We start from the raw sequence: 141244 nt of genomic DNA, 5'->3' as shown, positions 1-141244 counted from the left end.
AAAGAGCTCGGGACTGGAAGGGGCGGTTCTTGTTCTCAATTTTTGTCAGGATCTTGAAAGGTTTGCATGTGAGCCATCTTGGGCATGAGCCCCAAGTGTGAACATTACATTAATCCTAATTTAATCATATTTCATACATAACTTGCACAGTCAAAAGGTCATTTTATGGAGGATGTGTGTGTGTGTGCACAGGCAGACATGCATGTGTGCCTGTGCATGCATGCACGTGTGTGTGTGTATGTGTGTGTGTGTGTGTGTGTGAGAGAGAGAGAGAGAGAGAGAGAGAGGGAGAGGGAGGGAGGGAGAGAGAGAGAGAGAGAGAGAGAGAGAGAGGGAGAGGGAGGGAGATTCGTGTGGCAGTTAGAGACACCTTTCTGGAGCTGATCCTTGCCTCCCCAGCACCTTGTTGCCCCAGGGTCTCCCTTGCTCACGCCCCTGTGCTATGTACCCCAGGTTAGCAGGCTCTCAAGCCTCTGGACGCTGCTCCCGTCTCTGCCTTCCATCTTGCCACAGGAATGCTGTACTGCAGGTGTGTATCGACACATCTAGTTTTTATGCGGGTTCCAGGGATCTGAACTCTGATTTCCAGGCTTAAATGATGAACACTTTACCTACTGAGTCATCTCCCTGACCCTTTGTGGGAGGTTTTTTTTTTAAAGTGACTATGTATGCTGGACATGTCCCCTGATCTCCAGAGAAAAGGGGTGTATATTTACAAAACTGAATGTAAGGACGGTTTGAAATGAAGGAAAAGTGGACATTGAGAATTCTTGAACAAGGAACAACATGGCTCCATGGGTTAAGATGCTGGCTATGCAAGTCTGCCTACCTGAGTTCTATCCATGGAGCCCATGGAGAGGAAGGGCAGGACCAACTCCACACATACATACATACCACACTCGAACATGCTCTCACACACATGCACACACATGCACACACATGCACACATATACACATACATGCACACACCGCACATGCACACATCCATGCACAGGCATGCACCCACACATACACAGCACACACACCCATACATACATATACACTTATACAAACATATACACACCACATATGCACACATACATGTGAGCACACATGCACGTGCACACGTGTGGGTGCGTGTGCGCACACACACACACATACATGCACAAGAGTAAGAGAACACTTGACTGTGTCCTGTGATTTAATTTATAAAAAATGTATGTGTTTGAATGTTTGCTTACATGTATATGTGTACCAGTCCTCTGGAACTGGAGTTGCAGGTCGTTATGAAACACACGACATGCGGGGTACAGAACCCAGGTCCTCTGTGTGGGCAGTGATTCCTCTTAACTGCTGAGCCATCTCTACAGCCCTGCAATCTAAGCTTTTAAGAAAGACCTTGAATAAAATAATTCTCGTCTTCCTGTGTATTTCCTCATACCATCCTGCATCAAAAGAAAAGGATTACTGAGTTAGTACATCTCTCTGTTCATGTCTTTCCACAGGCAGGCTGCAAGCAGAAAAGGATTGCTACACCCAGAGATCTCTGCACTTCTCAGGGAATGGTAAACATGTGCTGCTTATAGCAGTGATGAGGCTGGTGCTGGTGGTGCTGGTGGTGATGGTGGTGGTGATGATGGTGGTGCTGCTGGTGGTGGTGGTGGTTGTGGTGGTGATGGTGGTGGTGATGGTGGTGGTGATGCTAGTGCTGGTGGTGCTGGTGGTGATGGTAGTGATGATGGTGGTGCTGGTGGTGCTGGTGCTGGTGTTGGTGCTGGTGGTGCTGGTGGTGGTTGTGGTGGTGGTGATGGTGGTGATGATGGTGATGATGTTGGTGTTGGTGGTGCTGGTGGTGATTGTGGTGGTGGTGATGGTGGTGGCTGTGGTGGTGATGTTGGTGGTGATGGTGGTGATGGTGGTAATGATGGTGGTGATGGTGGTGATGGTGGTGGTGATGGTGGTGATGATGGTGATGGTGGTGATGGTGGTGATGGTGGTGGTGATGGTGGTGATGATGGTGGTACTGGTGGTAGTGCTGGTGGTGGTGGTGGTGCTGGTGTTGGTATTGGTGCTGGTGGTGGTGGTAGTGGTAGTGCTGGTGGTGCTGGTGGTGCTGGTGGTAGTTGTGGTGGTAGTGGTGCTGGTGGTGGTGGTGGTGGTGATGGTGGTGGTAATGATGCTGGTGGTGGTTGTGGTGGTAGTGGTGCTGGTGGTGGTGGCGATGGTGGTGGTAATGATAATGGTGGTGATGATGATGGTTGTGGTGGTAAGGATGGTGTTAGTGATGATGGTGGTGATGATGGTGGTGGTAATGGTGCTGCTGGGGATCATGGTGGTGGTGCTAGCAATAATGGTAGTGCTGGTGTCCCATTGGCGATATAACCATCTATAGACATTGGGGGTGAGGCTCCGTGGTAGAACACTAGCCTACCATGGGCAAGTTCCTGGGTCCCATTTCCTGCACTATAAAACATACTCACACATAACTAAATATGAAAAGATGTATAGCAAGGTGCCTTAGAAATGCTAAGCAACTCATGGACCATCTGGGTGACACACAGGAGACGGTTTCTCTCTTCAGCGCTTTGTGGAGGTCGCCTACGTCATCGTCATCATCATCATCATCAGAGAGTGCAAAGACAGAAAAGGACAGTTACCTCACAGATCCTCCGAGCATGTAAATGATATGCAAATGTAAGTTGGATTTAAGAGATGGGCATGGGAGAGCATCCAGAAACAGTGATTGTGGGTTACCTTCTCCTTCCCTCCTCCTCCCTAAGTCCAGCCTTGACATCTGCCGGTCACAATCTGCCCGGTCACCCGAGGGAGCTTTTTAAAAAAAAAACCTCACCCATCAGGACTTAAGGCTCAGCATTAAAGAGCACTGGCTGCTCTTTCAGAGGGCCTGGGTCCAGTTCCCAGCACCCAGATAGGGCTGAGACCTGATGGTAGGGATTCCTGTCCCTTCAAATGGCATCTGAGTGCCAGTGGCCCTGGGCAAAACAGATAGGCGCTCATAGGCCCGACTGGGGAGTGAGGTGGATACATGTACCATGGGGGTACGCCTCACTGTCTTTTGCCAATGCCCTCTTGGGGCCTTGGTGGGCAGTAAAGACACACATGCAGTTAAAACATCTGTACGCATGAAATAAAAATACACCTCAAAAAAATAATTAAAAACAAAAATTCAGCCATCTGGTCCCACTGCCAGCTGACTCTGTCCTCTGGGGGCAGGGCACAGGCACCAGGAAGCCATCACCAGTCAGAGTAGGCGGCCCACGGCCTCGCGGCTGTGATCTCATCTCAGTGAATGCCTCGGAGAAAACTAGCAGAGACAAGAAACAGAACCCCAGGATTAGGTTTGTTTCTTGCATCTGACTTCCTTGCTGGCTAAGCGGCCCTGACGGAGACTCAGTGCTGCCCTGCCCCAGAGAGAGTCTCATCCAGCCTCTGTCTCAACACCTGGATCCTTACAAAGTGTCCGTGTCCTCGGGCACCCGTGGGGGCCCTGGGCAGTGTCCCCATGGCTTAATATCACCGCCTTCATCTTGTGCTGAAGGCAGAGGACACAGTGCCAACGCCAAGTCCAAAAATGTGGGAAAGTTTATTTCTCCCACCAAACATTCCTGATTTGTAATGTGCTTTCTAAAAGCGGTCTCGCTGATCAAGCCCTTGCTATATTTAGCGGCAGCATTGAAAAGCCACGCTCTGTATAAGGCGGACCACGAGACGGAAGGGTTTTAGGAAAAGCCGTCTGCGGGGCCCCCTTCCCCACAGAAGAGGGGTCTGGGATCTCCCTTGTCCCACGGAGGGCCTCTGTACCGGGCAGAACCAGTGGGCTTTTGTAAATCTGTAAACTCACCAGGCTAGACTTCGGGTCTCAGGAAGTGTCCTTGAAGCCCTGGCTGCCTGGACACAGCAGAAATATGTGCAGGGTTTTCATTCTGCCGTCCTCGAAATCACCCCCTCTGCACCCCCCTTCCCACCCCGTGCTCTTCCTGATGTCTCCTGCTGCCCCCCCCCCCCCCCGCTGAGCCAGTCAGTTCTTTTGCTCTGTGTGTGTTCACACACTCAGCCCATCCCACGAGATAAACTAAATGCAACAAAGAGATTCCATGGGGCTAGCCTGGGCCTGCTCAAGTTGCAGGAGTGGACGGGCAGTGTTGCAGCTCCTTGGCTGAGCTGCTGCTCCAGAAACTGCCCCATGTCCGAGAAGTCTCCATTAGAGGTCGGATTGGAGTCTCTCACCCACACCGCCCAACTTAACGCTAGGCTGAAGCTACTAACAACCCAGGACACTGGTTGTGACAGCTCTGTGGGACAGAGCCAGTGGTGAATGCTCCCTCCATTGGACGGATATGTGACAGAAGTCAAGACTTGGAGAGGTTGGTGGCTTTGCCAAAGTTGGTAGCGAGTCGAGGTCGAGCTGGTCACCGACTTCACTAGACACAGTTGATGATGGATGCCTCCTTCCCACCCAACCTAAACCTCGAATCCACGTGGGTGGACTTCCCAGAGTACTGGGAAGCTAGTGGCAGACAGGGGTGTGCAGAGGTGGGGGCATGCCCAAAGAACAACGGGGTGGCGAATGGTAGCCAGCTACACAGCCAGATGACGAGGGTGCCTAAGGCTTACAGCGTCTCTCACTACACATCATGAGGTTGTGACTCACTACTGAAAGTCAGCCCAGTCGATGTCCACCTGACCCATGAGCCACGGGTCCCCTGGGAGCCATGACCAGTCCCAGACCTTGCCCATCTAAATGGCTCAGGATTAGTGTCTAGAGCTGGCTACTCTGTCCTTTTGGAAGCTTGCCCAGGAGAGACCGGATCTCCAGGAAGTCAAGGCTCAGCCCAGCATTATCCGAGGCACCCCAGTCTTGCTCTTAGTGGCCATCATGGTGGTCAGGACTACAGCCACCAACTGGACCAAGAAGAAGCTGTCATTTGGTGTCATTTGGATTCCCATACCCTGTCCTTGCTCAGGCCCACTCTGTCCCAACACAGCAAGTGTGTGGTGTGTGTGTGTGTGTGTGTGTGTGTGTGTGTGTGTGTGTGTGTGTTATCTTCTATACGCCTTGTTACCCAGTCTTCCTTGAGGCTTACAATTATGACAGGTAGCAGCCAATCAGAGGTATTCGTGGCATAAGGTAGGCAGGCCAAGGGGGGTGGGGGAAGGGCGGAGATGTTGGGGGGGAGGGGAAGGAAAAGTGGGGCCTGTCCTCGCCCTACCAATCCATCTGGCCTCCCCACCTGACCCTCAGCCCCCACAATACGATCCTCATCATTGATCTGTGGAACCCCAATTTCCCTTCAATTTCCTATGGGACCCTGATTCTCAAACCTGATAGAAAAGGAGGCTCAAGGCCAACATTTACCCCACAACCTGCCCTTCTTCCTCCACACCTGGTAACAATATAAGCAAGGGTACCCAAAGGTAAAGTCCTCCAACCCCCATGGTACATGTATCCACCTCACTCCCCAGTCGGGCCTATGAGCGCCTATCTGTTTTGCCAAGGGCCACTGGCACTCAGATGCCATTTGAAGGGACAGGAATCCCTACCATCAGGTCTCAGCCCTTGCTGTGGCCCCTCCCAAGCAACTGCAAGCACTCAGGCATCTGCCTGGTCCTGCAGAACCTGGCCCTGGAACCTTGAGGCCAGAGCAGCACAGAGGACCACGTGTGATTTTAAACCACTCTGATGCATAGCAAATGAATCTGCCTTCCCCACAAACCCCCGCCCTTTCCTTTTAACAGAAGATGATTTTGTCATGGAGCCTCTCTACTCTGAAGCAACCTCATTTCCAGACACCACAGGGCAGAACCGTGCACTAACCTGAGGCTAAGCATCCATTTTCTCAGTGCGGTGGAAACCTTGGGCCGTTGACATGAGACCAGGCCAGTCCTGGCTCCCATAATAGACACCATCTGTGGCCCCGTCTTCAACAGTCACTGGTCACTCCTTGAAATAGTAAGGAGGACACAGGGCTCCAGGGTCCATCTGAGAATGGCTGGAATTAAGTGGCCACACCCTAAATGCCCCAGACAGGTCTTGTTTATGTCCTCAGAAACATGCATCAGGCCCTTAGCATCCAAACCATCTGGTCTACAGAAGTCTCTACTGATAAGTGTGGCAAGGGCTCAGAGTCAGGGTGTCTTCTGAGACGCCACGCCTGGGTCAGTCTCATCACAGTAAGGCAGAAACATGGATAATCTGTCCCTAGACATATTACATATGACAGAAAATGAAACTGTGGAGAGTCATTTACAGGACTGGGGAGGTGGCTCAGTGGGTAGATGCCTGCTGTGCAAACCTGAGGACCTTTTCAGGGCTTCTGCAGAGACGGGAGGTGAGGACAGGAAAGCTTCTGGAAGCTGGTGGGTCAGCGAGCCTGTGTGTGTATACAGAAGTAAACAACAAGAGACACCCTGCGTCAAACAAGATGGAGGATGAAAATTGACGCAGAGCTTGTCCTTTGACCTCTACATGCATGCCATAGCACACACATAACCACACCCGCACATAAACATGGACACATACACACAGAGTTTTACAAAGGAAGTCATGCTTAAAGCCACAGAATTCACCTCCCACCTTCACGCACAAGTCTCAGAGTGCTCGTGTTCACTACATAGGCATATGTAGATATTTGCATGTACACATATACATAGGCATTGTGTGTTCACATCCATGCACTCACTCAACAATAATCTACCTGTCGTCACACTCAGTGGGCTCATCTGCAGGTGTGAAAGAGAGACGGGCAAGCAGGTAGAGTCAGAGAAACAAAGGAACAGTCAGACTTGTGCTTGCACACATACAGAGAGAGACAGAGAGACAGAGAGACACACATGAGAGACAAAGAGACAAAAAACAGGCATACATACAGGCATGTGTGCACACACACACACACAGAGGGGGAGGGAGAGAGAGAGAGAGGAGGAGGGGTGGGAGACAGAAAGAGACAGAGACAGCTAAACACACATGCACACAGAGATAGAGACACAGAGTCACATACACACACACACACACACACACACACACACACAGAGAGAGAGAGAGAGAGAGAGAGAGAGAGAGAGAGAGAGAGAGCGCTATCAGAGGTCTACTCCTTTGTTCTATGCAGAGAACCTTCTGGTTGCGTGAGAGTAGAATCATAGTCTCCCTTCTGCTTCCTGTTAAACACAACTGGAGTTCTGTCTTAATCACTAGCAGATCTCTCTCTCTCTCTCTCTCTCTCTCTCTCTCTCTCTCTCTCTCTCTCTCTCTCTCTCTCCCCCTCCCTCTCTTTCTGAGACAGGATGTCACTGTATGACCCTATGTGCCCTGGAACTCCTTTGTAGACCAGTAAGATCAGGGTGCCCTTGAACTCAGAGATCAACCTGCCTGCTTCTGCCTCCTGGCCTGAAATTATGTCTTGGTCTAGCTGATCCATCATCATCATCACCATCACCACCACCACCATCATCATCATCATCATCATCATCATCACCATTTATACTACTAAGCCAATTAAATACATGGGACATTAGAGCAACTGCTTGGATATTGAGAACCCAGCCCCCCCCCCTTTCCTCAGGAGGAGAGGAACACACAGACTGAACAGAAAACATCCTCACAGTCCAATTCTCCAGCGATTTCGTGCCTGATGAGAGCGGAAGCTGGATAGACTTTTCCTGCGTAAACACACCAAGTAGATGCCTGCTCTTGTATCTGTCTGCCCCTTAAAGATGATGGCCTTACAAAGGCTTCTTGGGTTATAAGCCTAAAATGCTGCCTTCTGAGAACAGCGGGCGTTAAACCGGCGGTTTCTTCAAAAGTCAGTTGTCACGAATCAACAAACACACACAAGACAGCATGTCAAACACAAGAATGGAAAGAAAAACTAAGAGTGCCCAGTACAGCCAAAGATGCTGACTGGGTTCCCGGGTATAATCTCGAGCTCTCTCTCTCCTGTTATATTGCATGTTTATCTCCTCATGATCCTCTGAACCAGTCAGTGAGAGGTTAATGAAAAAAAAAAAACCTTTATTCAGAGTCTGAACACATGGGAGGCATCCAATGGCGGCCTTCCGGCTGCACTCCGCTCAGTCATAGCCACCTGGATCCACCAGGGAGTCTGAGCAATGACCTTCAGAGAGGGCCCTGTCCAGTCCTCTCTCCCCACTGACCTGGTGGGACCTGGGTTGGGCTATGAGACCGAATTATCACAGCGGCCCAAAATGCTTTCCCAACGCTGACCAGCAGGGGACTTGAGAGTTCTTAAGCACTTTTGCCCAAGCCCTGGGAGGTGGTTGTTTTGGATTTTGTTCCTCCGGTCGGTCAGAGACAGGTCTAACTCTGTGGTACAAGCTAGCCTTAAACTCACAGCAATCCTCCTGCCTCCGTCTTGTGAGTACTGAGATTACAGGTGTGAGGGGGCACACCTCAGTTGTTGGGAGACTTCACTGTAGGCCTATGCTCTAGAATTCATGTTTGGCCCTTTCTTGCCTCAAGGACCAGCATTTTCCTTCCTCCGGAAGCTGAGTTGCAGAGCCCACCAAAAGGTCAAACAGGGGCACCACAAAGGCCTGAGCGGTTTCCCCAAAGTTGGAAGCAGGACTGAACTGTAACCAACTAACTCGCTTGCCTTAGTCAGCTCTTTGTTGATACCCCCCCCCCCCCCCGCGCTCTGGTCACCTCTTATGTGTTTATATAATGTCGAGATCCAGATTCCCCTGGAGGGGTGTGGAGGGAACACAGACTTGGGGTTCCACAGGCTATGTCTGAAGAGAGTCCTATCGAGCCTGGAGGCTGTGTCCCACACTCAGGAGTGGGCTTGCTCCCTGGCCTCTCTGATTACATGGAGTCCTTCACTCTGTGATTCTGGAAAGTATGTCTCATGGGGAGAGAAAGGTAGATCTTGAAAAGCTACGGAAATAAAAACATTTTGTCCTTGAGGCATAGTCCCTCCACACAGAAAAAAGAAAAAGAAAAGCAGAAGCCAATAGAGGGCTATGCCGTGGAATGCATCACTGTGCCACCTTAAAGTTGGGGTGGTGGTGGGGGAGCCACACACGGGGTGCCTGAAAAGAAGCTACTAACTATAGCAAGGGGAGCCTGGTTTATAAGCCCAGAATAAATGAGTCTTTCCCTGTCTGGAAGAAGGTTTATCTATTCATATTGGGCATTTCCGCTCTGCCTGCTTTTGCTCAACCTTGGTTGTAAACGTTAACCAGGCCTGCATCTCTCCCAGACACTTCGGAGGACCACGGATCATCTCCAGCGCCCTAGCTGCAAGCTCCCCCCCCATCCCAAGATGTCAAAGCCGAGGCCTGTGCAACGCGGAGACGCTGAGCGGTCTGTGGTCCAGTTGACCCTCCACATAGAGTCGTCGCTCTATCTGTAAGTCCTGCCCTCGGGGTCAGCAGGAGACTCAGCTCCTAGCGGGAACTTGTGGTGGGTCACTGTACAACGCCGCCGCCGCCGAGGCCAATGAGGGGCTGTAGGCGCTGAGAGTGCGGCAAACACGTCCTCTAGGACCGGTCTTTTAAATCTGCAAAGCTACCGGTGTATGGTTCAGTCAGAATCGGAGAAAGCAGATGGACGTGGCCTCTCAGTGCACCGAGTTTGGCCCGCAGCTCCAAACCCACAATCTCTGCCAGGGCAGAGACCAGGGCGACTTCGCCCACAGGCATTGGCTCGCTGGAGGTGGGGGATCGCAGGGCGGGAAAGCAGCTGCTAATCCGCCTTAGTGGAAGCGAAGCACCGTGGCCTCGGGAACCTGCAGAGGAAAATAAGAAAGGAAAGGAATCCCCAGCTGGGAAAAGCCTCCCTGGACGTGCGGGTCGAACACCAGCGAAGCGTTGAAGGGAGGCGGTAGGCCGGAGGAGGCGGTCAGCAGAGAGGAGCCCAGCGCGCCAGGCAGGGGCTTAGAGATCCCCGGTGCTTCAGCCCCTGAAGCCGGCTTTGGCCTCACGGCCAAGATGCTGTCGATGCTGAAACTCTTTGACTTGGAACCTTTGGGGGAGCCGCTGGGGGCGGGGCGCAGAGAGGACCCCAGGTGGTGTACCGGGTAGTGTACCGGGCGCTCCAGCTGGCCGCTCGCCACTGCTCCTGCGTCCTGGATTGTGCGGTCCGCGTCGGGGTCCCGGAGCTCAGGGCCAGGCCAGGGAAGGAGCGCCGACCGCGCGGTGCCTCCCGCCGCCGGGGACTGGGAGCGATCCGGCTCGTGCATCGGGCGTGCAGTGGCCAGGTTCGGTGACCCTACGTCGCAGCCCACCTCAGATTCCCGCGGCTCGACCCGGGTGCGCTTGGCCTCTGGGGAACCCGCGGCGGGTTTGGGCTTCCTCTTCCTGCGCCTGTAATTGCCGTTCTCAAACATGTCCAAGCAGCGGGGGTCCAGGGTCCAGTAGCTGCCCTTGCCCGGCCGCCCCTTCTCACGTGGCACTTTCACGAAGCACTCGTTGAGCGACAGGTTGTGGCGGATGCTGTTCTGCCAGCCTTGGCGGTTGTCGTGGTAGAACGGGAAGCGATCCATGATGAACTGGTAGATGCCGTTCAGTGTGACCCTCTGCTCGGGAGCGTCCTGGATCGCCATGGCTATAAGCGCGATGTAGCTGTAGGGCGGCTTCTGCGGGGGCTCGACGCGGCCCGGGCCGGCCAATGCAGTCGCAGGGGCGAAGGCCAGGGGCAGCCCGGGCCTCTCGGGGCTGTACACGTACAGCAGCGGCGAGGCTGCCAGAGCGGCCAGCGGGGGACTGAAGAGGTGGCTCATGGCGACCGCAGCCTGTCTCTGTTCCACCGGGAAGTCCTAGGGACTTTGCCCTGCGCCAGGGCCCTCCTGGGGAGCCCTCCGTGCGTCTGCCCTGCGATCTGCCGCTCTCCCCAGCCGCTGCGCGCTCTGTCCCTTCTTCATGGCTTTAAAAATGTTAAATAATTGTTGTAAGTTTGCTATTATGTGTTGACTTAGCGCTGGAAAATAAATTGTCTATGATAAACAGTCCTTGTGTTCTCAGCCCACCCACATTAATTAAAATTTCATTGCTGAAAATCTCCCAGCTCTTCCCTCCACGTGTCTTTTTGATACCAGCCAATCGGTTTCGGGACTAGTCTTCATTTGTTTATAGAATTAGTCTGTTGATAAGTCCGCCCACCCAAGTTGAATCAAGCTGTGTTTATTTGGAAAAATTTCCGGGCACCCAATATATAAACGCACTGATCTGATGTTTGAAATACCACGTCCACCCCTTGACGCTGTAAGCACACAGTCAGCGAGGCAGGATGTGGAGGGACGGGTGGCTCTCCCCAAGCTGGGTCTGCTAGGCCAAGAAGGAAGGATGGAGATGGGGGGGGGGGCAAAGGGGTTCACTGTAATCTGGTCTTGGGGATCCTCCCACAAAAGATCTTTTATTTCCTCAAGCTTAATTGGCAGTGTAGAGACAGCACCCTCTTCTGCATTTCGGGAACTGGGAAGACACTAGACACACCCCCCACGGAGTAGCGCACTCCCTAGGGGACTACTGTCCCAGAGGCCCCACCTAACGGGGCTCTTGGAGACTCAAATGAGTGGATCTCAGTGGTCAGCCTTTTTTGAGGGGGAGCAGACAGCTCTGGAAAGCTGTGGATGGGCGGAGTACCTGGTCCCTACCTTGGCCGCAGGGCTGTAGAATGCGGAAACAACTCCCCTTAGAAAGAGCGGAGGAGGGGCGGAAACAAGGTCCCTTGGTCTGGCTAAGGTTGCTAGCAAGGCATACCGTATGGGGGGGGGGATAGCGGGGGAGGGTGGCAGCTGGCTGGGAGCTGATGTTCGTGAATGTGGGTCTTTAGCTCCATACTCTGTACTTTCCTGTTTATAACAAGGAGGGGGGTTACAACAGCTTTACAAGTGTGCACAGCTGCTTGGTGATTACATGAAGCATTTGTAAAGCCTGCATGCTGGTCCCACCCACCCACCCACCCAGGGGTGTAAGCATCCCCGACCCGTCTCCTTTTACATTTACGTCCAGCTTTGAATCCAAACTCCCAGAATGATGCCGGTTCCAAAAGGGGTATCTCTCCAAGGAGCCTCCCTCCTGAGGGGTAGGGATGCAGGTTAACCTCGAGTGACCAGTCTCTATTCATGATGTCTGCACGAGAGTGTTCTTTGAAAGTGGAAACTGTGTCAAGATCTGGGTTAGAAGCTAGCCCCCACCCCCTTCTCCAGTAACTTGCTAAAGAAGAGGGAAGTGTTTGGTGGTGTGATGGGTAAAGAAATAGTCGCTGCCACCCACTGGAAGGGGGAGATACACTGAGGCTTGGACCAGTGGCTGGTACTCATATGGCCTCTGAATATGGAGAAGTGGAGTATCGATCTTCCTACTCCAAGGAGAGGAATTTAGAATATAGTCTTCGTGTTTAAGATGTCCTAGCATCCCACCACCACAAAGAAGCCAGCAAGGGACCAGAAAAATTTTGCTTCTGCTTAGAAAAACAAAAACAAACAAACAAACAAACAAACAAACACACACCGATTTTGGTGAAAGGTGGGCCTGTGTTAGGGTCCAGCCCTCCTCGATTCTATCTCCGTCTATGGTTTCAACATTTCTAACCTGAGTTCAGCAAGCAGCTCTGGCTACTGACCTAGGTCCTGGGGAGCGATTGATGCCCAGAGGGTCGGAGTGTGTTTCTGGCGGAAACCCAGCCTTTATCCCAGAATGCCCCTCTAATTCTGGGATGAACGGTGTGAGCAACCTCACCTTTGCAACCGGTTCCCTCGCTTCTGCACTCCCTTTAGCAGACCCAGACCCAGAGGTAAGCAACTGTGACTGTAAAACTCCCTCCCCCACCTCCGCAGTCCCCGCAAGTCCCAGAGCTCTCCAAGACCCCAAGTCTAGCGGGCACCCTCGGCCGGTCCGAAAGGCGGGCCCTGCTGCGCTGTCCGGGCGCCTCTTCCAAACCCTAAGGCATTTCTGAACTCGAGTCTCAAGAATAAACACCGCCCACTTTAGGCGTGGGCTGGTTGCCGGCGAAGACACGCCCTGCAGGTGGGCGGGGCACAAACCCTAAAGGGGGAAACCTTTAGAAACCTCCAGTGGACTTGCACCAGCAGTTTGGAGGCGCAGGGCCTGCAGTTGGCAGCGTCCGCAGGGGCCTGGAGCTGGTGCACTCGGTCCGGCTCCGGGCGCTGTGTGAAGCCTGGGCTCTCGGATGACACTGAGCTTTTCTTAGCCCTAGAGGGCCTGCTCTGGGGCGACCCTCGCGCAGAGGCACGGTCCAGCCTTTCCGGGGACTGCGATGCAGAGGACCGGAGTCCGGAGTCCGGGAGTCTAGGAGCGGATGCGCCCTCGTGCGGAAGCTTAGTCTTCTGAACGCCGACCTGGTTGGGTGGGGGAGCCAGGGAGGAGTGGGTGTTGCCGAGAAGAGAAGGGGTTCTAAGCAGGTTCCTTAAGTATCCAACCCCCATAACCGCGCGCGCGTGCACACAAACACAGAGGAGGGGGTTTCTACGTATTGGGAAGTCAGTTGGAGGCAGCCACCTCCCTTCCAGGAGAAGAACCCCATGCTTCTCAGACCAGACACTAGGGAGCAGAAATGGGCAGTGGTTTCTGCGTGGGATGACAGCCACACAGTCCCATTGCCGGAACAAAGCGGATGTCCTCTCCCTCCCAGAGATTATGAGGAGGAGACAGGCCCTTCAAGACTCAGCGTGAGCGCTAGGGTCTTCTCCCACTGCCCCCCAAGGCACACCCAGAACAAAGCAGGCCCATCTGTATTCTCCCAGTGACCTCAATTCTTTTTCCATTCAGGAGCACTGGGCCTCTGATCTTACCTACTGTACTGTGTTTGGATTCGGGACTCTGGACGAGTCACCTTAATGACAACGTAAAACCCATTAGACGCTGGGGTGGTGGTGGCAGCAGCAGCTGATTTCAGATCTAGAGCAGAATGTGGGGGTGGGGCCTGCCTCTCTGGCCTTTAGGGAGTTCACAGGCTCAAGACACCTGCTAAATGAAGCCACCTTCTTTCTCCCACAGGATTAATAATAAATGACACAACATGGAGTTCTTTATGCTTTCCTGTCACTCTCCAAGAGAGCACAGACAAACTCAGACAGTTCGTATTGTATCTGTTGCATTAATAACTTTTTAAGACTTATTTTAAAGCCGGGTGGTGCACATCTTCAATCCGAGCACTCGGGAGGCAGAGGCAGGCTTATCTCGGGTAGTTCGAGGCTAGCCCAGTCTACACAGAGAAACCCTGTGTTGGGGGGTTGGGGAGGAGGGGACTGTGGACAGATCATCATGACTAATGTGTACTGAGCCCCAGTGTGCGCTGTGTGATTGTGTGAGGTGTTTGTATTAAATCATTTCACCCCTACAATGAAGAAGCCTTGAGCATCTTGCCATGGCTACTCGGGAAGCTGAGGCAGGGCAATCCCACATTCAAGGCCTGTCTTGGCTAACTCAGTGAAACCCACTCTCAAATTTAATTTTAAAAAAGGAAATTAGGAATGGGGGGGTGGGTATCGCTCAGCCGCTACAATGCTCGAATAGCATTCAGGAAGCTTACATAAATTAGACACACTGGGCCTATGCCAGCAATCTCAGCATCTAAGTGATAGAAGCAGGAGAGTCAGAAGTTCAAAGTCCATCCTCAGGTACATGGTGAGTTTGGGGTTAACCTAGGCTACATGAAGTCCTGTCTCAAAAAGGAAGGGCTGGGGCTGGAAAGAGGACTCCTTGGCTAAGAGCGCTTAATCTCAAGGAGTCTGGCTCTCAGCACCCACACAGGGTGCCTCACAAGCTAGTAACTCTGGCTCCAAGGACAGAACGGAAGAGTAATAAATGACATTTTAAATAAAGGGGCTGTCGGGAGAGTAATGTGACACGTGTCCAGCCTGTGAGAAACCCTGGATTCAAATCTCAGTGATACACAGATGGACAGACAGACACACACACACACACATGCATACGCACAAAAAATTTAAAGGAGAAACATTTGTTATTCCCATTTTCAGACCAAGAAACTGAGGCTCAGTGTGTTAACTTAGCTCTCCCACAGAGACCTATCCCACAGACAGGGTCAAAATCACATTACAACTGACACCCTGTATGTGGCACTCAGGACTCCTGTGAAAGATCCCTCCCTAACCCTCTCAGTCTATGTGAAAGACAAACCTGAAGTACCCACCCATTTCACAGAGCATGAAACTGAGACTAAGCCACAGAGAACTCCCCAACTACTGCTGGCTGGTTTGTCCTCAGAGTTGGAAACAGGGAGGCCTAGGTGCTTAGGTGTCCTCAGGAGGGTGAGGAAGAGCAGAGGGGGAAAGGAATGGGAGAAGTATGCAGCCCAGTGTTGGGGGCCTCAGATCACCCCTAAATCCTCACTTACAAACATGGAAGGCTTTCTGCTCTTCCCCCTTCCCCTTTGGAAAGGGCCAAGCAGAGAGGAGTGTCTGCCCCTTCCGGGGGTGTGTAGGTGGGAGTGGGGTCTGAAGAAAAGAGAGGCTGGGTCAGCTGATGCTATGTGGGGCCCAGGGAGCAGAGCAGGGGTTTCCAAATGACATTTATTTATAGAGCACCTTGTTCCCAGTGAGGATGGGAAGGTCCCCAAGGCGGGCCTCCTGGGCGCGTCCAAGTTCACTACCCCACCCAAAGCCATCCAGATAGGCAAGATACATGGTGGGCATTCCTCTGAGAGGCCGACAGAGTTAGAGTTGGAACTGACCCATCATAACTCTATTTCACAGTCCTAAGAAATATCACCTAAGAAACTGGCCCCAGAGCTTGAGGGAATGGGATGAAGTTATGGAGCCTGGAATGTTGCTGGGCTTCAACTGCAGACAGATTCCCGGGGAGGCAGAGTGCCTGGGGAATAGCCAGGCACTCTGGGCTGGAAGGCCAAGGCTGTCTGACGGCCATCCAGGCTTCTCGGACGAAGTGGCCAGAGGCTGAAGTCCGGAAAACACAAGGCAGAACAGGGCAGGTCAAAACCTCCTGCTACCGAGCCCTACCTCTTTGTAACTCCGGAGTCTGTGCCTCCGCTACTGCCCCTCCCGGCTCTGTGTGCCCTCACGGCCCGAGGATGGATTTGAACACTTAGAAAGATAGACACCCCCCAAAAGACTAGGCTCCACACAAGAACAATACCCGCGTGTCTTTCTGCTGCCATCCGTGCACAGGGGTGTTGAAAGGAAGGCTGGTGTACATTAAAGGTGCATAGCATCTTCCCAGGCACTGTACCCAGCCGGTGGCCGCCAACCTCCTAAACTCTGGAAGCCCGCTAGCCCACTTCTTTGCAAGCCTGTCTCAGAAAAGCAAACATTTCAAAGGCCTTGGCTATGGAGGGCAGGAGAGAAAGGGGGGCAGGGAGTGCTTCTCGAGAGTTTGGGAAAGCATTTCAAATATTCAGAGCAGGATGGCTCTGGGGGGATGGGGGTGGGAGATGGTTCTGACCCAGTCCGGTACTCCACCTTAATCAGAAATCGGACTTCAGATGTCTCCATACCTTGCTGAGCCACCAGCTGACCCATCTTCGGGCCACCACGGACCTGACCTTGGGAGTGAACAGACAGTGGCAGGTGGCACAGCAGTATGGGACAGTTTTGGGGATCCTTCTCAAGACCTAGTCCTGTGCTGGCTGTGACACATGGTCTACACATCTTTATCTATACTTGTCTGTTTTGGTTTACAGCAAAGTTGGGAGATTTCCGCTGCCCCCTCCCACCTGTGGATTTGGGAGCAAGAACAAGGGATGAAGGAGAAGGCGTCAGCCAACAGACCTCTATGGCAGGGAGGGTGCTGGAATCACCTTTCCACACTGTTCACCAGCCTTTCCCAGATCCAGGCAGGAGAGCCACAGGGGAAAGGACCCTGAAGGGTCCACGAGGCAAGCACAGGTACCCCCCCCCCACCTCAGATGAACCCTTCCTTTTCAACTGCTTCTAACCTTTGACCTTCATTTACCTCAGTAAAAGGGGGTTAAGAATGACGAACTGGTCAGTCTCAGGATCCCTGGTGATGCCAGGCGACTAGGGTTCATGTTTTAAGATGTCAGTTGAACTCCCAGTTGGACACATCCTAGACCAAAGTCTTCCTCAATTTTTCATTCGACCACCTGAGTCAGAGAGTGAGGGCTGTGGATCCAAGCTGGTTTGGGGAGAGGTACGGGCAGGGACTTCACGATCAAGCACTTCCTGAAAATTTCGGCCTAAGAAGGCAATGGTGGAGCAACATTCCCTCCAGCCAAAGTGCCTGAGTCCGGAGCGATCGCCTTTCGTGGATCCGTCTTCGAAACTGGACTGTGTTTGATTAGTGCACCTGGTTAAGGCCAGCCAGCACTTGGGACAAAACCACATGAAGGTTTCCGCCAGTTTCTCTGGGTTTGCTTTCGTTTTTTACCTGCCGTATCTTTGTGATTGGCCCAGCCCCATCATCTTCTTGAGCAGAGGTTATCAGACAAGGCTGTGTTCAGTGAAGAGCAGAATCACCCTGGCAGAGACTGCCCTAGGTGGGCACTCCAGGACTTCCATCTCAGAACTCCTTGCCCCTTTTTCCTGGAATGCTCTGGACTGGACTTGCCAGCACAGAGCCAAGAACAACCAGTGTCCCCGTACAACTTTTAGTCCAAAAAGTATCCAGCTTTCAATAGTGGCTGTAGTGACCCCCAATATTGTGGCCCCACCATGCCTCCTTGCAGCTGGCTGGGTGTGTGTTGGGGGGCAGCACATTCTGGTTTATCTGGAGTGGACCTGAAGCCCCTAATCTTCAGGTGCCAAAGGCTGGGCCAAGCTGGGTTGCTAGCATGTGAGCTCAGAGTAAACCTTAGGAATCTGACCTTCTGGTAACTATCCTTCTCCTCCTTGATTGCCCTGAGGAAGCAACGCCCTAAGAAACAACTTTTCCCAGGGCCGTGTTTGAAAGCCCTTGAGTAGGGCCTGTTCCGGGGGCTTTTCTCTAAGCTACCTACTCCAGAATGGCCCTCTGTAAAAAGCTCCTGCACACATAACCTGGGACAGTCACAAGGCACCAGGAGTTCTGAATCTTAAGATGGGGGCAGGCTTTCAGGGAGGCACCGAAAACATCTGGGAAAGCAGAGAAGACAGCTGGCTTGGAAGCAGCTCACTTCTCCTGGGGCAAGAGGTTTGAAGAGAGCCATGCAAAATGAAACCAGCGTTGGGAGGGGACCAGAGATCTTCCGATCCCTTCCTAAGCTAACTGCTCTGCTCAGGAACCAAGATATACCTGGCCTGTCCCCCTCCACCGCACCCAAGTTCAGCCCTCAGTTTCCCCACTTTATGGAAGGTCAGTGACCGCATTCTGGCACTGCAGGTGGAAAGATTATCTTATATACACAGGGAACATTATCAGAATTTGAACCTCCCGTAACTCTATTTCAAAACAGAACAGATATAAAACTTGCAGTTTTAACAGTAACACGATATACGTGTTACAGTGGCCACCACTGAGCTAAGCAGATGACCTGCAAAAGCACCCCCCTTCCCTCTGGCCAACATGCTCTGTATAGAAATAACTTCCATGAGCACGGTACAGGTTACCGACTGGGGTGAAAATCCGTGACACACGCCTAAAGTCCAACACACAGGCCTGCGATAGGTAAGAAAGAGACAACCCCCAGGTACATTTAGCAAGGTCTGTCCCCATCTATCGTCCTTTCTTTACTTCTTTTTAAAAAAGAAATGAGATATCAGAATCAAAAAGAAAAATAGTCTCCCTGTTATTTAGCATACTGAAAACCAGAGCCAGTTCAACACTAAAATACCGTGCTCTTGAGAGGGCACGGTGGCCTTTCTACCACAACTGGGCTGAATATTTAAAGCCCAAATTGAGATATAAATCGGACTGAAATTCACTTCTAATCTGATCCCATAGTCAGCCCTTAAATACCAGAGACCAACCCTCTTTGCCTCTTGCTGGCACGCTTAAAGCCCCAATGGGGGAAAGAAGTCCGCATCTAAGGAACTGGAGGGAGCATAGGACTCACCCAGGCTCCGGCTATGTTGCGGTTAGCAAGCTGCAGACCGTTTGTCCTTTCTCTGTTTCTCCCCTAAACAGAGGACAGCTGGACACCGAGAGAGACAGAGTGACACCATTTTGTTTTGACAATTGGTAACAGTTTTCTGCATCCCCCCCCACACACACACCAAAACACTTTGTTAACAGGCCAGCTTGTTACCCTCAGGCAACCCTGTCCATGTGTGGAGGGAGAACAGTTTCTCAGATTGCCTTGAGCAAAAAGGAAAAAAAAATTCCAGGATGGGATATTTCAACAAACCAAGAACCCTTTCTATTACTAAATGAGAGCTCGTTCCATTGTCCTGTGATCTGTATACGAATTCAAGTACCAGGCCACCTGCGCCGTAAAAATAATCACAACTGGGTTTACTACAACTTCCTTTTGAAAATTCAAGGACACAAAGACACCATCGGAACTTTGGGCAGAAGAACAACGTGGGTTTATTTTAAGGTAAATACAACACTGAGATCACAGAAGACAAACACAGATGAAGTTGAAATTTTAAAGTCTCTTTGTGTGTTTTAGGAATACTCCAGATGGCGTCTACTGTACAAAGCCATGCGCTTCCTAAATAAAAAGTATCCAATACTTAATTTCGTTATCCAACAACAACAAAAAAATAAATAAATTATTTTCTTGTTTTGTAAAAGACCTTCATTTGTGGGGGAAAAACCTATTTTATTATGGTACTGTGGGGAGAAAAGACCCACACAGGTTTCTTGAATTCAATTTGGCAGTAACAGTTGGGCAAGATGAAACCTTATCCAGTGGACACAACTTTAAATATTATATTAAAGGCTCTGGGTAACAACGAACTCGCCTGGTTACAAATCCGCACTCGTTTACAGAAGGCACCTTATCCGGAGAGACCTCTTGAGCCCGGGGAGAGTCTCCACAGAAGTCATTAGGGGGTCCCTGTGGGGTTTGGTCCATAAACCAATCTATTAAAACCCCAAGGGGAGCAGGCGCAGCATCCGGGCAGGGAACGGGAATTAAAAAAAAAAATAAATCGGTATTTCGTTTTGCTGTGCTGCATCCCGGTTAGAGGGACTCTCTGGGATCTCAAACTGAGCTGCGGAGAAGTTACCTGCGAGATGCACGGAGCTCTCTGCTCCCGGGTCTGAGAGAGGGGCGCGTTCGGTCGCTTTTTGCGGCTCTGTCGAAGAAGGTCCCATGGGGAGGTGAAGCCGGTGCGGGCCTGGGGCTGGAGCGGACTGGACGCCTTAATATTTGGTGCAGTCGTAGGAGTAGGGGGCTGCATGGCGGTAGAGGGACGGCGTAGCTCGGTAGGGCAGCTGACAGCTCGCATTGCTCACCTGGGACTCCCCGAGGGTCGAGTTGTCCAGTCCTAGCCGGTGCGAGTTGAACATCTCCCGGACATTGGGGAAAGTTTGCTGTTGGGTCGCGAACGTGTGGCCGGGGAGGTGGCTCAGGTCCCCGCCGTGGTTCAGATACCAGGAGGTGGCCTGGGTGGCGGGCTGCGGCGCGGGAGGGGGCTGCGGGGCGGGCGGCGGCGCCTGCGGGTGGAGGTGACTGTGATGCTGGTGGTGGTGGCCCGAGGCCCCCAACGCACCCTCCTGACCCGCTGCGAGGTTGAGGGCGCCGAGCGGGGAGCCGGGGCCGCTCGGGTGGTCCGACAGAGCCTCGTCCAGCGCGGGCGGAACGCACACGTGCGCAGGCCGCTCGGCCCCGGTGTACAGACTCATAGCCCGCATGCTGCACTGGTAGCCCGCGGAGCCCGCAGCCTCCAGGCCCTGCGCGCACGGCTGTGCGTAAGCGGCTGGTGGAGCTGCGGCGTATGGCAGCGCCAGCGGTGGCACCACCAGGCCGGCGCGCGCGGCCGCTGGGCTCAGATCGCCGCCCGGAGGCGACGTGCGCAGCGTCATGATGGTCTCCACGCTGAAGCCGGGCAGCCCGTTGGGCGCGGCGGCGTGGTGCTCCGGCAGCGAGCCGTCTGGGGAGCCGGCAGGCGTGGAGGCTGAGCTGCGGGGACTGGCTTGCAGCGCGCCCTCGGGACTCAGCGTCTCCACCTTGGTGATGACCGGCAGCGCGGGTGACGCCGCCTCGCTCTTGACCACCACTTTCTTCTCGGCCTCCTTGGGCCCGTCAGCTACCGGGGTCCCTGTCGGGGCGCCTTTGGCCGAGGCAGGGGGCGGCTCCTTGAGGTGGGCCCGCTCCTCCTTATCCTTGGGCACGTCCTTCTTCTTGAAGCGCCGCCGCCGCCGCAGGAAGCTGCCGTTCTCGAACATATTGTAGGAGTCCGGGTCGAGCGTCCAGTAGCTACCTTTGCCTGGCTTCTTGTCATCGCGCGGCACCTTCACGAAGCACTCGTTGAGCGACAGGTTGTGGCGGATGCTGTTCTGCCAGCCCTGCTTGTTCTCGCGGTAGAAGGGAAAACGGTCCATGATGAACTGGTAGATGCCGTTCAGGGTGATCTTCTTCTCCGGCGCGTTCTGGATCGCCATGGTGATGAGCGCTATGTAGCTGTAGGGCGGCTTCACCAGGTCCTTGGGCGCCGCGGGCTGGTGGTGGTAGGGCGCGTAAGAGCGGCCCATGCCGGCGCCGTACTGCTCCGGGTGGCCGGAGTAGACGCCCATGGGGCTGGCCATGCCGCCGTAGCTGCCCGCCGCCCGGTAGTAGTTTTGCTCGCTCAAGTAGGGTACCACTCCCAGGGCGTTGGGGTCCGACACCGAGTAGCGCGCCTGCATGCTGCGTCCCAGACGCCCGGCCGCCGCCTGCGCGCACCGACTGCGGCCCGCGGGGAGCGAGGCCCGGAGCAAGAGAGCAGGAAGGGACGGAGCGATGCGGGCAGCCCTGGCTCGGGGCAGCCTCGCGGGCCACGCGCGCTGGCGCTCGGGTTCAGCCGACCGGGCGGATCAGCATCCTGGAGGGCGCACCCCGGGCGGCCCGGCTGGCCGCGCGCTCTCGGACCGGCGGATGGAAGCCCTGAGCTGGCGGCACAGACGCCACGCGCGACCGTGGAGCTAGACCAGCCCTTCGGAGTGCTAGAAAAGGAGACAGCGGCTCTCGGGGCTCCGCCAGGAGAACGGCAGCCCACAGTGTCCGCGAGCTGGGATCCGGAGAGGCTGCGCGGCCGAGCCCGGAAAAAGAAGCGAAGTCCCTTTTAGGGATTGGGAAAAGTTTCAAAAGTCTTCTGGCTCAAAGCGAGTTTTTACTTTCTTCAGGCCGCGCCCCCTCCAGGAAGTTTGCACCAATCATCTGGCAGCTCTAGGAAGGATGGCACCAATCAGAACGAGGAGCGCCTGAATCCGTCGGCTCTAAGACCCAGCTGCTCTTAGCCAGCTTGCCCCCCCCAACCCCAGCTCAAGTTAACCTGAGGACTTTTAAAAATGAGTTACATCTTATTAAATTTTATTTTATTATCACATTTTGTTTAACGAGACCACGTGCCCAGAGCAAAAAATAAAAACCCGTTCCTTTGCAAAACAAAAAGATGATTAGTTTGAAATACAAAATTGAATTGATGGAAGTTGGGCGAAGATCTGCCCCCAAGACCTTGTAAGTAAGAAAGAGCCTGGAGATTTTTTCTTTAATTATTGGGTGAAAAGGCGAATAATTAGACTTATTAATTATCGAGGCCTAGTTGTAATGGGTTCAGAGCAAATGGACTGAGTGTGTGGGGCCTGTTGATCGCAGTGGTGAATAATCCTAAGGACGTTTCCAGGTCGGAGTGTTGAGGATGAGCCCACAAAGGAGGCCGGGTTGTAGAATTCGGTTGCACTCGCCTTCACGAGGGGGTCGGGCTGGGAAGGAAGGTTTGGTGGGAAAGCCAAGCCAGCAAGATAACAGCTAAGGAGCAATTGGTCCTCGCTCTTCACTGAGGCTTAGGTGATCGATCTGCGTCTCCAGTCCATTACCTGGGGCTCGGGGAAGCGAGTGAACCTAACAATTGCTTTCCTGGTCTCCTCTCCCCACCCATGCCACCCGTTCCGGCTGCTCTCTCTTCTCCGTACCTATGAAAGCGCTGCCTAAAGGCAGCCAGCCCCCAGGAGCTGGTGTTCCCGTTCGGTGTTGGGAGCCCCAGGCCTGCCTTCCACCCCGGCTTCGCCGCTGGAGACGCAAAGGAGTGCGGCACTGCGTGGCTTCCGACCCGCTTCCTTAGCCAGTGCTGGGCCCAACGAGGATCCCACTCTGCGGCCAGCATCTTTGGGATCCCGTAAATTGACCATAGTTCAGGCTGTTTGTTTGACTGAGTTTTGATTAGGTGAGTTGAGGATCAAGAGCTCCTTAGAGGGCCTGGTAGCTGAAGGATTTTTTCGTTGGCAGCCTTGCCGCACAGCGACACCGAGTTCCCCCGACCTTCAAGCTTGCTCCTTCCCTCTAGGAATCCCCGGGACAGTTTGTTTATTTGTGGACTGGTTATTTATTCCTTCAACACCTCCAGTCTTCATCGGATCCCTGCTCGTCCGCTTCCTCAGAAGCACTGAGAGGTCCCTACGGAAAGGCTCTATGCCTTGTAGAACCTTCTGGAAGTCGTTGGTCCGGTTGGGCAGGGAAGAAGGCGACAGATAAAACATGTGTTTCAGCCTCTCTTCTTCTCCGACCCCCACCCCCCATCCCCACCGCCGTTAGATTTTCCACTAAAGGCTGTGAGAGAGTAGAACTCCTTTTCAGCTTTGACACGGTGGGTGAGGAGACTTTAGTGACATTACACGGCTTAACATCGGAACAGCAAAATAAGTATTTATGCGTATTATCTTTGACTCGATGACCAGAATTTAAAGGAAAGGGCAGAACTGGGGCCCCTGACCTGGATGGAGTATCTTGGGAAACACATTTTTGTGGCTGCTGTTCTGGATTCTTTTTTTGGCTAATTCCTCCTCTCCCCTTTAAATTCAAAATTAGGGTTCCCGGGCGCAGGTTGGGAGTGGGAGCAGATCTGGGTAGGGGGTTAAACCTTCTCTACTCTCATGGTTCCACTAAGAGTTATTGTACCGATGCCCCTAGTGTATTTGTGTTCACTTTCAAAAAAAGTGACTGTGACAGAAAATGTCTTGCCCCTCATGAAACGCGTGACAGGTAGTGTTGAGTTTTTCTTGCGATGTTGCTGAAAATTCCACTCATTGATCGAGAAACACTCCCCTCCCCGGCCTCCATGGCCTTCCTGCAGGGGCACAATTTACTCTGCTTTTATGAGGTGTGTGTGTGTGTGTGTGTGTGTGTGTGTGTGTGTGTCCGTCCATGTTAAACAGCCTTATCAAAGCAAGAGGCAGAAACTGAACGCCTCAGACTATGAAATCTAAATTACCGAAGGCCACTTTATGCCTGCGTATACCCAAATTGAAACCCAGTGTCTTCTTAAAAGAACATTGGTTTAATTCTCAGATGTATCAACCCACACCCCCTCTCCGAAAGAAAGGGTGGGGGCTCCCGGAGAGGCACAGAGAAGTTGTAGGGCTATCCCTTTGCTCTGGACCTGGGCTTCTCGCTTCTGTGGAGCACTGAGAGAGATGTTTGTTCCGCTTTCTAAAACAACACTTTGCACACACACACACCTGGACTTGGCAGGAACCAGGTCCTGGCTCCTGCAGCCTGCAGAGGCCTCAGCTCTCTAAGACTTGCTACATTCTTGCTTATTGCCTGTTCCTTCTCTTTCTTGTCTTGTTGTCAACGAGTCGAAGGCAAATCAGACCCCAGAGGGCCCTGTGTGTTTGCCAAATAATAAGCGATGAAAAGGGCAGGGAGGTACCTCCCCCGCTTCCCGCCGGCCCTTCTTCCTCCGCAGGCGTCTCGGCTTCATCACCTGGAGGCGCTTGGCGAATACTCCGTGGGTGGTGGTGCCATCTTGAGGCAGGTTGTGGAACTACAACAGAAAGGGGTAGAGGAGGAGCGAGGGAAGACAGACAGGTTTGGTTCTAATGAAGTTGCTGACACCTTGTGGACACGACGACGCTTTGCACTGCAAGAATAAAGCCTGAGAAACCCAGGAAGAAGGTGCCTGGAACTTGGCTTACAAAAAGTCATTTTCCGAATGATGGGACTCTGGCCAGCTCGAGCGTGGCAAACATGGCTCTGGTAAGCCTTACCCTTCTCTCTCATTCCCTCTGCCTGGCTAAAAACCGTTAAACTACATTCCTAAAGCTAGCCCTGAAGGCCTATTTCTTTCTATGGCCACTTCCTCCTCCCGAGTCTGATTACCAAGGTCCAGACAGCAAAGTACTGAAGTCGTGCCATCAGAAGTCCCTGTTCGTTCACCTAATTAACATGCCCAGTCAAAACATCCTAGCCAGTTCTAACACAGGACTCCATTTTTTCCTCTTCTTTAAAGTTATACCCGCAAGGTCATTGACTGCTGTTTCTTTGCCTGAGTCAGAAAGCAGCCACTTTAGCCTTTCTTCTCCACCCAGTAAAGGATTTCTTTGCGAAAACAGGTGTTTGGGGGGCGTGGTTTATACCTAATCTGGGGTCCAGGAGTGCGCCTCCACTGGCAGGAGTCTCTTTCACTGAAGCTTTGCCATGTGTCCAGGCTGAGAGACAGAAACATCTTCAAGACTTCTGGAAGTTTGCAGAGAAGCAAGGAGGTTCTTCCCATGGATGGTTAGAAAGCCTGATTCACCTCACAGGGTTGTCGAACAAATTGGCTACTCCCTGCTGAGGTGTGTGGTGGGGGAGAGCTGGGAAGTTGAACAGAGAGCTGACTGTTCAGATGCGTGCTGAAAGGCTGGGTCTGGAGACTTCTGCTTTTCAGCCCCAGCCTGGACCAAGGCAGACAAGCTAGAAGCAGATTTTGTTCTCAACTCTCTGTTCAGCATCCCCTGGGCCCGGGAGATGCCTTCAGTTTTTGGAACCAGATGGCAGAAGAGTCCCAAGTTCCCAAAGCTACTTAGATCTGACCTGTGAGTTAGACCCCTTCCCATGGAGACAGGGTCTTGCTACGTAGGTACACCTGGTTTTGTTTTCTGGGTGCGGGGATTAAACGTGCACACCACGCCCCGGCATCAGAGTTGCTATTAGTTGTTTGATTGGTTGGTTGATTGAGACAGCATTTCTCTTGTGTCTGTGTAGCCCTGGCTGCTCTGGAACTCTCTGTAGACCATGCTGGTCTCATACTTAGAGATCTGCCTGCCTCTACCTTCTGAGTGCTGGGACTAAAATGTGTGCTACCACCACCTGGCTTCAGTGCTATTTTCTTTTGGATTGTTTGTTTGTTTGTTTGTTTGTTTGTTTAATGTATGTGAGTACACTGTTGTCCAGAAGAGGGCATCAAATCCCATTACAGATGGTTGTGAGCCATCATGTGGTTGCTGGAAATTGAACTCAGGACCTCTAAAAAAAAACCTTTCTCAGGACAAAAGTCTCGGTCCTTGATGGATCCTAACTCATTCTAGTGAGAATTTTCCAGAAGTTGCCAGGGTGAAGAAAAGGATGATGGTGGAAGTTCCAAAGGACATCAGAGAACCCAGAGACTCCATGTCATGCTCCATGCTGGATGGCAGAAAGCTTAACAAAGGACAGGTCTGAGGGACTCGGAATCCAGAGTGTGCCCTGGACAGCCATCTTCCCCGGGTTAAGATTCCTGAGTGAGATAGGACTTGTGCTCAGGTAAGAACACGTCCTGCCTGTAGCAAGAACATGTCAAAATATTTAGGGTTGATGTTACAGACTCTGCAACTTTTAAAATATCCGAAAGGGGCTGTGCCATGGAGAAGAGCAATTGCCAGGCATTCAGATCCTGATTCCACCCCAGCACTGCTGAAGAAGACAGGGATAGAGGAAGGAAGGGAGGAAGAAGCAAAAGGAGGAGGGAGAGGGATGAGAGGGAGGGGGAGAAGGAGAGGGAAAAATAAGTACTCCACCAATGATGGGTGGGGTTTTAGCCTGTTTTCCAGCCTGTGATAAATACTCTGACCAAGGAAATTTCAGCTCACAGTTCCTCAATTTGCAGCAGAGGTAGCAATGGCAGCGTGGGGGAAGGGTACAGGGACAGGACAGGAGCTGCACACTGTAGCCACAATGAAGGGAGCCAGGGCGACTGCAGGGGTGCTGGTGCTCAGCTCTGCTCGGTTTCACACAGTCCAGGGCCCCAGACAGGGAATGTGATGCCCAGTATTGGATCCGCCTTCCCCCATTAATGCCTCCAAGATAATCCCCACAGACAAGCCTGAAGTCCCCTCTCCTAAGTAAGCCTAGAGTCTGTCCAACTGACAGTGGACACTAAGTATCACAGCTGCTGACAGGATAGGAAGAGGAGCCTCAGAAATGTAACAACATGTAACAAAATGGAGGCTTTTAAACTTAGGGACTCCGTTGTAGCAACTTTCCTATAAGTTAGGAAATTTTCAAAATCAAACTATCATTATAACTCGGAAAATAGAACACAAATACTACAGAAAGTAAAGGTCTTTCCACAGCAGTCAGTGAGTGGAGAGAATGTTCAAGAACCTCCCAGCATCCCCTCTCCCACTGTTCTGGGAGTTTTGAAGAATCCTGCCATGAATAGCTGTGACATTGTGAAGCCCTGTGACTCACCCTCCAGGCTAAATGGGCTACTGTGGGAGCCTGCAGCTCTGACTGGAAAGTCAGAAAAGACAAAGCTGCTGAGGTAGACATTGGATCTGGGATTCGGAACCTCCTGAAATCTTGAGATTGAGGATTCCTCGCTCTGACGATGAGCCACATTCAAAGTCCCCAACTTGGACTGGTGACTCAAGTGACCACAAGATGGACTCTGGGACAATAAGATGCTCATGGACTGGTTAGAGCAGGGGCAAAGAGGACCCCTGGGGATCAAGCCACTGCTTGGACCATGGCATCTGCTTTACCTTTAAGGGCAACATTAAAGCCAAAGTCACCCTCCCCTCACCCTGCTTCAGTCAGGACCCTCTGCAGCCCCACACACCTGCTGAGTCTTTGGCCTTCCAAAGCCTCCCTAGCCACCCTCTCTGAAGCCTCCATTGAGGACCCCCTGCCTCCCTCCCCCTCCACATATACACATCCCTTACCCCCTGTTCCGTAATTGTCAGCTACACCAGCAAGTGTGTATCTGCTTGTATCTGCTGCCAGGCCACACACAGTGGGAGAGGACATCAGGGCAAGGTAGACCCCATGCTGTCGGGATCCTTTCCTTTTTTAATTAAAAATGTTTTGCATTTATTTGTTTCGGGGAAGGGGACGTGCACCAGACTGACTTGCTGTGGTCGTAGGGCAGCTCCCCGGAGTCAGAAGTCAGCTCTGTTCTTCCACCATGTAAGTCCTGAACTCTGAGGCCTTGCTTCATAATCCAAAAGAAATAAACAGATGGCTGTTAAAACCTGCTGGAGGGGTGTTCTCTCTGTTTCCGGGGAAACATGTTAAATCTAAGATAGGGCTTCAGGAGAGTGGGCTAGGTAGCCCGGTGTCCACGCGGAAGGGTGCTGGTCAAAAGCCCAGGTCCCAGTCCTTTCTCTGAGGACAACCTGACATCGTATTGACAATTCTAGAAACCAGAGGACACCAAACGGACAGGACACTGCTGTCCCTCCATACTACACACTTCAGTCAGAGGCATTTGGGTTAAGAAAGGGCTCGATCGGTCAAATGCTTGCCTAGTAAGGAGCACCCATGTTAAAGAATAAAAATAAAAATCTGGGTATGTCAGTTGCACTTAGGGAGGAAGAGGAAGAGAAAAAGGAAGATGAGGTTTCGGGCAGGGCAGAAAAGCAAACATTTGCCAGGCATGGTAGTTCACAACTTTACTCCCAGCTATTGGAAGAAGAGGCAAGTGGGTGTGTGATTTCAAGGCCAGCCTGGTCTACATGACGAGTTGTAGGCCAGCCAGGGCTGCATGGTCAGACCCTGTCTCAGAAGAAGTGCACCATTCATTTTGGTGATTAGTGAACAGAAAGAGTGGAATGCTAACACACTTCATCCAACCAATGGGAGAATCCATGAGATGGCAGCCATGAGGCCACCTTTCCCAGCGAGGGAGCGGTTTGGGGAAGTCTTGTCAAGGTGCAAAGGTAAGCTGCAAAACAGACAGCAGGTCATTGACCCCCAGCCCCCATCCCCGACCAATCTGAGGCTGGGGTGTGTGGGGCTGGGTGGCCAAGGCAGACTTGTACACCCTCAGCCGAATCGGATGCTCCAAATGCACAGTATGGTGGGTGACTACAAGTTCACGTGGGCGTGCGGGCACACACACACACACACACACACACACACTTTATGAGACTGGAGCCGGATGCCAGAACGGGCATGACCAACAAGGCTGGAGATGGACAAGGCCAGTGGGTGTGTGTAAATGACCAATGAGGAATCAGAAGCTTCCTGGCCCAGCATATCTGCATTTCTGCTGTGCCTGGCTTACAACCCCCTTCATTTCAGGAGTGCTTTTTCTTTCCTTAATAAACAGTTTTTATTCTATAACTAACCACGTGTTCCTGGTACAATTCTTGGCAAAGGAAGCTGGAAATCCTAGATCCACCCCTATATACAGGTTTCCTTGTTAACCTTTAATTTCAAGAGATGTTTCTACAAGTACTATACATACCTGCATGTATGTTGGTATGTTCCATATAGTTTTGTGTGTGCATGATGTGTGTATATGAGCGCATAACACAGCCCAGGTTGTGAAGGTCAAAAGACAAGGGAGTCATTTTTCTCCTTCCACCCTGTGTGTGGGTCCGGAGGAATGAACTCAAGTTGTCGGGCTTGGCAGCAAGTGTCTTCACTCTCTGAGCCATCTCGTCGGCACTATAGTGTAATATGTTCCATACAGTACAAATGCATGCGTTTTGTGTGTGTGTGTGTCCCGGGAAGTCCCGCGCATCCATGTTCTAAGGAGGCTCCAGCAGTGGCCTCGAACTTCTAAGGCGTCCGGTGCTACTTCAGGTAATCCTAAACCTGGAACGGGAGCCCCGCCCACTGCACCATGCGCGCATGCGCGTGCATCGCGGGTACTTAGCTTCAGTGCGCAGGTGCAACGCGAAGCGCATGCGTCTGACGTCATCGGTGCGCCGACAAGCTCTACGGGAGGCGTCGCTCGGTGACGTGTTGGTCATGGAGGCCCGGGCGGGTGAGCAATGCAGAGGGCTATGGGGAAACCGAGGCTGGGACAGAGTGGTTGTCCCCGTTGCCCCCACGCGTAGGGAGGACAAGGCTTGGCCTGGGACGCCAAGGCTGACAGCGGGGAGGGAGGGTCAGTCTCGCCCTCACCCTGCCGGGCTAGACAGGTTTAAATCAGCCAAGGCTGGGGATGGCCGCTGGGTCGAGCACTCTCCTAGTAGATTCTCTCTGCCTGCGCTGCAAAGCGTTTTCAACAAGTAGGAAGTGACAGATTGGAAAGCATACATTGCTGGACAGTGGGGTCTGCTGATGCAAACGCTGTGTTAGGGCTGCGAGTGAGAGACAGAGACACGGTGGGGAAGGGTAAGAGCGTCGGTTGCTCAACAAGCCTATGCAGTGGCTCACAAGTCCAGTACCACGGGAAGGGATCTAATGCCCTCTGGCACCTGTATACACCACCCCGCAGGTTGCTCGCGGTGCACATATATAATAAATACATCTTTGTTTTCTTTTTCTTCGAGTCAGGGTTCTTCTGTGTAGTCCTGGCTGCCCTAGAACTCACTCTACTTCAGTCTGGCCTCTAAATTAAATGGCCTTCCGAGAACTGCGATTAAAGGCTTGCACCACCAAGGCACCGGCCATAAATAACAAAAAAGACAAATGTGCTTTCTATACACCAGCCTTGTGAGGTGTGTGAGGTCATTTGTTAGATTTAACAGTTTAAAAGGACAGGTTGGGGGTGTGACTCAGTGATAGGGTTCTCGATTAGCACACTTAACGCCTCAGGTTTGACCCACTGGATCACTAAATAATTCAAAAGACTACTGTCATAGTCAGGGTTTCTATTTCTGCACAAAATCATGATCAAGAAGCAGGTTGGGGAGGAAAGGGTTGGTTCAGCTTACACTTCCACATTGCTGTTCATCACCAAAGGGAGTCAGGACAGGAACTCAAGCAGGTCAGGAAGCAGGAGCTGATGCAGAGGCCATGGAGGGATGTTACTTACTGGCTTGCTTCCCCTGGCTTGCTCGGCTTGCTCTCTTATAGAACCCAAGACCACCAGCCCAGGGATGACACTACCCACAATGGGCTGGGTCCTCCCCACTTTGATCACTAGTTGAGAAAATGTCTTACAGCTGGGTCTCATGGAGGTATTTCCACAACTGAGGCTCCTTTCTCTGTGATAACTCCAGCTTGTGTCAAGTTGATACATAAAATCAGCCAGTACAACTACCTTCTAGCCAGACCTAGTGGCTTGCTTACACGTAACCCTTGCTACTTGGGGACTGAAGGAAAAGCCCTTCAGGTTCAAGCCTCATCTTGAACAGAGCAACGCCCTGCCTCAAAAAGGTGTGTAGCTCACTCATAGAGTGCAGGATCCCCTGGTACTGCAAAGAAAAGACTACAAATTAACTTCCAGCTAGGTTTTTACAGTATACTCCCGCTTCCTAGCAGAAAAGAAGGAACTTCTCTTAACTGATGAGGGAGCTTGAGGGAAATCTAATATTTTCAGTTATCTTTTTTTTTTTTTCTTTTCTTTTTTTCGGAGCCGGGGACCGAACCCAGGGCCTTGCACTTGCTAGGCAAGCGCTCTACCACTGAGCTAAATCCCCAACCCCTATTTTCAGTTATCTTAAGCTGGTCTGATGTGGTCACAAATTCCCAAGCATGTGGTGTCACAGTGGCCGGTGTGCATGTGCCCACGTGCATTGTGGGATTGCTTCTTACCAGCACGTCACAGTCCTCCGTCGTTATAGGAGATGTCTCCAAGCAAAGCATACGTGAACGGATTTGGGACTACATGGAATCCCATAATATAGCTGATTTTCCCCGACCTGTTCATCACAGGATCCCCAACTTCAAGGTATAGAAGTGTTCCCAGGGTTGTTAGAAGGGGATCAAGCTATTCGAGTCACTGACACAGATCCATTGCTCTCTGGTAGGATGGATTTGGAGGTCAGAGGCAGAGTCTTGGAGGGCATGTGGTGTTCTGATGAGTCCTACTCCATCACCCCTTGGGCCTTGGGCCACAATCTCTGCACTGCAGAGGCTACCAGTGCTTGTCACAGAGCTGGCCTCCATTAGCCACTTAGGGAGGGGCTTGTGGATCCCACAGAGGGAAGCCCAGCCTTTCTACCATCCCCGGGCCTCAGTTTCCTAACTGTTCAAAAATATAAGTCAACCCAGGACAGTTTACATGGAAAATAGCTCACCTTAAAGAGGCCGTGTAAGCCAAGTGCTGGCCTAGGCTGGCCATCCTGGCAGGGGGAGGCAGGGGGATCAGGAGTTTAAGGTCATCTACAGCTACATTGTGACTTGAAGGCCTGACTAGGCTGCAGAAGACCCTGTCTCAGAGAGAGAGGGCGATATAGTTTGTGGTCATTGTTTTGGGTTTTTGAAAAAAAAATCCGAAGTGCTTTGTGAAGACATGTCAAGGCCCTAGTGGGCTTAAAACCAGGCATCCATCCACCAGTACCCTGTGTTGCCTGGACTTTCTCCCTACACTGGCCTAGCTCTGGCCCTGACTGAGCGTGCTGCAGACTGTAGGGCCCCTGGAGACTGTCCCTCCTTGTAGTTTTGTTTCTGTGCTCTGTGGGAGACAGATGGATATGGAGTGCAGGGAAGAAGGCTCGGGAAGCCCAGGACAGGCTCGTGGTCTCAAAAGTGAATCAAACGAGTGAGAGTGAAGGAGGCCCTTGGGCATCAGGCTCCTTGACTGGGTGGTGCTTACACCACAGACTGCACTTGAGATTTGCGCTCTCTTCAGTTTTCTTTTAGTAAAAACTGAGTTCTGGGCTAGCCCCTTTCCACCCTGTGCTCTTGCTGTCTCCTTGGGGGGAATCTGGGCTCTTATATCTGGGTGGATGCTGGGCTGTGATGCCTAGGCCAGACCTGGCCCATGTCTTCTTCACGATGACACGCAGTCACATCTACACAGGGTGCTTCTCGTGCTGCGGAGCATTTCCCACACCTGCATGCTTTCAGTGCGGCCAGAACCATTAAAGTCAATCCTGACGCTCCTCAGAGAAACGCCCGCTTCCTGGTGCTGGAGGTAAGGGTGTCACTGTCTCTGCCTAACTAGGGGTCCTACCTGGCTGGCCAAAGCATCAGAGACCTGGAAGTCTTTGCTGGGACACAGGAAGTGAAAGTGGACCCTGATAAGCCCCTGGAAGGTGTCCGCTTACTGGCACTGCAGGTAACTCCACTTGCCCAAGCTGCCCTCAGTCACAAAGGCTCAACTTCCAGCTGCCTGCCCCCTGAGCACAGTGTATGGAGGTAGACATTCACAACAGTGTATGTCTTCCCTACGCTGTTAATGTTCTAATTCCTTGAAACAAAGAACTCCTCTGTTAGAAATCTGATACTTTGTCTCCCAAACAGAGCAGAGTCTGGGCATAAACTGTGGGCCACTTCTCAGAGCAAAGGGAGCAGCCCAGCATTGACTTAAACTGCCTTATACCATCTCAGTCCGTATAAGACAAGAACTTGGTGTGCGTTTTAATGCTCCCAGCTCTTAAGCAGCTATAACTCCCAAAGCAGGCAGAGTGGTTAAAGATAGCCGCAAAGGTGTCCTGGAGGGACTCGGTGAATGCGATGTTGACTATAGCTCGGGCTGAGCCAAGTCTGCTGCTGTTGGTGCTGCAGTTCCAGCATGGGGCTCTGGGGCTGCCAGAGGCTGTGGGGGCGACTCGCTTGTCTCTCACTGCTATCACAGTCATCCAGAAGCCTCAGCTGTGCAGGTCGCCCTCCACATGGTCCAGGAAGGATAGCAGTGATGTGGGATTCCTACTCTGTTCTCGAAGCTAAGGATTGAGCAGGATTTGGCTCATGAGACTCCAGGGAGCGGCAGGAACTGTGGCTGATGGGGGCGACACGGGATGGACACTCTCCTGTACTGTCACCTGCAGTCCCCTCCTGGCTCTGAGGAGAACCAGGCAGGAGAGAGGAAGCAGCCTGGGTATGCCCAGGCGTTGTTAGCCCATATCCCTCTCCTCTTCTTGCAGTGAGGAAAACATGTACCCGCCCTGTAGTTGACTGACTGTCTTCTCCCTCAAAGAGCAGAAAAACACTGCTGGTCCCAACACCTCGACTGAGGACAGGGCTGTTTAACAAGATCATACCACCCCCTGGAGCCACCAAAGACATACTGAGGAAATGTGCCACCTCCCAGGTGAGTGCTAGAAACCCACACCTTCAGGAATTGTGCTCCTGAGTCAGCGCACTGTAAAGTAGACCACCACTGAGTTTACACAGAGCCATGAGAGCAGTGTGAACAAGTTCTGCAGCTCCATCCCAGCAGTAGACGCTTGAATGGCCATATTTGTTAGCTGGGGAGACCCAGTATTGGGCACCGTGGCGCCCTCTTGTGGTAGATTTGGCGCTGTGCATCTGTGTTTGCTGAAACAGTGATGGGCCCTCTGCAGAGCAGGCTGGGAAGCGCCTGTCCTTTGGAACTGCTGACTGGAGCCTAATTGCATGTCACCAGACACTTCACAGTCTCTCTAAACTGGTCTGGAGACACACTCGAGGGTTGGAGAGCCAGGGTTTGCATCTTACGTAAAGTAACACTTGGTAGCTTTTTAAAGAACCACAAACCCTGTCATTTACATAAAGGGATTGTCCCTTGAGTCTAACATGTAGCGGTTGAATGATTCACTATTTCCTCATAACTTATTGAAAAAATAGAATTGCAACGGGGCACTGACCAGAAGGTAAATAAAAAACAATGAAAAAAATAAAATAGACTTTAAAAAAAGAAAAAATAGAATTGTCTTCAGCTTACAAAAATGTGTACAATATGCTGTAAAGATAGAATTTGTGCACAGAGGAGCCAGTATGGAGGGCTGGATGTGGTGGTGCACATCTGAAATCAGCTGCCAGGCGAGCTGGTGTGCGAGGATTGCTGGTCCAAACCTGCCTTTGCCTCACAGCAAGACTGTCTCAGAATAAAGATGAAAAGGAAGAGAGAGAGAGAGAGAGAGAGAGAGAGTGTGTGTGTGTGTGTGTGTGTGTGTGTGTGTGTGTGTGTGTGTGTGGCGTATACCTCACTGGAGCTCTTCCACAGCATGTGTGAGGCCCCGTATTCCATCCCATCACTGAAGAAACTAGGAAAAGATTTTTAAAAAGAGGCAGGAGGGTAAGATGAATGCGGGGTTCTGGTCTGTCCCAGGCCCCAACTCAGGCAGGGTGGAGCCTTTTCCCACAACCACAGAGAGGGACCGCACAAAGGGTGGGCGCTTTGGGCATGCCCGGCAGACCCACACTGGCAGACCCACACAGATCTTGCCAGGTCTCCGACCTGCCACAGAGGCACATTCCTTCTTACTTTCTATACAGGCTTCTGATCAGGATGGGTGGCTGCGCTTGGGGTACATTTCCAGAAGCAAGAGTGCCTCCTGAATGAAGGCACAGCCACTCGGGGGCACCTACCATGTCTTAGGTGCATAACCCGTGGCCTCATTTCAAACAAGCATCCTGGTGTCCCTGTGCTGTGAGGAACCTGAAGCCTCTGTGATTCCCCAGGCCACGTCCTGCTTGTGTGCCTCCCACCTGGTGCTCCCTGTGGTGCTTACCAGCCCGGGTGCTGAGTGACCCTGTGTGGTCAGTGCCCCCTGGCCATCTTCCTGGGATAGGGACTGTAGTATCCTACGTACCCTCTGACTACTCCTGGAACTGGCTGTCCCAGGAGGCCTTCTGGAGGGTGTTGTGGGACTCACACCCTCCCTGCCCGCTCGGAGACCGTGAGCTCCACCTCACATTTCCCTTCACAGGGTGTGCGGAACTTCAGCGTCCCGGTGGGCTTGGATTCCAATGTCCTCGTGGATTTAGTTGTGGTGGGATCTGTTGCTGTGTCTGAGAAAGGTGAGTTAGAGACAGGCTGTGGATATTCCGGAAGGCTTGCCCTGTGCACTCCCCACTTGGAGTGTCTACACTGAGAGCTTAACATCAGCCTGTGTGCTGCTTACCTAGACTGGCTTTGTCCTGTTTAGTCAGCCCACATCCCATGCTGAGATTTGAGGGATGGAGTCTCACACCTCACAGGCCTGCTCATGGCTGGAATCACCAGCATTAACTTTAGCAGACTGATGGTGAGTCGTAGTCTCTCTCCTGCCTTTAGTTTTGGTCTTTAAAGATAGAGTGTTGCTATTTGGCCCAAACTAACCTACAGCCTGCATACCGAGTCCTTACAGTCTTCTGTACTGTATAGTCTTCCTCCTCTCCACCTCCTTCCAGACCCCCATACATGTATGCCACGATGGAGGATGGCGGCTCTCAGCCTGCGGGTCGTGACCCCTTTGGGCTCACATATCAGATGTCCTGCACATCAGATGTCTCTACATTACCACTCATAACAGTAATGTGATGTACCATTGAAATAATCGTATGGTGGGGGGTCAGTGCGACGTGAGGAACTGTATTAAAGGGCTGCAGGGTTAAGGCAGTTGGGAACCTCCTGCCTGTCTGCCTGTCTCCTGCCTCTCAGCTCACCTAGCCATGTAGCCTGTCCCTCTGTCCCTGTCTCACTCCTTCGCCCGGAGCCCAGGCAGGTCTGAGTCTTAGGCGTCTGGGTGGGGTGCTTGCTCCTGAGGTGATGCTAAGGTGGCACTCAGACTCCAGGCGAGGAGAGCCCAGGGCCACACTGGAAGCTGAGAGCCATTACAGCTCACTGCCGTCCTTTGCTCTTCTGTGAAGCCTCACCCTCCCCGTCTGCCTTTTCTTCCCTCCCAGGCAGGCAGATTAAACACCTGTCCCTCGGTAGAGCTCGGCTCTGTCTCCACATTGACTTTCAGTTCTTGATGGCAGAACCTTCCGCCCTCCTCAGAGCCAGCCTCTGAGTGCTGACACCTGGCCCTGCCCACTGCTTTTCACAGTGTCTTGCAGTCAGGACAGACCCCCCCAGTGCCAGTGTGGTCACTCCCCACGGCATCTGAGGTTCCCGCCCTCCCTCCCTCACCATGCACTTTCAGTGTTCGGTGCCTGTGGGTTGCAGTGGACAAGAGGAACTCCGGGGTCCCGTCCTTCCCACAGAGGCCTGACAGGAGCCCACGCCACTGCACCCCATCTCATCCCTTAGGCTGGCGAATTGGGAAGGGAGAAGGCTACGCTGATCTTGAATATGCCATGATGGTGTCGATGGGAGCTGTCCACGAGGGGACATTGGTCGTCACGATTGTCCACGACTGCCAGGTACGTCCTGCAGATGTGTCCCTGTCAGCTGCTCTAGGAGTGGGAGTGGGGAGACACCTGCTCCTCTTCATGGGTGCCACTAGAGGTGTCAGCTGGCAATGCTCTGCCCGGTTCCTCTACCCTGTCCAGGTCGTTGACATCCCTGAGGCTCTCCTGGAGGACCACGACCTCACTGTAGACTACATCCTCACTCCCACCAGGGTCATCGCCACAGGCTGTGCACGCCCAAAGCCAACAGGGATCCTGTGGTCCAAGGTGGGTCATCACAGTGACTGACAGTGCGTACTGTAGTGACTCTCATGGTGTTCCTTGTGTGTCCTGGCCGCTGTCCACTAGCCTGTGTGACTGGACATGAGAATTACCTACAACTTAGAATGGTGTAGCCCGAGTCACCTCTTCCGACTGAGTCCTAGAGTCTTACTCGGAAAGCAGTGGTGGGGAGGGAGGGTCACTGCGCTGTGGCTCCCTTGCCTATGGCTTCCATTCTCTGTCTGTCTCTCTCCTTGTGTGTGTGTGTGTGTGTGTGTGTGTGTGTGTGTGTGTGTGTGTGTGTGTGTGTGTTTGTATGTTCATGTATGTGCGTGTTCAGAGGCCAGAGGTCAGCCTTGGGTGTCATTCCTCAGGGTATGCACCACCATGCCCTGCAGGGTTTCCGTTTTTTGTTGGTTTTGCAGCTCTGTGGGGTTGGACTCACAACCTTGTGATGGGGGCACGCACTTTGCCACTGAGCTGCCTCACGGCCCTTTGCTTATTTTTGTTTTGGAGGAAGGGTTCACTGCCTAGGCCTCTCAGGTAGCCAGGATAACAAGCCTACACTGCTGGCCCCAACAAGGGATTGCAGACTTCTAGGTGATTGACGTGTGAAAGTCAAATCTGCATTTAGTTTTCAGAGGATGGAATGAATACCTTCTGTGTGATTAACAAGTGGCGCTTTCATTTCACGTGTCGTGCGACAGCATAATGACCATTCCTAATTGCCAACCAGGAAAAACAGGTCTCTTGTCACCCTGGGCTGCACTAGCAGCCTCATTTTGTGAGCCCAAATGTGAGCGAGCAGCTGGGAAGTGGCAGAGCCAAAGGGTTGGGACTTGTGGAGATGGGAGCCACACTGGGCATCACCACTCCTTACTCAAAACAGACTGCTCTGGAGAGGAGTAACGCCTGGCTTCATGGTAGTCTGAGCATTAGGACATGCGGTCATCCTGACCTGAGCTGCTCAGCTTGGTAAGAAAGAAACCTCAGAGCCTGAGAGCTGACCTCATGTGCACACCGTAGAGAGATGACCTCATGTGCACACTGTAGAGAGATGACCTCATGTGCACACTGTAGAGAGATGACCTCATGTGCACACTGTAGAGACCCTGCCTTGAAGTCGTGGCTGTCCTCTCAGTGGTTGTTCAGTAGCTCTGTGGCTCCCAAAGAAAGGAGAAATTGTCTGTGGTGGCTGTGAAGTGTCAGAAATTACTAAACAGGTCTGACTCCTGGTCCACTGTAGGTACGATTATCCATGCTCAGCTGCCAGCTCAGTCCAGGCAGTCCGCCAGGGAGCAGGCTACTGATGGAGTCACGGCCCTTAGGGTCCTCACACTAACAGCCATGTTCATGCACATGCATCAGACACCTGACTCATCCTCCAAGGCACTGTGCCCATGTGTTGATCTTCCTGCCATCCACTGTCCCTGCAGGTTGTTGGGATATCATGACCAACTGTATCAGTGGCCTGTGGGAAAGACCCAAAGGCTGGCACTGAGCTCGACAAGCTGTTCATTTAGCTACTTCGTGGCCCTTTGCTAGGAAGAGCTGCCTGGGTCATGCTCCATGTGCTGTGTGCGTAGGGCCAGCCTCGCTTTGACCCAAGAATGCTCCTGACCATGTAAGGACCCCATCCCAACCACAGCCACAGGCACAGGAAACCCTCAGCCTCCCGGAGGTAGGCAGGGAATTAATTGCCTTCTGTGGACTGTGAACACAGTGACTGCAGGAGCCTCTTGGAGGTGGGTGGCCCACAAGGAGCCCCAGCTGTTTCTACTTCCCGGGCCTCCAGGAAGATAGAGGCCTGTTCCTCCCTCACTACGTACGGCACACGAAGGGCCAGTCTGGACAACTTCAGAGTGCCGGGATCTCATTCAGGCTGACATGGGGAAAGAGCTGCGGGTTGGTGACTTTCGTTAAGCAATGGAATCCCAGGCAGTTCTGGCAGTGTAAGCTTCTCATGGTGAGGCAGGGGATTGGCAGGTTTGATGTCCAGACAAGCCTGGGCAATGCAACGAGGCCTTGTCTCAAAATAAAAAGTGGCTGTGCCACAGCCCAGTGGCAGAGCACTTGTCTGGACTGAGGGCCTGTGCCTCACTCCCAGAGACAGGAGTTTTATCTCCCCAGAGACTGAGCTGGGCCCTTCAGCATCCTTCTATGCCCATGGGGTGTGGTATCCCTAGAATTCCTCCTGAGTGTGGGCGTGGCCTTGGTGTGACTACCCTCTGGGCACCCCAAGACCAGCTGTGGCTGCTTTCTCTTTCAGGTCAGCTGTGAGATGCTTACGAAAATCCCAGTGCTCAGGAGCCTCCGTGAGCGAGAGAAGCGGGCGGGGACCGATGTCACTCTTCAGGCTGAGCCTGGCAACACACAGCAGCCAGCTCCCAGCACTGTCAGGAGGCCCCAGGATAGACCACAGTCACAACCAGCTCCCAGCACTGTCAGGAGACCCCAGGATAGACCACAGTCACAAGCAGGTTTCCGAGGAAGGTCCCATAGCTCCCTGGAGGGGACGGACACCCACCTAGCTGCCACTGTGTGCTTGGGAAACCTTCCCTACAGTGCTCGTGTGCGTGAGCTGAAGCGAGCCCTCCAGGAGCTGGGGGCGGTGCCCCTGAGGCTAACCTGGCAGGGGCCACAGCACAGAGCAATTCTACACTATACAGACTCAGCTGCTGCCCAGCAGGCTGCCTCTCTCCTACAGGGCCTGCGACTGGGTGACAATGCTTTGAGGGTGTCACTGGGGCAGCAGAGGGATACGTGACCTGGTGTGCAGCCCCCAGCTGTGCCCTTTCTGCTGCTGGGATGTTTCTGGCATGTGACAGTGCCATTGGTGATGACCTGCTGCTGTGCGGCCTGCTCTGCTCCTGGGAAGAGGCTGCACTTCCCTGATGGGTGGGGTGATAGCAGGCAGCACAGCATGCTACCACACTCGCTACCACATTCGGGATGCTGTGAGTGCAGACCCATCCAGTTCTGGTTCTTGTGAAATCCACGTGATGTTCTCTGGGTACAGATGGTTCAGGGACAGAGCAGCCTGGACAAGAGGTAGACAGTGGAAACCTGTTTGAGGATGTCTGAGAGAGAGAGCAGAGACTGTGGCAAGAATCGAGTGCCCTGTGACCATTGGAAGCCACCACTCCAACCCGAGCCCAGCAGAACAGGAGTGGGGAGAGCGGGGCTTCTGCATGCAGAGAGCACAAGCCTCGAGTTTGAGTTCTGTTCCTGGAAACTCTGTGTTGTGTGCACATGTGATGGCGTCTACCCAGGCTGCTTAGGGCCTCCCCATCCCTCAGGTGAGGAGGTGAGGCACTTGGCAGGTGCCTGTGCTCTCCCAGAAGCACTTGCGCCATTGATCCTAAGGAAACACATAAGCATTTATGTGGAGAGTTGATTCTGTTCAAATACGCATGCCTGGGAAGTTTTTTTGTGTTTACCAGTGGGTCTTCCACAGTGACGGATGGCATTGTCCTTTGCCCCAGAAGGGCAGGCCTCGCTCATATTAAAGGAAGGGAACTTGTGTACATCTGCTTGCCTTAGAAAACGATAGTTCAGTAGCCACCGCTTCCAGGTAGTCACAGGGGTCACGAGGGGTGGCTGAGGGAAGCAGACTCAGGCTGTGCCGGCCTCTAGCCTGGCAACCTGTTGGCCTGGCCCCAACCCCCACTCCTGCCTCACACAGCCACTGACCACCCCATCCTCACCTGCTCTGCTCTCCTCGGGGTCCTTGCCTGCCCCTCATGTCCCTTCTTCACATTGTGTCCCACTGAGACAGTGCCTACAGGTTAGCAGCATGGAGTCGTCTGTTCCCTCCTGCTGCAGGCCAGCAGGGTGTGAACAACTCAGGAAATCCGTGTTACATGAGCTGGGAGATGGGAGACAACCTTTACCCAGAAGCCAACCAAGCCTGACCCATCAGTAAGTGTCACTCTGGCCTTCCAGATGGTGCGGGCCTCCTGCTACTGTGGCCAGAGTAATCCAGATGTGTTGGCTCCGTCTAAGCCACTTGCGTTTGTGTAAAGTGTGTAAGCGATGAAGCCCAGGTGCCCTCAGTCTAAGCTCTGGTAGATGCTACAGGGCGTTCCCTGTCTCAGGTGCCTTTGAGGTCTGGCTCTCCAGGTGACAGGAGCCACAGGTGACAGAGTCACTGCGTTCTTTGTCACTACAGCTGCCTAGCACACACAATCAAAGTGGACAGGAAGAGTTGCTGTCCAGCACTGAGGTGGCAAAAACACTCTAAGTGTCGCTGAGGCTTCTGGGTCCCTCCATTCTTCCACTCGTGTTTTTCTGCTTTGCCAATAGTGGAGACCTGGGCAGGAGGATGGCTGTTTGCAAGAGTTCATCCTCAGGACTCATCTCACTCTGGATTAATTTGGGTAACTGTTGCAGTGATGAACCACCATGACCAAAGCAACTTGGGGAGGAAAGGGTTTATTTCACTCACAGTTCCATAGAAACTGGTCATCATCAAAATCAGTGAGGCCAGGAACTCGAATAGGGCAGGAACCTGGAGTAGCAGCTGACGCAGAGGCCATGGCGGGATGTTGCTTACTGGCTTGCTCTCCATGGCCTGCTCAGCTTGCTTTCTTATAGAACCCAGGACCACAGCCAAGGGGTGGCACTGCCTACAATGTGGTCTGGGCCCTCCCCATCAATCATTTTCTTAGAAGAAAATGTTCTACAGGCCTCTCTGCAGCCTGATCTTACAGAGGGCTTTTCCCCAGTTGAGGTTCCCTCAGATGATTCTACCTTGTGTCAATCTGATGTCAAACTATCCAGCACAGTACTGGCCTCTTCCTGTGTGTGCTCGACCTGCATCCTCGTCGTCCTGTTGAGAGCAGAGCTCTGCACCCTGCCATGACAGACTGAAGCTGAGTAAACCCTTTTGAGCATCTTGACAAGCTAAAGCAGGAAGATGCAAACCAACGGGTTTCCCTGCAACCATTATAATGTAGCTTCTAGAAACGGAATAGCAAGGGCTAGAGAAGTAGAGCCTTCAAGAGCCATTACTGCCCTTCCAGAAGACCCGAGTTCAGTTCCCTCCACCCATGATGTCACAAAGCTCACATGCACCCACAGCTTCAGCCACAGGAATCTGACACCCTTGTCTGACCTCCACTGCGTGCGCACGCATACCAGCAGTAAAACTCGTAAAGTGGTCGAGACTGATGAGTTTGACAGAAAATGGTTGCAGATCCACAGAAAGATGTCAGTAGAAGTTCCTCAGGGAACTAAGAAAACAGAGCATCAGGAATTGTTACCCGCAAGACCAGAGGATTGCAGAAGTTGACCTCTGGTCTCCCACATGCGAACACACACACACACACACACACACACACACACACACACACACATGAAGGACGTGTAAACAGAATGAAGCTGGCAGAGGAGACTCAGAGCGGTGACCTACCCAATGCTGGCTTCTAACCCTAGTTGGAGATGTGGTTTGGTTCCAAGGTTCAAACTTCCAGGTGGTGTTGCTGGCACTCCCTCCTTTCCTGTGGCCTTTCACAGTGAAGCCACACTTAGTACAGAAGCCATGGTACCTCAGAAGGAGAGACCAGAGCAGCAGCAGTCACTGTCCTGAGGAGCAAGATGGAGGCTTGAAGGCTAGAACGCCGGGGAATAGGCAGCTAAGCAGAGGGGCCACTTTACAAGTCCTGGGGTTTCTGTTCTGTAAAGAAGCAATGTGGGATGAAAGGGCTTATCTGTCCATATTACAGTCTGTCATTAAGGGAAGTCAGGCCAGGGGTGCAGGTCAACTGACACAGAGACCATGGTGGAGGGCTGCTCCTCACGACTCACTAAGCCTGCTTTCTTGTAGAACCCAAGACTACCAACCTAGGGGTGACACAGCTCTCCCTGTCAGCCGTCAATCAAGAAAGGGCACCAAAAGCTTGCCCACATGCCTGTGTAGTGGGGACATGTCCTCAACTAAGGTTTCCTCTTCCAAAAATGACTCCAGTTTGTGTCAAGTTGGTCTAAGACTAGCCGTCACATTAGGGGAAGCATGTCTGTCTGTGGCCAGGCACCCATAACCACTGCCCACAGACCAGACCAGCACTGTGGATGGCCAGACCCAGGAAAGCACTCGTGTAAAGGCACAGGCCTGATGATCTTCTGTGGCCTGAGATGCAGTCTTCTGTCTTTATAAAAGGAGCCAACACAGGCTCACCTCCTAGTCCTGGCCTGATGGCGAGTCCTGGACAGCTGGGCTGCCATTACCCCCAACCCCACATCCCAGGCACCTGGGCCTGATGCCACCTTCCCCGGGTCCTGGACACCTGGCCTGTGTGTGATGCTTCTGATGTTGCTGTTCTCATGGCCCCAGCAGAAGTAACGAAAGGCAGCCATGCTCCTGCACCTTTTTCTGGGCTCTCTGACTAGAACCTCAAATAGAAGATATGTCCTAAAATAAAGAGAACATCGATTTTATTAGTTACTTTTGGATTTTCTTTTGTGTTTTGTTTTTTGAAACAAGGGTTTCCCTGTGTAGCTGTCCAGAAACTCACCCTACCGACCAGGCTGGCTTCAAACTCACAGAGATCCGACTGTTTCTGGCTCCCTCCACATCAGCTTCAAATTTCCAAACTATCAAAGGCTTTCTACAAAACAGATCTGCAATTAGACCTACATTTAAGGGCTGTGGTGTAGAGAACACCCAGTCTTTAGTAGGAGCTGCCCTTGGACTTCACACTCTGAAGTCCCTTTTCCTGCAACTGGGAAAAAGGTACACTCTCCTATTCTCCCAAGAACTCAAAGTGCCCTTTGGAGCTTAGTGCAACTTCCTAAGAAATGCTCCAGCCCTCCTCACCAGGAGCCATCCTCCCAAATCTGGCTAAAATCACCCCTGTTTGACTTGTCATCTGGAGACCAGTCCCATGCAGTGATGATGCTGACCTGCCCTGTGGAGAGGACCAGGTGGCCAGCACTGCTTGGAACAGGTGCCATTTTGGAAGAGATCCCAGGTCAGGCAGAGGAGTCCTGAGGAGCTGATCCCACTGAGGCAGCCATCTAGCCTCATGAGTGAGATGACTTAGAGTTGTAAGCCACTAAACTTGGGGGCAAATGATTGCTTCCTTGGTAATCAGTCCTCGTAAACAGTGATAGGCACAGGTAAATCATCACATACAGACCTGCATCTCCTCCGAAGAATGGCGAGTCACCAGGTATAGGTAACCTCGATTGTCATTGCAGCCGAAGATTCCTCTGGCAGCTGAGTGCCAGAAGCTGAGCTGAGTTGCTTTTTATCCCCAATGAGCAGGAGCAAGTCAGGGCCACTTGGCAGGAGAGAACCAGCCTCCTCTGGGCAGTGACTTCGGTCTTCCTACAACAGAGAAAACATGGATGTCAAGGTCACCCACTGTGCTGGGCCCGTTCTGCATCCTTCAGCTCAAGCCTCTCATCTCTAGGCTTTGGCTGCTTCCCTTTGGTGCTCCCGTGGCCACACTGCAGGTCCTGAAGACCCTGGAGCCCTTCCCAATCCTTCCCATGCTACCAAAGCCCAGAGAGTCTGGGTCACCCAAGGACCGCCAGAGAGACCTTCAGACAAGCAGATTTAAGCAAGTAGCTGCCGTTCTGCTCCCTCGCAGGGACAGGGCTGTCTTCCGTGAATGGAGTCCTTTCTTTTCCAGGACCATAAATCCAGAAGGTTGAAATGGGAGCTGACATGTGTCTGTGTGGTGTGGATGCTTCATACTTTGGTGGTTGGAAGCCATAAGCACCGCCCTAGAGGTGCTGAGCTGTGGGTAAGTCTAGCACGGCTCCCACCTGCGGGTCCGACAAACCCACCAGAAGGAGCAGCTTTCCAGAGAAGGGTCTCAGGTCAGAACTGGCCGAAGTGCTGGAGCCTGGCCCTGTTGAATGGAAAAGGCTGTCCCCAGGGGGAACACTGACCTGCCACAAGCAGCCTCCAGGCCAACTGGAAGCCGCAGCAGCTTGTCAGAACACAGAGAGCATTTAGTGGTTGAAGAATTCCAAGTCAGAGCCCCACACGGCCTGAAGGGTGGGGGTGGGGTTTGCAGTGTGTTCTAGCTGTTTGACCCTAGGTTGGGCTCACCCTCTCTGTTCTCGAGCTCTTCCAGTTAACGCTTTTGAGATTCAGTGTTTCTCAGGTCTCCCACCAGGCGCACCACAGGAGGGAAGCCAAAGGAAGAGGCGCAGCAAGGAACTCCGCCCAGTGGCGGGGAGCCCTGAACCAGCACGTCAGCTCTCTGTTTCTCCAGGGGCCACAGGGTCTCCCTGCGCAAGGTATGTGTCCAGGGGCCTCAAAGCTGCCTGGGATTGGGCGGAAAGTGATGAAATCTTCCACTTTTCTGAAGCCCTATTGTTTGTGTGACCAGGAAAAACAATTAGTTCAACTTCCAACCAAAATTATCCATCTCCCCCAAACTCCCCTAAACCAAGGTCATGGGGCCTTGAATAGGGTCCGCTCATCTGGGCACCTGGTGAAGACGCATTTCCCGTAGTTCTAACATGAACTGTGAGAAACGGACAGCAGGGGGCGCTGTCTCATCGAGAGAGATAGCGAGGGACAAAATCCCAGGGAGCTTCTCACGCAGTATCTGAGTTTCCCTCTTCTTTTCAAAGGGTCCCTAACCTTGAGCTCTCTCCCTGTTTTGACACTACAACAAAGTGTGACCTGTTGCTCCCTCCCCCGCCCCCTGCCTACCTGATGCCCTGCCCTCCTGTGTAGCAGAAGGTCCCGCATAGGTCCTTCCTTCACACACAGGTCCACTTCTTTGACCCAGCTCCACTACTGGAGTGGTGCTAGGGGTCCAGTAAGAGCCCAGGCCTGTCAGGCCCCTGCCATAGGAACCCAGAGACATCGTGTGCCTATCTAGAACACATTCCCAAAGACAGACAAGTTGTCCTTTTTCAGGGACATCTAAGAACCTGGCATTCTTCCACATGGCTGTGACTGGGAACATGGAGCCCCTGCCTCCCTGATGTGATGTCACTAGTTTTAATAAGATGCTCAGAGAGGTTTAGCACACGGTCCCTCCCCAGGCCAGTGCTGTTCACCACAAGGGCATTGAACACCAGAACTGTGTAATGCGGGCTGGGTGCCAGCCATGCTTTCTGCCCTGGCCAGGCAAAGGGCCCATTGAAAGGGCCCTGCCAGCATTATGGCTGAGTTTAGAAGGGCTAACTTTTTAAACTATATTCAGGCGGTTCTACCCCATTGTCTCTTGGGTGACCCAAGCCCAGTGACATCCCTTCACAGCGGCAGGATCCCGCACCTGCTCTCAGCAGAGCACCGCCCTGTCCCATCTTGATAATCCCTCCTTCCCAGGTTCTCCTCAAAAGTTTCTATATGAGCACCCAGGGGACTACGGACAGAGTCCATCAGCTGGCAACAGCAGGGCTGTGCCCGCCTGTCCTCTGTGAAGGAGTCTGATGGCAGGTGCCCACGGGTGCTCAGTGTGGTCCTTGTGGGCACTCAGTGTGGGTGAATTGAACAGTCACGGCCACTCCTTATCTGTTGGATCATATTCCTCCTCGCCAGACAGTATCTCACAGGTGGGAGTAGAAAGCTGGGTAGATGGCATCCTAAGAGTGAGACCCCGGCTACAAAACCCATCGTAGAGTGTGGGGGTGGGGTGGGAGGAGCGGAGAGAGAAGTGGGCAGGGAGTGAGGAAATACAAGCTCATCACTGAAGCTCCACAGTCTGATTCATCCGGTGAGCCGCAGTATTTCTTCAAGGTAGCTCAGAGTCCAGCGACTGGTACTGCCCCCACCCCCCACACTTGCAGCAAAGAAGGAGAGATCCTTCAGGAGAGCCCACATCTGAGAAACACAATCAGACAGCTGCACCCTACTGCCGCCCAGCTTCCCCAGTCCTGTGTCAACTTTAGCCTGCTGTTTATTTCCACTGTACTGAGGAGTGGAAGGAAGAAAGGGAGCTGTGGGGAGAATAGGAATGGCGGTCTTTGGAACTCTGAGAGGGAAGCAGGAGTCCTCCGGGAGCTTTGGCCCTTCTGGGCTCAGTGGGAATGGTGGGCTGGATCCAGTCTCCTCAGCACTCCCCCTCTCTGCCTACCATGGGTCACTGAGTAAAACAAGGCTTTGGGGTCTGAAAGCCCAGGGACTGAGTCCCAGGCCTTCGTGTTCTTATTTTGCCCCTGTCCTCTCTGAGTTTGGCTTTCAGGCCTGGGGTTGGGGGAGGAAGAGTAAGAGCCACCTAAGGGGGCATTTTGAGGACGGGCCAAGGTGTCTCCTGTGGAGAGGGCGGGACTGTGCAGATCAGAGTGTCTCCAGACACTGTGCCTGTTACGCGGGTCATTCCCAAACTGCCACTGAAGCCAGAGCAGGCAGGAGAGGGCAGCAGAGGCCAGACCAAGCTACCTCAGCAGGGTCTCCAGAAGTTGATCCAAGAAGAGCTGACACTTCAGCCCTTACCGAGGCTCCTGTCAATCTGTGGGGAGGGCCTGTCAAGGGGTGGGGACTCCCCTCCCCGTCTCTCCCCCAGATAGTAACAGACTGGAACAGACCCCCTCTACCCCCATGTGGTGGGTCTCACAGAGCCACGGGCAGAAATAAAGTGACTTTTCTTCTCCCATCCTGAGACCAAGTGTCAGAACATTCTGGTAGTCTGTGTGGGAGTGTCAGGCCCAAACCTGCTGTTAGGTTATCCCCCAACTGGATGCTCACAGGAAGCTCGGAAGAGGAGGCTCCTGGAAAGTGTGGCTTGGTTCCTACTTGCAGTGTTCCCCATCCTTATAGTGAGAAACCCCAGGAGTCTAAAGGCCACCGTTCTGGGTGCCAGGAAAATATGTCCCCTTTCTCCTGAGCACGTCACTGCTCCACCTCACTGGAACAAGATGGTCAGAGAAGAGGAATTCAAAGATGAAGGGTGGCTTGGTTTACACAATGCCAGGTGGCCCCAGGGCAAGGACTCCAGGTCAATATTTCCACTCCCTCCTGGGAACAAAGTCACTGGTGGGGGCCTGGCAGACGGGGAGCCAGGTTTTGGTGTAGTACCAACCCTTCCCTGCCTCGGACCCTTCAAACCCAAAGAGAAAAGATAACAGTGTATAGACTGCGCCTCTGTAGGCCAGGGCCTGCACATCACTGCTCACAAACCCCGTTCTCCTTCTGCCTAGGGCTGTGGGACCCAGAGGTGGAGGGCCTCAGAGGCTGTGCACCCAGGTACGAAGGAGGAGGTTGAGGAGGGGACTGTGTTATTTACCCACAGGGAGAAGCTTTGTACCTCCCTGCGGCAGGTCCATCTCCGGGCCTTCTCCCTCACACACAGCTAGTGCGAATGCATTGTTCTGCAAGGGTCACTTGGCCATAACTAACGCACTCTCACTGTGCGCTGAGCGGACAGTAAGCACTCACAATTTCGCGAGCGACACTCGTGCTGCAGGTGCCGGAATGCTTTCTTGGGCACCGAGGTAAGAGCTTTCTACCACGAGCTAAGCCAAAATGTGCCCTGCAGAAACCCGGGTGCCACCAAAGCGGCGGCCAGAGACCTCGGCCCGCTGCTAGGCGATTTTCCCGGCCGAATCAGGACGTTCTAAGCTTGCCTGGATCCCGGCCCTCCTCCGGGGAAGGCCGGACTTTCCCTCTCACCCTCCGGCGACAGATCAGGCGAGAGGCAGAGCCAGGCCCCCATCCCCTGGGTCCTGGCCAGTTCTGCTCCAGGCGACTCTGGGTGACTTCCACCCAGCTGACCCTGATGTGGGGGAGCTGGGAAATCCCACTGAACCCCCGCACAAGAGCCTGGTGATAAGCCGGAATCCGGGGTCCGCCGCAGGCCGCCGGGACACGGATCGGATCCGGGCCGCCTCCGCACTCTGCTTGTCCTTATTGGGGCTCAGTCTGCCCTGGGAAGGGAGGCGCCGGGTCTCTAGGCAGCGAATCTACCTGCTTTCCTGCCCGAGGGGAGGCCTCGGCTTGCGGAGGAGAGCCGGCCGGTGGCTTCGAACCTGCTTCAGGGCGCGGGACTGGGAGAGCAGCGAGGCCGCAGCCCCCGCCCGATGCTCCAGACGCCCCAGCTCCGGCTTTTCCCTGTCCTCTTTATCTGGGTTTTATAGACAGCTGTTAGTTGGGGACATTAATTGCCCGGACTAGTTTATTGATAATTTTGATGTAACAGAGCACCGCAGAAATTACCCTCCCGTCCAGAATGTCAAGTCTGAGAAGAAGCAGGTTCTGAGGCCCGACCCCACGGTGCGCAGACACTGAGGTGGGTCAGGACCGCGGCACCAAACATACGGTTTATTATGTTTGTTTTCCTAGGTGGGCGGTTGGCGATGGAGATGGTGATCAGGGGAGACCCGGGCTTAGCTGTTCCTTGTCTCCAGAAGAGGCAGGAAAAAATACGTTTTAAAAGGGAAATAGGTTCGGGGCGGGTGCGTGGGCGGATCCCTGAGCACCCACCGATGGTCCCTTCCTGACTGGGTTTTTACAGGACTCCACAGGAGAAGGACATCGGGCAATTAAAAAATAAAAGTAGACAAAATAAGTAAAGCAAACAAACAAAGCTTTGAAGTTGTTTCGTTAGCCACAACCGAACGCAAGAGCGGCCAGGCTCACGCCAGGAATGAAGGGCACACTGGGCTCAGGGGAGCAAAAATAATTATACACAAACGTACGTAAAACCGCGTGTGCTTGTGCGTGCGCGCACTTGCTTTCCCCTGAGATGAAGGACTATAGTTTTTCTTTAAATGTTTGATTATTTCTTCAAGCTAAGGAATGACGACGTTTAGAGGGACGACGGGTGGTTCATCTTCAAAAGACAGAAACGAAGAAAAAGTTATCCCTGTTCAGCTTTTACTCCAGCGTGAAATAAAGGACGAGGAGGGCTAATTAGGCAAAACAAAGTTTAGAATCACCTAGATTTAATCCCCCCACCCCCAGAGAGCTGAAGTTCCTGGGGTGACAATGAGTTGGTGTATTATCCCCCAATAAACCAGCCATTCGCATCTACGTCTAGCAGCAAGGGTTTCAGAGGCCTTGTACAAATGTTACACATTTTTATTTTTGTTCTTTTTGTAGGAAAAAAAAGTACACAAAAAGCATACCCTCAGACTGTCCCTTTGATACAGTGCAGAAAGGAGGTTTAAAATATGTGTCACAGATGCCGCACCTTTTGCGGCCAAAATACTAAAATGGGGGGTGGGGTTGGGCAGTCCTTCATATTATATATATTTATATAAAACATATGGGAATTTGTTTTTACATGGATTGGTCTTCGTTTCAAATGTACAATGGATATCTAAAACAAACCACAACAACAACAACAACATCAACAATTCTACACGGCAAATATTGCCAACCAAGTCACACCATTAATACGGAGAGGGCAGGGCTACGTGGTGTTTTGAGTAGGAAGGAAAGCAGAATAAATAACAGGCTAAGCCTGTCTACGGTGTCAGAGCGCCTCGACTACACCGGCCGGATCGAGCCTCGGGCCCCCCACATCCCAATGTGCTCCTTTCTTTTCCGAAAGCCACGGCAGAGACAGAAAAACACCCAGGGAAGACGTCAGAATGTGACTCTGAGTAAGGTGAAAGACGCTGGAGGAAGGAGGAAATGGAGGGGCCAGAGGCTGGGGCAGCATCTCGGCGGCCGGACACTGTTTTCTTTTTAAAAAGGACAAACAGTGGCTCCAGATATCTGTGTCATTCCCACAAAGATTCACCTGTGATCGCTGGAGGAGACCCCGGGTTTGGGGGAGGGGAATGCCACCCCGTGGCTCCATCCTCCTCCCCGGGAGGGAGGGGGGGAATGGTCCAAGGGAGGTCTGTGCATTTCAAGACATTCTTTCAAAAAGTTAAAAACTAAAAGATAAATACTCAACCAAAAATAGAAGTATTTGATAACGACTGGTCTCCCGTGTCCCTGCTTCTAAAAACTGTCCCTTGGTGTGTGTGGGGGTGGAGAGACCTCGGCAGAATCCTTTCCATGTAGCTGGCTTTCCCCGGACACAGCACCTCCACGGCCACTTTCAATGGGGTTGGAAATAAGTATTTTTTTAACTAACAGCTGCAGTCCGACCTGGCCGTGGATCCCCACGGCCGCTGTTTTTTGTTTTTTTTGTTTTTGTTTTTTTGTTTTTTTTTTAGAAATTAGTGAGGGTTTTGGGGGGTGGAGTTGCCAGCCGCTGCCCACAGTCTGTGTTGGGGTTTTCTTTACAAATAATCCGTTAGGGGTGGGGCTGGCCCTTTTCTCTTGCTGACGGGTTATACCTCCAGAATAAAGCAGTTTGTGGCGGTGGTGAGCAGCTCCTGGTCCCTGGGCCGGCCAGGCTGGGCTGGAAGGCCCGTGGCCTCACCTCACATCACACATGGCTTGATGTCTTGATAGGTGACCTGCTGGTGATAGTAAGATCCTCCTCCAGTAGTGTGCATAGAAGAGGAGGCCATGGCATTGAAAGAGAAGACAAACTCCTTTCTGTCACACATGCTGGGCGACTGTGAGTGATACCGAGGGATGCCTGAAGGGTAGGGCGACAGCAGGAGGAAGAGGAAAACATTAGCTTATAGGGCAAGATCTTGTTCAGGACCAGGCCCAGAAGCCCCTACCTACACTTGGGTGTAGCTGGAAGCTCAGCCCGCTCCACAAACTCTTCCTAGCCCCACTTCCTAGCAAAACTGGTCTTCCTGGGGTTCCCAGCCCTTGGTGAGGACTGAACTGGGAAAGGGGAATGGCCCCTCGCTGTGCCTCCCTGGACCTGGACTAAATCACTGGCTACAAGTCCTGCTTGTGGTGCTTCCTACCGCTCAGGCCTCTCCAGCCTGGACTGTGTGCCTGGCAGAGGGCTTCCTTGACGCGGAAGGGGAAGGCTGGGGAGGCCGTTACAGCTTCTGATGCCCGAGAGTCTGGGAGGCTGAGATCCCTACCTACAGTTGCCCCTTCCACCCTGGGCAGAAGCCCAACAGTGGGGTCGGAGGGATTCAAAGCCTGCATCAAGGATCGGTCAGCTGAAGAGTCCCCTGAAGGACTGGCACCGGCAAAGGGGTGACCCTGTGGAGAGGTGGACCACCAGCTAACCACCTCTATCCTCCGTTCTGCCTCCTGGCCAGCTGACAGTTTATTTATGACTACCCCTCTACCCGCTTTTCCTTCCAGAACTAGGCTGGGAAGCTGAAAGCTATCTTCCTTTCTGGGGTGGGCTCTGAGGGGCCTTGAAATCTGGATCCCGAGAACACAAAGAGCATTGGGGCTTGTAACTCGGACCCCCAGCTCCAGGCCTGGTCACCACATAGGGCCCGGCTTATGTCAGCACAAAATGCTCCTGAACTCACCAAACCAGGTTTCCTGAAGGGCCTTGGGCTGGGCCTCTCGGTGTTTGGCCCAGGCCGCTTTGGGCCTAACTCTTGCTTTGGGCCTAACTCTTGCCTGACACGGATTCTTCGCAGGAGAAGTACCAGAAAGGTGGGCCTGCCGTCCAGGGCTAGGCCCCTGGCTAGACATACAGGGCCTTTGCTAGAGATGAAGGAACCCACGTCCAATGGGCTTAAGAGCGCTGGAGTCTGAGTCCTTTTGGTGTGAATGGGGCCTACCTGGTCAGGCTTGGGGCAGCCAGAAAAGGGAAGCGAGAACCGAAACCAGTCTAAACCCGGGTTATCAAAACTGCGCTCACTTCTTGACGAGAGAACAGTTGGTACCCAAAGGTCCAGTGGACTGTTGCCTCACCTCCCACTTGGGGCTAACGCTCTAGAAACAAGATTGGTTCACAGTGGCTGTCAAGGTTTGGATCTGGGGTTGGAGTCCCTCAACCCCCAGCACTCACCTTGCAATTCTGCTGGCCCGTTGTGACTGTTTTGGTGCAGGTATGGCTGGTCCAGGGAGTGCGTGGAGATGCTGCCAGACAGGGGGTTGGCTGCTGGGTTGCAAGGGGACAGAGGCTGTTGTTTGATGTAAGAAGCCCCGCTGTTGAGAGCGGCGGAGGCCGCGGGAGGCCAGGCTGCTGCGGAGCTGGAGTAAACGGCATGCGGCTCCATAACCCCGCCAGCGCCGGCCGGCAGCAGCGGAGAAGCGGGCACCGAGCTGTCGTGGTGCGGGTACTCCCCGGCCGCAGAGCCACCGCAGCCACCCATGTACGAGTGGCCGCCGTTGGAAGGCAGGTGTGGCACCGAGTGGCTGGGCAAAGCCATGCCGTCCACGTTGCCCGTCAAGTGGCCATTCATCATGCCCAAGCCGCCCTCCAGCGCCAGGCTGTTAGGCGCGCACGAGAGGCCTCCGGAGCCCTGGAAGCCGTAGGTGTCGGGAAGGTGGTTGAAGCCCAGCCCGTTCACCATGCTGTACACAGGCTTGAGCGCCTGGCATTTCCTTCGGAAGCCGCGCGGCCGCCGGCGGAACGAGCCCTCCTCGAACATAAACTCGCTAGCCGGGTCGATGGTCCAGTAGTGGCCCTTGCCGGGTCGCCCGAGGCCCTTGGGCAGTTTGATGAAGCACTCGTTGAGCGACAGGTTGTGGCGCACGGAGTTCTTCCAGCCCTGGTAGGCGCCGCGGAAGAAGGGGAAGCGCGCCTGAAGGAACTGGTAGATCTCGCTGAGCGTCAGGCGTTTGCTGGGCGAGCTCTGGATGGCCATGACGATGAGCGCGATGTACGAGTAGGGCGGCTTCTCCGGCCGCCGCACGCCGGCGTTAGTCTTCTTGGCCTTGGTGGGGCCCGCCGCCGCGGGGTCCATGGCCTGGCCGCCCGCTCCGCCTCCTCCTCCTGTGCCCCCGCCGTGCGGCGGCTGCTGCTTGTCGGGCGCGGACATCGGGTGGCTGCTGCCGCCGCCGCTGCCGCCGCTGCTCTGCGCCGCAGAGCCGGGAGGAGGAGGAGCAGGAGGGGAGGGAGGGGAGGGGGCTGCGCGGGGCGGCTGCACCTCTGCCGTCACTGCGGCTCCCGAGCGCGCCTCCCCCGCGCGCCAGCCCTCCCCAGGCGCGCTATTCTCCTCCTCCTCCCTGCGGGAGGCCACGCGCATCAGGGGGCCCAGCACCGCCCCCTGCCTTTCCCCCTCCCCACCCTGTGCGCGTCTTTGCGCCCCCGCAGCCTGCAGTGTCCGATCCCCTGTAGCTACTCAGTCCGCTCAAGTCCCCCCTCCCAGGTCCCTCCCCACGCGTCCCCAGCCCCCCCCCCAACTCCCGCTCCCCGGACTGCAGCCCGCCCCGCCTCTGCCGACCTGGACCCGGTGCGCCGGTCCCCGCCTCCTCGGCCCGGAAGACCGGGCTGGACACGCGCCCGGGACCCCGGTCTTCCCGGCGCACTGAGCTGCGGCGGTGGCGGAGGCCTTGGGTCGCGACCAGAGCGAGCGATTGGGTTCCAGGCCCGGGGCAGGACGGCGTAAGTTCCCGAGAGGGACCGCCTCCCCTCACTCCCCGCCCTGGGAAGCGTTGCGCCGGCGCCCGGCGCTCCTCGGACTCGCCCAACCGCGCTGCAGCCACTGCCCCGGCCGAGCGCGGGCGGGCGGAAAACGAAACCGCAGGCGACTTAGCGGGCGCTTTGTCTCCAAGCGCAGCAAGCGGGATCCGGAGAGTGGCTTAAGGTCGTGCAGTGCCACGAATCGCACAGGTTCCCTAGCAGGCGGCTCCGTGCACTCATTCATGAAGGAGCGCACACGCGTGCATTAACACGCGCCCAGAGCGCACACACAACGATGCCCCCAAGCGAATCCGCAAATCACCAACTCAGACGCTCGGGCTTGCACCCAGTGCGCGCCCCACTCACTCTCCCTAGGGTCCCCCGGGAGCTGCCACTCCCAGATCTGAACATAGCAAAGTCTCCTCAGAGCCCCCTCCCCCAACGCTTGACTCTGAAATCCGCTTAGTTGGCCCCGCGGCCCCGTGTCCCCTTTTACAAGCGCAGGTTCTGATTTCCTGAGAGATGGCAAAGTCCCGGGCAGGAAGTTTACAAGGCTCAACGTAAACACGTTCCGGGGGATCCTTTAATAATAAGAGTAGAGAAGCCCGCGGGCGCGGGGGGAGTTGGCCTGATGCCCCTATGGGCTCGGCCTGCCGCCGCCGCGGGGCCTCCGATGCTGCGCGCCAGGCCGGGTTCCGGAAAGCGGGTGGCGCAGGCGGGGAGCGCGGTAGGGAGCGGCCCTGGCTGCGGGGTCGCGGCCGTGGAGAGGTGGTGCGGGGCGCAGGACCGCTGAAGATCCCAGCTGGACTCTGCGCGCCCGAAACCAGGTGAGTGCGGGTTCCGCAGCCCAGACGCGCGCGAGCCGGGAGCCCTAGTAGCAGGGAGGGCGACGAGGGGGTGCGGGGGACGGTGGAGCTAGACGGCTGAGCCCTGGCGTGAGCTGAGAGAAAAACGTACGCTGGTCTTCAAAGCCTGTTGGCCTCATGTTTCTTTGGATTCCTGGTTCCCCATTTTGAACCCAGCCCCCACGCCTTCAGCTTTGGTGGTAGGCGCCTTGTCGCCTTCGAGGCGCCTGGCACGTCTGTGCGAGGGTCTAGGGGCTTACTGACTTAGGTTGCTGCTCTGTAGCCGGCTCCTTTGGCAGGGCCGGGTTCGCAGGAGGCGAGAGTCGCCATCCTGGAACTTTCTCCAGGACAGATTTCAGAATTCTGTGGTTCAACTAAAGAGAAAGAACGGAAGGGGACATAAACGCTTCTGTGTGGCGGTGTGCTCGTGCACAGAGACGCTCTGTCAAGCCGGTTTCTGCGTTACAGTCGGCCTAGCCAGCATACCTCAGCACCATTCACAGGTCTTCTCAGGGGCCCCACCCTGGGAGGAAGCACCACACGTAGCCAGCAAGCTGCCAACTGTGCCTTCACCCACACATGGCCACAGGATCACAAGAATGGGCCTTGTAGACCATGGCACACCCTCCCACTCCAAGCCACACATTCCCACACCCCTAATTTTTTTCCTCTTTTTTTCTTTTTTTCCCTTTCATTTCCTCTCCATTATTTTCTTTTTATTTCCATTTTTCTCCCCACCTTCAACTCCAGACCTGGGGACTCTGGGCTGTACCTCAGGGAGGGGCGTTCCCAGAAAAGCGCTACACAGCTGGCCTTTAGTGGCAAGAAGTGAGCTGAGGAAGGCAAGGCGGACAATTTCTCAGCCAGCACAGGCTGCATTTTGCATGCTCCCCCAATCCAAGAAAGTGGTAGAGGCTGTGCTTCTGACCTCAGACCAAGGGTCCCTCAAATCGAGGGGCATGAAGCCCTTTTCCAGTTAGAGGATTTTTGCAGATAGGTGACTTCCAGATCTGTCCCCCTCCCCCGTTCCCGATCTCCCACAGACCACTGTCCTTCATAAAGTCCCTCCCTTGGAGGCTCCTTAAGTTGTTTTGTAGAGAAGTTTCCTTTGCAGAGGAGGAAACTGAAGTCCGAGTTCCACTAGCTCTTCAGGCCTAGACCCTAAAGCAGCCTGTGAGGGTAGTGTCAGGATAGCAGTCACCCCGGCAGGGAAGAAGGGGGAGGGGAGCAGCCCGAGGCTCAATCCAAATTTCCACTTTCCACTGAGGAGGGGAGATGGCTGTGGCTTAGAAGAGGACCCTTTACACAGTTAAACTCCAGGTATAGTAACGAGGGGGCTTGCCTGTGTGTCTTGAAACAGCTCTCAGACACTGTGAGATCTCCCGAAATCTAGCATTTTTGAAGAGGAGAGACAGAGGTTCAGTCGTAGGGATCTATCAGTGGCTCCCCTTGCTTGAGGAGTACATCTCCTGGCCCCATAAACTATCTACAAAAGCGCTTTTATAAAGTGTCAACCGGGACTGGGGGCCAGGGGGAGGGAGCATGTCAAGTCCTTGGTCATTTTGTGTTAGTACGAATCTGACTTCAGGAGAAATCTGACTCCTGAGAGGCTGCGGGAGCTGCTTTTCCCAATAATTCCAGTGTAGAACCAGTCACAAATTTGGATGTTCCCTGCGTAGGCCATTTTTGTACTGAACCAAGTTTTTCCCTTTCAACGAGGCTCCAACTAAAGCACCCACTTCTTAAGGTTGCGGCAGCAATTAGACGGGGCTACAGAAAAGACGAATGTCACACAAAGTGTCCCGGAGAGCAAGCAGCCCCAGGGAGGCAGGCTCCGGATCTGTAGCAAGATACTTGCTCTCAGTTGAAAATTCACAAGACTCCCTCTCATCCCAAATCAAATCCCTGCGCTTAGCACTGGTCCCAGGAATGCCCACATTTCGGGGAGGACGCCCCCACTCCGGGGGCCCCAGGTATCTGCGCTGGCTAATTGCTTAAGTGAAGCCGCCGGCCGAGAGCGCGCCCGGCGAAATCCGAGCGCGGAACCAGATCCTGCTTCGGCCGTCGGGCCGCGGGCGCCGCCGACCACCCACAGCGAGGCCGGCCGCCCTGCTGCACACGAGCACGGGCCGACCCCACGCCGGACTGCGCATCCCCAGCATCCAGAGGGAGCGCGAGGGACGCAGGCCGAAGTGCAGGGATGGAGAGGGGAGGGAACGTGATGTGGACAACTCAGCCTTTGGGTACCAGAATCCGGAGTGCCGCTTGTCCAATGAGGTGACTCGTGGGCAAAGAGCTCGCGTGGGGGCAGGTACCAGGAACTTTCCTGGTAACTCGAGAGAAGGGGAGGTAGATGTAGAGGGTGAACGGCGAGCAAACAAATACCATGCATTCAGCCCTGTTCACGACTGGAAGACCTGGTGTGGTGGCTTCATGTGCAATCAATATTTGAAGATTCTGAATGGGCAGGACTCTCAGTCTATCCACCGGCTTAGCTGGTAGATTTGTCCATCTAAAGTGTGTACAGAAACACTCAGTTCCGTTGTGGCGCTGGCAAAAACCAGAGAGCAGCGGCAGTCTGTAATTCCAGGACTCAAGTTGTGGAGTCAGGAGAATCAGAAGTTCAAGGTCGGTCATCCTTGAATTTAGCAAGTTCAGGGCCAGCCTGGGATATCTGAGATCTCAGCCCCACAAATTAAAAAAAAAAAAATAGAGGACACACCCTGTATGCACGGACAATGCTGGGTTGTGAGGTGTAATTACACCTGCAGGGTGTAACTGCTTTATGCAGAGTGGAGAAATCTGGACAGGACTGTGTGTTACAGGTGGAATGTTCTAGAGTGTTCTAAATATGTGCCCAGAAGCTAGAATATTGTAACTCTGCAGGCCTCAGGAAAACGGCAATGGGATGCAGAGAATGCTGTGAGCAGTTTCTGTCAGGGGTGTGGGATGTGGTGCCCTTGAAACAAGGCAAGAGGCAGCCACTTGTATTGGGGTGCAGTAAGGGGGACTGGGTGTTCTGCCTAACCAAAGCCAGGCGAGTTGCTCTCTGGGGAAGGAGGTGAGGGGAGCGGAGGGCTCATCCCATCTGACGCTTTCCAAGTGCTCTCACCAGCTTCTGAAACTTGTATCTCCACTAGGCGCTCAACTCTGAAAACAGGTTAATAATTTAAAATTTTAAAAAATAAGGCTGTGAATGTGGCACAATTGGCAAAAACAAACAACAACAAAAACTCAAAACAAAACCTCCAAACCAAACCAAAAGTTCGCTTGCCAAGCATGCACAAAGCCCAGAGATCCATACTCAGAACCGGATAAATCAGGCTTGGTGTGAGCCTGTAATGCGGACGCTTGGGAGGTAGAGGGACAGGAGGATCAAAAATTCAAGGTCATCCTGAGCTACACAGTGAGTTTAAGGGTAACCTGGGCTACAGGACACTGTCTAAACAAGTAAATAAGAAAGCCAGCACTCGATGCCAAAGCCTGAGCTTGCTTTCTCCCCATTGGCCTTACATCCCAAAGCCTCATTTTCCATGACGTCCTTTAGTGAAATATTCGATGGCACTGCAGTCCCGGAATTTACAGCTCTTCCCTAAGAGAGACGGTTGGTCCGGGGAGCGTTCCCGGATGGACAGTCAGATCCTGTTACTCTAAGGCTGGGTTCTGACGCCTGGGTTCCTAGGCAGCTCTTTCCTCCCGCAGAGGCGCCCCAACAATCTCCAAACATTTTCATTCCATCTGCCTGAGCCAGTGTACTTAGAAAGATGGAGAGAAGGGCGCGCGCGTGTCTGTGTGTGTGTGTGTGTGTGTGTGTGTATGTGTGTGTGTGTGAGAGAGAGAGAGAGAGAGACAGACAGACAGACAGACAGACAGACAGAGACTGAGCCGCCAGAGCAGATTTCTGGGAAGAGATCAGAGCAAAGGAGCACTCATCATCACAGAGAACTGAGGATGCAGAGGGGTTTGGGGGTGTCCCAGAGACATTAGGACTGAGTTAGAGGTCGAGAGGATGCTGAATGGGCTTCCAAACTAAGCCAACAGGGAAACACACATTAAAGGTCAAGGGCCAAATATTTTTATTTTTATGTTCGTGATGAGGAGAGATCCAGTACGACAGAGCCCACGACACAGCACGCACACAGTCCGCAGGAACACCCAGAGGGGAACCGATGAAGTGAGAAAGGCTGCAACCAGGAGCTAAAACAGTCTGGCTGGGAGACGGGCTCAGATCTGTGTCTTAAAACCCAGCAATTGCAGCCCCTGGTGTTCAGGGCTCACTACTCAGGTGCCTGCAGCCGGCAGCCTCAGCACAGCGCAGTGGGATCAGCAGTTTGCCCCATCAATGGTGTTAGAGGGCGTTGAAAAGGGGGCTGGGGAGACTGCAGAGGGAAACAAAGTCCCCCCAGTCTGGCCATCAAGAGAGGAGAGAGCTCACCTGCCAGCTCCCAGCAAGGGGCCAGGCTTGGCCGAAAAAGTAGAGGTGACCTTCCCTGCCAGCACAGTGTGGATATTATATATTCTCTGTCTCTCTGTCTGTCTGTCACTCCCTCTTCTTTTGTGCCCCAGCCAGTTAGAAGGATTTATATTTGGGCTTGTGGTGGTCAGACCTGCTTTGTGTGTTCAGGTTGTAAGAATGAACTAATTATGGCTGTGTGTGTGAGGGGTGGCAGTTTCTAGGGAATCAGAGAGGAAATGAGGTTGGAACACATGGGGTGGGGTGAGGGTGATAGCTGGCTGGCACCTGCGATCCAGAAGGCTGAGGCAGGAGGATTTCCATGAGTTTGAGGGAAAAAGACGTTAGAATGGGAAGTCAGTAGTACACACCTGGGGAGACTAGAGGTGTGCACAAGGCATCTTCGATGAGAGGCTTGAAGCCCAGGCTGAGAACCCTCAGGGAAAGTGTATGTGTCTGCTGCAGAATGGGGTCCTGAGTGTGTGTGTGTGTGTGTGTGTGTGTTTGTTTGTTTGTTTGTTTTGGTGAGGAACTCCACTCTGATTACCCATTGTTGGCACATAAAGTCCCAGAAGCAAAAATTGCAGGACTGTCAAGGTACTTGCCTTAGTTTCTTCATTTTGCCAACAGGGAAATGTCTGCCTATCCCTGGACTGACCCAGGATAGCAGAGACATCAGAACTCAGTGTTTTAGGAGCCTGGTGGTCTGGGAGGAAAAGACGCTGTAAACCCAAACCATGTTAAATTGTTAACCGAACAACACATATAACCACTCAGGCCCTGTAGTAAAGATTTATGGTTACGTTTGGGTTCCATTGCTCTGTGGCCCGGAGCCAGTGGCCTTGCCTCTCTGTGCAAACAAGAATAATACAGTCTCTCTTCTGTGTGGTTGAGAGGATCAGGCCTGCCAGTAATTGTTGGCTGGGGTTGCTTTTCCCAAGGTGCAGAGGTCCCAGGAGCCTTGCTCTTTACAGGGCTGAAGGGTGAGAGTTAACATTCCCACTTTGAGGCAGCCCCTCAAAGTGGTGGATCCCAACCCCAGGCGGGAGAGCTAATGGGATGGAGGGTCAGAGGTGGAGGGACAGGTGAGGGACAAGTGCTCCTGCCTGCTTTCAGAGAGAAGGGTGTGGGGCTTTGGGTAACACAGAGCTCTTCCCACACAGAGAAGCTGGTGCCAGCTAGGTACCCGCTTCTACGGAGCTAGTCCTGGCCTCAGCCCCGGAAGATCTTCCCACTCTGGTAGGATATTGTCTTGGAGCAGTCTCCTTCCCCATTCAGGGGCTGTGATTTCTTCAAAATCACCGGCTTCCCTTCAGGGCTACTCTGAAGATTGCAGGACAGCCTGGGAGAGCTCTGAGTACCTGCCCGCTCAGCCACTCCGTGGTGGGACAGCGAGGCTCATCCTGGGGTGAACCGGAAGGTCTCAGTACCCTGAGAGCTGGTTGAAGGGGCTTCCCTTCCGGATGGATGTGGAGATCCCTTCAGTGCTACCAATGGGGAGGAGCTGGGAGATTCAGTGTCCTGGGCATAAGGCAAACTTGATGCTGGTGCACTAGCTTCTCATGTCTATCTGTCTTTCGCTTACCTTTTATCTTATCCCCCGCCCCACCCCGTCTCTGTTTGTGTTGTTGTTGTGTTTTTTTTTTTGTGTGTGTGTGTGTGTGTGTTTCGTTTTGTTTTTTGTTTTCCTCCGGCTGTCTTGGAACTCACTCTGCACACCAGGCTGCCCTCCAGCTCAGAGATCTGCCTGCCTCTTCCTCTTGAATGCTGGGATTAAAGGAGTCTGACACCACTGCAGCCGTTCCACCACAGTGAACAAAACCACATCTCCAGCTCCCCACACCAGTTCCACTGGTTCGTCTCTCCGTTCTGGGCAGGAGGGCAGGAGAAGCGAGTGGGGCGGGGGAGCAAGTTTCCCAGCAGCACTTTCTCCTGCCCGTTTCTGAGAAGTGGCCCGGAGGGGGTGGAGTGGGGCTGGCTGACCACCTCTGGAGCAGCAGGGTTCTCAGAACGGCCCCAGTGAAGTAGGTGACTCATCCTCCGACCTCCCCTGTCTGGGGAGTTAAGGGAGAGTCCTACCCGAGGCTTCGGTCAAGGTGTGAACTTGTAAGAGAAGGGCTTTTGAGCCAAAGGGGCTGCAATTTTGGGGAGGGGCCAGAGCTCTCAGTTCCCTTCACAAACAGACCCAAGAGTGAGTGTTTATGGACTAGGGTTGGAGGAACCCACTCGTACCCAGAGAGACCCTTAGTCCCTTGTGGTTTAAGATTCTCTATTCTCTCTCCCACGTCTCCTGTGTCTCTTCCCCCCCCCCCTCTTTAGGGCTTTTATTTCTTGCTACCTACTCAACTTTCAAGGTGTTACCAGCCAGCAGTATTTACTCCCACACAGCCCCAGCCTAGTCAGGCAAATTAACATACAAAACAAAAGGGGTTAAAAACACCACCAAAGCGACTGGGTGAGCTTTTTTTTTTTTTTTTTATTTGACTCGGTTTATTTTCACAAAGCTCAGCTGTACCCCCAATTCTTTACAGTTTGATCACTTGCAGTCTCTAGTCCCTGTTCGTTTTGAAAGGAATTTCCCCGCCTCACTCGTACTTGGGGGTTCCCTACCCCAGCACCAGGTCCTCCCACACCCCGTGTTCTTAGTAGTTCTCAATTAATTGCCGGCAAAAATTCTGTCCCTGGCATGTGAACATGTTCATAATTAGCTGCGTTTTTTTTTGAAAATATAAACGCAAACATATTTCAAATACTTCGTACTATCCTTAGGTCAGGTCTATTTGGAATCTTCCCTCGAGCCTCTCTTCTCTCTGTGAAGACTCTGTGAAGCCTTCTCTACTGCTGCCCTCTGATGGGGTCATTATTTTTCCTGCAAATTGGGCTAAGACCTATTTAATTCGCCATGAAAACCAACCTAATTAGGAATCGAATTCACTCTTTCGTGGGCTTAAACGAGAGGGTTTTCTTCTCCCTCCCTTCCTCCATCAGTCCGTCCGTCCCTCCCAGCTCCGAGCTGGTTTTCTTCGGGCTTTCTGAACTCCCTTCCTACAGAGGCGAGCACCACGCTGCCCTTAGTTAGCAGCCTCCTACCTGCTCCTAAGTTTTCCTCTCTCTCCTTTTTTAAGCAGCCGAGCCCCGCTCGATTCTGTGAGTCTGTCGGTGACATTTTTCCCTCATCGTAGTCTCCCAGGAATAAAACATCTCTCTCTCTCTCTGGCTGGCCTTCGGCCGAGGCGGTCTGCTGTTGCTCTGGATGTAGGAAGAGACTGAGAAGTACCGTTAGTAGCTGACTGAGTCGGGCCGGTTCTGGCCGGGTGACCCCAGTTGCAGTGGAGATCCGAGTCCTCTAGGGCAAGGCAGCGGGAGGGTGCCTGGCTGGTTCCCGTCGCTCTACGCAAAGAGCAGTTCTTTTACTGCGGTTGGGCTAATGACGGGTCCTGATTTTGTGAACTCGGTGTTTATTTTCCCTCCACCAGCCGGGGGAGGAGTGCAAGCTGGGGAAAGACCCTCGGGCCCAAATCTTCTGGGAAACCTGCTGAGGCTCTGTCCTAGTGCACCCCATCTCTGCAAAAACCAGTCGGGCAATGGCCATCCCGGTTAGGGTAGGTTTCAGCCTTTCTTCCCTCTTGTTCTCACAATAGGGGAGCCAGGGCCGTCAGACACAGGGATATACATCAGCCACTTTCTGTGGGGGACCCACTTCAGCACCTTCAGCCCTGGACACCTCCTTTGGCCGAGCGAGTTCTGAGTACCCAACCCTGGGTACAGGCCCTCCACTCTGGGGCCAGGAGGGGAGAAGTGAGCAAGGGTGCCGGGTGGATTCTGCAGCCCAAACTGCCTCTGAGGTGAGGTGTATTTCATCTGATACTGGACATAAAAAAACCCAAGAGGTGTTCTCAAGTTGGGAGACGGCGGATCCAGTCATGAAAAATCCTTAGGGTCACATCAAGAAGGGGTGTTGTTACATCAAGGCTGGCTTCCAACTCCACCTGCCCTGGAAGCCGGTGGCATCTGGTTGATTTTCCAGTACTTTTCAATTTTCAGTTCCAGCGATCACGATCACAGGGCCCACATGGAAACCAGAGAGCCCCTAACAGACCGCACCAGCGGTCACTTACCCAGGACAGCACAGACACCCTTTACCCCTGCATGCATTTGATCTCACTCCACCAAAATGGTCCAGTTGCCAATGCCTAGCTGAGGTCCCAGGCTTGGCCTTACCGTCAACCCCTTACCCCTTGACCTTGCTGGCTCCAACCCAATTAGCGCCAAGGCGGCGGCCGGCACCAGGGCCTGTGTGGCAGGGCAGAGAGCCTCCTGGTAGGCAGGTAGAGAAGGGCTAGCCCCTGGTGTTATCAGCAAGTAGCTTAATCAGGAATTTGAGCTGACAACTCCATCCGCCACCCGGACTCCGCCAGCCGGTTGACGGTGGGGGTGAGACCCGAGAGGCTGGAACCCCAGGCTTCAAAGCCGCCTGGGGTGCGGCGGCCTTGGGGAGGGGGGTGCCTGGCGACCCCGAGTGCCGCCTGGACAGAAGCCGGCGGGCCAGTGGGCGCTGGACCATCTTCCCGGCGAAGTAGGTGGCCCTGTATATTTTTGTTCAAGTGGTGTTTACGTTAATGGAAAAGGGATGGGGTTACAAACAGCCCGCAATCGATCGGAGTCAGGGGCCTCTGGGGATTCTACACTGAAAGGGCTCTCGCTTCGCCTGGGGAGACTTTAGCGGGAGCACCACCCAGCATGGGGAGCTGCTGTTAGGAACCCCAACTCCAACGAGTGCACCCATCCAGCTCTCCTGCCTAGAAAATCCTGCTGTCCCAGGAGTGGCGCATTTGGGTTTACAGAGGAGAAAGGCCTCCTTTCTTAAGGACCCAAGGACATAAAAGGGCCCTGGGAGGGGGATAGCCCTTCCCTGCCTCACTTTCCCTTTCTTTTTGGAACAAAATTTGCCAGGAGTTTGACTGATTTCTTCCCTCCTCTGGAGCAGTGGTCTTTCCGAACACAGACACATGACCCCCATCCTAAGACAATTTTTGCCCCCCCCCCTTTTATTCACCAATTGCACCGCTGCTCTCTTTTCTCCGCCTATGGGAAAGGGGGACAGGCTTCTGTCAACGGAGAACTCAGAATACAAAAATCAAACCGGGAACCACATGGTTCCTCTGTGAGGTGGGTGGTGGTCCAGCCAGGTAGGAAACAAGCCGCTGCTCAAACCAGGACAACAGGACTGACTGACTTTTGGAGAGGTGTCTCCAGTCCCTTTCCAGGACAGCAGTTTGACCATGAAGTCAGACCCTCTCAGATACTGTCCACCCAGCCGCTCAGCTCAGAGCCTTGTCTGATCTTTTCCTGGAAGACAGTGGACTGGGCAGTTAGGGTTATCGGACACACTTCCGCTGTTGTGCAGACTAGATGGGACCTGGCCTCAGTGGGGCCTGCAGGGAGGAGGGGCCCCATCAGCTTCTTACCTAGAGATCTGAGCTGGAGGTATTCTACCTCCTCCTCATTTAGGGCCTTCTTCCCAACTATAAAACTTGGGCAACTTCACATGAGGGAGCTGAGTGCAACCCAGCTCAGGAGACGCCCTCCCAAAGGAGGGGAGAGGGACCCCATAAGATGTTTTTGTGCCATAAGCTTGTCCACGGATGGGGTGTTCAAGAGGAGAGTTTGGGGTTTGAAAATATATTTATGTATTTACTTTTGAGGCAGGGCCTTGCTTTATACAGCCTAACTGGACCCCAAGCACTGGTCCTAAACTCACTGGGATTCTCCTGCCTCCGTTTCTGAAGGCTGGGGTCACAGGCCACTCCAGGGTTAGGTGTCCAGACGGCTCACACACTTGAGAACTTGGCTCTTCTGCTCAGCCACCTCAGGGCTGAGTGCTGAGCTCCCAGGCACTGGCTGGCCCCTTGGTGTCCCTACCTTCTGTAATGGAGCCAGTGACCCAGCTGGGATTGGCTTGGCTTGGCTTGGCTTGGCTTCCCTTCCCTTCCCTTCCCTTCCCTTCCCTGTCCGTCCGTCCGTCCTTCCTTCCTTCCTTCCTTCCTGTTTGTTTTGCTTTGCTTTTTAGGATAGTTTTTCTCAGTAGCTCCGTTGTCCTGGAACTTGCTCTGTAGATCAGGTTCACCTCAAACTCAGAAGGCATATACCTCCGTGCCCCTCTTGCTTGGCTTTTCTTAATTAGTCACCACAAGGTCTTGGGTGGCGAGGGAGGTGTGCGGTTGTACTGGGGAGGGGGGGAGATAGCAGCACCTTGACTTTCCTCAGACACTTAAGGTCCTGACCCACCAAAACAGAACAAAGCAGGCATCAGTTACAGTTACTGGCAGCCAGCTGTCTTTCAAAGACGTTCTTCAAACCCGTGGACTTGTTGACACCCCCTTGACAGGCTCTGGAGCATTGACACTGAGCAGCCTAGAGAGGAATCCAAGCGTGCAGAGAGAGAGATGCGGAGCGAGGGGTCGGGAAGCGGAAGCCTCTCCGTGGCTGTGGCTGCAGGCCAGCTTTCCTGCCAGGCCTTGATCCTCAGTGGGCAGGCCCTGCATCAATCTCCTGGCCTGATTGGTTGGGTGCAGGTGCAATCTACAGCCTGTGCGCCTTCAAACCATATGGGTGGAGACTCTGTAGGCGCGGGAGGTGGCCACCCTTCCCCTTTGCCCCTGGGGTGCAGGAGCAGGAGGGTCTTAAAAGAGGGAGCTCCTCAGAACTAGGGTGGTCCTCATGCAGACTCCAGGGTGGGCCCTGGCTGAGCATCCCTGGCCCCGGGTTTAGCTTTCCCTGTCACTCCACTTTCTCTTGGGCCAGGGACACCAGATGCGGAGTCCTGAATGCGCTGGCAGGGTCCCTTGTGTGTGCCCCAGCCATTTCTTCCATCCTGCAATTAAACCCGAGGTCAAATATCTCCTTAACGACACTATCAGGCCGGAGCCTCATTATGTCGTATATTTAGGCATAAAATAAGGGTTGGACGGAGCAGGGCATGGAAATGACTGCATTCTGGGAATGAATCCTTTTAGCAGAAACCAGGGCTGTTATTTACCACGAGAGCTAAGTACAGGCTGGCCTTTCCAGGAGACCCAGGCAGGAGCAGCAGGCCTCCAGGCTCTTTTGGCATTGCCTGTGCCCACCGCAGGCCTGGCATCTGCCTCTGAGTTGCTGCACCGCTGTGGACCAGGAGCTGGTGTTCTGACAAATGCCCACTGGGTTTGCAGCTGGGAGGCTTGTACACAGGGGTGCCAGCAACAATGTGGGAATGGACAACTTCTGCAGGCTGCTGTGCTGCCTTGGGTAGGTGACCAGCATCTCTGTGCTGTATAGGGGAGAAGCCAAGCTTCTTCCCAGAACCCTTGAGAGGAGCTCAGTGAAGGCTGCAGGTCAGGGAGACTTCGAGAAACAGGAAGGTCAGACTGGGGATGCAGCTCAGTGGGGGAGACTGCTTGAAGTCCTGTACCCCATCACAAAAGAGGGGAGAGGTGAGGAGTAGGGGAGGAAGGGAGGGGGAGGAGAGGAAGAAGGGAGGAGGGAGTGAAGGAGGGGGAGGAGAAAGGGTGAGTGAGGAGTAGAAGGTAACTCTGGGTTCCTGGGAGGAATGAACAAACAACGGAGTGGAACTGGGGACCAGGGGAGAGGGCTGGACTTTAGCTCCTAGGCCAGGCCTCAGGATGGCCTCCCTCAGCTCCAGCCTGGGCTAAGTGCAAGAGTTCCAAGAGTTCCCTTCCTGGGCTAAGTACAAGAGTTCCCTTCCTGCCTCCTCTCTCACCCCACCACCCCCTCCAGCACCATTCTGGGGACAGGTGGCCTAAGAGGACCCAGAGTCTTTCAAACACACTGAATTCTCTCGGCCTCACTCGAAGGGACCAGGATTGTGTGGGCAGCAGCATCGCAGATCCTGTCTCTCAGGAAGTGGCTTGGGTGACCCACAAGCTACAAATATTTGGACATATCAGAGGAGAGGAGGGAGTCCCCAGTCTAAATGTTTGCCCAAGGTCTCTGGAGGGCAGATTAGTCACAAGACTGAACGCCCCCTACACACACACACACACACACACACACACACACACACACCCACACACCCACACACACACACACCAGTTATGATCTAGAGTAACGTGGGCTATGTCCCCAGGCCAGCTGGCCAGGGTTGAACTTTTGACTTCCAGGTCAGGCAAGATCAAGCAAGACCTGTACTCCATGATCCTGCCTGGAGATCCTGAGTGGCTCACACAATGGTGTGAGTTATATTGGCTAGAGGAGAGGTCTTCTAGGCCCTGCCTGCTGGAACACACACATATACCACACACATTTACATACATGGACACATATGTACATGGGCGCACATGTTCACAGGCATACAACCTCTCAGCCTCCAGAACAGTCCTGCTTTCCCTTCCTTCACACCCTAGATGAGGCTGGGTCTGACCTCTAGCCTTGGTGAGGGGAGGCAGTTCTTACCTTCCTTCTCTCTCTCTCTCTCTCTCTCTCTCTCTCTCTCTCTCTCTCTCACACACACACACACACACACACTCACCACACACTCACACACAAGCACTTACTTACATACAAGCATACACACACTCACATACATACACAAGCACACACTCACTCTCATACACAAACATACACACTCACACAAGCACACACTCACACACATACACAAGCACACATTCACACATACACTCTTACACACAAGCACACACTCACACATACAGTCACACACAAGCACACACTCACACACACACTCACCACACACTCACTCACACACAAGCACTTACTCACATATAAGCATGCACATACTCACACAATACAAGCATACACACACTAACACACATACACAAGCACACACTCACTCTCATACACAAGCATACACACTCACACAAGCACACACTCACACACATACACAAGCACACACTCACTCTCATACACAAGCATATACACTCACACAAGCACACACTCACACACATACACAAGCACACACTCACATACACTCTTACACACCAGCACACACACACACAAGCACACACTCACACATACACTCTCACACACAAGCACACACACATACACTCTCACAAGCACACACTCACACACCGGCACTCAGACACGAGCCTTTTCAGGGCCAGCCACTGGAGCTCTGAGGCGGCAATACCATGTGACCCTAGGATCATCACATGGGTTTAGTCCCCACAGCCCTTTGAGGCAGGTTTCCTTATTCTCTGTTTCTCAGGATCAAAGTGAGGGGCTGAAGGGCCTGCCATTTTCAGCTTCGACTTCTGAGGTTTGCGTTGTTTTCTGTGTGTTTGAAAAGCCCCGGGTCCACCAGGCCACCTGTCCCCAGGATGGTGCAGCAGAGTATGCTGGGGTTCAAGGGGTGGCTGGAAGGAGGTGACTTGGAATTCTTGTGCTTAGCCCAGGCTGGAGCTGAGGGAGGTCAACCTGGGGCCTGGTCTAGGAGCCAAAGTCCAGGCCTCTCCCCTGGTCCCCAGTTCCACTCCGCCCCATTCTGCTGGCTCTGCTCACTGTGTTGGTTGGTGGTTAGGAAGCCAACAGAGGGTTTATTCCCAGGAGAGCTGGGTGCAGATCCTCTGATGGTTCCAGATTCTCTGATGGTTCCAGATGCTCATTCTCATCTGTGTCAGAGGCTGTGCTATGCCACATTATCAGATGCGCTCTCCAGCACTTGTGCAGAGATCTGAATTACTGCAGAAAGTGGTCCAGGTTATGCTCCTGAACTGCTCCAGACCTCCAAGGGGTGAGCTAGGAACAGAAGACATGGGCCACGGAGAGGACAGCTCTGCTGAGGAATTCCATACCTTGTCTGTCACCGGGCTCTGTGCCCAGCCACTGAACTCTGGCCACCTGCTCCTTGGATCAGAGAATCTCCACATCTTCACTAGCACTTGGGATGTTTCATTGCTGGGGGAGGTCTCTCAGTCTCTCTCCATGTGAGATGACGGATTTGTTTCCAGTCACTCGGCCACCATTTCCAGAGCCATTTTACCTCCAGCAGGAAGGCAGGTAGACAGGTAGTGTCCACTGTGGTACCAATGCCTCAGGACGGAACCCAGGCTTTATATTCTAAAGGATTGCATGTGAGTGCATGTGTGTGTGTGTGTGTGTGTGTGTGTGTGTGTGTGTGTGTGCGTGCGCGCGCGGGAGGGCGCGGGTGTGCTTTTGTCCCTCTGAGAGTGGGATTTCTGGGAGACTAGCACAGAGACACTCAGCAGACTTAGGATCAGGCTCCGCTGTGCCTTTCTGAAGCTGGATTTGGCCCATTCTCTTGCCTTTCCAGGATCATCACGGCTGACTCATAGGGAGGCTGAAGGAGGAGGGCATTTGGCCAGTTTGGCCAAGGCAGCTGTGTGTCTAGGGCTCATCCCTGAGCAGGAGGGATGCTCACAGAGGCTAAATGAGGAAGGAGACATCAGATGAGAACATGCTGGAGGCAGAGGGACTCCCCCAGGGTCTCACAGTGGGGAGTAAAGGGAGGTTGAGGTGGAGGGGCCCCAGGGTCTCACAGTGGGCAATGGGAGGAGGTGGAGGGACCCCAGGGCTCACACTGGGGAGTAATGGAGCCAGGATCCAAACCAGAGGCTGAACTGGAGGCTGAGTCCTCAGGGGTGCTGGTGACCTTATCATGTGACCTTATCATGTGACCTTATCATGTGACCTTATCATGTGACCTTATCATGTGACCTTATCATGTGACCTTCAGGGGTTGAGCTTGAGCTTCAGAATTCACTTCCCCCTGGAAAGTGCTGAAGGAGTTGGGCTCAAGGTGTATGGGTGCTGTGCATGTGGTAACTGAGCCTGGGGTTTCGCAGTGTACGTGTGCGTGCATGCGTGCATGCATGTGTATGACGTGTGTTTGCATGCCCATGCATGAGTTTGCATGCCCATGCATGAGTTTGCATGTCTTTCCTGCATGCCTGTGTACACGTGTATGCACATGTGAATGTGTGTGTCCTTACCCGTGCTTTCTCTTCCTTCTGAGAGATTAGGGTGTCTGTCCCTCATCCAGACACTTTGCAAACAGGACATGTCAGGACCAGCAGTGCCATCTCTGTGGACGCCAGCCCCAGACACAGATGCAGGGTGAACCCCAGCCTCGTGAGAGGGGTGGGAATGTGGGTGCCACAGAAAGGAGCAAGACAGGCCTGAGCTGGTGTGGTTGATGCTGGTCTCGGTGCATGGAGGTTGATTGAATACCACACTCACCTTGTTATGGTTTGTTATTCTGTGATTAAAAAGGTGTAAGACAGTCTTTTGTTTGTTTTTTAAGATGATGACTCACTATATAGCCCTGGCTGTTTGGGACTTGATATGTAGTCCAGGTTAGCCTTGAATTTACAAAGCTCTGTCTGCTTCTGCCTCCCAAGTGCTGGGATTATAGCTGTGCACTACCATATAGGGTAAATTGGGGATCTCTCTCTCTCTCTCTCTCTCTCTCTCTCTCTCTCTCTCTCCCTCCTTCCCTCCCTCTCTCCCTCCCCCTCCCTCCATCTCTTCCTCCTGCTTTTGTTTTGAGACAGAGTTTCTCTGTGTAGCTCTGACTGTCCTAGAACTAGATCTGTTGACCAGACAAGCTTCAAACGCAGACATTTGCCTGCCTCTGCCTCCTGAGTGCTGGGATGAGAGGCTGGTGCCACTATGCTCAGTTGGCCATCTGCTCTCTTCCTACCTTGTGGGTTCCAGGGATCAAACACAGGTCATCAGGCTTGGTACCAAGCACATTTACCTGCTGAGCCCTCTCTCCCGAACCATCTCTCCAGCCTCCACAACTTTTAAGAGCCAGGCTTATGGTGACAGAGGTAGACATTGGAGGGGTCATTTCAGTGATGAAGATCTGAGATGGCTGGGGACACAGGATGCTGTAGCGAGGCAGAACAGTTCCAGAGTCCCCTAAAGGACCAGCTGTGCCCTCACCTTCCAGTTTCTGGTCTCTAGAGCACAGAGAAAATATAGGCTGTGCCCTCTCAGCCTCTGAGTCAGAGATAAATGGAGAAACTGGTCCCAGGAAGCCGGCTACAACAAAGAGTCTAACTTCCATGTATTGTTAAATAAAAGATCAAGTATTGTAAGTCATAGGTGACAGATAAAGTTCACTGGCTTCTGTTATCGGTCATTATTACATCAAATGCAATGGCAAAACCAAAACAAAACAAAAACAAAAACAAAAACAACCCCCCCCCCAAAAAAAACAAAACCGCATGGGGCTGCTTGGTTTAATTACAAATTAAATAACAGGGGTTGGGGATTTAGCTCAGTGGTAGAGCGCTTGCCTAGGAAGCGCAAGGCCCTGGGTTCGGTCCCCAGCCCCCCCCCCCCCCCAAATAAAAGAAAAGAAAAGAAAAGAAAAAAAAACAAATTAAATAACAAACATGGCCATCACAAACAGGAGAAGTCACTTTTCTTCAAACCCACTTCAGTGATGAATTCCCCAGCACCCTGGAGACACCATGAAGCAGAGCTTCTCGGGGGCAGGGGTGTGGGGTTTGGGGTTTTGTACTGTGGAGCCTTTCCCAGAAACCAGCCCTGTGTAGTGTGCCAGTGCCCTGGCTGGGGTGGCTAGCTGAGTCAGTTGTGTCTTTAGAGGCTCTCTGTAAGTTTGGGGACAGATTATCCTCCTGTCATGGGCTTTAGTGCATTTTCTGCTGTGATAAAACACCAGAGGCTTGGTACCTTGTAAAGATAGAGGGTTGATGCCTGTGTGTGTGGGGAGGGGTATGTGCGTGTCCGTGTGCTTCCTATTCCTGGGATAAACACTGACCAAAAGCAGTTTGGGAAGAAAAAGTGATTATTTGACTGATTTCAAAGCCCGTTTCAAATCTTATCATTGAGGGAAATCAGGGCAGGAGCTCAGGGCAGGAACCTGGAAGCAGGAACTGAAGCAGAGACCACGGAGGACCAAGTTACGTACCAGCTTGCTCCGTCTGCTTTCTTAGCTAGCCCCCATGGATGGCATCGCCCATAGTGAGCTGAGCTGTCGTCCCACCTTAATCAAGAAAATTCCACACAGGCTCATCTACAAACCAGCGGGACAGAAGCAGATTCCTCAGCAGATCCCTTTCCTCCCATCCCCAGATGATACCAGCCTATATTAAGTTAACAAAGTCAAAAAACTGGGGTAAACACTCAACCCTAACCAGCACGGAGTTGGGGTGGGGTTAAAGCTCTGTCTGGGCCATGTGTGACTAACGGCATCATAGTGGCAGTGAGTGGGAGGCAGGGGTGACAAGGTTAGATCCCAGTTGAAGGACTGAGAGGGGCTATCTCACTTGAGTGTGGTGTACTCTCCCAGCGACCTAACCACCTTTCCCCAGGACACGCCAACTAACTGTCCTTCCACATCCCAGCTCTGCCACCCTGAGGACGAAGCCTCCCACTGAAGCCTCCTGCACGTGAACTGGAGGAAGAGAAGTATCAATTCCAGGACCTCAGCCTTCCTGTCTACCTAAGGGCAGAGGTCAAGGATAGAAACAGAATCAAGAAACATTTAGAACATAGTCCCGGGCTTCTGGGCATCTCGAGATCTGCTCACAGGGCGCATCCCTAACACTCATCCCTGTACCCAGCAGCTTCTCTACCCTGCGTGCTAGACATTGCATACAGAAGAAAAGGACAAAGCAGACCTCCAGACGAACAGGATCCAGAGTGACCAGAACCAGACCAGAAATCCTATGACGACATCACAGGAGGGGCCAACGTTGGGCTTGAAGATGATGGAGACATTTTCAGGGAAGACCTTCCTGATCTGCAGAGGTACAGGACAGTGGTTACACGCATGGGGTGCTGGTCCCTAAAGGAAGAGGCCTGGGACCCCATCACCTCACACAGAAAGACCCACTTCTCTCCTGTCCAGGTACCCACAGTTTCAAGAGCAAAATGCAGCCTTGCTTGTGTCCTGATGAAGGTCTTTTGCCTGCTTCTGTACATGGTGCGGTGGGGTTAGGGAGGCACTGGAGGGAGACAAAGGCAGCCATTCAACCAGAAGTGATTCTTGTCGGATAGCCACAGCTGGGCTCTGATGCACTCTGTCTTGGGTGCTACCCTCCTCCCCCCACCACCCTGGAAATCTTAGTTTTTCTTTATTTTCCTTATTTTTTAATGATTTGTTTATTTATTTTATACATAAGTACACTGTAGCTGTCTTCAGACACACCAGAAGAGGGCATCAGCTCCCGTTACAGATGGTTGTGAGCCACCATGTGGTTCCTGGGATTTGAACTCAGGACCTCTGGAAGAGCAGTTCAGTGCTCTTAACCACTTAACCACTGAGTTTTTCTTTATGTCTGCTCACCTCCTTTGCTTAAACCCAGAGGGCTGGAGGGTCACCATGTCCCCCAAAGGCTTTGGGAGCAATGAGGGGTTTGATTGCAGTCAGGTCATAGAGATACATGGATCTGCCAAGGTTGCAGTCCATCTGCCCTGCAGGTCCATATTGGGCGCAGTGTTGGCCAGCAAGACTGGCCCAGGGATCTTCAACCGGTGAACTTAGATGTGTTGTTCGTTAGAGTTTGTGCTGACATTCTCCAGGTCCAAGTTAGGCACAGGGAGTTCCCGACCTCCATCAGTGGTCTTTGTGATCTCCTGTGGGGTGATAGTGGGGCCATCACTGTGAGTTTTAACTCCCTTATGTATGTCCAGGGGCTATAGTTACACGTATTGCTTAGATATGAGAAACTGAGGTCCCTAGACATGGGAACTCGCTCAAGGTCACACGGCCATTACAGCAGTCAGACAGGTGATTGTCTGTGTCACCTGAGGATGCCACTGCTCTGTGTCACGCTATGCTGGCAGCCCAGGGAGTGTCTGCAGACCTTCAAGCAGGATCAGGACAGCAGATCTTCTTACTCGAGGGAGAGTTTGGTTTCAGGCTTCCCCTCTCTGGAACATTCTGAGAAGTCACTCGTGTTGTGTACTCTGGAGAAGCGTGGGCAGACTTTCCTAAATGCCGATTTTGTTTATTCCAATCAACTGTAGGTTGGCTTCAGGCTTACCCAAAGACAGCCTAAAAGCCTGAAGGTTCTTCGTGCCTGTTTCAACACAAATCCTCTCTCAGTTGAGTCTTGGGGGCTCAGGCCATAGCTTTGGGCACCAAAGCTAGTGGCATCTTTGGGGCAGGACAGTGCTGGGCCAAGGTAGGAGTTCTAGAGAAGTTGACTGTGCAGTCTCACAGGGAGAGTGTGGTCTGTCCCCAGGTGGCACCTGTAAGCAGTAATGTGACTAAAATTTCTGTGACGGACGCCTCAGCGAGGAGAAGAGATCGGTTCTCACCCCAGAGCGTTCAGAGTTTAATCAGCCTTCTGAAACACACAGAGCTTTTCCTTCAAATCACAGGAAGAATGTGCTGCCTGCTGTGCCGCACATTCCCACTGCTACCTTGTTCCCACTGGCCGGCCAGAGTGTGGCCACAGCCCAGTTAAGCTCTGCAGCATCCAGAGAGGATGGCCCTGAATTCCTGTGTTCCACCCTGCTGGCCTTCTCTGGGCAAGGCTGGGTCTCCTTGGGGATAGAGTCTGAGCTGCAGATCAGTCTGGGAAACGTGAGTCTCCGGCAGAATTCAGCGCTGGGGAAACCACTGCAAAATTACTCCCTTCCTTCTCTGGAAGCCAGTGGACAAGAGGGCATTGTGTGGGGTCAGAGCCCTCCTGTCACAAAGGGGCCTTTCAGAGGAACCGATGGGGCAGGCAATACCCCAGCCGCCTGGGCTCCTGGGCACATGTCCTGTCTTCCGTGTGCACATGTGTGTGCATGTACATATGTGTGTATGTATGTGTGCACATGTGTGTTCATAAGTGTGTATGTTCACATGTGTGCCTGTATGTGTATGTGCATGTATGTGTACGCATAAGTGTGCATGTCCGCATGTATGCATGTGTATGTATGAATGTGTGTATGCATATATGCATATGTGCATGTATATAAATACATGTGCACATGTATGCATGTGTATATGTGTGTATATATGCATATGTATGTGCACGTGTGTGTGCGCATGCACATGTTTATGCTGAGGACAGAGAGCTGTATGTTGGGTAAACAGGGTTAGAACAGAGCACTAACAAACATCTCTCTTAGGAAGTTATTTCCTTGTAGGAGAAAGACCAGGCATGGTAGGATGGGTAGACAGTATGACTGGATCCCTAAAAGGTACGAGTAAGACTGACAGCATCTGAGCTCCCAGCTTAGGTGTGGTGACAGATGACTTGGGGGTGAGAAATGTAGTCTGATGGCTTTGTGGACTCTGGATCAGTCAGCCATGTGAGAATTTACCCATTCTAATACTCAGGCACCCTGGAAAGAGCCGATACACACACACCTGAGGGAGGAAGGGAGGGAGGGAGAGAGAGAGGGAAGGAGGGAGGGAAGGTGTTTGGGATGAGAAGAGGCTCGGATCCACCTGGGTGTGAATGCTGTGTGCACACACAGTGTGTGCATGTATGTGTGTGCCTGTGCTTGCCCTGGGGAAGCTCTGCAGTGTAATTGCTCTCTGCAGAGCATGGCCCGCTGTGTAATTAAGCTGAGTGCTGGCGGCTCCCAGCACAGAAACGATTTTGTGTGCACTTGGCGTTCACCCTGTCCCTTTCCTTGATCAAAAGCGCTGCTTCCATTTCCCACACAAAATGGTTCCCAGACCGAGAGGAGGGCAGCCTTCCTGCATCTTTGGCAAGATGGTGGCTTCTGGGAAGAAAAGATGGAGGGATACAGAGAAAGGATGTCCTCAATGTGCAGTGGCTGAACTTCTGTGCTTCACCACCCAAGAAAAGTGCACTGGCCAGAGCCAGCATTTTACAGCATCCATCCCTGCCGTCTGGTCCTATTTGGCCCTACTCACGATGAACAGAAATTACTCCAAATATTCAAACCACTCAAGCAGCGTGTGGTAGGGTTGGGGGAGGGGCAGAATATCCCTCTGGAGCACGGGCTGCCTGGGGTCTGGCCCATCATGAAGTCCCTTCATGGTCTACCCATGAGGCTACACAGAAGACATCCAGCCATCCAGAAGGGACAGGAAAGAACATCAAGGGAATGTGACCAGATTTTGCTCCTTCATCAGACTGGAAAAGTTTGACACAGATTTCAGAGCTCCCCAAAGCATTTTTACAAAATGGTTCCATTATGGCTGTGCGTCTCAGGCAAGTTGATGAAATTCTCTGAGCTGTTCTTTGGGGGCAATGATAACAGAATAATACCCACCACCTTTGGGCGGCTCCTGGGTGGAGTGAGACTTGCTGGGAACCAGCAGGTGGGGCCAGCACAGCAGGTGGGGCCAGCACAGCAGGTGGGACCAGCCCAGCAGGTGGGGCCAGCACAGCAGGTGGGACCAGCCCAGCAGGTGGGGCCAGCACAGCAGGTGGGACCAGCAGCAGGTGCTGACTTTCTCATCTGCAACAATGTATTCTCATCTCTTAAGGAATTACAATGTCTGGGCCAGCACTACCCCTCCACAAACCCTGTGATCCTCAGGACAGGACCAGGAGGAGGCAGTCTAGGTGGCTAGCTCTGGGTCCCTTGTCTATCATGGACAAGATTATTACAAGGACACACTCCATGACCCAGGTGCAGATCTTGGCGGTGTGACCATGAGTGAATCACCTAGCCTATCTGGCCTGTGCCTTTTGTTGACCAGCAGGGCCCCGTAGGGCTGTATTACCCTGTAGGTCAGGCTGGTTAGAACCCTATTTAGGAGAGAGAAGGGGATTGGAACCTTTGGTGTCTAAAGCATATGCTGTCCTGGGACTATCCAAGCGTGACAGCCTACCCTGATACAGCTTCATGGCTTTGGGAGAGAGGCCCTTTCCCCATGCAGACTCCTGCTGTCTCCTTTTCTCGATGAGATAAATACGGAAGGAGGTGCATCATAGAGGTGTCTGCCAAGAGCCCAGTGTGTGTCAGCTGCATTTGTCACCTAGTAGGTATGGGTGTTGGGGGCCCAGGCTTGCCTAAGACCTGAGAGTCAAGGAAGGATGAGGGTTGTGTCCAACCTCAGTGGACTCAGAGCTCTTGAGATAGTTTTGTTATATAGATATATTCTCTCTCTCTCTCTCTCTCTCTCTCTCTCTCTCTCTCTCTCTCTTTCTCTCTCTCTGTATGTGTGTAGTTTCCACATTTTATTTCTCTCATTGAATTTATTAACATAAACCGGCTCCTGTGTTTTGCAGATCAAGTTTTTGTTGTTTGTTTTGTTTTCAAGATAGGGTTTCTCTGTGTAGCCCTGGCTATCCTGGGACATGATCTTTAGACCAGGCTGGCCTCAAACTCATAGAGATCCATCTGTCTCTGTCTCACATGCGCTGGTCTTCAAGTCATGTACCACCAGCACCAGGCTATGTAGATCATTTAAAAAAGACACCCGTAAGGTCTGTAGTGATGGCCCATCCTTTGTCCTCAGTATCTGTGCTTAGTGTTACTTTGTTTTCTTGTGTTTCTTTTTTGGTCATTTGATACAGAGGTATATCCCTTGTATCAACTCTTTCAAAAATACTGCTTTGGGCCCTCATTAATTTTCTGCTTTTCCCTCTTTCCTTACTTTTAATGTTTTCATTGTTACATTTGCCAGCACATGCGTGTGGCAATCGGAGGGCAGCTTTATGGACTCAGTTCCCTCACTGTATAGGTCCTGGGGATCGAACCCAGATCGTGATCCTTGGCACCAAGCTCCTTTACCTGCTGAGCCATCTTGCTGGCCCTTTACTGTTTCCTCATCTCTGCTATCCCTTTCTTGGATCTTGTGTTTAACTTGCTTCCTTCTTCTCTTCCCTAACACAGATGCTCACAGCACCCACTTGAAAGTCACTCATAGCTGACCTGGCACGTCAGCCAGATTCTCTCTCTGAGGATCCTGTGAGCCACTCTCGGCAAATTGGAATATGCTCTTCTCGATGCTGCTGGTCTGAGATGAGCTCTTTCCCACAGCTGCTTCTGTTAGCTGTGAATGTTTTTGCCTTCTTTTAAAAGATATATAGGGTTGGGGATTTAGCTCAGCGGTAGAGCGCTTGCCTAACAAGCGCAAGGCCCTGGGTTCGGTCCCCAGCTCTGAAAAAAAAAAGAAAAATATATATATATTTCTTTGACAGTTCCATACGTGCACATGTAGTGTTTGCTTATCACATTTTTAGGTCAGCACCAACTCACTCTCCCATGTCTTCTCAATACCTCCTCTCCCTCCTCTCCGTCTTCCTTCTCCTCCTCTTCTGTAACACCACACAGGGTACAGTGAGTGTTGCCTGAATGCACATCACTATTGAGCCATCCAAGGGGCGTGGGCAGCCTACCAGCAGCCATCTATACCTTTGGAGAAGCTCAGCCCTCTTCTCTGGAAGCATCCAGTTGTCAGTAGATCTTCACCCACGGATGGGACTTTATGAGCCCTCCTCACTCCCCACTCCTGTCCATGCTGGATATTGATTGGCTCGATCGATCGTGTGAACATCACCACAGCTGCCGTGAGTTCATGAATACAATGCTGCCAGAGGACAGCATTTCACACCCTTCCCTGAGCCTCTCTCTCTGATGTTCTTCCTGCTTCCTGTCTCACAGTGTCCCCTGAGCTCTGCAGGGGACAGATGGATATAGGTGTCCCATCAGAGTTGAACACTAACAGTCACTTGGTTGTTAGCACTTTGACCAAGTTGTGAGCCCCGGCACCTACCACTACACTGGAAGACACCTCCCTGACCAAGGCCGGGGCCACTGCTAATTTATGGATATAAATAGGAATATTTAGGAGGCAATTTGACAGTGTGTCCATTTTTTCTCCTCAGGCCTGTGACCTGATCCACAGCTTTTGACCCTATGAAGCAGACCTCAGGTCCCATCAGAAAACAGTTGCTTTCTGAAACCGCCATGCCTCTCTCTTTTTTTTTTTTTTTTTTTTTGGTTCTTTTTTTCGGAGCTGGGGACCGAACCCAGGGCCTTGCGCTTCCTACCTAGTAAGTGCTCTACCACTGAGCTAAATCCCCAGCCCCCCCCCCCCCCCCCCCCCCCCCCGCCATGCCTCTCTTGCACCAGTGACAGGGATTGCTTAGGTTTCGTTCCTTAACTTCCAGCTACCTTGAGATCCTCTACAAAGCTCCCCTGCAGCCAGAGAACCAGCTGCACATTCAGCGGCCGTGTGACAGATGAAAATGTCCTACTCCCACACCGTGGCCTGTCCTGGTGTCAGCCTCTTCGTGCTCAGAAAGAATGAGGCACCTACAACTGCTGGGTGAGTATTCTGAATTCCCCAAGGTCAAGAAGACGGGTGGGAATGTGTTGGCCTCATGAATTTACTGGTTTGTCTTGCTCATTTATCCCTTCAGCCCAGGGTGGGATTTGAACAGCTCCAGTTATGTAACGTGTCTATCACTGAGATGTGTACTGAGCATCAACTTGATGGGACTCAGACTCACTAAGGAAACAAGCCCCTGTCTGGAAACTTCTAGATCGTGTTCACTAAAGTGGGAGGAGCCACCCTGTGTGTTGGCAGTACCATCTCGTCATGGTCTGGGGTCCTGGACCTAATGAAACGGAGCAAGCAGGCTGAGGACCAGCAGTCACCACTCTCTGCTTCCTGACTGTGGATGCCATGGGACCAGCTGTCTCATGTTCCTGCCGCCATGCCTCCCCGCCATGATGGACTGTATCCCCTCACACTGTGAGCCAATGTGAACCCTTCCTTCTTTAAGGTGTTTTAGTCAGGTGTGTTATAGCAGTGAGATAACAACAAATACACTGCAGACACGCACGTGCACGGTGTGCAGGGCTGGTGTGGACTACACACTCCCCACTTGTCTAGCTAAGCTCTCGGCATCTCCTTCAGCCCCTTTTCTAGAATGATCCGCTTCTATTCCTCTGCACCCTCCTTTGGCTCATAAAATAAAGTGCAGATTCCATCACTGGACATAATTATCACCCATCCCAAGTTGGTACATCTGTATCCTGTCACAACTGGACTCTGCCCTTACCCCTAGATCATGGAGCTCCATTTCTGCCCATTTGGAAGCAGCTTGCTCCCTCCTTTGCAGCCCGGATGGGCGTATGTAGCTCTTCGAGCACAGCTGGGGAGAAGCGAGAACTGGAAAGCACCATACGCAAGTCTGAACACCAGTGTCAGGGTCCATGCTGCAGATTCGAAAAGGTCTGAGGCAAAGGGAAACACCTCTGGGAGCCTGAGTCAAGCACTGCACAGGGTGGGCGAGCCTGTGTGAGCAGAGCCTGGTGCTTTGGGTCTTTCTAGCACGGGGCTCTGTCCTGTGCAGCCCTGGCTTCCCTTCACAGCAAGCGGAGGGTAAGAAGAGCAGCGAGTTTCTGGCAGAGGAAAAAACATGGAACGCCCAACCACAGAATTCCCAAAAACATTGCTAAGCATTAATTTCGCTAACATGTTAGATGGCACGCAGGTCTCCGCAGGCTCATTCCTGGGCTAGACACAGTTCCCAAAAGCCATCTGATTCCACATCCCCCCTGGCCATGTGTGGATAATGAGCAAAGCCATCTGGGCTGGCCCTGGCCTTCCAGCCACTGGGGCCAGGCCTTCCCCAGCTCTGGCCCAGGCCTGCCCATGGGATACCTTAGGCACCCTCCTCCGCCTGTCTTCCTGCCCTTGGTAAAGACCAGGGCAAATATGCTCAGAGGGGTTCTCGAGCCCCAGTCCCACAGGCCCAAAGTGGCTCCGCCTCCCAACCATGCAGTGTCTCATGGGGGACAGACTAAAGGAAGAGGCTGCTGGAGTAATGTCTCTTAGGTCTTGACTCACAAACATCATTTCCATGGTTTTCTTTGAAAGACACACACACACACACAACCAAACCGATTTTAATTAAAGATCTTGTCTTGTGGTCAGGCGGCCACAAATGAGGGCAGAGTAGCTTTCATGTGAGGAGCACACACAGGACTGAGCCTGTTTCCCATAAAAGGGCACCCCCCCACCCCAAATAAGAAAATAGTTTGTTCTGCACAGTTCAGGAATGCTAGGCAAAGCTGTCTTTTGCAAAGTCTACAGTTGAGGGTCTCCCCACCACAGCCTCTGTGGATGTTGGAGTAACTGGGGCATTTGTCAACCCCCGGTGCCTGCTGGGATCATCCACACAGAGACTAGATGCTCAGTCCTGACTGTGACACACACACACACACACACACACACACACACACACACACACACCAGCCGAAAACCACGTTAGCACACCCAGGAGCACCCGGAAGCTCCCAGGCTTTCTGTAGACTGCTGAGATGTACGTTCCAGCCTTTGTTTATAAGAATTGGATGGTGTGTGTGTGTGTGTGTGTGTGTGTGTGTGTGTGTGTGTATGTGTGTGTTGTGGTTGGAGATGGCTCAGAGGTTAAGAGCACTAGATGCTCTTGTAGATGCCTGGATCGGATTCCCAACACCCACAGGGTCCCGTACAACCATCTGTAACTCCAATTCAAGGGGCAAATAATGCCCTCTTGTGGTCTCCATAGGCACCCGGCAGGCACGTGGTGTCCATGCATGCACACAGGCAAAACACCCGTGCACATAAAGAAGCACGACTTTAAATTTGATTACTGTGTATGCATGATGCGTGCCAAGGTCAGAGGACAACTTGCGGGAATTGGTTTCTGCCACCGATTAGCCTTGCCCAGCCCTGTCCCTATTTTTTATTGTGAGACACTTTCAGTAGTTTCCCTGGGTTATCCAGAGAACCGGTGGGGACCTGAGGAGAGAGGAGATTGGACCATTGGCTGAGGAACATATGAATCCAGGGTCCAGGATTCAGGGACTAGCCCATGGTCTGGGCTGGGCTGAGAACCTGAGTGGGGGTGTGCTGAGTACTGTGTGATAAGTACTGTACAATGAGCACCACATGTGAGTACTGTGTGCTGAGCACTGTGCATTGAGTACTATGTGAAAAAGTACTGTACAGTGAGCACCATATTGTGAGCACCATGATGAGCACTGTGCAATGAGTACTACATGATAAGTACTATATAAAGAGCACCACACTGGGCACTGTGTGATAAGCAATGTGGACTGGCACTGTGATAAGTACTGTAGAGTGAGCACCGTGTGCTGAGCACTGTGCATTGAGTACTCTGTGATAAGTACTATATAAAGAGCACCACACTGGGCACTGTGTGATAAGCAATGTGGACTGGCACTGTGATAAGTACTGTAGAGTGAGCACCGTGTGCTGAGCACTGTGCATTGAGTACTCTGTGATAAGTACTGTACAGTGAGTACCGCACATGAGTACTGTGTGATGAGCACTATGCAGTGAGCACTGTGTGATGAGCACTATGCAGTGAGCACTGTGGAATGAGTCCACCGAGGGCACTGTACACCCCAGGTTGGAGCCGTGATCTGGACTTTACCAGTCTTCACACTCAGAAGTTGTCTTCTCTGTCCTGTGTAGAATGCCACACACTCTGTCAGAGGCTCACCTTTCTTTCCCTTTGACATGGGACAAGTGTCTCAGGTCTGTTTCATAGAGCAGAGAAGGAACCTCCAGGTCCCTAGTAGCCCAGAGCTTCCCACAGGGCAGCACCCACAGCAGCACCCTCTCCATGTAGCCAGAGCCTCCGGCACACACTGTGGTTTCTGGGGGATTGCAGTGGTCTCCAGGAAAAGAGCAAACAGGAGCTTTGAGAACGAAGACTCCTCTCTGTTTCATACCGAGACGCCAGGGCGGTGGCCCTCTCCTGTGTGACACTTCGATCATACCCTCTGCCTTCACACACCTTTGTTCAAGATGGCTGCTTCAGCTCCACCTGTCGCCTCTATGTTTCCAGTCAGCAGGAAAGAGGACCATCTTGAAGGAAGGGCAGGGACTACAGTTAGTTGTCTGCTGTGTTTAGGGGATAAGACGACTAAATTCTTACCTTAATCTTATTAGCTGTAATGCGGTCACATGACCTCAGCTACCAGCAATGGAGGCTGGGAAGCTTGGCTTGATTTCTGGGTCTGTATACCTGGGTCCAGGGGCTGTTCCTGTGTGTCCCTAGTATTCACGGCACAGCCAGGACCGTAGGAGGGTTTCTGCCACTGGACAAATGTGTGCACGGTGTAGCAGAGGGACTAATGTAGGACTAACTGGGTCCAGTCCCATGATGTGGGACTGGTTGGGCGGCAACTTGGAGTCCATATTTTACCATGGCAAGGGTGAGGGTGTGAAATCTACAGAGATAGCTTGCCCTCCCTAGAAGCCAGGAGCCCTCTCCTTTTGCCTGGGTCATTTCATGATCCTACCCCTCTAACACCAGGCTAGCCCTTGCAGAGAACGTCCTGGGTAACCCTGGTCCATAGTCTTCATTCATTGACTACAGTCACTGGGACCTGGTTGGCTGCAGACAGCTGTGAGGAAAGGTCATCTTTTATAATTTGATTAGCAATGGATCCCTTAAACACTGGCAGATGGGAGTCCATTCACTTGTTTGGGGGGGTGAGAAGAAAAGGGGGCCTCCATATCCTTGTGGGGGACAGACATATTCCTGAACACTCACCCAGACCAAGAACTGAGGAGGGGGTCAGGAACCACCCACACAGCACCCCCAGACGGCATTGCAGCTGCGGCTCCTTAAGTCCTGCTTGGGGCAAAGGACTCACATCGCCTTCTATCCTGGCAAAAATGTGACAAAGGGCTCTGTCTTCCCCCTCTGTCCTCAGCAGAGGTAGAGAGGAGAAATCTGAGCCCTAGGAAGGTCTTCGAAGCTCTGCTGTCCCACTTGTAGTTTGATAGGAGAAATTAAGGCCCAGATGGTGGAGTCCCTCAGAGGCCCAGGAGAACGGGGGCTACACTACACCACATCGGATTCCTGGAAGGCTCGCCCAGAACGAGCACACAGGTCTCAGGAGTTCACTGTCCTGTCGCCAGGCCCTTCGGTTCCCAGCTTTGGTAGTTCTGCCACCATCTGTAGAGAGAAGGCCCCCGACTCGGGGCCCATCTTTATTTCCTCACGGGATGGGGCCGCTGTGGTGCCTGTGGCTTCTTAGAAAAGGTGCCCCGTGAGCCAGCGTCCCCACCCTTGGCACACTGTCTGCTCTGGTCCGGGGCCTCTCCAGCCCTGGATGTCTGAGGCTCTGTTTCCACCCATGACAGTGCCCTGGGGCTCTCTCTGCAGCTTACTTCAGCATTGAGTTACCGAGGAACCTCTGCCAGGAACAGAAACTTCGAGGCTCAAAGAACTGGGTGACCTCAAGGCATTCAGAGACAGCTGGACAGAGGACATTCACAAGCCTCAGGTCCAGTTAGGGTGGATATCTGGAAACGGGCTGACTTCTTCCCCATGTCTGCATCCCAAGAACGTCGCTCTGAAACTCCGAGGCCAGGGATGTGGCTCACTTGATAGGGTGAGTGCTCGGCACACAAGTCCTGGGGCCCACCCAGGGCATAAACCAGATATGACGGTGCATGTCAGCAATCCCGTGGGAGGTAGAGGCAGAAGGAGCATCAATTTGAGGAAATCCTGGGCTACCTGGCAAACTCGGGGCTAGCCTGAGCTATACCAGACCCTTTTCGTAATAAAACCCCAACTCCAATGAAAAGCCTGCTCCGAGACTCTGCATCTTACCCTCATTTCCTCCTCAAGAATGGAGGCTACCCTAGCCACCTTTGCCTGCCTTTCCTTTGGGGGTTGGTGGGCTACCTGGAGAGCCTGCCGTGCAGCCGAGGGAAGGGGTTCACAAGCTTGGTCCTTGCTCACCGTCTCTTCTGCCTGCCTAGGCTGATAACGGCTGCATTTAGACATAAGTGACACATTTTCCTTACATCTGCTCCAAATTTTCGTCTCAGAAATTAGAGTGCTCGGTTCCACGGTATTACGCGGCACTCCACCGGCCTGGGAGTGCAGAGCTGATTGGACGTCCCACCCAAAGGAGAGGCGGTTGGTTCAAGCTCTTTCCAGGAAATTGAGTGGAACACCCAAACTGACATCCAATATTAAATATTATATTTGTGGAGTTGTTCAGGAGAGTTCCCTGGCACCAGACATCTGGGAGAGAAACTTGTAAGTGGGGAAACTGAATGCCTCGTTGGAATGAGGCTCATCAGCGCTGGGAAATTAAATCATCACTGTACACGGGGCAGGGCGGGCTACGTAGAAAGGTAGGGCTATTAAAATATGATTAGCCCAACTGTATTTTGTCTCAAAAAATGTCATACACCATTAAAGTTGAAAAGACTTTGATGCCAGTACCCCTGGCAAGGACTGTGCCCCGTCAGCAAAATGGACCCCAGAACATTCTCTTGCAAATAGGCAGGCTCACCAAGCAGGGCAGGACCCAGAAAACCATAGCTGCACCCCCAAATCCAAGCCCCGCCGTTCACGAGTCTCAAGTGTTCCATGCATAGGCCAGGCAGATTCAGGAAGTAGGGCACAGGGCTGGGCCACCTGCAAGGGTGCAGCTTGGTGGCAGAGAACTTTCCCAGCATGGGTGAGTCCCTGAGTTCTGTCTCCAGCAACTCAAAACAAATGTGTTTCTGAAATCTGAATGATCAAGATTAATGGTATTTTAGAGTAGGAACAAAAACAAAAATGCTAAACCATTATTTGCTGTGATTGGCTAGCCTGTTTTGTTTTGTTTTGTTTTTATAAATAAAGTTTTATTAGGCTAAGGGCCAGGATCAGGGCAGGGCTGTCTAGGAAGGGTTTTATAAAGTCAGAATCCTATTTGGTACTTTAAAAAAATTTTGGTATTTTACTTGTTAGGGAGTTTTACAGTTTTGATTTATCTTTTTTTGAGGCAGGGTCTCCTGTAGCACAGGCAGGACATGAGATTACTATGTGGCCAAGAATGAGCATGACCTTGAATGGCTTCTTCTACTTCCTCCTTCCGAATGCTGGAATTATAGGCATTCGCAACCACTCTAATGGTGCTGGGAATGGAACCTGAGGGGGCCATGTTTTCTGGGCAAACCTTACACCCACTAAGCCCTAGTCTTCGTTCTTAACATTTTGACTTTAATAATAAAAAGTTGTCTTTGTTTTTTGTTTTGTTTTGTTTTGTTTTGTTGCTTTTTTTTTTTTTTTTGGTTCTTTTTTTCGGAGCTGGGGACCGAACCCAGGGCCTTGCGCTTCCTAGGTAAGCGCTCTACCACTGAGCTAAATCCCCAGCCCCTGCTTTTTTCTTTTTAAAGGACATTCTCTCCAGAGGTGAGGCTTGTGGCTTTTTCATCTAAATTTCAACGTATGAAATCAGATGCTCCCTTAACAGCTCACTCCAGTCCCTGCCCTGGCCAAGGGAAAGGCTTTAGGTCGTCTTCTCTTCCCAGCCAGGGTCTCCCAGGTCTCCAGCTCTGTCGTTGTTACTGTGAAAACCCTAGCCTGGTACTTAGAGGTTACCCAGAGGTTTCTGTAATTCTAAAACACCAATGCATCCACAGCCTCCCCACTACTGCCGGTACAGCTGTTCTCGGAAGCCTCTCTTTGGTGGTAGAAGGTGTCGTTCCATGGGTGGGATGTGGGGTTGGCACTTCTTGGCCAGGGTCACTAGGTGTCAGGAAAGAAGGGGGTTGGAAGTCCCACCCTGCATGGAAGTGACCCATGCTGCAGGAGAGAGGCCAGGTGCCATCGTGGAGACCACCTGCACTAGGCACCTGTGCTTAAACATCTGGATGTGGACAGCTGTGAAGACTCCTGGCATCTGGGAGGATGTTAGAGTAAAAACTGCCAAAGGCAGCTCTTAGCTCCTTCCTGAGCGTAGGCAATGAACCCTAAGAGCTGTGACACTCAGCAGCAGCTGGCTTTAGGGGACCCCAAACATCTCCACCCCAGGGCTCTGACATGGGAGTCCAGGTGACTTGAGTGGGTCCTAGGAAACCTGAAGTGACCCTGAAGGATGAGGAGGATATGGCTGACATGGTGAGTAGTCACCACCAACTGATCCAGGGTGGAGTTGCCTGGTGGTTTGAATTTCCTCTGTTGCTCAGGCTGGCCTTGAATGTTGTAACTTTGTATCCTCCTGCTTCAGCCTCCTAGGCGGCTGGGTTGACAGGCCTGCAGCCCCTGGCTTAGAGAAGCCGTCTCTAAGAGCTTTGCTAGTTGGAAGGAGGGGTCCAACAAGGCAAAGTTTGTATGCACATGCCCCAGGGAGTCCACTGTTCTCTTTACAATAGCGGGTATCGAACTCTGGGCTTTATAGCACTTAACAAGCTCTCTGGCCCCAACCTCTGGCCCCTGGAACTCATTACTTTGCATGCCAATTAAAAATAACTATAAACAATGATATCAATTCCTGGCCACATCCCATATTTACTGAACAGGAAGTGCTGACAGTGGGGAGTTCATTTTTGACCCCACTCGGGTTGCTCCAACAACCATGAACAGAGCCACAGAAATAGCTCTCTGACTAGGATACCTCACTAATACCTGGGAGGGGCTGCTTTGTACGTAGAAGCTCCTGGGTCCCTCCCCTGTGGTCTAAACGCCAAGGGCATACTTGGGCAGTATTGACTCCTAGATGCTCCCAGTGTGAGAATGGAATTCAGAAAGACCCACCATCTTCCTCAGAAGCCATCCATACCCTTCATTAGAAGAGGAACGGGAGGAGTGGGGGTCGTGGCCCACCCCCACCGAGCACATGGACATTAGACAGTGCTGAGGTTGGAGTGTCATCGAGGAAAGCTGTAGTTGGGGACATGGGATGAGTGACTATGTAAGGCTGGTTTTGCCTCCAACCACTGAGGGCTGGAAAAGGCCCAGTCATAACAGATTTGACCTGCTGCCTGCTGCTGATACAGACCGGAAAACAGCTCAAGAGACCCAAAAACTGAACTTGCAGCCCCGGCCTATCCCTGCTCTGGCTTGGTGGAGGCTGGCATTACTACTATGGTGAGGAGGAGTTGTGGTGACTCATGACCCTCCCTGCCAGAGCTTTCCCTTGATGATTTTGAATGAAGCCTCTTAGTTGCTGCAGAGTCCCTTGGAGTGTCCGGAACTCTCAGGCATGGTGGGGGCCACCTCCCATGGTTGTCTCCCCAACCCCCAGTCTTGGCTCCAAGTTTGTGGGAAATCTGAGTTCAGTGGGTTATTAAAGGGGACAGCTGAACCGGCATAGGATTTGGTTCAGAGTGTGTGCTTGGCTCAGTGGTAGCTGGAGGAGGAAGGGAAATGGAGTCACTTCATACACTGGGAAAATCCAGGCCATTAAATGTGGCATACGACTTCTCAGATTCAGCCTCCAGTCCTGGGATGACCTTGGAGAAATATACTGTAAATACCCTATGCTCTTAAAGAGCCTCAGTTTCCCCATCTGTGAAGTGGGAGGAATACCCCAGTGTCCTATGGAGTTTTCAAATATGAACTGAATTCAGGCCAGCAGAGTAAGCCACCCTGCCAAGGCACACTCCTGGCAAGTGGCACAGCTGCTGGAATTTGCTGTCCCCTCCCTCTGTCCGTCTCCCAGGCCGTGTCTTTTCTTTGTGTTTATTTTATTTTACCCATTGACCTGGTGTACCACGGTTATGTAACTGTGTGCCCTTTATGTAGCCTCTACAACCTTGCCATATAACTTTCTTCTTTTGAGAATGTTACACATGTACAATGTATCTTGATTATATCCACTTTCCATTGCCTCCTCCAGGTGTTCCCAGTTTCCCCTCATGTCCCTTTCCGGACTATGTATGCTTCTCCCCTTTATTTTAAATCTACATGTTCGGTTAGTGCTGCCCAAGAGTGCATGGGTGTGGGGCCATCAGAGCACGGGCGCCCTACCAGTGGTTATGCCCCCCAGGAAGAGTCACTCTCCCTCCCTCAGCCTATCAGCTGTAAGAACTCCTTATCCGGGGTGGAGCATCACAAGCCCCACCTCTCCTTATCTGTGCTGGAGCACTGTCTGGCTTGATTCTGTGCCAGTTACCCCCAGCTGTTTGAGTTCATGAGTGCAACAGTCACGTCCTGTCCAGAGGACAGCATTTCACAGCATCGCTCCATCTTCTTCCCATGTCCCTTTCCGTGATGTTCCCTGGACCTCGGGCAGAGACACGGTTGATACAGATGTCCTGTCTATGGCTGAGCACCCACTGTTAACATTTTCTTCATTCTTTGATCAGTTAGGAGTCTCTGCACTAACTACTGCCTCTTGCAGAAAGACGGTTCCCTGACCAAGGTTGGACGCAGCGCTAATCTATGGGTAGAAACGGAAATATTTACAAGGCATTTTGGTGACATGTCTATTAAACAAGACAACGGTAGTAGTAGGTTCTACCCTAGTGCCTATGACTTCCTGAGTCACCAGGATTTAACCAGATTTACAGTACCAGGCATGGATTCCCTCACATTAAACAGGCCTCCAAGTATAAAGTGGTTGGTTACTCCTGTATCCATTAAGCCACTACCACCAGGAGATACATTTTTTTTTCCAGAGCTGGGGACCGAACCCAGGGCCTTGCGCGTGCTAGGCAAGCGCTCTACCACTGAGCCAAACCCCCAACCCCCCAGGAGATACATCTTGATTGACAAGTAACTATTGTTACGGGTGGGCTCCACCACTGGGTAGGACATGGATGTCTCTTCTCTCCCAGCTCTCAAAGCACTTTTTGTTGTCATTTACTTGGTGGCTACGGATCTCGAGCGTAAAAAAAAAAATGTTCGCTGGGTATCTGTACTTCCCCTGAGAACTCTCTGCTCAGGCCCATGCTCTGTTTCTGATTGGCTCACACATTTGCTGATTTAAAGAGGCTTCCAGCTTCATTTCGGAAGCCTAATCCATTTAATGCCTCTGCTTCGGGTTTCAGTAATGAGTTTGAAGCACCACCCAGAAATACAAGTCTGATATGGCGAGGACCCAGAGTCTGCCTAGGAAATTTCAGCTGGATTAGAAAAAAGAGGGATCTGCACAGGAGTACATGGTGGACTGAGACTTGTTCCTCCACCCATCCATCCATTTCTTCTTTATCTGCCCATCTACTGTCTAACCTGCACATCTCTCATCTGCTTATCTGCTGTTAACCCATCACACACTCACCTATTAGCTTACCCACCTGTCAGCCCATCTACCAGTCAGCTTACTCATCCTCCCATCCGCCCATCAGCTTACCCATCCACTCACCCACCTATCTATCCTCTCACCCATGTGTCCATCTGTCTACCTATTCTCTGTCTCTCTACTGCATCCATTCACCTTCTACTATTCACCCTCCACCAATGCTCCTCACCCACTCTGTCTACTATCCACCCATCCACTCACACACTCATTCATCACTAAACATCCATCCATCTATCCGTGCACACATCCATCATATGTCCATGCACACATCCATTTGTCTGTGCACACATTCATCTGTCCGTGCACACATCAGTCTGTCCATGCATAGATCCATCTGTCCATGCACAAATCCATCATCTGTCCATGCACACATCCCTCTCTGTCTATGCACACATCCATCTGTTCACGCATACACATCCATCTTTCCGTGCACATATCCCTCTGTCTATGCACACATCCATATGCTATTATGAGTAGACACCAGACACTTCTCATTTCATCTCTACAGCTCTCTTAGGTAACCAACACCATAACTACTTCTTTGGACATGTTGGGAAACTGATGTACAGTGACTTATTCAAGGTCACAAATCTCCAACCATAAGCGCTAGTAGTTGACCTCAGGCTTGCAGACTTCCCAGTGCCCAGGGCTAGTCCCTTGGAGCAACAAATGCTTAGGGTTGGGGTGGGTGATGTCAACATTTATTTCTAGGTGTTTTACAGACCTTCCTAACCATCCTGGAGTTTTCTCCTCTATGAGCTGGAGTTTGGACTTGAAGTAGCCCACAGAGTCCATCTGCATTTGCAGTCTGGGGAGGTCAGCTCTGAGGCTGGATTCAGGGAGTTTATAAAAGGAGTATGTGCTGACCATCAGCATTTTGCGTAGTCACGTCTGGAAATAAACCAACATTTTCTGTGTTGCTCAAGCGTTGTATAGGATGAGAAAAATCCAGGTCATTCAGGCCCCGGGGTCCCCAGGGCAAGAGACCAGCAGCCCAGGAAGTAAATCAGGGGTGAGTCTGGGAGGCACCTGGGGAAGGAGACATCCTCGGATCCATCATTTCTAAGATGAGGTGCAGAGAAAGTACCACGATACTCTTCCCCCTCCTTCCACTCCTCCTCCTCCTCCTTTCCTTTTTTCTCCTCCTCCATTTTCTCTTTCAAGAGGTGATCATGCAGTAGGATTAAGTCTAAGGCTAGAGTTCATCATTACCACCACCATCGCCACCATATGAGCACAACATCTTCCCCATCATTGTCATCACCACCATCACCATCATCCTCACCACCACGGTCACCATCGTCCCTATCATCTCCACCATCACGTTGTCATAGAAAGAATAACATATGCTTCTGTTGGAGTAACTTTTGGAGGCCATGGTTCCCATCTCCTTGAAGCAGCGTCCTGCCCGGTCTACTTTACAGACAGGAAAAGAGTCTTACAGAGATGAACAACTTTTCTAAAGTCACACGGATACTGGAGAACCAAGTTTGGATGTAAACAAGGGTGGGAAACTGGATGTAAGCACAATCTACACTTCTGAGTGAACGTGTCTGCTGGGTTCCTATGCTAGGGCTTGCTACCTACGGCTGAGAGGCTCTGGGCTGTCCGGCCACGTGCGACTATGGGGCAAAGGCTTGCGCATCCTTTCGTGTTCCTTTCCTTCTTCCCTGAGAGGAAAAGCCGTCACCACACTCAGCCACCTCCCTGTGACCTCAGGAGGTACTCACTCATGGCCACTCCTGCTCTCCTGCCTTCTTCCTGCTGTGTAACCCGTCCCCCAGTGAGGTTGGCATCCAACCTTGCCTGGGCAAGTCTGAGATGTGTGGCCATCGGTCCTGTAGTGCATACAATGACGATGAGAGGAAGGAGCACACACAGAAGGCACCCTGACCCAGCACTTCGTCCTGTCCTACCTTCATTATAGCCTCCATCTTACCAGGCTTCCCCAGGACTCATCTCCATGGCAACAGCCTGGCCAGCTGTTCTCATCCTAGGACTCATCTCTATGGCAACAGCCTGGACCAGCTGTTGTCTCATCCCAGGTGGGTTGTACTTTTTTGCTGGTGTTTTCCAAAGCCAGTGGAAGGTGAGAGTGTCTCACCTCCTGTCTTCTATTGCTGTGAAGAGACACCATGGCTTTGGTAATCCTTTCCAAGGAAAACATTTAACTGGGGCTGGCTTACAGTTTAGAGATTTAGTCCATTATCTTAATAGTGGGAAGTGTGGTATCGTGTAGGCAGGCATGGTGCCGGAGAAGGAGCTGAGAGTTCTACATCTTGATCTGCAGAAGTGAATGTCACCCGAAGCCTAGCTTGAGCATCTGAGACCCCAAAGCCCACCCCCACAGTGGCACACTTTGTCCAACAAAGCCACACCTGCTCGAACAAGGCCACACCTTCTCACAGTGCCACTCTCTATGGACCAAGCATTCAAACACATGAGTCTGGGGGGGAGAGGGGGTAAACCTATTCAAACAACCACGTTTCACTCCCTGCCCCCCCCATAGGCTTGTAGCCACAAAACAATGCAAAAATGCACTCAATCCAGCTCCAACACTCCCCACAGTCTATGACAGTCTCAGCCCTATTTAAAAGTTCGAACTTCCACCCCCTCCTTATCCCCACATCAGCTGCAGCACTCAGGAGAGTGGGCCCTGCACCTCACCTAGGCAGAACAATAGAGCTGTCCCTGATGTGGGGGTGTGGGAGAGCCAGCCCCAAAGGTATGAGCATGAGGGGACAGGGAGCTGTCCCTATCACTTGTCTGCCATGAGGTGATATGGCATGGAGGAGAGGCCATTCCTGCCACCCTGCCCATCAACACCTGGCAGGCAGAAAAGCTGGCCCCTGGGTCATGAGAGTGGGAGAGCCAGCCCCACCCTGCACATGCAGCAGCACTCCTGAGAGTGAGTCCTTCCCTTCACCCTCACCCCTACCCCAGACAACACAGTAGAGCTGGCTCTGATGGCATGGGTGTGGGTGAGCCAGCCCCAAGGGCGGGAGGGAGCAGGAGAGCTGCCCCTGCCCCTTGCTGGCTGTAACATTGGGTGAACTAGCTGGGGGAGTACTGGAGAGATCACCCTGGAGGGGATGGTGCAGGAGAGCCCACAGGCTGACCAACTCAGCTGCCACCCAGGCCCAGATCCAGGGCTCTGAGCTGGCTCACCCCAACATCTACCCCACCTGTGAACTGCTGGAGCACGTGAAAGGGCTGGTCCTGCTGTTCCAAAGCTGCAGGATCTCCATGACACTGTGCAACAGCAGGAGATCTGAGAAGAGTGCCAGTGAGGATCCAGCATTGATGATACAGCAGAAGCTGCAGACTAGGCAATGACTCATTGTAACAAATGTTTGCGAGTAAAGAAGTGCGGACAAAAGGGTATACTGTGGGATACACTGTGACACAACAAAGCCTCCATGATGAGATTGTTTTTATGTTTCGTTTATTTTTTATTTTGTTTTTTGTTTTGTGGGGATTGCAAGGTGGAGGGTGGGTAGGAAGGAACAGAGAGATGAATGGGGTTGGGGTGCACGATGTGAAACTCACAAAGAATCAATAAAGAGTTTTTTCTTTTTTAAAAAAATATGTTCAAAGTCTCTTCTGAGATTCATGGCAACTGTAATCCCCTATAAAACCAAAATAAAAAAGCAGATCATATACTTCCAACCTGCAGTGACACGGGATGTACGTGACCATTCCAACTGGGAGGAAAAGGAGCACAGTGAGGAAATACTGGACCAAAGCAAGACCGAAAACCATGAGGGAAAACTCCAGACTCTGCATCTCCGTGTCTGATGTCAAAGCTCTCTTCAGACCTCCAGCTTCTTTCAGTTTCGTTGACCGCAACCGGCTTCTTTCTCCTGGGCTGGTCCCACTCCCCGTTAGCAGTGTTCTTTGGCAGGCATCCCACAGCTCTGGCATCTCCAAAATTTTGGGGTCTCCAGAGCAATCCAGGCTTCACCTTCACAGCTTCCCACAATGTCCTCTCTAGGCCTCCATGCAGGGACACCCCTGACACATGCCTGGCCTTAGCTGCTTTCCTTAGCCATGGAGGGAGGATCTACCACCCCTTTCTTCTGTCCTTGGCCCTAAAGCCAGAACCATGTGGCCACATTCCGCTTTTCCTGGGGCTGGAACATGGACTCCTCCTTCAATACCATCTGCATTAGCCTTGTTTTTGATGGTTTCCTTCACTGCTTAAGCGTGGCTGTTCTGGAACCTTCTCTGTTAGACCAGGATGGCCTCAGAATTAGAGACCCAACTGTCTCTGTCTCCAGAGGGCTGGAACTGAAGATGTGCACCACCACATCTGGATATAAGCTGTTCTTTAATTCCTTTTCACAGGTTGGAAGCTTAGGTGGGTGGGGTCTTACCCTGAGGCCATCACTTCCTTTATTCCATTAAACATCAGGCTTTTCTTTAATTTGTATATCTCCTTGAACAGGGGGCTGAGCATCATCCACTCCTGAGTGTCCCCCTTTCTCCTTAAACTATGCATTTTGTATGTTTTCTTGTTCAGCTTGCTCCTTTTCATTATAGATCTTCACAGGAGTGAACACTAAAAACCACAGGACAGAGTCAACACTAGGCCGTTTTGAAATTTCCTCTGCCAAAACGACTAACCCAAAACTCTTCAATTTAGCCTCAGGCAGACTTCTCAGACAAGACCAAAACACAACCACATTCTTTGTCAAAATATCACAAGAATGATCTCTAGGCCACATATCAATGTTTTCCTCCTGTGAAACCTCTTGAGCAGGGCCCCCAAAGTTCAAATCACCCTCAGCACCACTGTCTCCCATGTTCCTACTAGGATGATCCACTAAGTTCCACTTAAAGCATTCAACTGCTTTTTTTTTTTTTTTTTTTTTTTTTTTTTGGAGCTGGGGACCGAACCCAGGGCCTTGCGCTTCCTAGGTAAGCGCTCTACCACTGAGCTAAATCCCCAGCCCCTCAACTGCTTTTTTAATCCAAAGCTCCAAAGTTCACATTCCTCTAAAGAAAAGCATATCAAGGCTATCATATCCATACCCCACTTCTGGTACCAACTTCTGTCTTAGGATTCCTGCTGTAGTGAAGAGACACCATGACCAAGGCAACTCTTATAAAGGAAAACATTTAATTGGGACTGGCTTACAGTCCAGAGGCTCAGTCCATTATCATCGTGGCAGGAAGCATGGCACCGTGCAGGCAGACACGGTGGTGGAGAAAGAGCTGAGAGTTCTACATCATGATCTGGAGGCAGCAGACATAAATACCACCCTAGGCCTGCATTGAGCATCTGAGATCTCAAAATCCACCCTCATAGTGACATAGCTCCTTCAACAAGGCCACACCTACTCCAAAAAAACCCATACCTCCTAATAGTGCCACCTCCTGTGGTCCACACATTTAAGCACATGAATCTATGTGGGTCATTCCTATCCAAACCACCACACCATCCAAGATGAAGAACTAAGAACAGATATGACCATAGAAGTTCTGACTGGGCATGTGGAATCCATCACACTACTGACTGGGGACTTGTTGGCTCAAGATGCCTCTACCCTGGCTGTGCTCCTCAAGTTCTCTTCATGATCCCGATCCCTAATATATCCCACATCCCCAAACTATCCTTCATGTTTGAGTCCTCTCTCAGGGCCTCATTTCCACCAAAGCCTGCTGGTCCAAGCATGAGCTCTGAGCCAGCACTGTGCTCTCTGAGCACTCACGGGGCACCCTGAGCCCCATCCATCTGTCCTCTGCTTCAGCCAGTGTCCACGGGAAGCCTCAGAACATGCTTTGTCCACTCTCTGGGTGCTGCCTGTGCCTGGACTACTCTACCTGCCCTTAGGGATTGGAGGTGATGTGACATGGAGTCAATGACACAGACTATGGGAGCAGGTCAGAAACAGCAGCAAGCTCATGTGAACACTGTTGCAAGCTCCTTTAATACTCTCCACACACACACTGTTGGTCCCAAGAAAGCATCTTCTAAACAGCAGTTCCTTATTGGCTGGCATTGTCTGCACTAGCAATCCTTGGTCTCTCAGTCAGTCCTCCATTGCGTCCTCCTGCAGGAGATGCTTTTGCGGCTGTGAGGCCTCCAGTGTGGTCCCACATCTGGGCAACATCCACAATGTGTAAGGGGAGTAGGTAGGGAGCCCTTTGTTTGTTACTGGGGTTGATGTAGCTAGAGCATGAAAAACTGGCCCAACCTCTTTTTACATTTTCTGCCAATCTTAAACCTCTGGGTTGGGCCCAACAGACCCTGGTCAAGCATCAGGTTGCAGTGTTGGTGACACTTCAGCAGCACAAGATAGTGTTAGAGAACACACATGGCCCAGTCAGTATAGTGCTTGTCATGGGAGGGGGAAGGCTTGAGTCCCATCCCAAGAATCTAAGCATGATAGCTCATAGCTGTAACCCCAGCTCACACACACACACACACACACACACACACACACACACACACGCGCGCATTCACACACTCACGCACACATACATACACATACACACACTCACACACACACTCTCTCTCTCTCACACACACACACACACACGCATTCACACAGACACTCACGCACACATACATACACATACACACACTCACACACACACACACTCTCTCTCTCACACACACACACACACACACACACACACACACACACACACACACCAAAACAAAAACAAGCAAGCAAACAAGAGAACGTAAACAGGCGTGAACCCTATCCATGTCCCTGACATTTCAGGAATTCTGGGTGACACCCAAGTTAATTCCGTCAATTTCCCAGATGACTCTGCTACGGTCTAGTTGGGATCCCATCAGCAAAACATTCCTGTGTGTTTGCAGAAAGTATGCCTAACTGTGGGCCTCTGGTCATTACGACAGCTTACATTTCCAAAACGGGACACTTCTTGAGACCCTTACCAAGTCTCAGCGTTTACCTGGGCAGGTATCAGCTGTCACCATCTACCTTGCGCCATCTTGGATGGGGAATCCAGCTGCACCCACACGGAGCCCACAGAGCAGAAGCCTAGCTCAGCTTGATGTTATCTCAAGTCTGTGTGAGCGACCTCTGGACACTCCATGTGCCGTGTGAAGGTCTTACGGGGCTCCATTAGCTGGTGTGCAGCCGCGTCCTTGTTCCCCTGAACAAAACTCTCCGGCCCTTCTGAGTTTCCAGCTCCTTTGCTGTCCGGGTGAAAGATGGCCTCTCTGTGAGCAAGCTTCTACTCAACACAGCAGCCTCTCCAGTAACTTCCTGTGCCCCTCCCCCTGGCCACTTTTGGCGACCCAGTGGGAATGGTTGCCAGGAACAGGATCCTCAGTGCGACTGAGGAGACCTGTGAACCCCATTGCAGGGTCCTGGATGGCCAGGTGGGAGAGGGTGAGTACCAGGATGTCTGCAGCTGGGGTGGGGTGGGGGGGGCAAAGGGTCAGGAGAGGCTCATGAATAATCGGCCGACCTTTCCTCGGTGTGTTTGGGTGAACCTAAGCCTGTTTACAGTGAACCGCAGGGTGATTTTTCATCCTTCCAAATGGAACCAGGGTTATGTAAGCATTGAGACCTCGCCCGGGGAACACCTGCTCCAAGGGGCCCATCGGAGGGGGCCCAGGAGAGACGGTGCCCCCTGGTTGACTCGTGATCAAGTTCATGAGGATGAGGCTGCTCTTCAGTCAGGAAGTGGTCGGGAAGGGCCATGACTCTTCCTGGGAGGCTTAGATGGGGCTGCTGTGAAGGGGCCAGGATCCCTGCACCCTCTCCTGAGCCTGACACAGGTCAAAATCAGAGCCCAGCATTAGGTGCTAGAGGTGGATGCTTGCCAGTAGTGCGTGGGTGTGTGGGCACGTGTGGGGTGGCGTGCGTGGGTGCATACGTAGATACGTGCGTGCGTACATACGTGCGTGCGTGCGTGTACGTGGGCGCATGGGCGGGCTTATGCATGCATGGGTGCGTGCATGGGTGCAGATCCCTCTGCATGGAGGCCACACAGGTCTTCCTCCCCTTCCTCTTCCTTCACCCTCCTTACTTTTTTGAGAGAGGCTCTCTCACTAAACCCGGAGGTCACCCATTCAGCTAGATTGACTGCCTAGTGAGCCCTGGGGATCCTTCTCTCTTTGCTTCCCCAGCGTTGGGATTATAGATGTGTACCTTCATGCTGGGCTTTGAATGTGGGCACTGGGCATACATTTCATATCCTCCTGCGTGTACAGCCTGAGCCATCTCCCAACCTCCGGTCACTAGCTTATATTTCAGATTTACCACAGATGGCTCTTTATAAGCTTCTGTTTCCCTCGCCCCTTGCTCGGAGCAAAAGGGATGACAATGTTTCTGAACACAGCGACCGGGAAAGAAAGGAGATCGGTCAGAGCACAGCATGGAGATGGCCAGCCCCTGGGAGCTTCCATCTTGCCTTTCACTACCCAAAGTGACAGACACTGTGGACTCTGGGGTATGATGCTCTTAGAGACTGGCCTTCTGTCTTACGGTTTCCTGTGACTGCCTCATGAGACAAGCCATTGGGGTTACCCCAAGGTGAGCACCCCATGTGTGAGGGTCATCTGCGTTTCTATCACAGGATGCCACAAGCTGAGTAATTATAAACAACAAAGATTTTTATTCCTTTCTCTCGTAGTTCTGGTCTCTGGGAAGCCCCTGGTGGGTCCCATGTCTAGTGGGGACACAGTCTTTGCATCTTTTTTTTTTTTTTTTTTGGTTCTTTTTTTCGGAGCTGGGGACCGAACCCAGGGCCTTGCGCTTCTTAGGCAAGCGCTCTACCACTGAGCTAAATCCCCAACCCCCAGTCTTTGCATCTTAAATGCTATGTCCTCATGTGGTTGAAGGGATGATAGGAACAGACTGGGCTTACCATCAAGTCCCAATCCCAGCCATGAGGAAATTTCTCGAGATCCAGTCTCCCCCTTGGGGTCCCACCTCTTCATATGTCCCATGGCCAAATGGTCCCCACACATGAATTTGGGGACATGCTAAACCACAGCACTGTGTGTCTGGATGGTCTGTTGGGTTGGCGAGCGGAAGCCACAGGTGAATTGGTGTGGCTTAGCATCACCTCATAGAGGGCGGGCACGTGATTCTGCCCCCACCATTCGCCAGCAAGAAGACAGCTCGGGGGCTGACAATGACTCTGAACTCTGCCTTACACAGCACGAAGCCAGAAAGAAGGCAGGGGCGTTCAGGCCTCCACCCCACCTCACCCCCATCTGGATTCCCTCTGGGTCATTGATGCTGTATTTTCGGATATGTTTAAATGGTTGGAGGTGTGCCCACTGAGCTGGGGGAGGCTTGGCTCGTTACACTCCTCATGGCCACTTCAGATGGAGGGAACTGTCACTCAGGGAGCCGGTTCTACCCATCATGGTGACAGGAGCTTGGCCTTCCTTTTTTCCTCAACCCCTCACGCCACCCTGGGGCAGGTTCTGTTGTCCTCTGTTTTACACAGGGTGGAAGCCAAGGCTCTGAAACCCTGCACCATTTTGCCTAAAGACATTTGGCCAGGGGATGGAGGAGTTGCACCCATACAGTATACTATAAAAAAGTGCCCTAAGCCGGAGTCTACGCGGTATCCATTAGACATGGACACCTTTCTGCTATGATTCAGGATGAACCTGGGGACAATCCCACTGCACAGATGTCTGAGAGGCACAGGCCCCAGCTGCGGTTATACCTGGGTCTCCTCCTCCCTCTCTTCAGATCAGCTCCTCCATCCCCATGGCCTAGTGGCAGCTCTCCGAAACCTCCATGCAGTTTCTGACATAGTCGCCCTTCATCCTGTGTCCCCTGTGCATGAGGGGGCTGGTGACTAAGCTGTCGTCATAGCAGGAAAAGCCCATGAGAGAAGACAGCGTGCAAGATAGGGAGGAAACAGATGCCTGGGTTCCTTGTGGAGCAGAGCAACTGGGCCCAAATGCCCATCTCTAGTTATGACAGAGACTGTTCTAGAACACTGAAGCCACTGTTTCTTGAGAACTTTCTGTCACCCCACCGCCGCTCCCTATTCATAGTGTGCTAGGTTTCCATTATCATCTTGTGACTAATCCAGTCTTCCTTTTAAAGAGGGCCACCAGAGGCTTAAGATTCTATTTCCTTGCCCAAGGCTGCTCAGCTGGAAGCCAGGCCTGACCTGAGTCTCCCTGCCATGGTGGCTCTGGTGTTAATGCTCACCCAACTCTCCTTCTTACCCTTCACCCTGCTAGCACAGCTTGCAATGCTTTTCTGTCGCTTTGGGAAACTTCCTCATTCCCCTGACCTAGGTACAGTGGTGGCAGAGTGGGTGGTGGTGGTGGTGGTGGTGAAGAAGGAGGAGGAGGAGGAGGAGGAAGAAGAGGAGGAAGAGGAGGAGGAAGAGGAGGAGAAGGAGGAAGAGGAGGAGAAGGAGGAAGAGGAGGAGGAAGAGGAGGAGGAAGAGGAGGAGAAGGAGGAAGAGGAGGAGGAGGAGGAGGAGGAGGAGGAGGAGGAGGAGGAGGCGGTAGTGATGTTGTGTCACTGCCAGGAGCTGGCTCTAGGAAACCCTGGCAGCCTGGGATGGGTAAAAGGCTGGAACACCTGTCTGGACAAACCAGAGTGAATGTGGGTCAACCTGTGTTTGCAGTTTCTATTTGCCTGACACTCAATTTTCATGTCCCTCTGAGGTACCCCACTGATCCGTGGCTCCATCAGGGATTCGCACAGATGGTCCACTCGGGGACACCTTTCTGACTTTCCCACCCCGCTTCTGCTGTGTGATACTCAGGGAGCCTGGCCCCAGTTGCCCACTGGGCTCACCTGAGTGAGGGGAAATCTTCTCTCTCACAGATGCATACGGGAAAACCAACCCTGGCATCAGCTAGCTGCCTGCGGTGGGGGAGGGTGTGCAGGAAGCCAGGGCTGCAGAGTCAGCTCTCCCAGTCAACTGGAAAAAGAGAAACGTCTGTGGAACTTTCTAGAATCAAGTCCTGCTGTCCGGAGCCCCTTGGCTGTGAGCACACACTGATCCTGCAGGGGAATAAAGGCGGATAGGTGGGTAGGAGACTTGAACCATTGTGCCTCCTGCCCCTCGGAGCTTCCATCACTGGCCCTGTCCTCTCTGCCATCTCTGCAACTTAATGTCCCACACAGCCCTGAACTGCAGGCCTTTTCTGCCATTGGAGCCTGAGTCACCTCTGCCTGCCTGTTCAGAAGGCCACTTGGAAGTACAACCCCATCCTGTAACGTGGGCCTCAGGAGTCCCTGTGTGTTCCAGGCTGACAATTGAAGGCGCTTGCTGCAGCCTCCTCAGCTGCACCTGGAGTCAGAGCCCTCCTGATCCCACCCTTCTGCAGGTCGTGCGTTCTCTCTCTTTCTCTGCAGAGGGTGGGGCTTCCCGACTTCCAACTTTCTCCAAGGGACTGCTATATCAGCTGTGCTGAGAGGAGGGGGCCTCAGCTCATATCTCAGAGGTAACCTGTCTAGAGGAGGGAAGAGACCTGCAGAGGAAGGCAGTGCCGAGTCTCACAGCACAGAAAGCCTGGTGCTCTCTGACAGATGCAGAAAAAGATGGCTGGCAATCCCATGCGAAGCCATGGTCAGAGTCGATGCCCAATACCTTGTAGGAGCTTTGCCTGCTCCTAAGAAAATACAAATATGATTTTTAAAAGAACAAAATAAAACAAAACAACAAGACCATACCCATCCACCCACCTGTGTCTTGTCCCTGCCCCAGACTCTGTGTGCTGTCCTCCCCTTGGCGACCATGGTTAGGACTCTGCTCTGCCTAGAAATACTGTAAGCATTTATGAGGAAATACATGTCTGGTGATTCATCTTCACTGTCAGCTTGACAGGATTTCACTTACCTGAGAAACGGACTTCGAGGTATGTGTGAGGAGGGTGTTGCCACAGAGAGGAAGGACCCGCCCCATGTATGAGTGGCAACATCTTCTGGCCTAGTGCTTGGACTTAGCCAGAAAAACAAGAAAGGGAGTTGAGCACTAGCCGTCACCTCTCTGATGGTGACGAGGCAACACGCAGCCTTCTTTTCCTCCCAGTGCATTTGCTAAAGTGACTAGAACACCAGGTGACACGGGGAGTGGGGCTGTTGCTTTGATAACATGAGTATGGGCTCTCGGGCCTTTGATTGAAAGTAGCACGATGGAGGAGTGGTGCAGGGTCTGGGGCGGTAGGGTAAGGGACCCAGCGGAGCTCAGGGGACCATTCTGGTGGGATCTTGGAAGACAAGAATGTTTGGAGAAACGGGTACTGAGGGGAACAAGGACTTTCTTGGGAACTGAGCTAGAGGTCCTTCAGGCTACCTTATGGCAAAGAGCCTGGCTACATCCTCCCCCTTGCGTCCTCAAAAGTCGATCAGGCCTGAATTTAAAGAGCGATGAGCTGCCTTCTTTGGTGCAGGGACTTTTGAGACGGGAGGGCATCCAGAGTGTGGCATGGTTACTGTTTGCTGCTTGACTCTCGCCGATGGTCTGCTGAGAGACAGAGCAGAAAGAGAAAAAGAAAAGTGGACAGCAAAGACTGTCTAGGAAGGAAGGGCGAGCAAGCTTCATGTCTCAGGCAAGGCGGTGTGGAGAAGGCGTCGGTAATTGTTAAGGATGCAAATGCCAATAAAGAGAAGCCCCCAGCTCTTCAATGGGGCAACAGAAGACACACCCTGAGCATGTTGGAGATGCCAGGACAGTGGATATCGATCAAGGAAAGCTGGAGTCACCGAGTGGAGCTAGCTTATGCTACAGGTGACAGCATTGGATGCGTGAGGCTGCTCAGAGACATTGATGATGAGCTCATCTGGAGCCCCAGGTGCAGGGCTCGAACAGCAGGACTTGGTGCTTGCCCTGCTCTGTTTTGCTCTGGTCTGGTCTTTCCCTGCTATGCCCCCATTCCTCATGGCATGGGGCTGATTGCCCTGCACCACTATTTATTGGAAGAGTCTTACTTATTTTTCAGTTCATGGGGCCTCACTGCTAAGAGATTGCTATGAATATTAGAAGATACTTCGGGATATTAAAACGTTGAAACTGTTAAGACTACGGGGACTTTTGCAGCTGGACTGACCGCATCTTGCGTTATGAGGCGAGGTGAGCCTGTGAGGGTCAGGTATGGAGTCTTGTGGTTTAAAATTGTTGGATCTAGGCCTCAAGTTGATGGTGGGCTTGAGGTGTCTTATCTCCGCTGTTGGCTGGATTTAGAATCATATAGAAGCCACAAAACCGCTGGGCGTGTCTATAGGAATGTGTCCTGAGAGGGTTAATCAAAGTAGGAACACCCGTGCCATGTGACCAGCACGGTCCCCTGAGCTGAGGTCCCAGACCATCTAAAAATAGAGGAAACTTGAGACAAGTATCCAGATCCGTCTGCTTTGTGTGGGTGCACAGGTGTGTGCACATGTATGTGCATTGGTGAGTGCACGTGCATGCAGGTGTATGTGTGTCTGTATGTGTGGACGTACATGTGAGTATGTGCATGAGTGAGTGCATTTGTGCTTGCATGTATGTGTGTATATGTGTCTCCCTGTGTGTGAGCATGTGTGCATGTGTGTGCACATGCAGGTGTGTATGTCCATGTATGAGCGTATGTCCATGTATGTGTGTGTGTGCATGCATGAGAATGTGTGCATGCATGTGTGTGTGCACACTAAGGACAACCTTGGCTGTGTCATATGCAGGTTTTATTATCGTGTATATCTGTGTGCATGTATGTACTGTAACACATGTATGGAGGTCAGAGGACAATTCTATGGCGTCGGTTCTCTCCTTCCGCCATGGAAATCCAACGCCCGTGCTGCTTACCCCCTTAGCCATTTCATTCACTTGATTTTTGTTTTTAAAGACAGTTTTTCTCATTGGCCTAGAAGCAGGTCAGCAAACCCTAGAGATTCACCTGTCTCCACTTCCCCAGAGCTAGGGCACAAGCATGAGATGCTACCCCAACTTTGTTAGGTACTAGGAATAGGACTTGGGCCCTTGTGCTTGCAAGGCCCTGATGATTCATATCCCTACCCCTTCCCCTTCCTTCCCTCCCTCCTCTCCTCCCTCCCTTCCCTCCTTCCTCCCTCCCTATCCCTTCTATTCTTCTTCCCTTCCTATTTGCATCTCTTCTCCCTCCCTCTCTCCCCCTCTCCCTCCCTCTCTCCCCCCTCTCCTTCCCTCCCCACCCCTTGTGGCACTGGGATTGAACTGAACCAAGGCCTTGCTGCTGAGCTCCACCCGAGCCCGAGCCCTTTCCCAGATGCTCACACCCGGATACAGGCAGGCAGCTGTGATGGCTCTCTCTGTAGCTGCAGATCCGGCTCATTTTCGTTCTCCTGCAGTTTAGGGCTGCTGGCATCGCTTACGGGCCGACATCTAGATAAACATCACCACAGTGAACATCTCATCGGCAAGTGCACACACATCCTTAATTATTTCCTCTCTGTAATCCCTAACCTTGGGCAAGCCAAGTTGCTGTTTATTCAAAGTTGGTAGATATTACTGCGTAGACTTCCAGAAAAGCCCTTTGAACAAATCTATACTTTGAAGAGCAGGGTTGAGGGTAGGCAGGGTTTCGAAAAGACTTTCTGAATTAAGACTCCAGTATTGCAGAGGCTGTTTGGCCACTAAGACTCAGATGCTATTCCAAGTTGGAATAGTGTGCTTAGTTTTGGAAGCTGAGCCAGCACTTCAGTGTGCCTTCAAAAGAAGGAAAAGGGAGGCTGGAGGGGAAGATGGGGCAGCTGATTTCTGTGCAGACCTCTCAGGAAAGCCTTTTCCCCAGCACCACTTGGCTGTGGGCTTCCAAAGTATTTGTGCATGGGATGGGAAGAAAGTGGGCAAGTCACTGTTCCGAGTCAGTTACACTCCAAGGCAACAGAAGAGCTGTCTCAAATCGAGAAGATAACTTTATACAGGATGGTCAGCTGATGGGCCATGACCTCACAATGCTAATTAGTCAGAGCAAGGCAGGTAAGGGAGTCATCCAGTCAGGAACCTCAGATATCCGAATGCCCAGTCCACCATCGGTCACACCCTCTCTGACACTCATTTGGCCTCAGACTCTGTGGGCCAATCTTGGGGGTGACCAAGGAGAAACACTGTGGTATAGTACTGAGATCCAGAGTTCCTGCCCAGCCAAGCTATCTTATGTAGATCCTGATATCAGCGCCATCCGTGAACATGTGAGGGAAGCAGGCACAAGAAGCACGGTGTTTGTAAATCGTACTAGGTGATGATTTCTATCAGGCAAGGAATGGGTGAGATTTAGAAAGAATGAGATGTGGGCTAGAGGGATACTTGAGAGCCAGGGTTCGGTTCCCAGCACCTCTGTCAGGTGGCTCACAACCATCTGTAACCCCAGCTCCAGGGAATCCATTTGGCTCCTGCTTGCCTCAGTTACCTAGACTTTTCTCTCCAGATGAGATGTCTTAGTCAGGGTTTCCACTGCTGTGAACAGACACCATGACCAAGGCAACTCTTAGAAGGACATTTAGTTATGGCTAGTTTACAGGTTCAGAGGTTCAGTCCATTATTACCAAGGTCAGAACCTAACAGCATCCAGGCAGGCATGGCACAGGAATTGCTGAGAGTTCCACCACTAGTTCCGAAGGTAACTAGGTGAAGACTGGCTTCCAGGCAGCTAGGGTCTGAAAGCCCACACCCACAGTGACACACCTACTCCAACAAGGCCACACCCACTCCAACAAGGTCACACCTACTACAACAGGGCCACACCCACTCCAACAAGGCCACAGCTACTACAGCAGGGCCACACTTACTACAATGAGGCCACACCCACTACAAGGCCACACCCATCCCAACAAAGGCCACACCCACTCTAACAAGGCCACACCTACTACAACAGGGCCACACTATTCCAACAAGACCACACCCACCCCAACAAGGCCACACCCACTCCAACAAGGCCACACCCTCCAGATAGTGCCAGTGGGTCCCTGGGACAAGAATATTCAAACCACCACATGAGGAAACCCTAACTCTTAGACAAGCTGAGGCCATACAAGCTCAGGCTCTGGTCTCCAGAGTCCCCCTCACAGACCCAGTAGGAATGAAGGTCATTGACTGGCTGGGTGGGGCTGCAGAGCCTGCAGGTGGGGTGCTAAGGCAGATGGATGAGTTTCCCTCTTCTGAAGACCCTCTCCAGCTGGGGCGGCCTCAGGAAGATAGCCTTTCCCTGCTGCATCCACCCTCGAGCTTGGGAGCCTCCTCTCACAGCTGTGTCATACTGGGCAAAACCACGAAGGGTTATTAACGTTTGCTATTTCATAGTTTTTTTTTTTTTTTTCTTAAGACCATAAAACAGACCAGAGAGAGCAGCACGGTCTGTTCTCTGTAATTGGCCAGCGTTCCCCAAGCAGCCGTTTGGCCACCTTGACATTCAATGTTTTCTTGACCCTCGACCCTTTTCTCGCCCGAGGAGTGTCTCCTACAGGTCTCTCCCCAGGATGAAAAACAATAAAACTAAATATGTAACAGCCAAGGCCTGAGGTTAATGTCTTTAACAAGATAATGTTACTTAGGGGAGCCGTAAAGCAGGTCTGTGAAATCCCGTCCTCACTGCAGAGTCCACACTAAGAAACCATGTGCGGCCCTGGCCAGCTCGACACCGTTCCCTTCTGTGCCTGGCTTGTTTGGATCACGTGTCTTTGACCCTTTAATACTGTCATTCAGGCGTCACTCAAGGGGGCGGGGGCAGGGCGGGTATGATGTGACCGCGGATGCCTCTCCACCACAGCCCTGTTGCCGCCCGCAGTCTTTTCTAGACTGATCTGTGTCCCAGGATAAATAGGGTCCGGCTCCCATGAGGCTGGCCTTTCCCAGTGTGAACGTGAGGCATGATGGGTCAATGAGACTGGAAGAGACCAAAAACTGGAAAACTTGGCACGGTGAGCAGATGTGACCGCCCCACCAAACATCTGCTGCTTGCGGAGTCCGAGGGTTGGTGGGGGCACTCAGGGTTCGGTTTGGATGTTGGCATCAGATAAACACAGGGCCACACCCCATCGGTCATTCCCACTTACCTCCGAAGCCATCCCTTTTGAAGCCGTAAGTTCCGTATCTACATTGGCGAGAAGGCTCCGCTACTGACTATACAACCCTGGGGAAGGACAGTTGTAACATATCCAGTGGTGTGCAAGGCTACGGTGGGTCCCCCGCCCCCTGCCAAAGGCTTCCTATCCTGTGCCAAAGATGTGGCAGGTAAAACTCACCTGGTTCTGGGAGATGCGAACCATAGCAAGGGCCAGAGAGACAGCTCAGCAGGCCCACCAGAAAATGCTGGCTATGCGGGTCTGAGGAACAGAGTTCGGATCCCAAGCTTCCATGTGAAACCAGGCTACCTTTGACCTCTACACACAAGCGCACACGTGCACACACCCAGTGCAAAGACACACAGGCATGAAGAAATCGAAGGAAAGAGACCACAGTGAGAAAGAGTCGCACCCTCCCTGGGATGGCTAAAGTGATGAACGTTGGTGACGGTGCCTAGATGAGCAAGGACGTAGAGGAGACTCGGTCACTGTACCCATGTCACCATGGAAACAGCAGAGAGGGCACTGTGCCAGCCTCAGCACCAGGCTTGTCTCAGTGCAACTGAGACCAGAAGGATTGGTCAACCTGGAAGGGGGGGGGGGATGGTGAGGACCAGGCTGGGAACTGCCCTGCCTCCATTAAGGCCCTGGATCTTACAGAAACTGGGTCCTAGTCACACAGCTTTTAAAATGATCTGCAGCCGTGCTGACCCTTGGCCCATCCCTCAGACACTTCCAAGTCCCGTCTTGCATGTCCACTTAGAAATTCACATTCTATTGTTCTGTGTGCTATGCGTGTGAACATACATGTGTCACAAGCCACAAAAGTGGACGTCAGAGAGCAAACTACACCAGTTGGTTCTCTTCCTGCCCTGTAGGTTCTGGGGATTGAAGTCAGGTTCCAGGCTTGGCTACAAACAGCCTTTAAACTCTCCTATCCATCTGTACTCACTTCTGTTGCCAAACTAAAAAAGTAGTTGTTTACAAACAGCAAATCGATTTTAGGATAACAGTAATATTAATGCTGGGATGTCAAACATCTTCAAAACTCTGGCAAGCACAAGGTAGTCCTCCCAAAATCTTCCAAGGTCAGCTCCTCTAGCCCTCCCCAGAGTCTCTTCAGAGCAATTTGAGTTTTTGCTGGCTCCTCCAGCCACCCGGTACCTAAGACGTGGAAGGGAATTTTAGAGGAAGCCTTTGATTACAGCGGAGCCTTCCTGGTTTTGAAGTCATCAACTGTGTAGAAAAACCGAGCTTGAAGGCACACTGTGAATGTCCATCCAGCAGCTGGCCCTGCATCTACCTCTGTGTATGAAGGTCACACCTATGCTCAAAGTGAGGAAGAGCCCAGGGGAGCTCACAGGAGAAGCTGGCGCTGCCCTAGAATGAAGGCTGTCTGGTGGCCATGTCTGTCCTTCGTTCCCAGCTACAGCCCTGTTCCTAGATCTGACTCTGCCAGCAGCCCTGTGTGGTGTCACCACCAACCTGGAGTCTACAGGGCCCCACTTTCTTTTGTCAATGTGATAAGTGTTTTTATGACACAAGAGGTTTGCAAAAGATTATGACATTGAACATGTGGATGGACAGGATGAGGTTATCAAAAATGTTCAGAGCTTTGGGGATCTCTGGACAGGACAAGCTGAGGCCCCTCTTTCCGGGGAGGCACCTGCTGTCTGCTCCCCATCTCTCCATGCCCAGCCAGCTACCCGTATAGGACATCTGCTTTGCCCCTGGTCTTCAGGTTGCCAACTCTGCTCTAGGAAGGCCACCTCTCACTGTCACACACTGGAATGCTGTGCTGTGACAGATCCAAACATGCACGCAGACCCCAGCAGAGGGTGTACAGGAAGGGGCTTTCTCCACACACCTGGCCTCTAAGTCTCTAGGATGTACGGCCGCAGGTAGGTATCCATTCTGGGTGACAAAGAAGGTCAACGTGGCACTGAGTAGCTGTGACACAATGTGATTCGTGGCTAGCTTTGATAGGCCCAGACGTCCTAAGGAAGATGGAAACTTAATTTGCCGTGACAACCACAGGACCCAGAGAGGATGCTGGCGTGCACCCATGAACCCTTTCCCGTAAATAACATGTTGCATCCCAACCCCTGCTGGGTGATTTTATTCATCAACGGGGTCTTTACAGAGACTCAGATTAAAGGGGGTTGCAGTGGTTTGAGTGAGAATGTCCCCCACACTCCCACCCTGTCATCTTAGATGTTTGGACACTTTGGTCCCCAGTTGGCGGTGCTGTTTGGGAAAGTTAGGGTGGCGCAGTCTGCTGGGGCTGGCTTTGAGAGGATATAGCCTCACCCCACTTCTGGTTTGCTTTCTCAGCCTCATTCTCACCTCTGAAAAATGTGTGCCCTCAGCATCCTGCTCCGGTTGCCTTACCTGCCTCCCCATTGTCATGGACTCTTAGCCCAGTGGAACTGTAAGCTCAAAAGAACCCTTCCTTCTCTACATTCTTCTGTCATGGTGTTTTATCATGGCAACAGCAAGGTAACGGATCAGAGGCTACAGGGGCAAGCTGGACTCCAGCGTGACAGAAGCAGAAACAGCCCGGGGAACGCACCAGGTAGAGATGAAGGCAGAGGCTGGGTGGATGGATCTGCAAGACGCAGAGCCCTGAGCAGAGCAGGCAGGATGTGAGGAGAGGCCAGACCTGGTTCTCCTTCCTACTCCAAGAGTGAACCAGCTCCGTGGACACTTCTCTGTCAGATGCTTACCCTCCAGATCTTTGACAGAAGTAAATTCTGTCACACTGTAACCCCGGGAGTGTGGGTTGAGGTAGGAGTGGTATCCTGGTCCAGCATTCTCATCAAATGAACTCAGACAAGAGCAGATGATTCCTGAGATACTTCTCTAAGTTTTGGGGTGACACAGTGTTAGCTACCTGGGACATCTCTCGAATCATGTGTGGGGTATGTATCCCTTAAATGATCGCTATTTGAGCATACAAGCAGAAAATGGATGCCCAGCTATGTAAATCCCCACCCCACCCCACCCCACCCCCAGTTTCTGGACACCTCCCCCCTGTACCGTGGATCAAGGCTATCCCCAGAGATTCGAGCTCTGGACAGTTGCAGATCTTGGAGTTCCCGCTCAGAGAAGCCTGGGAACCCGAGCAAACCCCCGAGGGGAGGCATATCCTGAGCAAGCCAGGGCTGGGAAAACAGGAAGGTGAGGGCCTCTCTGTTTTATGGGCATCCACAGCAGCTTGGTTCTGGGGGATGGAGAGCTGAGAGCCGAACAATGCTGAGAAGTGCGGAAGAAGGGCTGGGCTGCACAATGTACCGTTGCTGAATGAACACTTCTGGAGCCGGAACAGGCAACAGGTCCACTCTGTTCCAGGGTGCCTCACACACTACGCAGAACAGCGGGGGGCAGAGCAAAGGCAGAGAGACTCCGGGGGATCTCTGAGCCTTGCACCTCCACACACACTGTACTTTAGCCCAGGTAAGCCTCGTGCCCTGTACTTTCCAAGACAGGGTTCAAGTCCCTGCTAGTGCATGGGGCCCAGCAAGCTTTTGGGGACCCAGGGGCTACAGTACTCCTTTCTACTTAGCTCTTCCAAACCCATTTGGAAGTGTTTTCACTATTTGAAACCCCTTAAATGAAGGGGTTTAACTATGACTGCTTGAAATCCAATCATATTTAATTTTTTTTTCTTTTTTCAGGAGCTGGGGACCGAACCCAGGGCCTTGCGCTTGCTAGGCAAGTGCTCTACCGCTGAGCTAAATCCTCAACCCCCATATTTAATTTTTTAATTTTGTTTTTTATTTCTTCCCTGTATTTGAAAGTAATAACTGATCCGTGATCTTAGCGCCTCTACTGATCACCCTATTATTTTTACACATATGTTTGTGTGTACACACAAGTGTGTGTATGTGTGGTGTGTATGGTATGTGTGGTGTGGTGTGTGTGTGGTATGTGTGTATGTGTGGTGTGTATGGTATGTGTGGTGTGGTGTGTGTGTGTGGTGTGTGTATGTGTGTTTGTGTGTGTGTGGTGGTGGTGGGGTGTGTGTGTATGTGGTGTGTGTATGGTGTGTGTGTGTGTGGTGGTGGTGGGGTGTGTGTGTATGTGGTGTGTGTATGGTGTGTGTGTGTGTGGTGGTGGTGGGGTGTGTGTGTATGTGGTGTGTGTATGGTGTGTGTGTGTGGTGGTGGTGGGGTGTGTGTGTATGTGGTGTGTATGTTTGTGGTGTGTGGTGTGTGTGTATGGTATTTGTGATGTGTGGTGTGTGTGTGTATGTGGTATGTGTGTATGTTTGTGGTGTGTGGTGTGTGTGTATGGTATTTGTGATGTGTGGTGTGTATGTATGTGGTGTGTGTGTATGTTTGTGGTGTGTGGTGTGTGTGTGTATGTGGTGTGTATGTATGTTTGTGGTGTGTGTGTGTGTGAGTGTGTGTATGGTATTTGTGATGTGTGGTGTGTGTGTGTTTATGGTATTTGTGATGTGTGGTGTGTGTTTTTGTGGTGTGTGGTGTGTGTCTGTATGTGTGGTGTGTGTGTGTGTGTGTATGTGTGAGTGTGTGTATGGTATTTGTGATGTGTGGTGTGTGTGTGTTTATGGTATTTGTGATGTGTGGTGTGTGTTTTTGTGGTGTGTGGTGTGTGTCTGTATGTGTGGTGTGTGTGTGTGTGTGTGTGTGTGTGTGTGTGTGTGTGTGTGTGTATGTGGTATGCAGGTCAGAGTACAACTTGCTGAAGCTGGTTCTCCCCTTCCACTGGGTTTGTTCCAGACATCAAACTCAGGCCTTTGGGCTCAGCAGCTCCTTTATCTGCAGAGTCGTTTTGTTGGATTTGCTGCCCCACCTTTACCACATAGCTTTTCTCCATTCTTAACACTTTCTGTACAGGAACTTGGGTTGCAAATTCATTCATTTATTATTCCTTTATCTACTCGCAGGGCTAGAGATGGAACCCAGAGTCTCATCAGAACCTCATAGACACCTGTAAGCTGTTCACCTCTGAGCTACATCCTTTTTACATTGTGAACCAAGCACTTCTTACAAAGTTGCCCAGGTTGCCTTGAACTTATGATCCTTCTGCCTTAGCTTCTGAATGTTGGGATTATAGACCTGCATGGCCATGCCTGCGAATCTATGTCTACATATATCTATACCCATCGATATCATCTATATCTATTTATCATCTATCATTATGTGTGTATGTATGTATGTATGTATGTATGTATGTATGTATGTATGTATCTATCTATCTATCTATCTATCTATCTATCTATCTATCTATCTATCTTCTTGAGACAAAATTTCATATAGCCCAGGCTAGCCTCAAACTCATTATGAAGCTGAGGATGACGTTGAACTCCTGATCTTCCTGTCTCTATTTCCAGAGTGCTGGATTAAAGGATGTATAGTTCATCTGGTTTTCTGGTTTATTCCATGCTGGAGATTGAATCCAGGGCTTCATGTATGCTAGGCAGACTCTCTACCAGGTGAGCCACACCCCTGCCCTGATATCTATATCTATATCTATATCTATATCTATATCTATATCTATTATAATAGAAATTATTTATCATATAATATATTTGCTATTAATATAATATATATTGTGTATAATATTATAAATATTACTAATATATAATATTACATATTAAAATAATTCCCAGATGATTTGTACCTGATTTGCCACAGATTCACTCTGGTGTTGTCAGCTCTTGGTGACCTCACATAACAGGACTGGGTCCATGCAATGTCAGGTTAGGGGAAAATACTTATGTCTTCTGCTCAGAACCAGGACCGTACATGCTAGGCAAGTGCTCTCCCAGTCCCACCCACTCCTCCATGTGATTTATTTTGCAGCTGTAAGCTGGGGCAGGCGTGCTCTCCTGCTCTGAGCCAGGCAACGTCCTCGGTTGTCGTCGTCGACTCCTCCCTGTTCTCCTGGGAGAAATGCACCAGGAGTGCATTTCTTCAGCTTCACAGGCTGTGGAAGTCTGAAAAAAAATCACTTGCCCTCTGAGAAGGATGTGAGCTGGCCCGTGGCCAGGGCGGACTTCACCTCTTGTAAATACCTCCTTTTCCCGTTAGGAGCCCTGAGATAAGCCTGCAGGACTGATGTCTGTAGGAGGAGAGGACCCCCCAGGGTCAGCCTCCTGGACAGGGTTCTCTCCTTGTTCTGTTGTTTCGATGCCACAACTGGAGTGGTTTCTGGTAAAGATCCAAGAGGTCAGAGGGTCAGTGTTCATGCCTGTCTACCCTCATAGCCTGGCCCAGGGCCTGTTACCTTTAAGAGAACATCTTGTTTTGTAGTTGTCACTAGTGGCTCCCGATGGCTGAGGGCATCATTACCTCAGCTTTCCAGGTGAGGCATGCAGAGCGTATCTCCCAGGCTGCCATGTACAGGACCTCCAAGAAGTGCTTCAGGCGGCCTCTTGAATCCATGTGTAATGACTCTTGATGTCCCTGTCTCTGAGGGGCAACCTTGCCAGGAGCCTACAGCATACCCCACCTTTGAGCCTCACAACCTGCCTTCCAGTGGGGCCTGCCAGTGTTGAGTGGAGGACAAGAGTAGAGCTTGCTTCCAGGAGGTTACAGGGCAGAAATGTGGAATGCCAGAAAGTGGTAGAAAGGGGGGTTCTTGGGTCTTGAACCATCTCGAGCTGAGGCCTGAGAATCTTGCTGTAGTCACTGGCCATCCCTCTGAAATCTTGCCCAGGCCTTGGCAGCCTCTGAGGAGGGGAGAAGGAAAATGTCACTCAGAAAAGTCACATGAGAAGATCCATCCAGAACAGCCTCTGCAAGGTGACAGCAGGCACCAGGGCTGAACTGCCCTTTCAGAGACATAACAATTCTCCCTCTGAGCAAATTCTGCCCTGTGCCCTGAATCCTGTCCCCTATGTGGAATCCATAGACAGCCAGGTCACTCCTGAATGATAGAATACATTGACCTTCCTGTCAGGGGCCTGTCTTCAGTGCTGGGACCAATGCCCCCTGAATATCTGCACCCAATCCTCTAGAGGACTTGGCAGTCAGTGCCCATATCACCTATGAGCTTCATTAGAGTTTCCAAGCTAGTCTTGATGTCTGCTAGACAGTCATCATTTACCCACAATGCTTTGCACATTCCTTAATGGTACATAGCCAGGACCTGGAGGCCCCAAACAGACTATGCCAAGTTGAAGGTGAGCTCTGCCCAGTGTGGGCAGCTGATGAAGACCACTGAAATCAGACTAAGGAGCCATAGATGCAGCCTTGGCTAGGGTGTTGAGCCACGCGGGGAGCGCGTATGATGTCCGTATCACTTTTAGTCAACCCCCAGAAACCAGAAGTACAGAGGCATGCGCCACATCCCTCCTAAAGTTGAGCTCGGTGTCAGCCTTGCACTGTATCTGACCCTGGAGAGATTGAAAGCCGAAGTCTGCATGATCTTCTGAGGCCGGGGCCTGTCGTCCATCACCCAAATGATCCCTTCAACAAATGTAAACACCTGCTGCTCTTCCCTCCTGCTCCTGGGGTGGCTGTATCTTTGGGGTTCTGTGGAGTCCTCTGTAAGGTCCTCTGCAGGGACTTGCCCACCGTGTGTTCCCGGGACCTCGGACTGGACTCCATCAAGGGTGGCTACACTTCTGCGCTGCAAGCTCAAATCCCAAATTCCAGAAGAAACTTGCGAAGGGTGATGGGGCAGGCTCCGCCCTGGGCCACGTTATTGCTTCCTCTTGTACCCCAGCCTCGCTGTGCACCATCCGAGGAGTGACCTTGTCCTGGGAGGCCACTGAGATGCTCTGTGAGCTGGATCAGCTCATTTGTGTGTGTGTGTGTGTGTGTGTGTGTGTGTGTGTGTTGTATGAGAGAGAGAGAGAGAGAGAGAGAGAGAGAGAGAGAGAGAGAATGTGTGGATTCATTTTCATATGAGTGCTCATGTGGGTCCATGAAGGCCAGAGGTCTACTTCAGGGTGCTCAGAAGTGATCAGCCTTGAGTTGAAGACAGGGTTTCGTCATTGATCGGGAGCTTGCTGTGCTGGCCTGTGGGCCTCAGGCATCTTCCTGCCTCCCTGTCTTCCCAAGGCAGGGATTACAGACATGGATCACCAAGCCTAGCTACTTACATGGGCCCTGGAGATTGAACTCAGGTCCCCCTCTAGCCACCCCCAGCTGTGTCCCCGCCCAAATGTCCCATCCCCCTCTCCACCCACAGTCACTTCCTGACTCACATGGTCACATGACCCCATCTGGGCTCTAGACAGGGGCCTTGGGGAGGTGTCTGGCCCTGAACCTGATCCTACTGTTTCCTTGTTATTGGCCACTGGGCAGATGATGTGGTCTAGGAGAAGATCCTAGGAAGTAGATCGTGGGTTCCAGAACTCCACATGGAGCCCTCCCCACTGTCCTGTCTGGGACAGAGAGAGGACTATGTGTACAGTCAGGCTCCTGAAAGCAGGGCAGCTGGCTTATAGTTCCTGCCGAGAGCTTGTAAGAATGTGTGCTCAAACAATGGGTTTGCACTCCCTGAGCCTTTCTCTGAATTGCGTGAGTGCAAGCACGTACGTACATGTCTTGTGTATGTTCAGGGACATGTGTGGAATCTCGAGAATGATCTTGGTCATCATTCCTTGGAGGCTAGCCACCTGATATTTTGAAGCAGGATCTCTCACTGGCCTGGAACTGACCAGGTAGGCTAGGCCAGGTGCTCAGTGAGCTTCAGGAATCTGCCTGTTTTCCCTAGTGCTACCATGCTGGTATGTTTCTCCTGATGTCTGCACTGAAGCTAACGTCCAGTGTGTGCATTTTAGCCACAAAGCTATGTCCCATCTCCTGTCTCTGGATCTTGAAACAGCTTGGTTCAGCCTCGGGGTGCCAAGGAACTTGGGTAGGCAGCTTGGGGCAGTCAGACACTGTGGCTCCAGAATGTAGACAAAGGATGGGGAGAGTGGGATACCCAGCAGGGAACTAGCACAGGCGGGAAAATGAGGCCAGCCCAAATCAAAGACGACCCCAAGTGTAACTCGGACCCCACAGCAGAGAAAGACGTTAGGGAGAGTGGAATGCACGGGGCTCTCTGAATGATTTCCACAGTTCTTCATCACTCTAAAACCGTTCTGCCGGAGAAAACACATTCTGTTTTGTCTCTCTCTCTTTTTTTTTTTTTGGTTCCTTTTTTTTTCAGAGCTGGGGACCGAACCCAGGGCCTTGCGCTTCCTAGGCAAGTGCTCTACCACTGAGCTAAATCCCCAACCCCTTGTCTCTCTTTTTTATTTTAAAGGGAAGGGGATGCCCTTTCTTCTCTCCTTCTTTGGACATCTTGCTGTCAGGATGTCATAGCTGGAGCTTCGACAGTCATCCCTTACACCGTAAGGGAACCAAAGGAGCTGAGACCTTTGCCAATTTCATAAAGCACTGTTAAGCACTGAACAGGCCTCTCTTTTATGTTAAAGAATAAAACGTCGCGGATATAAGCCACAAGGTCGGTTTGGTTTTGTTCCAGTGTTGCAGAACACAATGCTAACAGAGACGCGTTGTGTACTCTTCCGGGCCTTAAGACCTTAGCAAAGTGAGCCTGGGAGTCTTTCCCATGCACCTCCAGCTCAGGAGAGCCGTGGTAGTCTCTCCCCATGTTCTCTGGTGTCCCAGCATTAGCATTATCGATTGGTGGCAGGTCCTCTAGACCTGATTCGCGGCTGCCTCAACGCATGGAGGGAGACTCATACACTCCATTCTCCAGATCCTCCCAATAGCATTTTGGGGTTCTCCCACTCTGCAGGAGTTACGATTTATGTCTGGTTCATCAAGATAAGGCTGAGTGAGAGTGGTGCTCGGGGTCTGTGGCTGCTGGCTGGCCGGGAAGCTGGCGTGGCCTCTGCAGCACACGGTGGAATCAAATCCCTGCAATCAGCAGAGGGTGATTTACTCGGTTCCACTGGCCCCACATTTAAACAGATGTCAGCGGGTAGCAAACGCAGTGGGAGGAAGACATCAGAGAAAGCTACTGCATCGGAAAAGAGGGAGCGTTGTAAACGTGCTAAAAGGGAAGGCCAGTATTTATGACTGCAGTTGCTGGCGACCTTCTTTCCTGCCTGATCATGTGAGGCCACGAGAGCCCCCTTCCAGTTACTGCTCTGGCAGGCTGGGGTGAGGGAGGCCCCCCGGGACCCTCCTTTGCATGGACCACACAGCTCCCTTTGGGAAGACACTGACAGTCGTTCACAGGAAGCTGGCAGCTCAGGTCCCATATCTGGCACGAGTCACGCAGGGATTGCTGCACCCATTGGACAGATGGAGAGACTGAGGAGCAAACCAAGGTGAGCCCCTGACCAGGAAGCATTGAGGCCTTCCCAATGCAATCCCTGACATCAGGTTTGTTCTCTGTCTAGGCTGTTCTGCTTACTGCCCCAGGTGGCCTGCTCTTGTGACTAAAGCCAGCTGCATCCACTCCCCAGCCCTCATCCTTCTGACCCAGCGGGTCCAAATCCTTGTGGTCGTCACTGTGACAGGGAAAGTGAGGAATCCCATTGTATGGTGTCATCCTGGCCCATGAGGGGGAAGGTGGGAGAGGATATACTCCCTATTGTGACCACGGATGAGGTAACTGACAGCTAGCTATGGTGTGTGTGCGTGCGTGTGTGTGTGTGTGTGTGTGTGTGTGTGTGTGTGTGCGAGTGCACATGCGCGCATGATATATGTATATATGTGTGAGAGAGAGAGAGAGACAGAGACACACAGAGAGAGACAGACACAGAAACACTAAGAGAGACATAGAGATGGAAACAGAGGGACAGAACCAGAGAGACAGATACAGTGAGAGAGACAGAGACAGATGAGACAGAGAGAGATACTGAGAGAGACAGAAAGATGGACTGAGACAGAGAGACCCAGAGAGACAGAGATAGTCAGAGAGACAGAGACACAGATAGAGAGACAGAGAAATAGGGAGAGACAGAGACAGAGACACATAGACAGAGACTGAGAAAGACACAGAGAGACAGAGAGATGAAGAGATACAGAGATAGAGAGAGACAGAGAGAGATGGAGATAGAGAGACAGAGACAAAGAGACAGAGACAGTCAGAGAGACAGAGAGAACACAGACAGAGACAGAAACAGAGAGACAAAGAAATAGGGTGGTAGAGAGAGAGATGGGGAGAGACAGAGACAGTCAGAGACAGAGAGATGGAAACAGAGAGACAAAGAGACAGAGACAGTCAAAGAGAGACAGAGACAGAGACAAAGAAACAGTGTGGAAGAGAGAGAGAGAGAGAGAGTGAGAGAGAGAGAGAGAGAGAGCAAGCAGCCACAGCTGCCCCAGGCCACCAGGGTTCCAAGGGCACTGTTTGGAGCCAACCACACCACTTCTGGGAAATCCGGCTCCCCACTTCTTGCCTCATAGACTCCAGCGAGGGGTAGACTCTGTTTTGACTTGCTCCACACTGGCACCCAGTCTGCCCTTGAGTCTCTATCTTACCACATGTACCCTCAGATACAGCCCTGGATGCCTCATGGGCTGACAGGGTCTTGGCCTGTAGACAGCTACAGCCCCGTCCTACCTCCAGGCCTTCGTATGGTGGGTGACCAGGAAATGTTTGCATAGAAGAACAAACAGATCAGAGAACCCTGGAGAGCCTTGGGGCAGGGGGCGGGGAGCGCGGCCACAGGCCTTCTGCGGTTCAGTCTGGGGTAAGGGTCCTAGGCTGACTCTTCCTGTGTGCCTTCCCAAAGTTGTGGACCCACACCTCAGCTCTTTGCTCCATGACTCCTGTGAGTTTGGAGACGGAATATAGATGCTCACATTCTGTCACGCATGTTTGCCCGGCCTACAGGCCTCCGGTGATGGTATTCATTCCATTCGGTAAAGGGATCAGAGAACAATACCTCGGAGCCAGTCACTCTGTAGCCAGAGCTGGAGAGCCAGGTCCAGGTTCACCTGCTAAAATGTCTGAAAAGTAAAAACCTTGAAAATGACCTTCGTTAATGGGTGCTTGCCATTGGCCATTTCCATTCTGTCATCTTGAAAAGCAGTGTGGATCAGCCTGAACTTCTGCTATGTCCTATTCTGCTATATCCTATTACAGACCTCTATGGACTCTGTTGTGTGCTCAGCACGAGGCCCCAGAAGCCATAAAACTGGGCTTCACCTACCCATTCCTCGGTGTCACAGCGCTGTGACCACTGCATAGATGTGGCTTCCCAGGAGGTCGACAGGTGACCCTTTCTGAGCACACATGCTGTTTGAATGCTCCCCCCCCCAACCCCTAGCTTTGTAGCAGGGCTCTCCCCTGCCAAGTGTCCCTCTGCCTTTAAAGGTGTGTTGAAAGCCGGGTTCTGCTCTCCAGCCTCAGTTCTGCAGCCTAAAATAATACAGCAGGATGCTGGTGGGAGACCGTGCACTTCCTGTGACTGTTCAGCTCACATTCTCCCAAAAATAACAGTGAGACTGTTCACACCTGCGCCGGCCACGTTTCCTCGCACAGGCGGGAGATTAATGGGCTCCATTCAGAATGGGCCTTTCTGACCTCATTTGTGAAGTTGGGGTGGGGGTTGGGGGGACTCAGGAAATTGCACACTAATCCAAATCTTGATAATCCCAAGATCCTGGCATTCCTTCCCCCACTACCCATTCAAGAACCCCAAATGCATCCCTCTGAAACGAGCTTCAGCTTTCAAAGTTTTGATAAGATGCAAAGTCGATTATTCCTGGCGGACACTTTCCAGTTCGGCCGAGTGGAGAGATCAGAGACGGTTATGGAAAAGGGATTCGCTTAGCTTCAAGGAGCTGTCCATCCATCAACCCAAAGAAAGGAACAACGGACCCGAGGGACCCCTCCAACACACATCCCTCCTGCAGGCCACAGCCATCCCCTGCAGAGGCAGGAGCATGCCTAACACTTCCATAAGGGCTGTCCCTTCCCATGCAGTCAATGCCCCTTCTGCCTCAGCCATATTGGTTGCCTTCTAGGTATGAACCATCAAGAAAACAACGTACCAAGGAGGGACTTGAACTTGAGTGTCTGGTTTCTGGTTAGAGTTTCACGTCACTCGAAACCACTGACTGCATCAAGGGAGAGGCTGCATCGTTTGTTGTAGCTTACACGATAATCAAAGCCGGACTGAGCCCGCTGCCTCCGCCTTCCTGGAGCGTGGGTTACAGGTGTGTGCCACCACACCTGGCTAACCAGGTCTTTCTTATTTAACTGCAGGGTCCTTCCACCCCAGCACACAGTAGGTACAATGTGGATGCATATTGAGAGATGAACAGACAGAGTTTCCCCTGTCTACCAGCATGCCGTGGCTTCGCTCCTCCCTCAACAGCACTGACGGTTTCTGCGAGCTCCACTGAGGCCAGGCTCCCCATGGTGAGTTGCTTAGTTCTATAACAGAGTTAAAAAAAAATTCTCAGCTCACGTCTGGGCATTAAATAATGGTGGCCGGATGTTTAAAGCAGATTGCCGGACTGGACAGATGGCTCAGTGGTTCATAGCACTTGCTGCTCTTACAGAGGTCCTGAGTTCCAGTTTCCAGCTCTCAGGATAATCTATAACTTCATCTCCACCTGAACTCACCCCCTCTTATTAAGTCTGTGGGCAGTATACTCACATGCACACACATCATTAAAAATGAGAAAAATGTTAAGGGCTCAAGAGAGTGGTCATTCCCTCTCGTTGACCTCTGCAGAGGTCAACTCCTCCTTCCCGGGCACCAGGGGATCCGTGTCTCCTGAATCTGCTCAGCTCCCCTGTGGCCAAGGGGATCATGCATCTAATATCCACCAAGGATTTGCGAGCAGGAGAGACAAGCGCTATGTCCAGGTGGGAGCCCCGCCTTGTCCATTCCCCACCTACAGCCAGATTAGAAAGTCAGGCCGCTCATGGTCTGGACTAGGAGACACGGGAGGAAAGTGGCTGGCCTCCCTCAAGAACCTTCTGAGAGTGGAGTTCGTGAAGTCGCTCAGGCAGGAGCTATGGGTTGTTCGTTACTGCAGCCTACCCGTGTTGTCCTCGGGCCCCAGCTCTGCACCCTACTCCCCTGAAGCTGCTTCCTAGATACAGCCAAGCACATTGGGAAGCATACCATGACCTTCCCATGGCCTTGTGTGCATGCTGTGCTGTGCCTTCTTTTATTCTGCTTGATGACCCTGTGATGCATGCATGTGTATGCGTGTGCATGTGTGTGTGTGTGGGTGTGTGCACGTGGAGGCCAGAGGTCAACGTCCGATGTCTTCCTTTATGACTCTCCATCTTACCGTGGAGGCAGAGTCTCTCACTGAACCTGGAACTCACTGATTTGGCCAGATTGGCTGTCCAGTGAGTCTCAGGGATCTACCTGTTTCTACCACCTCCAATCCCTGGGATTACATGTGTGTACCACACAGATCCACAGAGATCCACAGAGACCATGCCCCAGTGCTCGCTTGCTCTCTCTCTCTCTCTCTCTCTCTCTCTCTCTCTCTCTCTCTGATATATCAGAATGTGAATTCTCAGGATCAAACCCAGGGCCTCATACTTGCATGGGACGCACTTTACCACGAAGCCATCTCTCCAGCTCTCTCCCTACCTGCTGTATCTTGCACGAACGTCACATTCCTGGGCAGAGATGCCCTCTCGTCCATTTTAACAGCCGTGTCACATTGGCTCAAAACATGTCCCGGCCTTCGTATAAAACAGCACCTGCCTCCCAGACATCGAATTCCATCTCTTGCTGTTACAGACAGGGCTGTGGTGGCGAGACTGCTATATGGATTCAGGTCTTAGTACAGATGATGTGCTCCAGGGTGCAGGAAATGCTTTATGACTAAGTACGTACTATGTGTGCAGAGATGAATGTTATTTTTATCGACTGTCGGTATGTGAGCGGTAATCTAAGAAACACACAAAACAGAGTCACGAGGCAGAATCCTGCCCAAGCAGGCTGGAGACTGTCCTGTTCACGTGTTACATGCTCCTTTAAAGCCAGACACTCGGCGACTTCCTCTCTCCATCTGTCCACTTGCTTGTTCTCTCACCTGACTCTCTCTCTCTCTCTGCTTATTTTTGTTCTGTTTTGTAGACAGAGTCTCAAGCAGCCTAGAGGGGCCTCAGATGTCTCGATTTCTCTGAAACACTGGGAATCTATCCATGTGACACCATGGCCTACCTGGTGTACTGACGGTCATCTACCGTGCGACTCCTGTCAGTAATAGGAGGCCACGTGTAGTAGGACTCGGAAATGTGGATTCTTAGTCTGCCTCTGCCCAAAGGCCCCAAATCAAAGCAAGGCTCTTCTGCAGGTCACCAATATCCTCTTACTCAAAATAAAGTACAGCTTTAAGATAACACTTAACCTCTCTGGGGAGAGGACTTTCTACCCAAGTCCTGGGGACTCCTTGTCATTTTCTAAAGGTAAAGTGTCGATTTCCTTAGGCTGATGTGACTATGGGAATCAGGCTTCCCAGGGAGGAAGTGAGCAGCTCCCTGAAACTCAGGAGTCTCTGCTACGTTGCCCCGCATTTACAGGGCCTGATGCTTCCTAGAGAAAAGTCAGTTACATCCAGTCACTCAGAAGATTTGAGTAAGGCAGGCTGTTGAACTGTTGGGAGGAGCCCTCACCGATAGTGGTGGTGATGATGATGATGATGGTGGTGATGATGATGATGGTAGTGGTGATGGTGATGATGGTAGAGGTGATGGTGGTGATGATGATGGTGGGGGTGATGGTGGTGGTGGTGGTGATGGTGATGATGGTAGAGGTGATGGTGGTGATGATGATGGTGGGGGTGATGGTGGTGGTGATGGTGGTGGTGGTGGTGATGATGATGGTGGTGGTGATGATGGTGGTGATGGTGGTGGTGATGGTGATGATGGTGGTGGTGGTGGTGATGGTGGTGATGATGATGGTGGTGATGGTGGTGGTGGTGGTAATGGTGGTGTTGATGATGGTGGTGATGGTGGTGGTGATGGTGATGGAGGTGATGGCGATGATGATATTGGTTATAATCGTGGTGGAGATGACAGTGAAGATGGCCACACCGGTAGTGCTGATGGTGCTTTTGGTAATGGTGTCAGTGACGATTTGGTGGTGATGGTGGTGATAACTGTGATGGTCATAGTGAGCTCCACCAGGAATGGAGAGTTTGATTGACTGTAGACACCCCAAATCCATCACCTGCACTCACACATCAGCTTTCTTAATGCAGTGACAGTGGGTAGCATTTGCTAAGGAGCCTGACCCTTGGTCAGGCTTCCCAGTGCAGTCTAGAATGCTGGCTGGGGCCTGGGAGTTTCAAGCAACATAACCTGGGCTCGCAGGAGCATGAGAATAGCCCTCTGCAGCAGCCTTGGTGACACTGTGGTCACCTGACTTCTGAGAGTGACTTTTCTTTCCTGCCCTGAGTTCCCATGCAGGGATTTTTAATTGAAGGACATTATAACTGGGAGAGCCTCCCCCTGGGAAAGCAGTCCTTCCATGTCCGTGCTTCTGTGCAGAGCCATGGTCAGCAAGCCACCTGTAGACACAGCCACGGGGCCAGAAGGAGGCATTCGGGTCTCTCCACAAGCGAAGACAGAGAGGGTCAGGCTCTAAGAGGACTGGGAGGCCACACAGCAAGAAGAAGACTCAGCTCTTTCAACCTCAGCCTCTTCGCTGTTCCCATAGCCCGGGAAGCTTGCTGGAGGCAGGTCATCACCGGTTCCAGCAGACCAGCCAGCGGCTCCGAGTGACTCAGGGAAGGAGGGACACCTGAGGTGGCTGAGCCCCGTGTTGGCTCTGCTCCATGTTCTGAGTTTAACTGCTTTCTGAGCTGGTTTGTAACCTCGGGGGAAGAGGTTGTGCCACCAGGGCTCAGGAGCTGGGGCTATTGTTCAGCGACTCAGGCCCCGGCTCACCAGGAAATCCACGGGGAGGTGAAGGCCAAGGCCCGCCGAGTCCTTCAAAGCAGTTCCTCTGCCTCAGACCTCTGCTCAGCCCAGCCCACGGCTTCCCAGGAACTTTCTACAAGGACCAAAGAGAGGCGAGATTGGGGCCAAATGTGGCCTGCAGTGGACTTTGCAAAACAGAGTTGAAAGCCAGGGCTTTCGACACAATCCCAGGAACCGTGGGATGGCTTGAAGGCCAAGAGATGGGCTCAATAAACAGGGCTGGTTACTCAGGGCGGCCTGGTGGACTGGAAACGTGTTATTTTAGAGGAAGGACCCGCCATGGCCTGAGACATCGCTCTCGGTCAGAAATGAGAGTGAGCAGGGTTTTGGTGATTCTGACAGGGGTCGAGAGCCTGGGACACCTGAGGATGCCTGAAGTCACCCCCGTTTGCAGCTTGGGGTCTTACTGGGGTGGGGGGTGACAGGAGGAGACAACAGGCATGCTACAATGAGGCACGCCCCCACCACCACACACACACATATATGCACACACACAAAGAGAGAGAGAGAGAGAGAGAGAGAGAGAGAGAGAGAGAGAGCGCACAAATGCTTATCCAGACCAAAACATCACCCTCTGAGAGCGGGAGCCCCTGTCCACAGTGTGAATCCCAAGATTTCCATTTGGCTTCAACCGAAAAGCCACAAAAGAGAGGAGAGAGGCACGTCTACCAAGGTGGATGGCTGCCATCTTCTTGGCAGAGAGCCGCAGAGACCGACAGAGAGCCGCAGAGACTGGCAGAGACTGGCAGAGACCATCAGATGGTATTAAGAGTCCTGCTCCTCTGCATGTGACTTCTGTCTGTAAAAAGAAAAGCCCCCTTCAGACATTAGAATGAGCTACGAGGAGAAGCTATGGCTTCCTGTCCTTGTAGCTCATGTTAGCCCACGGCCAAGTTCTTTCCACAGTTTACCCAGGGTCCTGCCATCCCTTCTACCTGAGGTTCCATCTACACAGCCACCGTCTACACCATCCTCTTTCCCCCTCCCAGTTGTGCTCAGCAGACATCAGTCTTGCTAAGATCTGGGGGGCTCTCAGGAGGAAGATTCGGCCCAGATCCCCTACTGTGGTGTGGGGGTGTGGGAGCGGTGGGCAGGAGCACGAGGAGCGGTGGCTGGGAGCACGGAGGGGTGAGCACGAGGAGTAGAGATAGGGATCACGAGGGGAGCACGAGGAGCGGTAGCGGGGAGCATGGGGGTGGCTGCTGTTCTCTGGATGGCCAGGAGCATTGGGGAGCAGGATTTACCCCAGCAATTACAGAGGGAGCGCATGCGTGGAGGGCTCACTCAGTTGGTTCCCCAGGTTTTAACTCGTGCTTTTTACCCATTGGTTTGTTCGACAGGTGAATGGCTTTGAGTGCATGCCAGACTCTGCGATGGTTGTGGACAGATGGCCATGAAAAAGCCGTCCGTCCATCCCTCTGTCTGTACTTGTTAGGCAGCCACGCCACAGGCACGCGCTTGCGCAGTCTCCTTAGCTCCCACTGCTGTATCCTCTGGGCAAGGAAGGCGAGCAGGGGGTCCCACAGCCCATGCTATGCGCAGGCGCCGTCCATGCAGGAGGCCGTGAAGACAGACCGTACAAGGAAAGGTCAGTGACTCGTGCCTACTTTCTAACCCAAGCAGAAGGTCAGTCACCCCCGTCGCCGTAAATCATCCTTTCTAGCACATTCTTTGCGACTTGCCACTCAGGAGATCAAAGCTCATCAGCGTGTTGGAAAGTATGCCTGAGAATATCTGGGGATGGGAAGCAGGTTCCTGGTGGGGAAACCAGCAGGCTGTTTGGGGTCTAAAGTAGAAATAAATAATAACAGGGGTGCTGACGGTGGTGGTGCTGGTGGCGATGGTGGTGGTAGTGGTGATGGTGATGATGGTGGTGCCGATGGTGATGGTGGTGGTGATGATGATGGTGGTAGTGGTGGTGGTGATGATGATGGTGGTGTTGGTGATGAGGCTGCCGCCGCCGCCGCCGCCGCCGCCGCCGCCGCCGCCGCCGCCGCCGCCGCCGCCGCCGCTGTCGAGCTCTTGCTTCTTGCTCCTCACGGATTTTAGGAAGATTTTATGAATTAAATACTATCAGCAAATATCAACCTCTGAGGTAACACGAGGAAGGTGCTCTATCTTTGACCTGTCACCCAGCTTTCTCTTGTACTTTTATGGTTGAGACAGAGTTTCCCTGGACTGCCCAGTCTGCCCTTGAACTCACCCTGAAGCTCAGACAGAAGATGGCCTCTGATCCTCAGCTTCTTTCTAAGTCGGTGGGAGAAGTGTTGCACCCAGGCACGGTCTGTAATCATTATACTTTACAGGGGAGGAAAACTGAGATTTCAAGAGAACAAGAAGCCAGGCTGTTCACTGCTGGGACCCTGGGATGCCCAGGCACAAACCCCAGTCTGCGGGGAAACACATGTCTCTCTGGGTTTCTGGGTCCCAAACTGGATCCTACACATTCTTAATGGGCTCCGTGCGCCATGGAGCAGGCTTGGAGAATTCTTGGAAACGTGCGTGCCTCACTGTCTCTCATCCAAGCTATAAAAGTCCAGTTAATGGAAAAGGTGGATTTGAAGAAGAGAAAAAAAAATCCTGGGGGCTCAAGGAAGCTGACGAGCCAGTGCCGCTCTCCCGTCTTCCTGGCGGAGGCTCCTGGAGTTTGTAACATGTCACCTGGGTGTCAAACAGTGCACGTCAAATCCCAGGGACCTGGAGCGCATCGAGGAGTCTGGGAACAGAACCTGGCAAGGCGAGGAAAGGAAGGTGAGCGACACGGTGGGTGCTGAGTGCAAATCAACCCAGACCACCTGTCCTCCGAACACCCATGCCTGCTGAGGCTCTGACGGGTGTCACTCCCGTCTCTGTCTTCCACAAGCCAAATGAGGTGCGAAAAGTCCTCCCTCCACCCTGTGGGGAAACTGAGGCCCAGAGGAGTCAAGTACCCACTACAGGTCAGGTAGCCACTGTATTCGTCAGTCAGGAGGGTACGTTGGCAGTGGTAACAAACATCCCCGAGTCCCAGTGGCTTAAAGTAACGAAGGCCTCATTATGCTTATCCTGTAGACCTACTGTGGGCTTCCAGGCACACCAAGATCACTCAGGGACCTGGGAGGACAGAGTAGACCTCATCGTGAACAGGGGATCTGTTGGGGGATGGTCTCACATTGGAAACTAACTCCACCTTGGAAGTCACATGCACAGCTTGCTCACCAGCATGGGTTTTGTGAGCTGGGAGTGCGTCTTCCGGCCCTCAAAGGGAACATGCACACAGTAGGGACACTAGGGAAAACTGCCAGCCATCATCACCATAGTGGAGATGTGGGATTCGATCTCACATCTTCCTCTGCTGGAGCCTGGTCACCATGAACCTTCTGGGAAAAAAAAATCATTAGAAAAAAGGGTCCTAGAAGTCAACCTCGAGTATCCCACAGCCTTTCCCATGGGAAGTAAGTGTGTCCCCTGGGATTCCCACAGCCTTTCCCATGGGAAGTAAGTGTGTCCCCTGGGGTTCCCTGTGCTCACCCAGACAGAGGTGAATGCAGAGCACACTTCCTCCCAATGCAGAGTCCCTTCAGCTCAGCTAAGCTGGTGCTAGAAATGCACACAGTGGGTCTTTTTCTCACAGTGAGTAAGTGCACACACAAGCACACTCCCACTCATGCTCGCACTCACTCACGCTCTCGCACACTCATGCAAGTATGTTTGCCCATTCACACTCATTCTCACATGCTCACGTTCATATGTTACTCACACACACACACTAACACACACACACACACACACACACACACACACAGCCATCAGACTGGGCGCCCTATTCCACATGGTAACTCAAGACTGAGCTTCCCCCTCTGGTCTTTTGCACTAAGAGGGATGCTTTTACCCGTGTGATCAAAGCTGATCCTCCAGCATCGCCATGTGCATGTGCCAGCCAGGGCAAAGAAGAAGGAGGCTAGGAGGCCACTATGTGATGGCTGGACACACATGCGCACACACATGCACACACACATGTATGCACACACATGTGCATGCACATGCACACGTGCTAGTACACACAGACACACAGACACATGCATATACATGCACAAAAGCATGCACATGTATGTACACACATACACATGCACACATGTGTGTGCTCACACACACACACACCACACACACACACACACACACACACACACACATAGTGAAGTACAGGCCTTGGAAGAGAAGGCAGGACAGGGCTGTCTCTGCCTTGTTGAAAGTCTACGTGTGTCCTATTAGGGACACGAGGGTCATCTATACAAGACAAATGGTCTGCCCACTCTCTGGTTGCTCACCTCCTTAGGGGAATCTATTCTTAGTTTACTGGGCAAGACACTTCTCTGTTCCCTGCTTCCCTCTGAGAGACCTAGGAGTCTCTGGACCAACAAGTATAAAGCCACAGCACCCCGGGTCTCAGAGCCCCACTGGTGCCAACTCCCCTTGCCTGTGCCATGTGACTCCACCTCTCTTTACAGATAATGTTGCTATTTGCATGATGGATTACATGGTCAGCACAGAGGGACGCAGCCAGGAACCCTGGGGACCAAATTCCATGGCGGTTGATGAATAAGTCTCCTCTCTAAGCCAGGCCCTGGAGGGGCTGAGGGAGCCTAATGCAAATTTATTCTAAGCCAGGGCCCTATCTCCTCACAGCGCCCAGCCACTTCCAAAGTTCCACTGCCAACTTCAACACACATACATCCATTTGGTGAATGCACACCCAGACGGCCGGCCGAGGGTGCAAAAACACAGGCGTGTCCAAGTAGGTCCCGAGCTTCCAGAAGAGCCAGCCTCTCCCAGGCAGCCAAGGCTCTGAGGGAGCAAGGAAGCCCCAGGCAGTGTGAAATATTATTCACGGGCTCCGCCTCTGACAAGCCTTGGGAACCTATTTGGAGGTCGGGGGATAAATGACTGCTCAGAATGGTTCCCACCTCTGCATAAATGTGATTTCACAGTGCCCAGAGTGCCCCCAGGAACTCGAAGAGGACATGGGTGTTTAGAGTGTCCCCTGGTGACTGGCTGCTTGGTGTAGTTACACTTTTTGACCTCAGGAGCTTAACTGTGTCTGAACTGAGCTGGCTGGTCCCCAGGAGGGGTCTCCTCATTGACCACATCCTGTCCTTGCGTCTGCCTTGTGCTTACCTGTGTGTAACACTTCACTGTCTGCGTGTCCTCACTGTCCACTAATCCTGTGGTGTTATCCCAGCCAAACATGGTGACTAATGAATGCTCTCTGAAGGCCTTGTGGAGAGGCCATCTATCATTAGGTACCAGGCTCAGAGAGCAGAGGGAAAGTGGAAGGAGCTCTCCTCCCCACTGCCCTATTCTCAAGTTCACCCCCACATCTCTTACAACTTCATGGAGAACAGAGGTCCCACGGTGTTCAGGATGGGGGTCGGGAGTGCAGGCTGACTACAGGCCAGCAGGCAGTGCCAAGCTCCTTCTAGAGCATTCCTTAGCCCAGCAAAGCCCACACCCTCTCTAGAACACGCAAGACACCCTTGTGCCAGAGCACTCAGGGTAATTCTGATCAAGGTGTGTCCCCGAGTGTCATTTTAGAATTGCAACTATCTGAAGGAAAGGTCAGAGAGATCACAGGGAGGAAAGAAGGCAGCGGACAGTTCAGTCTGCAGGCCGCTGGGCAGCTTTGGGTGATCTACTTGAGCTCTCTGAGCTCCTCCTTCATAGCTTGGTTCTCTTGGGAACAGACATTGAGAGGAGAAGTTGAGCTTCGCTCAGAGGTGGTGGTGGCGGGAACCAAGGTAGAGAGCAGTGTGTTCTTCTTGGAAGGGAAGGAGCCGATACAGATAGATATAGAGTAAGTTATCAATTTTGTTGCCCACGGTCTTTCCAATTTAATACCACACCCCCACACACCCCCTCGTTCCCCTCAGAAACCGTAGAAGTCAAAACAGAACACAGACCCAGGAGGCAGCTGAGTAGAGAAGGTGCAGGGTTGACTTCATCTCCACTACAAAGGGCTGAGTTTGGTCTTCACCTGTAGGGGGCGCTTGTAAGCACTGCTCAACCCCTGTCAGGGCTAGTTTGGTTGCTGTAACAAGTGATCCCTCACACCCAGAACCACAAGTAGCAGAGCTAGGGATGGCTGTTATAGGACCAGCTCCTCCTCCTGTGGAACTAAGATGTTCTCTGCATTCGGAGACTAGAGCTAGATAGGGGAGTCAAAAACATCCATTGCTTGTAATAGGGTCCTTATGTCTCTGACTTCCTCTCTAGTCAGTGCTACGGGCAAGGACATCTGAACAACCCGGTCCTCCCTGGACGGAGGAGCTCCTTACTGGATGGTGGCCTGCCAGCCACACCTCAGCATCCCCGAAATGCCGTCTTGTGTGGCGACAGCAAAGTCCTCGTTAGGCTGACCGTAGTGGATCGTGAAGTGCTCGATTCACACAGCACCCCAGGAACAAGACCTATCCATTGAGCTTGGACTCAGGCAATGTCTGTAGAGTAAACATGAAGGGATGCAGGACTGAGGGAAGTCATCAGGCTGACATCTGGGGAACAGAGCCAGGTTGTTCTTGCTCTGCGGAAATCACACCAGGTACCGTTCTCCCCGTGTGAAAGGAGAATTGGCTGGATGAATATGACATTTTTCTCTAGGATGTGGAAGGAAGCGCTTTGACTGCTATCCAGGATGTCCGGGGCCTGGCGGATGGATTCCTTCCCCCAACTGGCCGTCTTCCCTAGGCAGGGTGTTTACTTGGATGGGGTCTATTCCTGCTGGAGGGCAGGTGTCCTGGGGCCGTGGAAGCCTTCGTTCTCCTGGCCGCCTGGAAATGGATGGGTTTTCTTGCTTATTTGGTGGGAATAAAGAAATTTCCCAGCAAAAGTGAGGCAGTCTGGGGAGTGCGTGTTTCCTGGGTCCCCAATATTAGTCACCTAAGATGGGTGCTGTTTGAAATCTCAGTGTGAGACCTGAATACTGGAGCCCCGGAGGCAGGGCAGGGTTGCTGGGGAGGGAGAAGGCTGAGGACTTGGGGTGGGCATCCCTTTAGTCAATGTCTTGTCCCCTGTGGCAGCACACGGAGTGCATGTGTGCATCAGGGTGTGGTGTCCATTTAGAAGGGTGGTTGAATTCCATCCCTGAGGACTAGAACTGAGGGCAGTGGCCGTGCCAGGGCTCACTGAGTGGCACCTCTTCTGTCCAGGCCTTGGGTTAGGATGCAGGTGTCAGGAACAGAGCTGTGAGAGGCAGGAGTTCACACATTCAGATGAAGGGAGAACAGTGTGTCTTAGGATGACAGAGAACCTCCAACAGGAGAAGGTCTCCAGTGTTAGAACCAGCAACAGCCTGGGCTCCAACTGGAGATGTGGTCCTCTTACCAGCACCTCCCTTGGCAGGTCCTTTGTCCTCACCTGCCCCATCCCTGTATGGTCATCCACTTCCTCTATGCTCTGGTGGTCTTGATGGGAGCCTCTGGTGTGGCTTCTTGGCCCTTTCTGCAGGGTGGGAAAAAGCAACAATTTTTGAGCCTTTTTTTTTTTTCATTTTTAGAAAAAGCACTGGGAAGATCCAAGAGATTGTGGGAAGCCATGGAGGACCCAGGGCTATTAGAGGGGATCTGGGTGCTGGTGGGACCCAGATGGGGGAGCATTGAGGACAGGGTCCCCTTCCCATCTCCCATGCCCTCTGCACAGTGTGTGACTCTGATTGAATTAACCCAGTGAATGGCAGACTAGGAACACTGCAAAAGGATCGAGGTTTCTAGGTCGGCAGGCGGAGTCTGGAGAGGTGGGGGAAGGGTTGACTGCAGATTGGGAGGCTTGGTGAGGAAGGTGGCCACGGACAGCCTGTAATAAATGAATGGTGTGGCCAGCTCCCAAATTACATTCACAAACTCGCACACTAGGGCTCCCGGCTGCAGTGTACTGGCCTGGACACCTCAACAGCCTCCAAGTAATGGTTCCCAACTTGAGAGCTTTCCTTGCCTGAGCTGCTGCCTCTCTCTCAGGGGCCAGGAAGCTTCCCTCTCTACAGTCTTCTTCCTTCCCTGTTCTCCTGAGATTGGCTTCCTGGTTGCTCTCCCTGTCTGTCTCATTCCCGTCTTTTCCTCCATCTGACTGTCCTGCCAAGCAAGTCTTGAGAAGCCAGTCAGTCTGCCTGCTTGAGTGTATTTCTTTTTTTTTTTTTTTTTCGGATCTGGGGACCGAACCCAGGGCCTTGCGCTTCCTAGGCAAGCGCTCTACCACTGAGCTAATTCCCCAGCCCCTTGAGTGTATTTCTTTACAATGTCTTCTCTCCCTCTATCTCCATGAATGCACGTGGGCACACACACACACACACACACAAACACACACACACATGCACACACCATACACACGTGCACACACCATACACACATGCACACACATAACACACACATATGCACACACAAATACACATATGCCCACATGTACACACATACATACATGTACATGTACACACAAATGCACACACATCCACGCATACACAACATACATACCCATGCACACATACACATCCACCCACATGTACAAACATACATGTATGTGCACATACACACAAATGGACTCACACAACATACACACACATACATGCATGCACATGTACACACAAATGCACACACACAAATGCACACATACAACATACACACACTCACACACATAAATGCACAGAAAGCATATACACATATGCACACACGTACACACACAAATGCACACATACAACATATACATAACACACACAACACACACACACACACACTTGTGTGAACTAAGCCTATGAGTGGCAGGGTGTTCTGGCCATAAGACCCAAAGCCCCTGCTCTGGCAGACCTCCACCCCATGCAGCCCTGGCTCTCCTCCCTTCTGCCTCCCCAAACCTTCAACCTCTTCTTCCTGTCCATCTGCACAGGGTTCATATTAGCCTCTAGAGCTGAAACATTGAAGTCCCTGATGTGACCATGGATACAGGATGGCTGCTCGAGCCACCGGAGAAGGTGCTTCTGGAAGATTTGCCAGCTCAGGAGACTTACTATACCGAAGATGGGGTCTTGGTTTAGAATGGGCCTAGTGCTGGTCTCATGGCCCAAGGGTACTGCCAGGGTAGAGCAGGCCTCTATTGTACTGCTATGCCAAGGCCTGGCTAAGCCCTGTACTGTATCAGCTCATTGATGGTGAGATTGAAAATGGGCGGAAGAAGAGAGAGGAATGGAGGGTGGGAAGGAGAGAGAGGAGAGCTGGAGAAGATGGAGGGATTAGATGGGGTGGAAACAAAGCTAAGATAGAATAAGGGGGGCTGAGGAGAAAAGACAGGTTGACAAAGGCAAGAGGAATTGGGAGATGGAGAGGCAGAAGAGCCATGAAAACAGGGATAATAGGAGAGACTCAGGGAAGACAGCAAGCAGAGACAGGGAGAGGGTGTGCAGAGGTGGACGCTGGCTCCAGCAGAGTCCTGTCCATAAAGAAGTCCCATCGTCCTTGCAGAGAGCCTGCCTTCCCGCCCGGGGACAGAGGGCAAAGTCTAAAGGCCCGACTCTGTGTTCTGGAGCTGCGGCCTTTGCATTCCTGTAGGGTGCACTCCCCCGCCCGATAGCAGGACGTGGTTAATGCTCTCAAGTCCAAGGCCCTCAGCCCTTGGTTTTAATTAGGCATGTCACTGAGAAGGGGTGAGGGTTCTCATTTTCGGCAGATCCAGCTGCCAGCCTTATCATGATCCCTAGCAGGACACGATACAGCGCATGTTAGAGGAGGCAGACGAGGAAAAGACATGGAAGAATCACCTCCCCCTCCCCCACCCTGCAGCCCCAGTTTTTGTAGGATTGAAAACTGCCTTCGGCCCAAGGGGCTTTTATGGGAGGTGGTTTTACATGGAGTACATTGGTGAATCTGCTTGGCCTTAGCTGGGGCAGGCACAGGAGATGGGGGGGGTGTCAAACTGTTAACCTGAAGAGTGGAATCAGACGCTGCCAACGCCTCACACACAGAGAGGTGCCAGCGATGACCTCAGGACTGCCATGATGAGCTTAGTCCAGTAGGATCCACCCTTTGATACAGTGTCAATCATCCAGCCATCTTGATTGCTCAACAGCTCTCCATCACTTGCCCATCAATCTATCCATCAAGTCACTCATCCAACCATCTGTCTGTTTATCTGTCCATCATCCATCCATCATCCATTTCTCATCCATCCATCATTCATCCATCATCCATCTATCCATCCATCATCACCCATCCATCCTCCATCATCCATTCTTCATCGATCATCCATCCGTTCATCCATCCATCATTCATTTCTCATCCATCATTCACCCATAATCCATTTATCCATCATCACCTATCCATCATCCATCCATCATCCATCATCCACTCATCCATCCCTCATCACCCATTCATCATCCACCCATCCATCATCCACACATCATCTTTCATCCTTCATCCATTCATCCATCATCCATTATCAATCCACTAATACACACACACACACACACACACACACACACACATATCACATTGTCTCCCCATGGTGTTGCACAGTACTGAGGTTCTTCTAGGAGTAAAGAGTGTGCATCAGGCATGTGTGTATTAATACACAATGGGCACTGGAACCTATCAGTAACTCTCTTTGGTTACCATGGTCACCATAGTGTGTGATGGCAGAGGGATATTTCCACTACCATGTGTGAGGACAGTGTCTTCTCTCTGTGCTTCTACTCAAGACAAACTGAGAAGCTGCCCAACCCTATCCTGGCTATGAGGAAAACTGGACACTGATTAGACCAGATTCTGCTCTTTGTAGAGTGTAAGCTTGTAGTTCAAGGTTCTTTGTGAGTGAATTATGCCCAGGGAAGGTTCCACTATTGGCCAGACTCCCACTTTGATGTGTGTGCACACCTTCATCTTGGGCCTTGGAGGCCCTTTGTTGAGGGTTGCATGTGTTCCCTTGTTCTGTGGCGATGGGACATGGACTCAAACTTGATCCAATGGGATGTTACGGTGAAGATTTAAGCAAAGTTTTGAAATGAGTTTGGGGTGTGTTTACCTTGTAACCGTGCTGCCATTGCCACAGGGTAGTGATGACCCTGGAGGAGATGACTTTGAGTAGTGATGACCCTGGAGCAGAGCTAACTGGATCATGGGAGTCACACTGGTCCTCACAGCTCATACAACCTGAAGACATTTCAGTGGGCACATGTATGCATACGGAGGCAGGGGGTGAAGTTGTTGTTGGGTATCTTTATCAGTGGCTCTGTATTGTATTCACTGAGACAAGAGTCTCTAGATGAACCCAGAGCTCAATGAATCCTAGCCTAGCTAGCAGCTTGATCCAGGGATCCCCTGATTTTGGTTCTTAAGTCCTAGGTGGTGACCATACCCGCCTAGCTTTTATGTGAATTCTGGAGATGCATACTGTGGTACTCATGATTGCAGGGCAAGAACTTCGGTCACCAGCTGTTTGCACAGCTCTTGCTATTTGTTCTCTGTATACTGTCTCCATTTTCTCCTCTTTTCCTATCTCTCTTTTAATTAACCGGATATTATTTTAATGTTGCTTTGTTCTATCTCCTTTTGTCATCTTCTTAGCAACATCTTAGGTTCTACTTTCAGCTGCTCCTCAGAACATAACACAGGATGCACACATTTGGCACACACCTCAGGCTGCCTGCCTGTGGTATGATCTCACACAAACCACAGCCTATTCCACTTCCCCTATTTTGGCATTTGTGCTTGTTTATAGGCACATAATAAATAAATGTGTTTTCAATCCCCCAGATGCATCTTTGCCATCCTCCCACCCCCCATCCTCTAACACGTACACGGTAGCATGAGCACTCTGCCCCCGACCACGATATTCTACACAATAACGACAACAATAAAGTTCCTTCAAAGCAATTTAAGTAAGAAAGATGTTTTGTGTCCATGCTGTCAGGACTTACCTTTTTGTTATTTTGTCTGACAATCTCAGCCTTTTAAATTTTTTTGTACCATTTACATTTAGTGTGATTTTGACATTATTATGTGTAAAACTATGGTCTTGCCATTGTTTTCTGTCCATCTCTATTTGCCTTTATGAGCTTCCCTCTACCTTTTTTTCTTTTTGTATTTTTGGTGATGAATTCTTCCTGTTTTGGAGTGAGAAAATCCTTCACTTTGCCTTTGGTACTGGAAGGCGTTGTCATAAGTGTAAGATTCTAGGTTGAAGCTGCTTGCTTGCTTGCTTTCTTTCTTTCTTTCTTTCTTTCTTTCTTTCTTTCTTTCTTTCTCTCTCTCTCTCTCTCTCTCTCTCTCTCTCTCTTTCTTTCTTTCTTTCTTTCTTTCTTTCTAATCCTTTTTGGTTCCATGGTCTTCTGGTTTGTGTTGTTTCAGCAGACCTCCATATCCACTGTGATGTTTCGTGTTTTTAAATTTTGTTTTACTATTTTGAGATTGGGCCTCACTCTGTATGCAGCCCAGCCCTGGCTTTGAACTCACAAGAAACCTCCTGCCAAGCGCTGTGATCACAGGCAGGCACAGCCACACCTGGGGAATTTCCTCTTTCTTATTGGGAAATTTTGATTGTTTAAATAATTTCATCATTCTGTGCCCTGCTGTAGTTTCGCTCCTGTTTCTTGTGACACTGTTGGGCTGCAGTTTTAACCATGATTGGAAACATTTCTTTCTTTTTTTTTATTTAAAGATTTATTTATATGAGTCCTCTGTTTCATGCACACCTGAAGAGGGCATCTGGTCCCATTACAGATGGTTGTGAGCCACCATGTGGTTGCTGGGAATTGAACTCAGGACCTCTGGAATCGCAGCCAGAGCTTTTAACCACTGAGCCATCTCTCCAGCCCAATTGGAAACATTTCAGTTGTTGTTTCTTCAAGTAATTTTTTTTCCTTTTCTTCCCCTCCGCCACCTCCCTCCTCTCTCCTTCCCCTCCTTCCTCTCTCTTTCCCCTCCCACTTCTTGTTGTCCCTTTCCCTTCCTTTCCCCTCCTTCTCCCTCCCCTTTTCCTCTCCATCTTCCCCTCTCCCTCTTCCCCTTCCACCTCCCTTTCACCTCCCCCCTCTTCCAGGGTCTCTAGCTACTGAAAATTGCTCCACTGCCCGACAGTGGTCCCTCCTTGTTCCTTTAGGTTTTCTCTCTGTACCTCACTTTGGGTGGTGTCTGTCGTTCCAGCCTCAAGGCCTGCAGGCCCCTCTTCTTCAACATCATAGGTTCGTCTCTCATGACCTTGATTGGGATCTTGTACCAAACACATCTCACACCTCTGCTCATCCTCTCCACCTCTCTCTAACCCGTGAGCCCTGAAGCACTGTCTGCTGAGTTTGTCACAGGGTCCATTTCTGCCCATCCTTTGCGAGCTAGCATCTTATTTTGCCACGTGACCCTTTGCCGTTTGGATTGATGCCGGGGGTTGTGGTTTGGCACTTTGGGTGCTGCGTGCTTTTTAATTTCTCAGTTTGAGAGGTCAGTTAAACAGACCGGAAGCTATTTGTTCATTCATTTTTGATCTTTCAGATCACTGCCCTTCCTCACTGCTCGATCTCGAGATGCCTTTTAAATGATAGTTTAATGATTAAAGTGTGCATTAGGGGGCATTACACATCATTTATTTTGACCAAGAGTAGACATTTAAAAATATATATATATATTTAAAAAAACCTTTATCCTTTTAATACTCAAAATTTGTATCATCCAAAGGTGACTGGTTCCAAGAATTATTTGAGCATCTAGCATGGGCTAAAGAGTTGGTTTCTATGAACAAAATGAGCAAATGGATCATATTCTGGAGTCTATACTATCCTAAGTTATTTTCGGGTCAAGAAGTCAACGTATTACAGATATCTTTGGAGCATCTATAATCTCCCTTATTTGGTATAGCTTCTCTTATGGTCATTCAAGAGATTAAGCCTCAGCCAGCTGCCCATCCTCCACAGGCTTGACCACAGGCTTGACCACAGGCTTGGCCATAGGCTTAACCACAGGCTTGGCCACAGGCTTGATCACAGGTTTGGCCACAGGCTTGACCACAGGCTTGATGGATGCCTAGGTAACTGTGCTGGCCACAGCTAGCTCTGGGCATCTACTGCTCACAGAGCACATTCAGGAGGGCCTGCCTTCCCCCGGTGAGATGCTGACAAGATCTCATGTGCAAGCTGGCCTGGCTTTGAACAGGATCCTCTACGGCAGAGGGAGATGACTTCTGACAGTCACTTTTAGACAGCTGTTTAGAGTCTAGAGAGTTCCTGTCTACCTTGAGCAAGGTGGCCGTCCTGGGTGGTCTCAGCAGGAGTGCATACAAACAGGTCCTAATCATGTCCCTTACCAGAGTCTCATATGGCCCTCACGGGACCATTTCCTTAGTTCTAAGCTAGCAGTTGCCCTTCCCCAGAGTTCATCTTCAAGATGTCCTGAGCCAGGTGACTACTTAAGGTGTTTGCAAAGAGACAAACTCAACACCAGACACATCCCCAAGCTGTGCTCACCATCTGGGGTCAGAGGCAGGCTGTTTCCCCAGTTGACCTCTAACTGCCTGTCACCTCCTTTCTGCAGGTGATCACAGGGGAGACAGAGACACAGAGAGCTCAGCCCCAGCACATGCTGTGGCACTGTCATAAAGGCTCCCTTGGCAGAAGTTGAGCAACAAATTCAATTACCCCTGAGCGCACCCTCGGCAATCAAAGGCATTGTCTTGGAGAAGCAGAGCCTCCTTCTCCAAGCTGGGCTCAATTAGGAGGCCATAAGGAGACTCCACTTCATGGAAACTAGACCCAGGAACGCAAGACATCATCTTAGAGCTGTCTCCTGGGCCCCACCTGCTCCTCCTGCAGTCCTGCCAGAGGCCCCCCACCTTGGTTGAAAGAGGTCACCCAAGAGAAGGACAGTCTGTGTCACCTTCTCCCCACGGAGGCCCAGCTTCAATGACACTCGGGCCCCAAACCACAAGTTTATGAATCTCAGAAGTTTTGCTTGCTCGGGTCTGGCACGGAGTTTGGCCGACATCATGGAGACATTTTTCTCTGTCAGGCAACAGAACGAGGCACAAAGCAGCCAGCTGCAAGGCCTCAGAGCCCAAGTCTCTAATTAAAACAGTGGGAAATGAGATAACTTCTCGAATTCATCACTGCCTCGGGGGCTGTCAGAGTGAAGCCTTCGAGGCTTACCCCCCACCTTTTGTTTATACATTAACAGGGTCCCTCAGCTGGCCTTTGTGAATGAGCACGTGTGTGTGTGTGTGTGTGTGTGTGTGTGTGTGTGTGTGCATATGTGTGCCTGTGTATATGCATATGTGTGCCTGTGTATATGCATATGTGTGCATGTGTGTGCATATGTGTGCCTGTGTATATGCATATGTGTGCCTGTGTATATGCATATGTGTGCATGTGTGTGCATATGTGTGCATGTGTGTGCATGTGTATATGCATTTATATGCATGTGTGGATGTAGTCATGTGGGTGCATGTATGTGTGTGTGTGCATGTTATATGTGTGGGCATATCTGTGCTTGTGTGTATGTGTGTGCATATTTGTGTGCATGTGTGTATGTGTATATGCATGTTTATGCATGTGTGCATGTGTGTGCATGTGCATATGCCTGTACCATATCCCTCTTGTTTACTTGTTTTTGCTTTCTTACTTCCTTTTTCATGCCTGTCAGTTGGACTGCCATTGTCTCAAGGTAAAGCAAAGAGAGAGAATTTGATAAAGCCCCTGTGATTTGCCTCTCTGTAAGAGAGAGATCACCTGTTCCGGGCACCTTTCCTTGTACAGTGTCTTCACTCTCCCTGCCCTCCTGTGGTGTGGCTTTATCAATTCCATTTTGCAAGAGGAAGCTGAGGCCAAGAAAGCCAGGCTAATGAGTTTTCCCAGTCAGGGATGAGCTGGGTTTGACCCGCCCAGCCAGATAGAGAGACTCTCTCTTCATCTCTGACCTCTGTAGAGGCACAGGGACCTCCAGGGCTCCGAGCCTGAGGTCACCAGCAATCCAGTGAGGCACACCGAGAACACTGGGCATCACGTGGGACTCCACTCTCTCCTTCCGCCCTGTGAATTTCATGGACAGAACTCAGGTCGTCAGGCTTGGTGGCAAGCCCCTTTATCTGTAGAGCCGTCTTGCTGGCCCCCATCACTTCACCTTTAATGTGAAAGAAACACATTTGAACTAAGGAAGCTACGAAGAACCAAGACAAAGACATCACTGCTGACAGTAAGAGCTGACGTTGGCCACCCAGCCACCGCCGGGTTTTAGTTTTTAGACACACTCTCTCATACAACCTCTGCAGATGCTCATAAACCCAGACCACAGTGGCCATCCCCTGTTAGCGCTAAAGGGAATGGGTTACCAAGCCGTTGAGCCTCAGAATCCTGTTGAATGACAAAGGCGGAACCTCCAACTTGCTTCAGTCCTCTTGAGGATGTGCAGTGGATAATTGTAGGGCTTCCAGTGTCACAGCTTGTTTCT

At 52.0% G+C, this 141244-nt stretch overlaps 4 protein-coding genes and 3 long non-coding RNA genes across 12 annotated transcripts; 4 read left to right on the top strand and 3 right to left on the bottom strand.

Moving 5' to 3' along the window:
• Positions 1-7451: 7451 nt before the first annotated feature.
• On the bottom strand, positions 7452-10867 carry Foxl1 (forkhead box L1). Its single transcript, NM_001401050.1, is given in 1 exon segment — positions 7452-10867. A coding segment is annotated over 1 exon segment (1026 nt). The 5' UTR covers positions 10737-10867; the 3' UTR covers positions 7452-9710.
• An 8532-nt stretch (positions 10868-19399) lies between these two features.
• Positions 19400-22102, bottom strand: Foxc2 (forkhead box C2). Its single transcript, NM_001101680.1, has one exon. The coding sequence runs from the start codon at positions 21685-21687 to the stop codon at positions 20203-20205; it is 1485 nt and encodes a 494-aa protein (NP_001095150.1). The 5' UTR covers positions 21688-22102; the 3' UTR covers positions 19400-20202.
• Positions 22103-29939: 7837 nt separating this feature from the next.
• Mthfsd (methenyltetrahydrofolate synthetase domain containing) lies at positions 29940-43866 on the top strand. 3 transcript variants are annotated; one of them, NM_001401041.1, is made up of 8 exons: positions 29940-29993; positions 31741-31847; positions 33066-33179; positions 34041-34154; positions 35755-35845; positions 37059-37171; positions 37301-37426; positions 39690-43866. In NM_001401041.1, exons 1-8 carry the CDS (start codon positions 29978-29980, stop codon positions 40185-40187), a joined length of 1179 nt encoding a protein of 392 aa, NP_001387970.1. In that variant the 5' UTR covers positions 29940-29977; the 3' UTR covers positions 40188-43866. The 3 variants fall into 3 exon arrangements, with proteins under 3 accessions (NP_001387970.1, XP_087451268.1, XP_087451267.1); XM_087595142.1 differs by lacking the exon at positions 33066-33179 and adding an exon at positions 32922-33035 and having other exon boundaries at positions 29966-29993; positions 34046-34154; positions 39690-40947; XM_087595141.1 differs by lacking the exon at positions 33066-33179 and adding an exon at positions 32922-33035 and having other exon boundaries at positions 29966-29993; positions 39690-40947.
• Positions 43867-50390: 6524 nt separating this feature from the next.
• Foxf1 (forkhead box F1) lies at positions 50391-54183 on the bottom strand. Its single transcript, NM_001401006.1, has 2 exons — positions 53170-54183; positions 50391-51870 (listed from the first exon to the last, which is right to left on the bottom strand). Exons 1-2 carry the CDS (start codon positions 54143-54145, stop codon positions 51710-51712), a joined length of 1137 nt encoding a protein of 378 aa, NP_001387935.1. The 5' UTR covers positions 54146-54183; the 3' UTR covers positions 50391-51709.
• A 1164-nt stretch (positions 54184-55347) lies between these two features.
• On the top strand, positions 55348-80921 carry Fendrr (FOXF1 adjacent non-coding developmental regulatory RNA). 3 transcript variants are annotated; one of them, NR_203081.1, is made up of 5 exons: positions 55348-55556; positions 79234-79469; positions 79788-79955; positions 80073-80230; positions 80325-80921. It is a non-coding gene; the product is annotated as an FOXF1 adjacent non-coding developmental regulatory RNA (long non-coding RNA). The 3 variants fall into 3 exon arrangements; NR_126575.3 differs by lacking the exon at positions 79234-79469 and adding an exon at positions 73377-73782 and having other exon boundaries at positions 55352-55556; positions 80325-80905; NR_203082.1 differs by lacking the exon at positions 79234-79469.
• Positions 80922-83332: 2411 nt separating this feature from the next.
• On the top strand, positions 83333-86964 carry LOC147999493 (uncharacterized). Of its 2 annotated transcripts, none has more exons than XR_015643642.1 (3): positions 83333-85329; positions 85772-85985; positions 86726-86964. It is a non-coding gene; the product is annotated as an uncharacterized LOC147999493 (long non-coding RNA). The 2 variants fall into 2 exon arrangements; XR_015643643.1 differs by having other exon boundaries at positions 83618-85329; positions 86722-86964.
• A 30917-nt stretch (positions 86965-117881) lies between these two features.
• On the top strand, positions 117882-139888 carry LOC147999492 (uncharacterized). Its single transcript, XR_015644227.1, has 3 exons — positions 117882-118224; positions 121116-121271; positions 139337-139888. It is a non-coding gene; the product is annotated as an uncharacterized LOC147999492 (long non-coding RNA).
• The last annotated feature ends 1356 nt before the right edge of the window (positions 139889-141244 follow it).

Source organism: Rattus norvegicus, chromosome 19 (assembly GCF_021556685.1).
Source record: "Rattus norvegicus strain SHRSP/BbbUtx chromosome 19, alternate assembly SHRSP_T2T, whole genome shotgun sequence".
NCBI lineage: Eukaryota > Metazoa > Chordata > Mammalia > Rodentia > Muridae > Rattus > Rattus norvegicus.
Note: the sequence above shows the minus strand (reverse complement) of the source record. Positions and strands in the feature narration are given on the sequence as shown.

What these genes read in the sequence shown, in the direction of transcription:
- Foxc2 (NM_001101680.1), bottom strand. Translation starts at nt 21,687, where the DNA reads ATGCAGGCGCGCTACTCGGTGTCGGACCCCAACGCCCTGGGAGTGGTA.
- Mthfsd (NM_001401041.1), top strand. An exon ending in ACAGGATCCCCAACTTCAAG is followed by an intron (nt 31,848 to 33,065) that starts GTATAGAAGTGT and finishes CTGCCTAACTAG; the next exon opens with GGGTCCTACCTGGCTGGCCA. An exon ending in CGATTGTCCACGACTGCCAG is followed by an intron (nt 37,172 to 37,300) that starts GTACGTCCTGCA and finishes TACCCTGTCCAG; the next exon opens with GTCGTTGACATCCCTGAGGC.
- Foxf1 (NM_001401006.1), bottom strand. Translation starts at nt 54,145, where the DNA reads ATGTCCGCGCCCGACAAGCAGCAGCCGCCGCACGGCGGGGGCACAGGA. An exon ending in CGGGCCAGCAGAATTGCAAG is followed by an intron (nt 51,871 to 53,169) that starts GTGAGTGCTGGG and finishes CCTACCCTTCAG; the next exon opens with GCATCCCTCGGTATCACTCA.